The sequence below is a fragment of the Podarcis muralis genome, chromosome 18 (assembly GCF_964188315.1).
Source record: "Podarcis muralis chromosome 18, rPodMur119.hap1.1, whole genome shotgun sequence".
Lineage (NCBI taxonomy): Eukaryota > Metazoa > Chordata > Lepidosauria > Squamata > Lacertidae > Podarcis > Podarcis muralis.
Window position 1 is genome coordinate 380,405 of NC_135672.1, and position 121,539 is coordinate 501,943.

General features: G+C 52.4%; 1 long non-coding RNA gene across 2 annotated transcripts; it reads right to left on the reverse strand.

Moving 5' to 3' along the window:
- Positions 1 to 53,577: 53,577 nt before the first annotated feature.
- On the reverse strand, positions 53,578 to 105,286 carry LOC114590323 (uncharacterized). Of its 2 annotated transcripts, XR_013391221.1 has the most exons (6): positions 105,194 to 105,286; positions 98,437 to 98,552; positions 83,723 to 83,864; positions 83,161 to 83,257; positions 76,410 to 76,525; positions 53,582 to 54,083 (listed from the first exon to the last, which is right to left on the reverse strand). It is a non-coding gene; the product is annotated as an uncharacterized LOC114590323 (long non-coding RNA). The 2 variants fall into 2 exon arrangements; XR_013391222.1 differs by lacking the exon at positions 76,410 to 76,525 and having other exon boundaries at positions 53,578 to 54,083.
- Positions 105,287 to 121,539: the final 16,253 nt, after the last annotated feature.

The window sequence follows — 121,539 nt, forward strand, 5'->3', positions numbered from 1 at the left end:
TGACTCTGGCAGTAATGCAGACTTTATAGGACTGGAGTTCATTCAACAACACAACATAGCGCTACTGCCAGCCACGCTGCCCCTGAAGGTGGTCACGGTGGATGGCAGGGAACTGCTAGGGGGGCAGGTGGTACAGCAGACGCCGCCGATGGTGATGCAAATTGGGAATCACCGGGAAGTCATCAGCTTCAATGTCACCCAACTGTCGGACACGCCTGTAGTATTAGGCATGAGTTGGCTGCACAGGCACAGCCCAGCATTGGCTTGGTACCAGCGCCAACTGACTTTTGGCTCCTCCTACTGTGCGGAACATTGCATTATACCTAGCCCAGAAGGGGAAGAGGAAGACCCGCAGTTACAGTTGGGCACGCTGCAAGCAGTACCCCTCAAGTATGCGGAGTTTTTGGAGGTATTCTGCGAGAAGGAGGCGGACAAGCTACCTCCTCACAGACCCTATGACTGCAAGATTGACCTCCTGCCGGGGGCGACGCTGCCAACTGGGAAACTGTATTCCATGTCTGAGGATGAACTGCAGGAACTCAGGGAGTTCATAGATCACAATTTGAAGCGCGGGTTCATCCGGGAGTCAAAAGCTGTGGGAGGCAGTCCAGTATTCTTTGTGAAGAAGCGGGACACGCCCCAAAAGAGGCTGGTGGTGGACTATCGAATTTTAAACTCGAAAACCAAGCCCTCAGCCTTCCCCATGCCCAAGATAGACGACCTGCTCGCGACGGTGAGGAAAGGACGCTGTCAGGGGTTCAAGAGCAGAGGGACAGGAAAGGGAGGAATTAGAGACCGAGGGAGAGGAATCCGAGGGAGAGGTCAGCGATGATAGCCGTCCGAGGTCTCTAAGTCTCTCCAGCGAATCAGAGGATTCACAGAAAGGGGCTCCCGTGGTCAGAGCTAGGGGGTTGCCAGAGGGAACACCCCAGGAAGGAGGGGCCAGAGGGGACTCAGAAAGCAGCAGTTGGAAATCGGGACCAGCTTCCCCACCGGAGAGCAGTAAGGGGGAGGAGTCCCAGGCATCGGCAGCAGGCAGCTTTCCGTCAGCGGAAGGAGAGGAGTCAGGGTTAGCCACGCCTGCATCAGAGAGCGAGGAAACGGTCAAAAGGAAGGTCAGAGGCAGCGCGCGCGCGCCAAGTTCAAATGTACAAGAGGGTGGCGCAATGAGCAGCCCGGAGAGGGAGCCAGGTCCCAAAGCCCGCCGAAGAGAGGGGGAGGAGTCCGAGGGGTCCGCCTCCGAGGCGTCCAGGAAGGAAGGCACCCCGGGGGGTAGTAGGACCGAGAGGCGGAAGGAGAAACGAAGAAGGTGGAGTAAGGCTAGAGTCTTAAACTGGTGTACAGGGGGCGGAGACTCAGACGAGGCTTCGCTGGTCTAGGGTCTAGACGTAGAGACGCACGCTAGGGCTTGAAAATGGAAACTAAACTTCAATAAAGACTTTTGTACACTTCTACTGGCTAGCGTTGGTCTTCTGTGAGCTGGGACCTGGAGGCAGTCTCTGACAGTAAGCCTCGTCTCGGATTTCATCGGTTTTCTTCGCCTCAAGCATCGCTACGGGAGCGAGGCAGGGAGGGAAGAAGACTGGTGCCTTGCGAGCTCACAAAAGTCAGGCGAGATGACTACAGAACAGAAAATAGCTGCCCTGCAAGAAGCGGTGACACAACTCAGCGCTGAAATAATCGCATCCAGGAAGAGAGAGGAAGAAGCGGCGGCTGCCTGCAAAGATCTTCAAGCCAGGTTGGAAGGGCTTGCGAAGCAGGGGCTACCGGGACCCAGATCCGAGGGGATTGGGTTGGGGAAGAGAGGAGGCAGCATTGTATCTCATTTTGATGGGAATTTACAGCAGTACCCCAATTTCCGAGCAGACGTGCTGTTTGCGCTGCAGCTGCTGGATAAAGACTTTAGAGATGAGCAAGAGAAAGTGGGGTTTATCTTGTCCCATTTGCATGGGGACGCGAAAGCATGGCTGCGCAATCTGTGGAGGGATAAGGATCCAGCGCTCCAGAGCGCAGATGCATTCATTAAAGCAATGGATTCCTGTTTCTTATCAAACATAGACATTGACATTGCCCGGAAGGACATACATGGGCTGCGACAGGGGAAAGCAAGTGTAAGGCAGTATCATTCCCGGTTTTTTGCATTGGTCAACGCGCTGAATTGGGATAAGGATTCTCCGCCAGTTAGAGACCTTTTTTTGGAGGGATTGAGCCCACAGATCAAGGATGAGATGGCACGGGGAGAGAGACCCACAACCACTCAGCAAGTGGTTGAAAGAGCGCTAACGATTGGGGTGAGGCAGGAAGAACGCCCATGGAGCAAAGAAGAAGGGCGTTGGGGACGCACACCAGCGAGAGTGCCCCCCCTCTTGCCCAGGGATGCAGCGCGTGCGCAGTCCACGCCTCCACAGGGAGGGGGCGAAGAGCCGATGGAAATTGGCGGTGCTAGGGCTCACTCAGCTACCAGAGCCTTAACACCGGGAGCAGTCAAACCGAAGCTGCCTAGAGGGAACAGGAAGTGCTATATATGTGATAGTGGACAGCACATGGCGAAAGAGTGTCCCCAGAGGCTCCACAAGCACACTGCAGCTTCAGTGACAGTACTGGAAGCAACTCAGCAGAGAGAAACACAGCAGGGAAACGACGGAGTCTGGCTGGAAACGGAGGCACTGGGGCCCAGCCAGACGAGTCAGTGAAGAAGTCCCCAGAGATTTTGCAGCCCACAGACCCCCTCCCGCCCAAACCAGTGGTGCAGCTCACCGCATCGCTCCAGCTGCCCAATGGACTCACCTTAGAAGTGCCTATTACCATTGACTCTGGCAGTAATGCAGACTTTATAGGACTGGAGTTCATTCAACAACACAACATAGCGCTACTGCCAGCCACGCTGCCCCTGAAGGTTGTCACGGTGGATGGCAGGGAACTGCTAGGGGGGCAGGTGGTACAGCAGACGCCGCCGATGGTGATGCAAATTGGGAATCACCGGGAGGTCATCAGCTTCAATGTTACCCAACTGTCGGACACGCCTGTAGTATTAGGCATGAGTTGGCTGCACAGGCACAGCCCAGCATTGGCTTGGTACCAGCGCCAACTGACTTTTGGCTCCTCCTACTGTGCGGAACACTGCATTATACCTAGCCCAGAAGGGGAAGAGGAAGACCCGCAGTTACAGTTGGGCACGCTGCAAGCAGTACCCCTCAAGTATGCGGAGTTTTTGGAGGTATTCTGCGAGAAGGAGGCGGACAAGCTACCTCCTCACAGACCCTATGACTGCAAGATTGACCTCCTGCCGGGGGCGACGCTGCCAACTGGGAAACTGTATTCCATGTCTGAGGATGAACTGCAGGAACTCAGGGAGTTCATAGATCACAATTTGAAGCGCGGGTTCATCCGGGAGTCAAAAGCTGTGGGAGGCAGTCCAGTATTCTTTGTGAAGAAGCGGGACACGCCCCAAAAGAGGCTGGTGGTGGACTATCGAATTTTAAACTCGAAAACCAAGCCCTCAGCCTTCCCCATGCCCAAGATAGACGACCTGCTCGCGACGGTGCGGAAAGGACGCCTTTTCACCAAGTTGGATCTACGTGGGGCGTACAACCTGATTCGCATGCGCGAAGGCGACGAATGGAAGACGGCCATGTTCACGCCACTGGGCACCTACGAATACAGAGTTATGCCCTTCGGATTACAAAATGGCTCTCACTGTTTTCAAGCCTTTATGCATCATGTGCTGGCGGGACTCCTTTACAAGAAGTGCGTATGCTTCCTGGACGACATCCTGATTTTTTCAGAATCGCGAGAGGCGCACGAGAGGGATGTCAGGGAAGTTCTGCAGAGACTGAAGGAGCACAGGCTGTACGCCAAGCTGGAGAAGTGCCAGTTCGACATGACGGAGGTGGATTTCCTGGGCTACAAGTTGTCGGACAAGGGGCTCGCCATGGACAGCGCCAAGGTTCGCGCAGTTTTAGACTGGAAAAGCCCACGCAATCGGAAGGAAGTCCAGCGGTTTGTCGGCTTTGCCAACTTTTACCGCAAGTTCATCAAGGGATTTGCCATGCAGACAGCGGCCATCACCGACACGCTCAGCTCCAAGAAGAAGAAATTCATCTGGACGGAGCAAGCGGAGCAGTCCTTTCAGAAACTCAAGCGTCTCTTCGCGTCCGAAGAGCAGCTGCTGCATGTGAATCCCAGCAGACCCATGAGGGTGGAGACAGACGCCTCAGACAGAGCCGTGGGAAGACCCCTTCGCACAGGCCAAGATGGAGGAGGTGCACAGGGGCGCAGCGAAGGCCGACGAGTTCCAGATACGCGATGGGTTGCTCCTCCACAAGGGAGCACTCTACGTGCCGGGAGACGACCTCCGCGCAAGGGTACTGCAGCAGCTACACGACGCTCCCACCGCCGGGCACTTTGGCAAAGAAAAGACTGTCGAACTAGTAGCCAGAGACTTTTGGTGGCCCAAGATGCGGGGGGAAGTAGCGGATTACGTCTCGAGATGTGACACCTGCCAAAGGGCCAAGTCCGTTCACAAACCGCCGGCGGGACTGCTGGAACCGCTGCAGACACCGTCTGAACCGTGGGAGAGGGTGGCCCTGGACTTCGTCACGGATCTGCCCAGCTCGAGGGGAAAGACAGCAGTGCTAGTGGTGGTGGACATGTTTACCAAAATGGCACACTTCATTCCGTGTGCGAAGGTAGCCACGGCAGAGCAGACCGCCAAACTGTTCATAGACCACGTGTTCAAAGTCCACGGTCTGCCACGGTCTATTCTCTCCGACCGGGGGCGACAGTTCATCTCGAACTTCTGGCAGAAGCTGATGGGCATTCTGAACGTCAAAGTCAATTTAGCGTCGGCGAGACACCCACAGACCAACGGACAAGCGGAGAGGGTCAACGCCATCATGCAGCAGTACCTGAGATGCTACGCCAATCAGCAGCCCATGACATGGGTGGACTACCTGCCACTCGCCGAGTTCGCTTACAACAATACGAAGCACGTGTCGACGGGGGTGACGCCGTTCTTCGCCAACAAAGGGAGGCATCCCAGAACCTTCCCGGGTTTAGAGAGAGTGGGGGAGGGGGAGCCACAGGCAGCGGAGGCCTTAGCGTCGGAGTTGCAGGAAGTTCACGAACAGCTTAGGAGGCAGTTAGAACTAGCAAAGCACGCATACAAAGTGCAGGCTGACAGACACAGAAGAGTTGGGGAAGACATACAGGTGGGAGACTGGGTCTGGTTAGCAGCGCAAGCAGTGCCGACCAGATCGTGAGCGAAGAAGAAGCTAGGACATAAGCAGCTAGGACCTTACCAAGTCCAGGCACAGGTCAATCCAGTGGCTTTCCGGTTGGCTCTTCCGGAAGGTTCCAGAATGCATCCGGTGTTCCATAGATCGGTGCTCACGCCCTACAAAGCACCTCATAGATTTCAGGAGCCAGACACAGCACCAGACCCGCTCAGAGAAGGGCCCAGAAAGGGGGGGTCGCCAAGAAGGGGGCACATCAACGAGGTCACAGAGATTTTAGACTCGAGATGGGGGGAAGAGGGAGTAGAATATCTCCTAGCCAGAGAGGGTACCCCGGCCAGTGCCAACAGCTGGGTACCGGACTATGCCTTGGAGGAGCCTCTGCTCAAAGAGGAGTTTCATGCCCTCTTCCCACACAGGCCCATGCCAGCCGAGTATTTCGACGACTGGCTCTTCACACCCACACTTTCAGCCAGCACATTTCAGGGGTTCGCCTCGGACGAGGAACAGGCCCCAGTCACCAGCTCCCCGGAGGGTTCGCCACCGGGGTCTGCCTCAGACCGCTCTTATTGGTGGGACGATCGACCAGAGGAGCTGTGGCACAGGAAGTGGCTGAGGGGTCCTTGGCAGGCATCACCCGCAGAGGGGAACGGGGGCGAGACGGACATGGACGTGTTGGGGGAAGACGTGGGGTTCGAGCAAGGAGGCAGAGAGATGGAAGCAGAGGAGAGCGACGTCGACGAGTACATGGGGGACGAACTGTATCCGGCACGCACCCCCGCTACGACGGAGCACCCAGTACCCACACCGGAAGGAGGGGAGGGGGGAAGGGGGGCTTCGAGGGGGGGATGGATGTCAGGGGTTCAGGAGCAGAGGGACAGGAAAGGGAGGAATTAGAGACCGAGGGAGAGGAATCCGAGGGAGAGGTCAGCGATGATAGCCGTCCGAGGTCTCTAAGTCTCTCCAGCGAATCAGAGGATTCACAGAAAGGGGCTCCCGTGGTCAGAGCTAGGGGGTTGCCAGAGGGAACACCCCAGGAAGGAGGGGCCAGAGGGGACTCAGAAAGCAGCAGTTGGAAATCGGGACCAGCTTCCCCACCGGAGAGCAGTAAGGGGGAGGAGTCCCAGGCATCAGCAGCAGGCAGCTTTCCGTCAGCGGAAGGAGAGGAGTCAGGGTTAGCCACGCCTGCATCAGAGAGCGAGGAAACGGTCAAAAGGAAGGTCAGAGGCAGCGCGCGCGCGCCAAGTTCAAATGTACAAGAGGGTGGCGCAATGAGCAGCCCGGAGAGGGAGCCAGGTCCCAAAGCCCGCCGAAGAGAGGGGGAGGAGTCCGAGGGGTCCGCCTCCGAGGCGTCCAGGAAGGAAGGCACCCCGGGGGGTAGTAGGACCCAGAGGCGGAAGGAGAAACGAAGAAGGTGGAGTAAGGCTAGAGTCTTAAACTGGTGTACAGGGGGCAGAGACTCAGACGAGGCTTCGCTGGTCTAGGGTCTAGACGTAGAGACGCACGCTAGGGCTTGAAAATGGAAACTAAACTTCAATAAAGACTTTTGTACAGTTCTACTGGCTAGCGTTGGTCTTCTGTGAGCTGGGACCTGGAGGCAGTCTCTGACAGACGCGTTTTCACCAAGTTGGATCTACGAGGGGCGTACAACCTGATTCGCATGCGCGAAGGCGACGAGTGGAAGACGGCCATGTTCACGCCACTGGGCACCTACGAATACAGAGTTATGCCCTTCGGATTACAAAATGGCTCTCACTGTTTTCAAGCCTTTATGCATCATGTGCTGGCGGGACTCCTTTACAAGAAGTGCGTATGCTTCCTGGACGACATCCTGATTTTTTCAGAATCGCGAGAGGCGCACGAGAGGGATGTCAGGGAAGTTCTGCAGAGACTGAAGGAGCACAGGCTGTACGCCAAGCTGGAGAAGTGCCAGTTCGACATGACGGAGGTGGATTTCCTGGGCTACAAGTTGTCGGACAAGGGGCTCGCCATGGACAGCGCCAAGGTTCGCGCAGTTTTAGACTGGAAAAGCCCACGCAATCGGAAGGAAGTCCAGCGGTTTGTCGGCTTTGCCAACTTTTACCACAAGTTCATCAAGGGATTTGCCATGCAGACAGCGGCCATCACCGACATGCTCAGCTCCAAGAAGAAGAAATTCATCTGGACGGAGCAAGCGGAGCAGTCCTTTCAGAAACTCAAGCGTCTCTTCGCGTCCGAAGAGCAGCTGCTGCATGTGAATCCCAGCAGACCCATGAGGGTGGAGACAGACGCCTCAGACAGAGCCGTGGGAGCCGTCCTGTTGCAACAAGACCAGCAGGGGGACTGGAGGCCGTGCGCCTTCTACTCGAGGAAGCTCAGCAAGTCGGAGCAGAATTATACCATCTGGGACAGGGAGTTGCTAGCCATCCAAGCAGCGTTCAAGGCATGGCGGCACTTCCTTATCGGAGCCAGACACACAGTGCAGGTCCACACGGACCACAAGAATCTGGAGTACTGGCGCACGGCTAGGTTCCTCAACCAGAGACACATTAGATGGGCAGAGTTCTTGGCGGACTTCGACTTCAAGATAGAGTACATTCCAGGCGACAACAACTTGATGGCGGATGCATTGTCCAGAAAGCCGCAATACCTTGAGGAGGCGGCACCGTCGGCGGCCAAGCACATTTTCGCACCGGAAGCGTGGGCATGCGCGTCGGCAACCGTGGACCTGGACGCCGTACGTCGCGCGCTGCGGGAAGACCCCTTCGCACAGGCCAAGATGGAGGAGGTGCACAGGGGCACAGCGAAGGCCGACGAGTTCCAGATACGCGATGGGTTGCTCCTCCACAAGGGAGCACTCTACGTGCCGGGAGACGACCTCCGAGCAAGGGTCCTGCAGCAGCTACACGACGCTCCCACCGCGGGGCACTTTGGCAAAGAAAAGACTGTCGAACTAGTAGCCAGAGACTTTTGGTGGCCCAAGATGCGGGGGGAAGTAGCGGATTACGTCTCGAGATGTGACACCTGCCAAAGGGCCAAGTCCGTTCACAAACCGCCGGCGGGACTGCTGGAACCGCTGCAGACACCGTCTGAACCGTGGGAGAGGGTGGCCCTGGACTTCGTCACGGATCTGCCCAGTTCGAGGGGAAAGACAGCAGTGCTAGTGGTGGTGGACATGTTTACCAAAATGGCACACTTCATTCCGTGTGCGAAGGTAGCCACGGCAGAGCAGACCGCCAAACTGTTCATAGACCACGTGTTCAAAGTCCACGGTCTACCACGGTCTATTCTGTCCGACCGGGGGCGACAGTTCATCTCGAACTTCTGGCAGAAGCTGATGGGCATTCTGAACGTCAAAGTCAATTTAGCGTCGGCGAGACACCCACAGACCAACGGACAAGCGGAGAGGGTCAACGCCATCATGCAGCAGTACCTGAGATGCTACGCCAATCAGCAGCCCATGACATGGGTGGACTACCTGCCACTCGCCGAGTTCGCTAACAACAATACGAAGCACGTGTCGACGGGGCTGACGCCGTTCTTCGCCAACAACGGGAGGCATCCCAGAACCTTCCCGGGTTTAGAGAGAGTGGGGGAGGGGGAGCCACAGGCAGCGGCAGCCTTAGCGTCGGAGTTGCAGGAAGTCCACGAACAGCTCAGGAGGCAGTTAGAACTAGCAAAGCACGCATACAAAGCGCAGGCCGACAGACACAGAAGAGTTGGGGAAGACATACAGGTGGGAGACTGGGTCTGGTTAGCAGCGCAAGCAGTGCCAACCAGATCGTTAGCGAAGAAGAAGCTAGGACATAAGCAGCTAGGACCTTACCAAGTCCAGGCACAGGTCAATCCAGTGGCTTTCCGGTTGGCTCTTCCGGAGGGTTCCAGAATGCATCCGGTGTTCCATAGATCGGTGCTCACGCCCTACAAAGCACCTCATAGATTTCAGGAGCCAGACACAGCACCAGACCCGCTCAGAGAAGGGCCCAGAAAGGGGGGGTCGCCAAGAAGGGGGCACATCAACGAGGTCACAGAGATTTTAGACTCGAGATGGGGGGAAGAGGGAGTAGAATATCTCCTAGCCAAAGAGGGGACCCCGGCCAGTGCCAACAGCTGGGTACCGGACTATGCCTTGGAGGAGCCTCTGCTCAAAGAGGAGTTTCATGCCCTCTTCCCACACAGGCCCATGACAGCCGAGTATTTCGACGACTGGCTCTTCACACCCACACTTTCAGCCAGCACATTCCAGGGGTTCGCATCGGACGAGGAACAGGCACCAGTCACAAGCTCCCCGGAGGGTTCGCCACCGGGGTCTGCCTCAGACCGCTCTTATTGGTGGGACGATCGACCAGAGGAGCAGTGGCACAGGAAGTGGCTGGGGGGTCCTTGGCAGGCATCACCCGCAGAGGGGAACGGAGGCGAGACGGACATGGACGTCTTGGGGGAAGACGTGGGGTTCGAACACGGAGGCAGAGACATGGAAGCAGAGGAGAGCGACGTAGACGAGTACATGGGGGATGAACTGTATCCTGCACGCACCCCCGCTACGACGGAGCACCCACTACCCACACCGGAAGGAGGGGAGGGGGGAAGGGGGCCTTCGAGGGGGGGATGGATGTCAGGGGTTCAGGAGCAGAGGGACAGGAAAGGGAGGAATTAGAGACCGAGGGAGAGGAATCCGAGGGAGAGGTCAGCGATGATAGCCGTCCGAGGTCTCTAAGTCTCTCCAGCGAATCAGAGGATTCACAGAAAGGGGCTCCCGTGGTCAGAGCTAGGGGGTTGCCAGAGGGAACACCACAGGAAGGAGGGGCCAGAGGGGACTCAGAAAGCAGCAGTTGGAAATCGGGACCAGCTTCCCCACCGGAGAGCAGTAAGGGGGAGGAGTCCCAAGCATCGGCAGCAGGCAGCTTTCCGTCAGCGGAAGGACATGAGTCAGGGCTAGCCATGCCTGCATCAGAGAGCAAGGAAACGGTCAAAAGGAAGGTCAGAGGCAGCGCGCGCGCGCCAAGTTCAAATGTGCGAGAGGGTGTCGCAATGAGCAGCCCGGATAGGGAGCCAGGTCCCAAAGCCCGCCGAAGAGAGGGGGAAGAGTCCGAAGGGTCCGTCTCCGAGGCGTCCAGGAAGGAAGGCACCCCGGGGGGTAGTAGGACCCAGAGGCGGAAGGAGAAACGAAGAAGGTGGAGTAAGGCTAGAGTCTTAAACTGGTGTACAGGGGGCGGAGACTCAGACGAGGCTTCGCTGGTCTAGGGTCTAGACGTAGAGACGCACGCTAGGGCTTGAAAATGGAAACTAAACTTCAATAAAGACTTTTGTACAGTTCCACTGGCTAGCGTTGGTCCTCTGTGAGCTGGGACCGGGAGGCAGTCTCTGACACTATCTGTCCTTTTCTCCCCCGTTTCCTGTCTTGGAATTGAGTCCGGGGAAGCGTGGCTCTTTTCGTTTTTTCTCTGACGTCCCTCTCTCGGAGTCGTCCAGAGGCGTCCATCCAAGCATTTTCTCTCTCTCTCTCTTTTCTCATCTAATTATGCAAATGAAGCCGCCCCTCCTCCCCGGAGACCTTTGTTAGGGATGACCCGGGTACATGAGAACGCAAGGTCATTTGTTTCCTTTCCAAACTCATTTTCTGGGACCCCGATCTGGCACTGCATTGTGCAGGCGTTCAGTAGGGGACTCCAAACTTAGTCTCAAAGGCTAGGCAGGAGGCTGTCGTGGAGGGTAGAGGGGGAAATTGGGGCCCCACACTAGGATTAGTCTTGTGAACAGCGCTGAGGTAAAGGAATTCCGGGCAGAGAGACCCGTGGTTTGAGTTTCCGGGCAGAGGGACCCGTGGTTTTGAGTTTCCGGGCAGAGGGACCCGTGGTTTGTTTCAGGTTCAGGTTTGAGATTTCCAGAAATTAATTTGTGGTTTATAGATAAGTAGGAATTGTGTTTGTCAAGGGTACTTTGAGTACTGAAAGGATCTTTTATCTGTCCCCCCTTTCTTTCCCATTGTCCCTCCTCCCTTGTGTGTGTGTTTCCACTCTTTCTGTCTTTAGCGTACTTCGTTAATGAAAAAAAAGCCCAATAATAACATATGAGAGAATGGGAGCTCACTAAAACACCCTAGCTGGACTCCTCCTGGCAACAAAGCTTCCATGAAGCCTTTTTGCCCCAGAGAGGATTCTAATATGCCCCTCCAGCTTGTCATCTCCAATTGGGAAAAAATAAAATAAAGGGGCAAAAATGGTCTTTCAAGTACAAAGTATGAGACCATTGTAACTTTTAGTGGGTGGCTTAGGCTCACCACCTGGAACCCAGGGCACAGCAGCCACCTCAGGGATCCTTCAACAAAATCAGGGTGTGAACCCATAGGGAGAGCTGAAAACATCAAATTTGTGTTGTTAAACTATGACCTAAAGCTAGAACATAAAACCGAAAACTTAATGGTGCTCAGAAGGCAGTAGATATAATAACAGCCCAGCCTGAGAGCCCACGCATTAGAGATCTTAGTTATTAAAATAATAATAATAAATGAATAAGAGATGTACTCAAGGATTTAGAAATATTTCAAGGGTTTGTATTTACATTGGCCTCGGCATACACAGACTGTTCTTAAATGCACATAGTTTTAAATTGCAAGCTTGCTTCAAAAATTTTAAATCTAAGAAAGCCATGTTGGGCCTTATCAATCTTAAGACAAAAATCAGAATGAAGTGTGTAAATGTTTGTTATTTGAGAGAGGCTCAAAAGAGTCTTTCTCCTTGTATGTACTTCATTAAGTATATGCCTATGAAAGTATGGTGTTTTTTCTAAGAAAATTGTTATTAAATGTAGAGGCTTCCATGGCCAGCAAAATTCTATGAGTCCAGTCCAGATATCAGTCTCTATAAGACCTCCTGGACTCTTTTCTTAGAAAATGCCCCCCTTGTTTCATTCTGTCTCTTTCAGGGTTTTTTTCCCTTTTCTTCTCCTTCTTACTTCTGTGCCAAGTAAATTTACTCCAGAGTAAGCTTCCTTTAAAGGAAAGGGGGGGCATAGATGAGGCTTACTATTCCCCTGCAAGTTCAGGAAAAATTGTTCACTTTTGTGAACTGTAGCAGGAACCCCCCCACCCCAATCATTCTGCTTGTACAAACTTCACACACACACACACACTCACACACTACATACGCCACATTTCTGTTATAAATTCATAGAAAATCAACCATACATCGGATTTGCACTGTTCCATTTTTATTTTACTCCATATGACAATAACTAACAAAGGGGGGTGACTTATTCCTGGTCAGCCATAATCCCTCCACCATCTCAGCACATCTCAGCACATCTGCAGGAGCCCTGCCCAGATGATCCCAGACAGAAGACAATCAAGGCCACAAAGAACTTGCATATGGGAGTGGATTCAACACGGACTGAAACAAAGGACAATGATCAGATCTTCCCTCAGGGGGCAGGAAACTGCAAACTCCCCTTTGTCTCCTGGAAGTGACTCATGGGGAGGGGGGAAAGGAGGAACCAGCCAGGTGACAAGACACTCAGGTTACCACCAACTCCTCCCTCAACCCCTCCTTTCTGTAATGTATGCATGATGTTTCTGGGGGTGGGCTTGACCTAGAGGAGGGGAATTTCAAAAGTTTTTATAAGACCTTGCACACTATTTTTCTGGGTCTTTCCTCTCTCCTGCAAGTGAGGGGAACACCCTGATGCATCAGTTCAATAAAGGCCAAGCCTACAGGCTGCTGTTTTGCTCCAAGTTATCCTGGTTGGTGTCTTTGTTTTGTCCAAGGGAGCCCTCGGATTTTCCCTGTAACACTTGCAATTGCTGCTTTTCGGATTAGAATGCACATTCAACCAAAAATCACGCAGTGAAATGTTTGTTATCAGCCCAAATTAAGCATACGTGTTTTCGTTCCATCTCAATAGAAACAAGACGAATAAGCTGGGATTTTTTCATTCGGTGTTCATTCACCAACAAATAGCAAATCAAAGTGTAGTAAGCTAAAACAGAGCAAAACAGGTTGTTTTGCGTTCCAGCTACATCGAAACAAGAATCTTGGATGTCGCTTATTTCAAGTTGTGTTCTTTGGTGTTAATGCAACATTAACCCAGAAATCGCAAAGTGTATGTAATGAGACCCAAATGACAAAACACCGTCTTTTCGCTACCATATACGCAGAAAGAAGACGAATAAGCTTTGATTGCGCTTACTTGCAATTGCTGCTTTTCGGATTAGAATGCACATTCAACCAAAAATCACGCAGTGAAATGTTTCTTATCATCCCAAATTAAGTATACGTGTTTTCGTTCCATCTCAATAGAAACAAGACGAATAAGCTGGGATTTTTTCATTCGGTGTTCATTCACCAACAAATAGCAAATCAAAGTGTAGTAAGCTAAAACAGAGCAAAACAGGTTGTTTTGCGTTCCAGCTACATCGAAACAAGAATCTTGGATGTCGCTTATTTCAAGTTGTGTTCTTTGGTGTTAATGCAACATTAACCCAGAAATCGCAAAGTGTATGTAATGAGACCCAAATGACAAAAAACCGTGTTTTAGCTACCATATGTGCAGAAAGAAGACGAATAAGCTTTGATTGCGCCTACTTGCAATTGCTGCTTTTCAGATTAGAGTGCACATTCACCCAAAAATCACACAGTGAAATGTTTCTTATCATCCCAAATTAAGTATACGTGTGTCAGAGCTGCTCCCCGATCCTAGCTCACAGAGGATCACGCTAGCCAGCGTTCGCTTTATAAAAGTCTTTATTGAGTTACAGTTTCCATTTCCAAGCTGCTGCGTGCAACTCTACGTCTTATGGCTAGACCGGCGAAGCTCCGTCTGAGTCTCCGCCCCTCGTACACCAACTTAATATCCTCGCCTTACTCCACCTTTTCCGCCTGACCATCCTTCTCTGGGTCCCTCTGCCCCCCGTGGTCTCCTCCCTCCGGGACTCCTCTGACGCTGACCCCCCGGACCCTCCTGTCTCCTTGCGTCGGGCTTTAGGACCCGGCTCCCTTTCCGGGCTGCTTACTGCGCTGCCTTCCTGTGCATTTGAACTTGGCGCGCGCGTCCAACCTTCCACTTTCCGCTTGACCGTTTCTTCGCTCCCCGATGGGGGTGTGGTCACTCCTGACTCATGCCCTCCTCCCTGCTGCGAGCAGCCAGGGCTCGATCCCTGACGTCCTTCCTCTCCACTGCGCTCTGGTGGGGACGCTGGCCCCGATTTCCAACTGCTGCCCTCTGAACCCCCGCTGGTCCCTTCCTCCTGGGGTGTCCCCTTAGGCCCCCCCTTTGCTCTGGCCACTGGCGCTCCTTTCTGTGAATCTTCCGATTCACTGGAAAGACTCGGAGATCTTGGGTCGTCGTCATCACTCATCCTTTCTTCGGACTCCTCCCCCTCGCTCTCTGTTTCCTCCCTTGCCCTCGCCTCTGCTCCTGAACCCCTGACATCCATCCCCCCCTCGAAGCCCCCCTTTCCCCCCTCCCCTCCTTCCGGTGCGGGAGCTGGGTGCTGCCGAGTCATGGGGACGAATGCCGGATACAGTTCGCTTCCCTTGGCGGGCCTCCAACTGAAGACTTCCGATTCTTCCTCCCTGCGCTCGTCGACAGCGGTCACTTCCGCTTCCATCTCTGTGCCGCCGTGTTCGAAGCCGAGGTCCTCCCCGAACATGTCCACGTCCGTCTCCGCCTCAGTCGTTCCCGGGTCCGTCGCTCGACCTGGAACCTCCAGCCACTTCCTGCGCCACTGCTCCTCTGGTCTATCGTCCCACCAATACGAGGGCTCTGAGGCAGATCCCGAGGGCGACCCCTCCGGGGAACGCGTGTCCATTTTCGGTTCCTCGTCCGAGTCGAACCCGTGGAAAGTGCTGGCTGAAAGCGTCGGTGTGAAAAGCCAATCGTCGAAAAAGTCTGCTGGCATGGGCCTGTGTGGGAAAAGGGCATGAAACTCGTCCTTGAGCAGAGGTTCCTCCAAGGCGTAGCCTGGCACCCAACTGTTGGCACTGGCCGGGAAGCCCTCCTTGGCGAGGAGGTATTCTACTCCCTCTTCTCCCCATCTAGAGTCCAAAATCTCTGTGACCTCGTTGATGGACTCCTTTTGTGTCACTCCCCCTTGTTCGGTTCCCTCTCGTAGCGGACTCGGAGCCGTTCCTGGTTCCTGAAACCTGTGAGGTGTCTTGTAGGGAGTGAGTACCGACCTGTGGAACACCGGATGCATTCTGGAACCCTCCGGAAGCATCAGCCTGAAAGCCACCGGGTTGACCTGTTCTTCTACTTGGTAGGGCCCTAGTTGTTTATGCCCTAGTTTCTTCTTGGCTAATGACCTGCCAACCAGACCCAGTCTCCCACCTGGATCTCTTCGCCGACTCTCCTGTGTTTGTCCGCTTGCACCTTGTACCTGCCTGGGCTGCTAACCAAACCCAGTCTCCCACCTGTATGTCTTCCCCAACCCTTCTGTGTCTGTCGGCCTGCAGTTTGTATGCGTGCTTTGCTAGTTCTAACTGCCTCCGAAGCTGTTCGTGGACCTCCTGCAACTCTGCTGCTAAGTCTTCCGCTGCCTGTGGCTCCCCCTCCCCCACTCTCTCTAATCCCGGGAAGGTTCTGGGGTGCCTTCCGTTGTTGGCGAAGAACGGTGTCACTCCCGTGGACACGTGCTTCGTGTTGTTGTAGGCGAACTCGGCGAGCGGCAGGTAGTCCACCCATGTTGCTGGCTGCTGATTTGCGTAGCATCTCAGGTACTGCTGCATGATGGCGTTGACCCGCTCCGCTTGTCCGTTGGTCTGCGGGTGTCTTGCTGACGCTAGGTTGATCTTGACGTTCAGGAAGCCCATCAGCTTCTGCCAGAAGTTCGAGATGAACTGTCGCCCCCGGTCGGACAGGATAGTCCGTGGTAGACCGTGCACCCTGAACACGTGGTCTATGAACAGTTTGGCGGTCTGTTCGGCCGTGGCCACCTTCGCGCACGGAATGAAGTGTGCCATTTTGGTGAACATGTCCACCACCACAAGCACTGCTGTCTTGCCCCTCGAGCTGGGCAGATCCGTGACAAAGTCCAGGGCCACCCTCTCCCACGGTTCGATCGGTGTCTGCAACGGTTCCAACAGTCCCGCCGGCGGTTTGTGCACTGACTTGGCCCTCTGGCAGGTGTCGCACCTCGAGACGTAATCCGCGCCTTCCCCCCGCATCTTGGGCCACCAAAAATCTCTGGCTACTAATTCTACAGTCTTCTCTTTGCCAAAGTGCCCGGCGGTGGGAGCGTCGTGTAGCTGCTGCAGTACCCTTGCGCGGAGGTCGTCTCCTGGCACGTAGAGTGCCCCCTTGCGGATGAGTAACCCGTCGCGTATCTGGAACTCGTCGTCCTTCGCCTTGCCCTTGTGCACCTCCTCCATCTTGGCTTGTGCAAAAGGATCCTCCTGCAGTGCGCGACGTACGTCATCCAGGTCCACGGTTGCCGAGGCGCACGCCCACGCTTCCGGAGCGAAAATGTGCTTGGCCGCCGACGGTGCCGCCTCCTCGAGATATTGCGGCTTCCTGGACAGAGCATCCGCCATGACATTGTTGTCGCCTGGGATGTACTCTATCCTGAAGTCGAAGTCCGCGAAGAACTCTGCCCATCTAATGTGCCTCTGGTTCAGGAACCTTGCCGTGCGCCAGTACTCCAGATTCTTGTGGTCCGTGCGGACCTGCACTGTGTGTTTGGCTCCGATAAGGAAGTGCCGCCATGCCTTGAACGCTGCATGAATAGCTAGCAACTCCCTGTCCCAGATGGTGTAGTTCCACTCTGACTTGCTGAGCTTCCTGGAGTAGAAGGCGCACGGTCTCCAGTCCCCCTGCGGGTCCTGTTGCAACAGGACAGCTCCCACGGCCCTGTCTGAGGCGTCTGTCTCAACCCTCATCGGTCTGCTGGGATTCACATGCAGTAGCTGCTCTTCGGACGCGAAGAGACGCTTGAGTTTCTGAAAGGACTGCTCCGCTTGCTCCGTCCAGATGAATTTCTTCTTCTTGGAGCTGAGCGTGTCGGTGATGGCCGCCGTCTGCATAGCGAACCCCTTGATGAACTTGCGGTAGAAGTTGGCAAAACCGACAAACCGCTGGACTTCCTTCCGATTGCGTGGGATTTTCCAGTCTAATACTGAGCGAACCTTGGCGCTGTCCATGGCGAGCCCCTTGTCCGACAATTTGTAGCCCAGGAAATCCACCTCCGTCATATCGAACTGGCACTTCTCCAGTTTGGCGTACAGTCTGTGCTCCTGCAGTCTCTGTAGAACTTCCCTGACATCCCTCTCGTGATCCTCCCGCGATGCTGAAAATATCAGGATGTCGTCCAGGAAGCAGACGCACTTCTTATAGAGGAGTCCCGCCAACACATGATGCATAAAAGCTTGAAAACAGTGCGAGCCATTTTGTAATCCAAAGGGCATAACTCTGTATTCATAGGTGCCCAGTGGCGTGAACATGGGCGTCTTCCACTCGTCGCCTTCCCGTACACGAATCAGGTTGTACGCCCCTCGCAGATCTAACTTGGTGAAAACGCGTCCTTTCCTCACCGTCGCGAGCAGGTCGTCAATCCTGGGCATGGGGAAGGCTGAGGGCCTGGTCTTCGAGTTCAAAATTCTATAGTCCACCACAAGTCTTTTTTGGGGCGTGTCCTTTTTCTTTACAAAGAATACGGGACTGCCCCCCACTGCTTTCGACTCCCGGATGAAACCGCGCTTCAAATTGAGATCTATGAACTCCCTGAGTTCCTGCAGTTCGTCTTCAGACATGGAATACAGTTTCCCGGTTGGCAGCGTCGCCCCCGGCAGGAGGTCAATCTTGCAGTCATAGGACCTGTGAGGAGGTAGTTTGTCCGCTTCCTTCTCGCAGAAAACCTCCAAAAACTCCGCGTACTTGAGTGGCACTGCTTGCAGCGTGCCCAAGTGTAACTGTGGGTCATCCTCTTCCCCTTCTGTGCTAGGTATAATGCAATGTTCCGCACAGTAGGAGGAGCCGAAAGTCAGTTGGCGTTGGTACCAAGCCAATGCTGGACTGTGCCTGTGCAGCCAACTCATGCCCAATACTACAGGCGTGTCCGACAATTGGGTGACATTGAAGCTGATGACTTCCCGGTGATTCCCAATTTGCATCACCATCGGCGGCGTCTGCTGTACCACCTGCCCCGCCAGCAGTTCCCTGCCATCCACCGTGACAACCTTCAGGGGCAGCGTGGCTGGCAGTAGCGCTATATTGTGTTGTTGAATGAACTCCAGTCCTATAAAGTCTGCGTTACTGCCAGAGTCAATCGTAATAGGCACTTCCATTGTGAGTCCATTGGGTAGCTGGAGCGATGCTGTGAGCTGCACCACTGGTTTGGGTGGGAGGGGGTCTGTGGGCTGCAGAATCTCTGGGGACTTCTTCACTGACTCGTCTGGCTGGGCCCCAGTGCCTCCGTTTCCAGCCAGACTCTGTCGTTTCCCTGCTGTGGTTCTCTCTGCTGAGTTGCTGCCGTTACTGTTGCGGAGGCTGCAGTGTGCTTGTGGAGCCTCTGGGGACACTCTTTCGCCATGTGCTGACCACTGTCGCAGACGTAACACTTCCTGTTTCCTCTAGGCGGCTTCGCTTTGACTGCTCCCGGTGTTAAGGCTGATTGAGCCCTAGCACCGCCAATCTCCATCGGCTCTTCCCCTCCTCCCTGCGGAGGTGTGGATTGCGCACGCACTGCATCCCTGGGCAAGAGGGCGGGCACTCTCGCTGGCGTGCGTCCCCAACGCCCTTCTTCTTTGCCCCATGGGCGTTCTTCCAGCCGCACCCCAGCCGTTAGCGCTCTCTGAACGACTTCCTGAGTGCTTGTGGGTCTCTCCCCCCTTGCAATTTCATCCTTGACATTTGGGTTCAATCCTTCCCAAAAAAGGTCTCTAACTGGCGCCGAATCTTTATCCCACCCCAGCGCGTTGACTAATGCAAAAAGCGGGAATGATACTGCCTCACACTGGCTTTCCCTTGTTTCAGCCCATGTATGTCCTTCCGGGCAATATCAACGTCAATGTTGGATAAGAAACAGGAATCCATCGCTTTAATGAATGCATCTGCACTTCGGAGCGCTGGATCCTTATCTCTCCACAGATTGCGCAGCCACGCTTTCGCGTCTCCATGCAAATGAGACAAGATAAACCCCACCTTCTCTTGCTCATCTCTAAAGTCTTTATCCAGCAGTTGCAGCGCAAACCGCACGTCTGCTCGGAAGTTGGGGTACTGCTGCAAATTCCCATCGAAATGAGATACAAGGCTGCCTCCTCTCTTCCCCAGCCCAATCCCCTCTGATCTGGGTCCCGGTTGCCCCTGCTTCGTAAGCACTTCCAACCTGGCTTGGAGATCTCTGCAGGCAGCAGCCGCTTCGTCTTCTCTCTTCCTGGATGCGATTACCTCCGCGTTGAGTTGTGTCACCGCATTTTGCAAGGCAGCTATTTGCTGTTCGGTAGTCATTTCGCCTGACTCTTGTGAGCTCGCGAGGCACCAGTCTTCTTCCCGCGCTGCGTATACTCACGCAGCGACGCCTTCGGTGAAGAAAACTGATGAAAATGGAGACGGAGCTTACTGTCAGAGACTGCCTCCAGGTCCCAGCTCACAGAGGACCAACGCTAGCCAGCGGTAATATACAAAAGTCTTTATTTAAGTACATTATCCATTTTCAAACCCTAGCGTGCGTCTCTACGTCTAGACACTAGACCGGCGAAGCTCCGTCTGAATCTCCGCCCCCTGTGCACCAGCTTAAGACTCTAGCCTTACTCCACCTCTTCCGTCTCTCCTTCCGCCTCTGGGTCCTACTACCCCCTGGGATCCCTTCCTTCCTGGACGCTTCGGACGCGGACCCCTCTGACTCTTCCCCCTCCCTTCGGCGGGCTTTAGGACCTGGCTCCCTATCCGGGCTGCTCACTGCGCCACTCTCTTGTAGGTTTGAACTTGGCGCGCGCGCCCTGTCTTTGACCTTCCTTTCGACCGTTTCTTCGCTCTCTGATGCAGGCGTGGCCAATCCTGACTCATGTCCTTCTGCTGACGGAGAGCTGCCTGATGCCGATACCTGGGACTCCTCCCCCCTACTGCTCTTTGGTGGGGAAGCTGGTCCCGATTTCCAACTGCTGCTCTCTGAGTCCCCTCTGGCCCCTCCTTCCTGGGGTGTTCCCCTTGGCAACCCCCTTGCTCTGACCACGGGAGCCCCTTTCTGTGAATCCTCCGATTCGCTGGAGAGACTCAGAGACCTCGGACGGCTGTCATCGCTGACATCTCCCTCGGATTCCTCCCCCTCGGTCTCTATCTCCTCCCTTTCCTGTGCCTCTGCTCCTGAGCCCCTGACAATGGCTGTCTTCCACTCGTCGCCCTCCCGCATACGAATGAGGTTGTACGCCCCTCGGAGGTCCAACTTGGTGAAGACGCGTCCTTTGCGCACCGTCGCGAGGAGGTCGTCGATCCTGGGCATGGGGAAGTCCGATGGCTTGGTCACAGCGTTCAAAATCCGATAGTCCACCACGAGCCTTTTTTGGGGCGTGTTTTTCTTCTTGACAAAGAATACCGGACTGCCCCCCACTGCCTTGGACTCTCGGATGAAACCGCGCTCCAGATTGTGATCTATGAACTCTTTGAGGTCCTGTAGTTCGTCCTCAGACATGGAGTACAGTTTCCCCTTTGGCAACGCGGCCCCTGGTAGGAGGTCGATCTTGCAGTCGTATGGTCGGTGGGGGGGGTAGCTTGTCCGCCTCCTTCTCGCAGAAAACCTCCAAAAAGTCTGCGTACTTGTGGGGAACAGCTTGCAGCGTCCCAAGCTGCAGCTGTGACTCCTCTTCCTCTCCCTCCTGCTGGGGCAGGATGCAGTGTTCAGCACAATAGGAAGAGCCGAAAGACAGCTGCCTCTGGTTCCACGCCATCGTCGGGCTGTGCTTGTCCAGCCAACTCATGCCCAGTACAATGGGCGTGTCCGATAATTGAGTGACATTGAAGCTGATGACTTCTCTGTGGTTCCCAAGTCGCATCACCATTGGTGGCGTTTGCTTCACGACTTGCCCCCCGAGCAGCTCCCTGCCATCCACCGTGACGACCTGCAGGGGCAGTGTGGCAGGCAGCAACTGTATATCGTGCTGGTCGACAAAGTCTTGCCCTATAAAGTCCGCATTGCTTCCTGAGTCAATAGTGATTGGCACGTCCATGGTGAGTCCATTGGGTAGTTGGAGCGATGCGGTGAGCCGCACTACTGGTTTGGGCGGGAGGGGGTCCGTGGGCTGCAACATCTCTGGGGACTGCTTCACTGACACGTCTGGCTGGGCCCCAGTGCCTCTGTCTCCAGCCAGACCCCTTCGTTTCCCTGCTGTGGTTCTCCTTGCTGAGTCGCTGCAGTTACCATTGCTGAGGCTGCAGTGTGCTTTTGGAGCCTCTGGGGACACTTTTTTGCCATGTGCTGGGGATTGTCGCAGATGTAGCACTTCCGGTTCCCTCTAGGAGGCTTTGCTTTCACTGCTCCCGGTGCTAGGGCTCTGGTTGCTGACTGAGCCCTTGCACCTCCAACCTCCATAGGTTCCGCTCCTCCTCCTGGCGGAGGCGTGGATTGCGCACGCGCTGCTTCTCTGGGAACGAAGGAGTAGCCTCTGGCTGGTTCGCGCCCTCCGCGCCCTTCGTCCTTGCCCCAAGGACGTTCCTCCAGACGGACCCCAACTGCGAGCGCCCTCTGAACGATCTCCTGCGTGCTCCGGGGTCTCTCCCCCCTCGCAATTTCGTCCTTAACCGGGCCGCTCAAGCCTTCCCAAAACAGGTTTCTGACTGGAGCCGAATCTCTGTCCCATTCCAGGGCACTGACCAATGCAAAAAAGCGGGCATGATACTGCCGTACACTGGCCCTCCCCTGCTTAAGTCCATGCACCTCCTTCCGGGCAAGATCCACGTCTATGCTTGATAAGAAGCACCCATCCATCGCTTTAATGAAGGCATCCGCATTTTGGAGCGCCGGATCCTTATCTCTCCACAAATTGCGCAGCCATGCTTTAGCATCTCCATGCAAATGGGACATGATAAACCCCACCTTCTCTTGCTCATCTCTAAAGTCCTTTTCCAGCAGTTGCAGTGCACACTTTACATCTGCTCTAAAGTTGGGGTACTGTTGCAAATTCCCATCGAAGTGAGAGACTAGACCGCCTGCTCGTCTCCCCAACCCAATCCCCTCCGGTCTGGGTGTCAGTTGCCCTTGCTTCGTAAGCATTTCCAATCTGACCTGGAGATCTCTGTAGGCGGTAGCTGCGTCCTCCTCTCTTTTCCTGGATGCAAGTACCTCGGCATTCAGTTGTGTCACTGCTTCTCTGAGATCCGCTATCTGTTGTTCGGCCGTCATCTTGTCTGCCGTTCGTGAGCTCTCGAGTAGGCACCAGCCTTCTCTCCTCTCCGCTAGGCTCTCGATGCCCACAGGAATGAGAAACGGAGCTTACTGTCAGAGCTGCTCCCCGATCCTAGCTCACAGAGGATCACGCTAGCCAGCGTTCGCTTTATAAAAGTCTTTATTGAGTTACAGTTTCCATTTCCAAGCTGCTGCGTGCAACTCTACGTCTTATGGCTAGACCGGCGAAGCTCCGTCTGAGTCTCCGCCCCTCGTACACCAACTTAATATCCTCGCCTTACTCCACCTTTTCCGCCTGACCGTCCTTCTCTGGGTCCCTCTGCCCCCCGTGGTCTCCTCCCTCCGGGACTCCTCTGACGCTGATCCCCCGGACCCTCCTGTCTCCTTGCGTCGGGCTTTAGGACCCGGCTCCCTTTCCGGGCTGCTTACTGCCCCGCCTTCCTGTGCATTTGAACTTGGCGCGCGCGCCCAACCTTCCACTTTTCGCTTGACCGTTTCTTCGCTCCCCGATGGGGGTGTGGTCACTCCTGACTCATGCCCTCCTCCCTGCTGCGAGCTGCCAGGGCTCGATCCCTGACGTCCTTCCTCTCCACTGCGCTCTGGTGGGGACGCTGGCCCCGATTTCCAACTGCTGCCCTCTGAACCCCCGCTGGTCCCTTCCTCCTGGGGTGTCCCCCTAGGTCCCCCCTTTGCTCTGGCCACTGGCGCTCCTTTCTGTGAATCTTCCGATTCACTGGAAAGACTCGGAGATCTTGGGTCGTCGTCATCACTCATCCTTTCTTCGGACTCCTCCCCCTCGCTCTCTGTTTCCTCCCTTGCCCTCGCCTCTGCTCCTGAACCCCTGACAGCTGCTTTTCAGATTAGAGTGCACATTCACCCAAAAATCACGCAGTGAAATGTTTGTTATCAGCCCAAATTAAGCATATGTGTCAGAGCTGCTCCCCGATCCTAGCTCACAGAGGATCACGCTAGCCAGCGTTCGCTTTATAAAAGTCTTTATTGAGTTACAGTTTCCATTTCCAAGCTGCTGCGTGCAACTCTACGTCTTATGGCTAGACCGGCGAAGCTCCGTCTGAGTCTCCGCCCCTCGTACACCAACTTAATATCCTCGCCTTACTCCACCTTTTCCGCCTGACCGTCCTTCTCTGGGTCCCTCTGCCCCCCGTGGTCTCCTCCCTCCGGGACTCCTCTGACGCTGACCCCCCGGACCCTCCTGTCTCCTTGCGTCGGGCTTTAGGACCCGGCTCCCTTTCCGGGCTGCTTACTGCGCCGCCTTCCTGTGCATTTGAACTTGGCGCGCGCGCCCAACCTTCCACTTTTCGCTTGACCATTTCTTCGCTCCCCGATGGGGGTGTGGTCACTCCTGACTCATGCCCTCCTCCCTGATGCGAGCTGCCAGGGCTCGATCCCTGACGTCATTCCTCTCCACTGCGCTCTGGTGGGGACGCTGGCCCCGATTTCCAACTGCTGCCCTCTGAACCCCCGCTGGTCCCTTCCTCCTGGGGTGTCCCCCTAGGCCTCCCCTTTGCTCTGGCCACTGGCGCTCCTTTCTGTGAATCTTCCGATTCACTGGAAAGACTCAGAGATCTTGGGTCGTCGTCATCACTCATCCTTTCTTCGGACTCCTCCCCCTCGCTCTCTGTTTCCTCCCTTGCCCTCGCCTCTGCTCCTGAACCCCTGACAATATGTGTTTTGGTTCCATCTCAATAGAAACAAGACGAATAAGCTGGGACTTTTTCATTCCTTGTTCATTCACCAACAAATAGCAAAGCAAAATGTAGTGAGCTAAAACAGAGCAAAACAGGTTGTTTTGCGTTCCAGCAACATCGAAACAAGAATCTTGGATGTCGCTTATTTCAAGTTGTGTTCTTTGGTGTTAATGCAACATTAACCCAGAAATCGCAAAGTGTATGTAATGAGACCCAAATGACAAAACACCGTCTTTTCGCTACCATATACGCAGAAAGAAGACGAATAAGCTTTGATTGCGCTTACTTGCAATTGCTGCTTTTCGGATTAGAATGCACATTCAACCAAAAATCACGCAGTGAAATGTTTCTTATCATCCCAAATTAAGTATACGTGTTTTCGTTCCATCTCAATAGAAACAAGACGAATAAGCTGGGATTTTTTCATTCGGTGTTCATTCACCAACAAATAGCAAATCAAAGTGTAGTAAGCTAAAACAGAGCAAAACAGGTTGTTTTGCGTTCCAGCTACATCGAAACAAGAATCTTGGATGTCGCTTATTTCAAGTTGTGTTCTTTGGTGTTAATGCAACATTAACCCAGAAATCGCAAAGTATATGTAATGAGACCCAAATGACAAAAAACCGTGTTTTAGCTACCATATGTGCAGAAAGAAGACGAATAAGCTTTGATTGCGCCTACTTGCAATAGCTGCTTTTCAGATTAGAGTGCACATTCACCCAAAAATCACACAGTGAAATGTTTCTTATCATCCCAAATTAAGTATACGTGTGTCAGAGCTGCTCTCCGATCCTAGCTCACAGAGGATCACGCTAGCGAGCGTTCACGTTATAAAAGTCTTTATTGAGTTACAGTTTCCATTTCCAAGCTGCTGCGTGCAACTCTACGTCTAATGGCTAGACCGGCGAAGCTCCGTCTGAGTCTCCGCCCCTTGTACACCAACTTAATATCCTCGCCTTACTCCACCTTTTCCGCCTGACCGTCCTTCTCTGGGTCCCTCTGCCCCCCGTGGTCTCTTCCTTCCGGGACTCCTCTGACGCTGACCCCCCGGACCCTCCTGTCTCCTTGCGTCGGGCTTTAGGACCTGGCTCCCTTTCCGGGCTGCTTACTGCGCCGCCTTCCTGTGCATTTGAACTTGGCACGCGCGCCCAACCTTCCACTTTCCGCTTGACCGTTTCTTCTCTCCCCGATGGGGGTGTGGTCACTCCTGACTCATGCCCTCCTCCCTGCTGCGAGCTACCAGGGCTTGATCCCTGATGTCCTTCCTCTCCACTGCGCTCTGGTGGGGACGCTGGCCCCGATTTCCAACTGCTGCCCTCTGAACCCCCGCTGGTCCCTTCCTCCTGGGGTGTCCCCCTAGGCCCCCCCTTTGCTCTGGCCACTGGCGCTCCTTTCTGTGAATCTTCTGATTCACTGGAAAGACTCGGAGATCTCGGGTCGTCGTCATCACTCATCCTTTCTTCGGACTCCTCCCCCTCGCTCTCTGTTTCCTCCCTTGCCCTCGCCTCTGCTCCTGAACCCCTGACATCCATCCCCCCCTCGAAGCCCCCCTTTCCCCCCTCCCGTCCTTCCGGTGCGGGAGCTGGGTGCTGCCGAGTCATGGGGACGAATGCCGGATACAGTTCGCTTCCCTTGGCGGGCCTCCAACTGAAGACTTCCGATTCTTCCTCCCTGCGCTCGTCGACAGCGGTCACCTCCGCTTCCATCTCTGTGCCGCCGTGCTCGAAGCCGAGGTCCTCCCCGAACATGTCCACGTCCGTCTCCGCCTCAGTCGTTCCCGGGTCCGTCGCTCGACCTGGAACCTCCAGCCACTTCCTGCGCCACTGCTCCTCTGGTCTATCGTCCCACCAATACGAGGGCTCTGAGGCAGATCCCGAGGGCGACCCCTCCGGGGAACGCGTGTCCATTGTCGGTTCCTCGTCCGAGTCGAACCCGTGGAAAGTGCTGGCTGAAAGCGTCGGTGTGAAAAGCCAATCGTCGAAAAAGTCTGCTGGCATGGGCCTGTGTGGGAAAAGGGCATGAAACTCGTCCTTGAGCAGAGGTTCCTCCAAGGTGTAGCCTGGCACCCAGCTGTTGGCACTGGCCGGGAAGCCCTCCTTGGCGAGGAGGTATTCTACGCCCTCTTCTCCCCATCTAGAGTCCGAAATCTCTGTGACCTCGTTGATGGACTCCTCTTGTGTCACTCCCCCTTGTTTGGTTCCCTCTCGTCGCAGACTCGGAGCCGTTCCTGGTTCCTGAAACCTGTGAGGTGTCTTGTAGGGAGTGAGCACCGACCTGTGGAACACCGGATGCATTCTGGACCCCTCCGGAAGCATCAGCCTGAAAGCCACCGGGTTGACCTGCTCTTCGACTTGGTAGGGCCCTAGTTGTTTATGCCCTAGTTTCTTCTTCGCTAACGACCTGGCCGGCACTGCTTGGGCTGCCAACCAGACCCAGTCTCCCACCTGGATCTCTTCGCCGACTCTCCTGTGTTTGTCCGCTTGCACCTTGTATGCGTGTTTAGCCAGCTCCAGGTGCCTCCGAAGTTGATCGTGGACCTCTTGCAACTCTGACGCGAACGCGTCTGGTGTCTGCGGCTCCCCCTCCCCCATTCTTTCCAGTCCCGGGAAGGTTCTGGGGTGCCTTCCGTTGTTGGCGAAGAACGGCGTCACCCCTGTGGACACGTGCTTCGTGTTGTTGTAGGCGAACTCGGCGAGCGGCAGGTAGTCCACCCACGTCGCCGGCTGCTGATTTGCGTAGCATCTCAGGTACTGCTGCATGATGGCATTGACCCGCTCCGCTTGCCCGTTGGTCTGCGGGTGTCTAGCCGAAGCCAGGTTGATCTTGACGTTCAGGAAGCCCATCAGCTTCTGCCAGAAGTTCGAGATGAACTGCCGCCCCCTGTCGGACAGTATGGACCGCGGCAGACCGTGGACCTTGAACACGTGGTCTATGAACAGTTTGGCGGTTTGTTCCGCCGTGGCCACCTTCGCACACGGAATGAAATGTGCCATCTTGGAGAACAAGTCCACCACCACTAGCACTGCCGTCTTGCCCCTCGAGCTGGGCAGATCCGTGACAAAGTCCAGGGCCACTCTCTCCCATGGTTCGAACGGGGTTTGCAGAGGTTCCAGCAGTCCCGCCGGCGGTCTGTGTACTGGTTTGGCCCTCTGGCAGGTGTCGCACCTCGCCACGTAGTCCGCGACTTCCCCTCTCATTCTGGGCCACCAGAAGTCTCTGGCGACTAATTCTATCGTCTTCTCTGTGCCAAAGTGCCCGGCAGTGGGCGCGTCGTGCAACTGCTGCAGTACCTTGGCGCGAAGATCGTCCCCTGGCACGTAGATGGCCCCTTTACGGAGGAGTAATCCATCGCGAACCTGGAACTCGTCGGTCGCCGCCGTGCCCCTGTGCGCCTCTGCCATCTTTGCTCGCGCGAAAGAGTCGTCCCGCAATGCACGTCGTACCGCCTCCAGGTCAACAGTCGCCGAAGCGCACGCCCATGCTGTCGGTGCGAAGATATGCATGGCCGCCGCTGGCGTCGCCTCCTCGAGGTACTGCAGTTTACAGGAGAGGGCGTCCGCCATGATGTTGGTGTCCCCCGGGACATACTCTATACGGAAGTCGAAGTCCGCAAAGAACTCTGCCCAACGTATCTGCCTCTGGTTCAGGAACCTCGCCGTGCGCCAGTGCTCCAGATTCTTGTGGTCCGTGCGGACCTGCACTGTGTGCTTGGCTCCGATCAGGAAGTGCCTCCACGCCTTGAAGGCTGCATGAATGGCTAGCAACTCCCTGTCCCAGATGGTGTAGTTCTGTTCTGACTTGGTGAGCTTCCTGGAGTAGAACGCTCCCGGCCTCCAAGCCCCCTGCGGGTCTTGCTGCAACAGAACTGCTCCTACGGCTCTGTCTGAAGCGTCCGTCTCCACCCTCATTGGTCTGCTGGGGTTGACGTGTAGTAGCTGCTCCTCCGACGCGAAGAGACGCTTGAGTGCCTGAAAGGACTGCTCTGCTTGCGCAGTCCAGATGAATTTCTTCTTCTTGGAGCTGAGCGTGTCCGTGATGGCCGCCGTCTGCATCGCGAACCCCTTGATGAACTTGCGATAGAAGTTCGCAAAGCCCACAAACCGCTGGACCTCCTTCCGGTTGCGCGGACTTTTCCAGTCCAAAACCGTGCGAACCTTGGCGCTGTCCATTGCGAGCCCTTTGTCTGACAACCTGTAGCCCAGGAAGTTCACCTCCGACACGTCGAACTGGCATTTTTCCAGCTTGGCGTAGAGCCTATGCTGCTGCAGTCTGCTCAGCACTTCTTTGACGTCTCTGTCGTGATCGTGCTGCGACTCAGAAAAGATGAGTATGTCATCCAGGAAACAGACACACTTCTTGTAGAGCAGCCCTGCCAAGACGTGATGCATAAAAGCTTGAAAACAGTGGGAGCCATTTTGTAATCCAAAAGGCATAGCTCTGTATTCGTAGGTGCCCAGGGGCGTGAACATGGCCGTCTTCCATTCATCGCCCTCCCGCATACGAATGAGGTTGTACGCCCCTCGCAGGTCCAACTTGGTGAAGACGCGTCCTTTGCGTACGGTCGCGAGGAGGTCGTCGATCCTGGGCATGGGGAAGTCCGATGGCTTGGTCACAGCGTTCAAAATCCGATAGTCCACCACGAGCCTTTTTTGGGGCGTGTTTTTCTTCTTAACAAAGAATACCGGACTGCCCCCCACTGCCTTGGACTCTCGGATGAAACCGCGCTCCAGATTGTGATCTATGAACTCTTTGAGTTCCTGTAGTTCGTCCTCGGACATGGAGTACAGCTTCCCCTTTGGCAACGCCGCCCCTGGTAGGAGGTCGATCTTGCAGTCGTATGGTCGGTGGGGGGGTAGCTTGTCCGCCTCCTTCTCGCAGAAAACCTCCAAAAAGTCTGCGTACTTGTGGGGAACTGCTTGCAGCGTCCCAAGCTGCAGCTGTGACTCCTCTTCCTCTCCCTCCTGCTGGGGCAGGATGCAGTGTTCAGCACAGTAGGAAGAGCCGAAAGTCAGCTGCCTCTGGTTCCACGCCATTGCCGGGCTGTGCTTGTCCAGCCAACTCATGCCCAGCACAATGGGCGTGTCCGATAATTGCGTGACATTGAAGCTGATGACTTCCCTGTGGTTCCCAAGTCGCATCACCATTGGTGGCGTTTGCTTCACGACTTGCCCCCCGAGCAGCTCTCCAGCCAGACTCCTTCGTTTCCCTGCTGTGGTTCTCCTTGCTGAGTCGCTGCAGTTACCATTGCTGAGGCTGCAGTGTGCTTGTGGAGCCTCTGGGGACACTCTTTCGCCATGTGCTGGGGATTTTCGCAGATGTAGCACTTCCGGTTCCCTCTAGGAGGCTTTGCTTTCACTGCTCCCGGTGCTAGGGCTCTGGTTGCTGACTGAGCCCTTGCACCTCCCACCTCCATAGGTTCCGCTCCTCCTCCTGGCGGAGGCGTGGATTGCGCACGCGCTGCTTCTCTGGGAACGAAGGAGTAGCCTCTGGCTGGTTCGCGCCCTCCGCGCCCTTCGTCCTTGCCCCAAGGACGTTCCTCCAGACGGACCCCCACAGCGAGCGCCCTCTGAACGATCTCCTGCATGGTCCGGGGTCTCTCCCCCCTCGCAATCTCGTCTTTAACCGGGCCGCTCAAGCCTTCCCAAAACAGGTCTCTGACTGGAGCTGAATCTCTGTCCCATTCCAGGGCACTGACCAATGCAAAAAAGCGGGCATGATACTGCCGTACACTGGCCCTCCCCTGCTTAAGTCCATGCACCTCCTTCCGGGCGAGATCCACGTCTATGCTTGATAAGAAGCACCCATCCATCGCTTTAATGAAGGCATCCGCATTTTGGAGCGCCGGATCCTTATCTCTCCACAAATTGCGCAGCCATGCTTTAGCATCTCCATGCAAATGGGACATGATAAACCCCACCTTCTCTTGCTCATCTCTAAAGTCCTTTTCCAGCAGTTGCAGTGCACACTTTACATCTGCTCTAAAGTTGGGGTACTGTTGCAAATTCCCATCGAAGTGAGAGACTAGACCGCCTGCTCGTCTCCCCAACCCAATCCCCTCCGGTCTGGGTGTCAGTTGCCCTTGCTTCGTAAGCATTTCCAATCTGACCTGGAGATCTCTGTAGGCGGCAGCTGCGTCCTCCTCTCTCTTCCTGGATGCAAGTACCTCGGCATTCAGTTGTGTCACTGCTTCTCTGAGATCCGCTATCTGTTGTTCGGCCGTCATCTTGTCTGCCGTTCGTGAGCTCTCGAGTAGGCACCAGCCTTCTCTCCTCTCCGCTAGGCTCTCGATGCCCACAGGAATGGAGACGGAGCTTACTGTCAGAGCTGATCCCCGATCCCAGCTCACAGAGGATCACGCTAGCCAGCGTTCGCTTTATAAAAGTCTTTATTGAGTTACAGTTTCCATTTCCAAGCTGCTGCGTGCAACTCTACGTCTTATGGCTAGACCGGCGAAGCTCCGTCTGAATCTCCGCCCCTCGTACACCAACTTAATATCCTCGCCTTATTCCACCTTTTCCGCCTGACCGTCCTTCTCTGGGTCCCTCTGCCCCCCGTGGTCTCCTCCCTCCGGGACTCCTCTGACGCTGACCCCCCGGACCCTCCTGTCTCCTTGCGTCGGGCTTTAGGACCTGGCTCCCTTTCCGGGCTGCTTACTGCGCCGCCTTCCCGTGCATTTGAACTTGGCGCGCGCGCCCAGCCTTCCACTTTCCGCTTGACCGTTTCTTCGCTTCCCGATGGGGGTGTGGTCACTCCTGACTCATGCCCTCCTCCCTGCTGCGAGCTGCCAGGGCTTGATCCCTGACGTCCTTCCTCTCCACTGCGCTCTGGTGGGGACGCTGGCCCCGATTTCCAACTGCTGCCCTCTGAACCCCCGCTGGTCCCTTCCTCCTGGGGTGTCCCCCTAGGCCCCCCCTTTGCTCTGGCCACTGGCGCTCCTTTCTGTGAATCTTCCGATTCACTGGAAAGACTCGGAGATCTCGGGTCGTCGTCATCACTCATCCTTTCTTCGGACTCCTCCCCCTCGCTCTCTGTTTCCTCCCTTGCCCTCGCCTCTGCTCCTGAACCCCTGACAACCGTCTTTTCGCTACTATATGTGCAGAAAGAAGACGTATAAGCTTTGATTGCGCTTACTTGCAATTGCTGCTTTTCGGATTAGAATGCACATTCAACCAAAAATCACGCAGTGAAATGTTTCTTATCAGCCCAAATTAATCATACGTGTTTTGCTTCCATCTCAATAGAAACAAGACGAATAAGCTGGGATTTTTTCATTCGGTGTTCATTCACCAACAAATAGCAAATGAAAGTGTAGTAAGCTAAAACAGAGCAAAACAGGTTGTTTTGCGTTCCAGCTACATCGAAACAAGAATCTTGGATGTCGCTTATTTCAAGTTGTGTTCTTTGGTGTTAATGCAACATTAACCCAGAAATCGCAAAGTGTATGTAATGAGACCCAAATGACAAAACACCGTCTTTTCGCTACTATATGCGCAGAAAGAAGACGAATAAGCTTTGATTGCGCTTACTTGCAATTGCTGCTTTTCAGATTAGAGTGCACATTCACCCAAAAATCACGCAGTGAAATGTTTGTCATCAGCCCAAATTAAGCATACGTGTTTTGGTTCCATCTCAATAGAAACAAGATGAATAAACTGTGATTTTTTCATTCGGTGTTGTCAGGGGTTCAGGAGCAGAGGGACAGGAAAGGGAGGAATTAGAGACCGGGGGGGAGGAATCTGAAGGAGAAGTTAGCGATGATAGCCGCCCGAGGTCTCTAAGTCTCTCCAGCGAATCGGAGGATTCACAGAAAGGGGCTCCCGTGGTCAGAGGTAGGGGGTTGCCAGAGGGAACACCCCAGGAAGGAGGGGCCAGAGGGGACTCAGAGAGCAGCAGCTGGAAATCGGGACCAGCGCCCCACCGGAGAGCAGTAGGGGGGAGGAGTCCCAGGCATCGGCATTAGGCAGCTTTCCGTCAGCGGAAGGACATGAGTCAGGGTTAGCCACGCCTGCATCAGAGAGCGAGGAAACGGTTAAAAGGAAGGTTGGAGGCAGCGCGCGCGCGCCAAGTTCAAATGTACAAGAGGGTGGCGCAATGAGCAGCCCGGATAGGGAGCCAGGACCTAAAGCCCGCCGAAGGGAGGGGGAAGAGTCCGAGGGGTCCGCCTCCGAAGCGTCCAGGAAGGAAGGGACCCCGGGGGGCGGTAGGACCCAGAGGCGGAAGGAGAGACGGAAAAGGTGGAGTAAGGCTAGAGTCTTAAGCTGGTGTACAGGGGGCGGAGACTCAGACGGAGCTTCGCCGGTCTAGTGTCTAGACGTAGAGACGCACGCTAGGGTTTGAAAATGGATAATGTACTGAAATAAAGACTTTTGTATATTACCGCTGGCTAGCGTGGGTCCTCTGTGAGCTGGGACCTGGAGGCAGTCTCTGACAGTAAGCTCCGTCTCCTGTTTTCATCAGTTTTCTTCACCGAAGGCGTCGCTGCGTAAGCATACGCAGCGCGGGAAGAAGACTGGTGCCTCGCGAGCTCACAAGCGTCAGGCGAAATGACTACCGAACAGCAAATAGCTGCCTTGCAAAATGCGGTGACACAACTCAACGCGGAGATAATCGCATCCAGGAAGAGAGAAGACGAAGCGGCTGCTGCCTGCAGAGATCTCCAAGCCAGGTTGGAAGTGCTTACGAAGCAGGGGCAACCGGGACCCAGATCAGAGGGGATTGGGCTGGGGAAGAGAGGAGGCAGCCTTGTATCTCATTTCGATGGGAATTTGCAGCAGTACCCCAACTTCCGAGCAGACGTGCTGTTTGCGCTGCAACTGCTGGATAAAGACTTTAGAGATGAGCAAGAGAAGGTGGGGTTTATATTGTCCCATTTGTATGGGGACGCGAAAGCATGGCTGCGCAACCTGTGGAGAGATAAGGATCCAGCGCTCCGAAGTGCCGATGCATTCATTAAAGCAATGGATTCCTGTTTTTTTATCAAACATAGACATTGACATTGCCCGGAAGGACATACATGGGCTAAGACAGGGGAGAGCCAGCGTAAGGCAGTATCATGCACGCTTTTTTGCATTGGTCAAGGCGCTGGGGTGGGATAAGGATTCTCCCCCAGTTAGAGACCTCTTTTGGGAGGGATTGAGCCCGCACATCAAGGATGAGATTGCAAGGGGGGAAAGACCCAAAAGCACTCAGCAAGTGGTTGAAAAAGCGCTAACGATTGGGGTGCGGCTGGAGGAACGCCCATGGAGCAAAGAAGAAGGGCGTTGGGGACGCACACCAGCGAGAGGGCCCCCCCTCTTACCCAGGGATGCAGCGCGTGCGCAGTCCACGCCTCCACAGGGAGGGGGCGAAGAGCCGATGGAGATTGGCGGTGCTAGGGCTCACTCAGCAACCAGAGCCTTGACACCGGGAGCAGTCAAAACAAAGCCGCCTAGAGGGAACAGGAAGTGCTATATCTGTGACAGTGGACAGCACATGGCGAAAGAGTGTCCCCAGAGGCTCCACAAGCACACTGCAGCTTCAGTGACAGTAATGGAAGCAACTCAGCAGAGAGAACCACAGCAGGGAAACGACGGAGTCTGGCTGGAAACGGAGGCACTGGGGCCCAGCCAGACGAGTCAGTGAAGAAGTCCCCAGAGATTTTGCAACCCACAGACCCCCTCCCGCCCAAACCAGTGGTGCAGCTCACCGCATCGCTCCAGCTGCCCAATGGACTCACCTTAGAAGTGCCTATTACGATTGACTCTGGCAGTAATGCAGACTTTATAGGACTGGAGTTCATTCAACAACACAACATAGCGCTACTGCCAGCCACGCTGCCCCTGAAGGTGGTCACGGTGGATGGCAGGGAACTGCTGGGGGGGCAGGTGGTACAGCAGACGCCACCTATGGTGATGCAAATTGGGAATCACCGGGAAGTCATCAGTTTCAATGTCACCCAATTGTTGGACACGCCTGTAGTTTTGGGCATGAGTTGGCTGTACAGGCACAGTCCAGCATTGGCTTGTTACCAACGCCAACTGACGTTTGGCTCCTCCTACTGTGCGGAACATTGCATTATACCTAGCCCAGAAGGGGAAGAGGATGACGCGCAGTTACATTTGGGCACGCTGCAAGCAGTGCCCCTCAAGTATGCGGAGTTTTTGGAGGTATTCTGCGAGAAGGAGGCGGACAAGCTACCTCCTCACAGACCCTATGACTGCAAGATTGACCTCCTGCCGGGGGCGATGCTGCCAACCGGGAAATTGTATTCCATGTCTGAGGATGAACTGCAGGAACTCAGGGAGTTCATAGATCACAATTTGAAGCGCGGGTTCATCCGGGAGTCGAAAGCTGTGGGGGGCAGCCCAGTATTCTTTGTGAAGAAGCGGGACACGCCCCAAAAAAGACTTGTGGTGGACTATAGAATCTTGAACTCGAAAACCAAGCCCTCGGCCTTCCCCATGCCCAAGATAGACGACCTGCTCGCGACGGTAAGGAAAGGATGCGTTTTTACCAAGTTAGATCTGCGAGGGGCGTACAACCTGATTCGCATGCGGGAGGGCGACGAGTGGAAGACGGCCATGTTCACGCCACTGGGCACCTACGAATACAGAGTTATGCCCTTCGGATTACAAAATGGCTCTCACTGTTTTCAAGCATTCATGCATCATGTGTTGGCGGGTCTCCTTTACAAGAAGTGCGTATGCTTCCTGGACGACATCCTGATATTTTCAGAATCGCGAGAGGCGCACGAGAGGGATGTCAGGGAAGTGCTGCAGAGGAGCACAGGCTGTACGCCAAGCTGGAGAAGTGCCAGTTCGACATGACGGAGGTGGATTTCCTGGGCTACAAACTGTCGGACAAGGGGCTCGCCATGGACAGCGCCAAGGTTCGCGCAGTATTGGACTGGAAAAGCCCACGCAATCGGAAGGAAGTCCAGCGGTTTGTCGGCTTTGCCAACTTTTACAGCAAGTTCATCAAGGGGTTCGCTATGCAGACGGCGGCCATCACCGACACGCTCAGCTCCAAGAAGAAGAAATTCATCTGGACGGAGCAAGCGGAGCAGTCCTTTCAGAAACTCAAGCGTCTCTTCGCGTCCGAAGAGCAGCTGCTGCATGTGAATCCCAGCAGACCGATGAGGGTGGAGACAGACGCCTCAGACAGAGCCGTGGGAGCCGTTCTGTTGCAACAAGACCAGCAGGGGGACTGGAGGCCGTGCGCCTTCTACTCGAGGAAGTCGGAGCAGAATTACACCAGAGGCACATTAGATGGGCAGAGTTCTTCGCGGACTTCGACTTCAAGATAGAGTACATCCCAGGCGACAACAACGTGATGGCGGATGCATTGTCCAGAAAGCCGCAATACCTCGAGGAGGCGGCACCGTCGGCGGCCAAGCACATTTTCGCTCCGGAAGTGTGGGCATGCGCTTCGGCAACCGTGGACCTGGACGCCGTGCGTCGCGCGCTGCAAGAAGACCCCTTCGCACAAGCCAAGATGGAGGAGGTGCACAAGGGCACAGCGAAGGACGACGAGTTCCAGATAAGAGACGGGTTACTCATCCGCAAGGGAGCACTCTACGTGCCGGGAGACGACCTCCGCGCTAGGGTACTGCAGCAACTACACGACGCTCCCACCGCCGGGCACTTTGGCAAAGAAAAGACTGTAGAACTAGTAGCCAGAGACTTTTGGTGGCCCAAGATGCGGGGGGAAGTAGCGGACTACGTCTCGAGGTGCGACACCTGCCAAAGGGCCAAGTCAGTTCACAAACCGCCGGCGGGACTGCTGGAACCGCTGCAGACACCGTTTGAACCGTGGGAGAGGGTGGCCCTGGACTTTGTCACGGACCTGCCCAGTTTGAGGGGAAAGACGGCAGTGCTGGTGGTGGTGGACATGTTTACCAAAATGGCACACTTCATTCCGTGTGCGAAAGTGGCCACGGCAGAACAGACCGCCAAACTGTTCATAGACCACGGGTTTAAAGTCCACGGTCTACCAGGGTCTATTCTTTCCGACCGGGGGCGACAGTTCATCTCGAACTTCTGGCAGAAGCTGATGGGCATCCTGAACGTCAAGATCAATCTAGCGTCGGCGAGACACCCACAGACCAACGGACAAGCGGAGAGGGTCAACGCCATCATGCAGCAGTACCTGAGATGCTACGCCAATCAACAGCCTACGACATGGGTAGACTACCTGCCACTCGCCGAGTTCGCTTACAACAATACGAAGCACGTGTCTACAGGGGTGACACCGTTCTTCGCCAACAACGGGAGGCATCCCAGAACCTTCCCGGGTTTAGAGAGAGTGGGGGAGGGGGAGCCGCAGGCAGCGGAAGCCTTAGCGTCGGAGTTGCAGGAGGTCCACGAACAGCTTAGGAGGCAGTTAGAACTAGCAAAGCACGCATACAAACTGCAGGCTGACAGACACAGAAGAGTTGGGGAAGACATACAGGTGGGAGACTGGGTCTGGTTAGCAGCGCAAGCAGTGCCGACCAGATCGTTAGCGAAGAAGAAGCTAGGGCATAAGCAGCTAGGACCTTACCAAGTCCAGGCACAGGTCAATCCAGTGGCCTTCCGGTTAGCACTTCCGGAGGGTTCCAGAATGCATCCGGTATTTCATAGAGCGGTGCTCATGCCCTACAAAGCACCTCATAGATATCAGGAGCCAGGCACAGCACCAGACCCGCTCAGAGAAGGGCCCAGAAAGGGGGGGTCGCGAAGAGGGGGGCACATCAACGAGGTCACAGAGATTTTAGACTCGAGATGGGGGGAAGAGGGAGTAGAATATCTCCTCGCCAGAGAGGGTACCCCGGCCAGTGCCAACAGTTGGGTGCCGGGCTATGCCTTGGAGGAGCCTCTGCTCAAGGAAGAATTTCACGCCCTCTTCCCACACAGGCCCATGCCAGCCGAGTATTTCGACGACTGGCTCTTCACACCCACACTTTCAGCCAGCACGTTCCAGGGGTTCGCCTCGGACGAGGAACCGGCACCAGACACACGCTCCCCGGAGGGCTCACCCTCGGGGTCTGCCTCAGACCGCTCTTATTGGTGGGACGATCGACCAGAGGAGCAGTGGCGCAGGAAGTGGCTGGGGGGTCCTTGGCAGACATCACCCTCAGAGGGGAACGGGGGCGAGACGGACATGGACGTGTGGGGGGAGGACGTGGGGTTCGAACACGAAGGCAGAGACATGGAAGCAGAGGAGATCGACGTCAACGAGTGCACGGAGAACGAGCCGTACCTAGCCGGTTTGATGTACAACACGGGGGGCGAACTGTATCCGGCACTCACCCCCGCTACGACGGAGCACCCAGTACCCACACCGGAAGGAGGGGAGGGGGGAAGGGGGGGCTTCGAGGGGGGGATGGATGTCAGGGGCTCAGGAGCACAGGGACAGGAGAGGGAGGAATTAGAGACCGAGGGGGAGGAATCCGAGGGGGAAGTGAGCGATGAGAGCCGCCCGAGGTCTCTAAGTCTCTCCAGCGAATCGGAGGATTCACAGAAAGGGGCTCCCGTGGTCAGAGCTAGGGGGTTGCCAGAGGGAACACCTCAGGAAGGAGGGGCCAGAGGGGACTCAGAGAGCAGCAGCTGGAAATCGGGACCAGCTTCCCCACCGGAGAGCAGTAGGGGGGAGGAGTCCCAGGCATCGGCATCAGGCAGCTTTCCGTCAGCGGAAGGACATGAGTCAGGGTTAGCCACGCCTGCATCAGAGAGCGAGGAAACGGTCAAAAGGAAGGTCGGAGGCAGCGCGCGCGCGCCAAGTTCAAATGTACAAGAGGGTGGCGCAATGAGCAGCCTGGATAGGGAGCCAGGTCCTAAAGCCCGCCGAAGGGAGGGGGAAGAGTCCGAGGGGTCCGCCTCCGAAGCGTCCAGGAAGGAAGGGACCCCAGGGGGTGGTAGGACCAAGAGGCGGAAGGAGAGACGGAAAAGGTGGAGTAAGGCTAGAGTCTTAAACTGGTGTACAGGGGGCGGAGACTCAGACGGAGCTTCGCCGGTCTAGTGTCTAGACGTAGAGACGCACGCTAGGGTTTGAAAATGGATAATGTACTTTAATAAAGACTTTTGTATATTACCGCTGGCTAGCGTTGGTCCTCTGTGAGCTGGGACCTGGAGGCAGTCTCTGACAGCAACATTAACCCAGAAATCGCAAAGTGTATGTAATGAGACCCGAATGACAAAACACCGTCTTTTCGCTACTATATGCGCAGAAAGAAGACGAATAAGCTTTGATTGCGCTTACTTGCAATTGCTGCTTTTCAGATTAGAGTGCACATTCATCCAAAAATCACGCAGTGAAATGTTTGTCATCAGCCCAAATTAAGCATACGTGTTTTGGTTCCATCTCAATAGAAACAAGATGAATAAACTGTGATTTTTTCATTCGGTGTTCATTCACCAACAAATAGCAAATCAAAGTGTAGTAAGCTAAAACAGAGCAAAACAGGTTGTTTTGCGTTCCAGCAACATCGAAACAAGAATCTTGGATGTCGCTTATTTCAAGTTTTGTTCTTTGGTGTTAATGCAACATTGACCCAGAAATCGAAAGTGTATGTAATGAGACCCAAAGGACAAACCACCGTCTTTTCGCTACCATATGCGCAGAAAGAAGATGAATAAGCTTTGATTGCGCTTACTTGCAATTGCTGCTTTTCGGATTAGAGTGCACATTCAACCAAAAATCACGCAGTGAAATGTTTCTTATCAGCCCAAATTAATCATACGTGTTTTGCTTCCATCTCAATAGAAACAAGACGAATAAGCTGGGATTTTTTCATTCGGTGTTCATTCACCAACAAATAGCAAATCAAAGTGTAGTAAGCTAAAACAGAGCAAAACAGGTTGTTTTGCGTTCCAGCTACATCGAAACAAGAATCTTGGATGTCGCTTATTTCAAGTTGTGTTCTTTGGTGTTAATGCAACATTAACCCAGAAATCGCAAAGTGTATGTAATGAGACCCAAATGACAAAACACCGTCTTTTCGCTACTATATGCGCAGAAAGAAGACGAATAAGCTTTGATTGCGCTTACTTGCAATTGCTGCTTTTCAGATTAGAGTGCACATTCACCCAAAAATCACGCAGTGAAATGTTTGTCATCAGCCCAAATTAAGCATACGTGTTTTGGTTCCATCTCAATAGAAACAAGATGAATAAACTGGGATTTTTTCATTCGGTGTTCATTCACCAACAAATAGCAAATCAAAGTGTAGTAAGCTAAAACAGAGCAAAATAGGTTGTTTTGCGTTTCAGCAACATCGAAACAAGAATCTTGGATGTCGCTTATTTCAAGTTGTGTTCTTTGGTTTCAATGCAACATTAACCCAGAAATCGCAAAGTGTATGTAATGAGACCCAAATGACAAAAAACCGTGTTTTAGCTACCATATGTGCAGAAAGAAGACGAATAAGCTTTGATTGCCCTTACTTGTAATTGCTGCTTTTCAGATTAGAGTGCACATTCACCCAAAAATCACGCAGTGAAATGTTTGTTATCAAACATTTGTTTGTTATGCTGCCTCCAACCTTCCTTTTGACCATTTCCTCGCTCTCTGATGCAGGCGTGGCTAACCCTGACTCATGTCCTTCCGCTGACGGAAGGCTGCCTGATGCCGATGCCTGGGACTCCTCCCCCCTACTGCTCTCCAGTGGGGAAGCTGGTCCCGATTTCCAGCTGCTGCTCTCTGAGTCCCCTCTGGCCCCTCCTTCCTGAGGTGTTCCCTCTGGCAACCCCCTAGCTCTGACCACGGGAGCCCCTTTCTGTGAATCCTCCGATTCGCTGGAGAGACTTAGAGACCTCGGGCGGCTCTCATCACTCACTTCCCCCTCGGATTCCTCCCCCTCGGTCTCTAATTCCTCCCTCTCCTGTCCCTCTGCTCCTGAGCCCCTGACATCCATCCCCCCCTCGAAGCCCCCCCTCCCCCCCTCCCCTCCTTCCGGTGTGGGTACTGGGTGCTCCGTCGTAGCGGGGGTGAGTGCCGGATACAGTTCGTCCCCCGTGTTGTACATCAAACCGGCTAGGTCCGGCTCGTGCTCCTTGCACTCGTTGACGTCGATCTCCTCTGCTTCCATGTCTCTGCCTTCGTGTTCGAACCCCACGTCCTCCCCCCAGACGTCCATGTCCGTCTCGCCCCCGTTCCCCTCTGAGGGTGATGTCTGCCAAGGACCCCCCAGCCACTTCCTGCGCCACTGCTCCTCTGGTCGATCGTCCCACCAATAAGAGTGGTCTGAGGCAGACCCCGAAGGTGAGCCCTCCGGGGAGCGTGTGTCTGGTGCCGGTTCCTCGTCCGAGGCGAACCCCTGGAACGTGCTGGCTGAAAGTGTGGGTGTGAAGAGCCAGTCGTCGAAATACTCGGCTGGCATGGGCCTATGTGGGAAGAGGGCATGAAATTCTTCCTTGAGCAGAGGCTCCTCCAAGGCATAGTCCGGCACCCAACTGTTGGCACTGGCCGGGGTACCCTCTCTGGCTAGGAGATATTCTACTCCCTCTCCCCCCCATCTCGAGTCTAAAATCTCTGTGACCTCGTTGATGCGCCCCCCTCTTGGCGACCCTCCCTTTCTGGGCCCTTCTCTTAGCGGGTCTGGCGCTGTGCCTGGCTCCTGAAATCTATGAGGTGCTTTGTAGGGCGTGAGCACCGATCTATGGAACACCGGATGCATTCTGGAACCTTCCGGAAGTGCCAACCGGAAGGCCACTGGATTGACCTGTGCCTGGACTTGGTAAGGCCCTAGCTGCTTATGCCCTAGCTTCTTCTTCGCTAACGATCTGGTCGGCACTGCTTGCGCTGCTAACCAGACCCAGTCTCCCACCTGTATGTCTTCCCCAACTCTTCTGTGTCTGTCAGCCTGCAGCTTGTATGCGTGCTTTGCTAGTTCTAACTGCCTCCTGAGCTGTTCGTGGACTTCTTGCAACTCCGACGCTAAGGCTTCCGCTGCCTGTGGCTCCCCCTCCCCCACTCTCTCTAAACCCGGGAAGGTTCTGGGATGCCTCCCGTTGTTGGCGAAGAACGGCGTCACCCCTGTCGACACGTGCTTCGTATTGTTGTAAGCGAACTCTGCGAGGGGCAGGTAGTCTACCCATGTCGTAGGCTGCTGATTGGCGTAACATCTCAGGTACTGCTGCATGATGGCGTTGACCCTCTCCGCTTGCCCGTTGGTCTGTGGGTGTCTCGCCGACGCTAGGTTGATCTTGACGTTCAGGATGCCCATCAGCTTCTGCCAGAAGTTCGAGATGAACTGTCGCCCCCGGTCGGAGAGAATAGACCGTGGCAGACCGTGGACTTTAAACACGTGGTCTATGAACAGTTTGGCGGTCTGTTCCACCGTGGCCACCTTCGCACACGGAATGAAGTGTGCCATTTTGGTAAACATGTCCACCACCACTAGCACTGCTGTCTTTCCCCTCGAACTGGGCAGGTCCGTGACAAAGTCCAGGGCCACCCTCTCCCACGGTTCCGATGGTGTCTGCAGCGGTTCCAGCAGTCCCGCCGGCGGTTTGTGAACTGACTTTGCCCTCTGGCAGGTGTCGCATCTCGAGACGTAATCCGCTACTTCCCCCCGCGTCTTGGGCCACCAAAAGTCTCTGGCCACTAATTCTACCGTCTTTTCTTTGCCAAAGTGCCCGGCGGTGGGAGCGTCGTGTAGCTGCTGCATTACCCTTGCGCGGAGGTCGTCTCCCGGCACGAAGAGCGCTCCCTTGCGGATGAGTAACCCGTCTCTTATCTGGAACTCGTCTTCCTTCGCCGTGCCCTTGTGCACCTCCTCCATCTTGGTCCGTGCGAAGGGGTCCTCCTGCAGCGCTTGACGTACGGCGTCCAGGTCCACGGTTGCCGAAGCGCATGCCCACGCTTCCGGTGCGAAAATGTGCTTGGCCGCCGACGGTGCCGCTTCCTCGAGGTATTGCGGCTTTCTGGACAATGCATCCGCCATTACGTTGTTGTCGCCCGGGATGTACTCTATCTTGAAGTCGAAGTCCGCGAAGAACTCCGCCCATCTAATGTGCCTCTGGTTCAGGAACCTCGCCGTGCGCCAGTACTCTAGATTCTTGTGGTCCGTGCGGACCTGCACTGTGTGTCTGGCTCCGATAAGGAAGTGCCGCCATGCCTTGAACGCTGCATGGATGGCTAGCAACTCCCTGTCCCAGATGGTGTAATTCTGCTCCGACTTGCTGAGCTTCCTCGAGTAGAAGGCGCACGGCCTCCAGTCCCCCTGCTGGTCTTGTTGCAACAGGACAGCTCCCACTGCTCTGTCTGAGGCGTCAGTCTCCACCCTCATCGGTCTGCTGGGATTCACATGCAGCAGCTGCTCTTCGGACGCGAAGAGGCGCTTGAGTTTCTGAAAGGACTGCTCCGCTTGCTCCGTCCAGATGAATTTCTTCTTCTTGGAGCTGAGCGTGTCGGTGATGGCCGCCGTCTGCATAGCGAACCCCTTGATGAACTTGCGGTAAAAGTTGGCAAAGCCGACAAACCGCTGGACTTCCTTCCGATTGCGCGGGCTTTTCCAGTCCAATACTGCGCGAACCTTGGCGCTGTCCATGGCGAGCCCCTTGTCCGACAGTTTGTAGCCTAGGAAATCCACCTCCGTCATGTCGAACTGGCACTTCTCCAGCTTGGCGTACAGCCTGTGCTCCTTCAGTCTCTGCAGAACTTCCCTGACATCCCTCTCGTGCGCTTCTCGCGACTCAGAAAATATCAGGATGTCGTCCAGGAAGCATACGCATTTCTTGTAAAGGAGTCCCGCCAACACGTGATGCATGAAGGCTTGAAAACAGTGAGAGCCATTTTGTAATCCGAAGGGCATAACTCTGTATTCGTAGGTGCCCAGTGGCGTGAACATGGCCGTCTTCCACTCGTCGCCCTCCCGCATGCGAATCAGGTTGTACGCCCCTCGCAGATCCAACTTGGTAAAAACGCGTCCTTTCCTCACCGTCGCGAGCAGGTCGTCTATCTTGGGCATGGGGAAGGCCGAGGGCTTGGTTTTCGAGTTCAAAATTCTATAGTCCACCACCAGTCTTTTTTGGGGCGTATCCCGCTTCTTCAGAAAGAATACTGGGCTGCCTCCCACCGCTTTCGATTCCCGGATGAACCCGCGCTTCAAATTGTGATCTATGAACTCCCTGAGTTCCTGCAGTTCATCCTCAGACATGGAATACAGTTTCCCGGTCGGCAGCGTCGCCCCCGGCAGGAGGTCAATCTTGCAGTCATAGGGTCTGTGCGGAGGTAGCTTGTCCGCCTCCTTCTCACAGAATACCTCCAAAAATTCCGCATACTTGAGAGGCACTGCTTGCAGCGTGCCCAAATGTAGCTGCGGGTCTTCCTCTTCTCCTTCTGGGCTGGGTAGGATGCAATGTTCCGCACAGTAGGAGGAGCCAAAAGTCAGTTGGCGTTGGTACCAAGCCAATGCTGGGCTGTGCCTGTGCAGCCAACTCATGCCCAAAACTACGGGCGTGTCCGACAATTGGGTGATGTTGAAGCTGATGACTTCCCGGTGATTCCCAATTTGCATCACCATAGGTGGAGTCTGCTGTACCACCTGCCCCCCCAGCAGTTCCCTGCCATCTACTGTGACCACCTTCAGGGGCAGCGTGGCTGGCAGTAGCGCTATGTTGTGTTGCTGAATAAACTCCAGTCCTATAAAGTCCGCATTACTGCCAGAGTCAATCGTAATAGGCACTTCTAAGGTGAGTCCATTGGGCAGCTGGAGCGATGCGGTGAGCTGCACCACTGGTTTGGGCGGGAGGGGGTCTGTGGGCTGCAAAATCTCTGGGGACTTCTTCATTGACTCGTCTGGCTGGGCCCCAGTGCCTCCGTTTCCAGCCAGACTCCGTCGTTTCCCTGCTGTGGTTCTCTCTGCTGATTTGCTTCCATTACTGTCAAGGAAGCTGCAGTGTGCTTGTGGAGCCTCTGGGGACACTCTTTCGCCATGTGCTGTCCACTGTCGCAGATATAGCACTTCCTGTTCCCTCTAGGCGGCTTCGTTTTGACTGCTCCCGGTGTTAAGGCTCTGGTTGCTGAGTGAGCCCTAGCACCGCCAATCTCCATCGGCTCTTCGCCCCCTCCCTGTGGAGGCGTGGACTGCGCACGGGCGACATCCCTGGGCAAGAGGGGGGGCCCTCTCGCTGGTGTGCGTCCCCAACGCCCTTCTTCTTTCCTCCATGGGCGTTCTTCCAGCCGCACACCCACCGTTAGCGCTCTTTCAACCACTTGCTGAGTGGTTTTGGGTCTCTCCCCCCTTGCGATCTCATCCTTGACCAGCGGGTTCAATCCCTCCCAAAAGAGGTCTCTAACAGGCGGAGAATCCTTATTCCAACCCAGGACGTTGACCAATGCAAAAAAGCGGGAATGAAACTGCCTTACGCTGGCTTTCCCTTGTCTTAGCCCAAATATGTCCTTCTGGACAATGTCAATGTCAATGTTTGATAAAAAGCAGGAATCCATTGCTTTAATGAATGCATCTGCGCTTTGGAGCGCTGGATCCTTATCTCTCCACAGATTGTGCAGCCATGCTTTCGCGTCTCCATGCAAATGGGACAAGATAAACCCCACCTTCTCTTGCTCATCTCTAAAGTCTTTTTCCAGCAGTTTCAGCGCAAACTGCACGTCTGCTCGGAAATTGGGGTAGTGCTGTAAATTCCCATCGAACTGAGATACAATGCTGCCTCCTCTCTTCCCCAACCCAATCCCCTCGGATCTGGGTCCCGGTTGTCCCTGCTTCGCAAGCACTTCCAACCTGGCTTGGAGATCTCTGCAGGCAGCAGCCGCTTCGTCTTCTCTCTTCCTGGATGCGATTACCTCCGCGTTGAGTTGTGTCACCGCATTTTGCAAGGCAGCTATTTGCTGTTCGGTAGTCATTTCGCCTGACTCTTGTGAGCTCGCGAGGCACCAGTCTTCTTCCCACGCTGCGTCTACTCACGCAGCGACTCCTTCGGTGAAGAAAACTGATGAACTTTGCGGACGGAGCTTACTGTCAGAGACTGCCTCCAGGTCCCAGCTCACAGAGGACCAACGCTAGCCAACGGTAATATACAAAAGTCTTTATTAAAGTACATTATCCATTTTCAAACCCTAGCGAGCGTCTCTACGTCTAGACACTAGACCGGCGAAGCTCCGTCTGAGTCTCCGCCCCCTGTACACCAGCTTAAGAGTCTAGCCTTACTCCACCTTTTCCGTCTCTCCTTCCGCCTCTGGGTCCTACCACCCCCCGGGGTCCCTTCCTTCCTGGACGCTTCGGAGGCGGACCCCTCGGACTCTTCCCCCTCCCTTCGGCGGGCTTTAGGACCTGGCTCCCTATCTGGGCTGCTCATTGCGCCACCCTCTTGTACATTTGAACTTGGCGCGCGCGCGCTGCCTCCAACCTTCCTTTTGACCGTTTCCTCGCTCTCTGATGCAGGCGTGGCTAACCCTGACTCATGTCCTTCCGCTGACGGAGAGCTGCCTGATGCCGATGCCTGGGACTCCCCCCCCCTACTGCTCTCCGGTGGGGAAGCTGGTCCCGATTTCCAGCTGCTGCTCTCTGAGTCCCCTCTGGCCCCTCCTTCCTGAGGTGTTCCCTCTGGCAACCCCCTAGCTCTGACCACGGGAGCCCCTTTCTGTGAATCCTCCGATTCGCTGGAGAGACTTAGAGACCTCGGGTGGCTCTCATCGCTCACTTCCCCCTCGGATTCCTCCCCCTCGGTCTGTAATTCCTCCCTCTGCTGTCCCTCTGCTCCTGAGCCCCTGACAGCAACATTAACCCAGAAATCGCAAAGTGTATGTAATGAGACCCAAATGACAAAACACCGTCTTTTCGCTACTATATGTGCAGAAAGAAGATGAATAAGCTTTGATTGCGCATACTTGCAATTGCTGCTTTTGGGATTACAGTGCACATTCACCCAAAAATCACGCAGTGAAATGTTTGTCATCAGCCCAAATTAAGCATACGTGTTTTGCTTCCATCTCAATCGAAACAAGATGAATAAACTGGGATTTTTTCATTCGGTGTTCATTCACCAACAAATAGCAAATCAAAGTGTAGTAAGCTAAAACAGAGCAAAACAGGTTGTTTTGCGTTCCAGCAACATCGAAACAAGAATCTTGGATGTCGTTTATTTCAAGTTTTGTTCTTTGGTGTTAATGCAACATTAACCCAGAAATCGAAAGTGTATGTAAAGCGACCCAAAGGACAAAACACCGTCCTTTCGCTACCATATGCGCAGAAAGAAGATGAATAAGCTTTGATTGCGCTTACTTGCAATTGCTGCTTTTCGGATTAGAGTGCACATTCACCCAAAAATCACGCAGTGAAATGTTTGTCATCAGCCCAAATTAAGCATACGTGTTTTGGTTCATGTCAATAGTAACAAGACGAATAAGCTGGGACTTTTTCATTCGGTGTTCATTCACCAACAAATAGCAAAGCAAAATGTAGTGAGCTAAAACAGAGCAAAACAGGTTGTTTTGCGTTCCAGTAACATCGAAACAAGAATCTTGGATGTCGCTTATTTCAAGTTGTGTTCTTTGGTGTTAATGCAACATTAACCCAGAAATCGCAAGGTGTATGTAATGAGACCCAAATGACAAAACACCGTCTTTTCGCTACTATATGCGCAGAAAGAAGACGAATAAGCTTTGATTGCGCTTACTTGCAATTGCTGCTTTTCAGATTAGAGTGCACATTCACCCAAAAATCACGCAGTGAAATGTTTGTCATCAGCCCAAATTAAGCATACGTGTTTTGCTTCCATCTCAATAGAAACAAGATGAATAAACTGGGATTTTTTCATTCGGTGTTCATTCACCAACAAATAGCAAATCAAAGTGTAGTAAGCTAAAACAGAGCAAAACAGGTTGTCTTGCTTCCAGCAACATCGAAACAAGAATCTTGGATGTCGCTTATTTCAAGTTGTGTTCTTTGGTGTTAAGGCAACATTAACCCAGAAATCGCAAAGTGTATGTAATGAGACCCAAATGACAAAAAACCGTGTTTTAGCTACCATATGTGCAGAAAGAAGACGAATAAGATTTGATTGCGCTTACTTGCAATTGCTGCTTTTCAGATTAGAGTGCACATTCACCCAAAAATCACGCAGTGAAATGTTTGTCATCAGCCCAAATTAAGCATACGTGTTTTGCTTCCATCTCAATAGAAACAAGACGCATAAGCTGGGACTTTTTCATTCGGTGTTCATTCACCAACAAATAGCAAATCAAAGTGTAGTAAGCTAAAACTGAGCAAAATAGGTTGTTTTGCGTTCCAGCAACATAGAAACAAGAATCTTGGATGTCGCTTATTTCAAGTTGTGTTCTTTGGTTTCAATGCAACATTAACCCAGAAATCGCAAAGTGTATGTAATGAGACCCAAATGACAAAAAACCGTGTTTTAGCTACCATATGTGCAAAAAGAAGACAAATAAGCTTTGATTGCCCTTACTTGTAATTGCTGCTTTTCAGATTAGAGTGCACATTCACCCAAAAATCACGCAGTGAAATGTTTGTTATCAGCTCAAATTAAGCATATGTGTTTTGGTTCCATCTCAATAGAAAGAAGACGAATAAGCTGGGACTTTTTCATTCGGTGTTCATTCACCAACAAATAGCAAAGCAAAATGTAGTGAGCTAAAACAGAGCAAAACAGGTTGTTTTGCGTTCCAGCAACATCGAAACAAGAATCTTGGATGTCGCTTATTTCAAGTTGTGTTCTTTGGTGTTAAGGCAACATTAACCCAGAAATCGCAGTGTATGTAATGAGACCCAAATGACAAAACACCGTCTTTTCGCTACTATATGTGCAGAAAGAAGACGAATAAGATTTGATTGCACTTACTTGCAATTGCTGCTTTTCAGATTAGAGTGCACATTCACCCAAAAATCACGCAGTGAAATGTTTGTCATCAGCCCAAATTAAGCATACGTGTTTTGCTTCCATCTCAATAGAAACAAGATGAATAAACTGGGATTTTTTCATTCGGTGTTCATTCACCAACAAATAGCAAATCAAAGTGTAGTAAGCTAAAACAGAGCAAAACAGGTTGTTTTGCGTTCCAGCAACATCGAAACAAGAATCTTGGATGTCGTTTATTTCAAGTTTTGTTCTTTGGTGTTAATGCAACATTAACCCAGAAATCGAAAGTGTATGTAAAGCGACCTAAAGGACAAAACACCGTCTTTTCGCTACCATATGCGCAGAAAGAAGATGAATAAGCTTTGATTGCGCTTACTTGCAATTTGTGCTTTTCGGATTAGAGTGCACATTCACCCAAAAATCACGCAGTGAAATGTTTGTCATCAGCCCAAATTAAGCATACGTGTTTTGGTTCATGTCAATAGTAACAAGACGAATAAGCTGGGACTTTTTCATTCGGTGTTCATTCACCAACAAATAGCAAAGCAAAATGTAGTGAGCTAAAACAGAGCAAAACAGGTTGTTTTGCGTTCCAGTAACATCGAAACAAGAATCTTGGATGTCGCTTATTTCAAGTTGTGTTCTTTGGTGTTAATGCAACATTAACCCAGAAATCGCAAAGTGTATGTAATGAGACCCAAATGACAAAACACCGTCTTTTCGCTACTATATGCGCAGAAAGAAGACGAATAAGCTTTGATTGCGCTTACTTGCAATTGCTGCTTTTCAGATTAGAGTGCACATTCACCCAAAAATCACGCAGTGAAATGTTTGTCATCAGCCCAAATTAAGCATACGTGTTTTGCTTCCATCTCAATAGAAATAAGATGAATAAACTGGGATTTTTTCATTCGGTGTTCACTCACCAACAAATAGCAAATCAAAGTGTAGTAAGCTAAAACAGAGCAAAACAGGTTGTCTTGCTTCCAGCAACATCGAAACAAGAATCTTGGATGTCGCTTATTTCAAGTTGTGTTCTTTGGTGTTAATGCAACATTAACCCAGAAATCGCAAAGTGTATGTAATGAGACCCAAATGACAAAAAACCGTGTTTTAGCTACCATATGTGCAGAAAGAAGACGAATAAGCTTTGATTGCGCTTACTTGCAATTGCTGCTTTTCAGATTAGAGTGCACATTCACCCAAAAATCACGCAGTGAAATGTTTGTCATCAGCCCAAATTAAGCATACGTGTTTTGCTTCCATGTCAATAGAAACAAGACGCATAAGCTGGGACTTTTTCATTCGGTGTTCATTCACCAACAAATAGCAAATCAAAGTGTAGTAAGCTAAAACTGAGCAAAATAGGTTGTTTTGCATTCCAGCAACATAGAAACAAGAATCTTGGATGTCGCTTATTTCAAGTTGTGTTCTTTGGTTTCAATGCAACATTAACCCAGAAATCGCAAAGTGTATGTAATGAGACCCAAATGACAAAAAACCGTGTTTTAGCTACCATATGTGCAAAAAGAAGACGAACAAGCTTTGATTGCCCTTACTTGTAATTGCTGCTTTTCAGATTAGAGTGCACATTCACCCAAAAATCACGCAGTGAAATGTTTGTTATCAGCTCAAATTAAGCATATGTGTCAGAGACTGCCTCCAGGTCCCAGCTCACAGAGGACCAACGCTAGCCAGCGGTAATATACAAAAGTCTTTATTAAAGTACATTATCCATCTTCAAACCCTAGCGTGCGTCTCTACGTCTAGACACTAGACCGGCGAAGCTCCGTCTGAGTCTCCGCCCCCTGTACACCAGCTTAAGAGTCTAGCCTTACTCCACCTTTTCCGTCTCTCCTTCCGCCTCTGGGTCCTACCACCCCCCGGGGTCCCTTCCTTCCTGGACGCTTCGGAGGCGGACCCCTCGGACTCTTCCCCCTCCCTTCGGCGGGCTTTAGGACCTGGCTCCCTATCCGGGCTGCTCATTGCGCCACCCTCTTGTACATTTGAACTTGGCGCGCGCGCGCTGCCTCCGACCTTCCTTTTGACCGTTTCCTCGCTCTCTGATGCAGGCGTGGCTAACCCTGACTCATGTCCTTCCGCTGACGGAAAGCTGCCTGATGCCGATGCCTGGGACTCCTCCCCTCTACTGCTCTCCGGTGGGGAAGCTGGTCCCGATTTCCAGCTGCTGCTCTCTGAGTCCCCTCTGGCCCCTCCTTCCTGAGGTGTTCCCTCTGGCAACCCCCTAGCTCTGACCACGGGAGCCCCTTTCTGTGAATCCTCCGATTCGCTGGAGAGACTTAGAGACCTCGGGCGGCTCTCATCGCTCACTTCCCCCTCGGATTCCTCCCCCTCGGTCTCTAATTCCTCCCTCTCCTGTCCCTCTGCTCCTGAGCCCCTGACATCCATCCCCCCCTCGAAGCCCCCCCTTCCCCCCTCCCCTCCTTCCGGTGTGGGTACTGGGTGCTCCGTCGTAGCGGGGGTGAGTGCCGGATACAGTTCGTCCCCCGTGTTGTACATCAAACCGGCTAGGTCCGGCTCGTTCTCCGTGCACTCGTTGACGTCGATCTCCTCTGCTTCCATGTCTCTGCCTTCGTGTTCGAACCCCACGTCCTCCCCCCACACGTCCATGTCCGTCTCGCCCCCGTTCCCCTCTGAGGGTGATGTCTGCCAAGGACCCCCCAGCCACTTCCTGCGCCACTGCTCCTCTGGTCGATCGTCCCACCAATAAGAGCGGTCTGAGGCAGACCCCGAGGGTGAGCCCTCCGGGGAGCGTGTGTCTGGTGCCGGTTCCTCGTCCGAGGCGAACCCCTGGAACGTGCTGGCTGAAAGTGTGGGTGTGAAGAGCCAGTCGTCGAAATACTCGGCTGGCATGGGCCTGTGTGGGAAGAGGGCATGAAATTCTTCCTTGAGCAGGGGCTCCTCCAAGGCATAGTCCGGCACCCAACTGTTGGCACTGGCCGGGGTACCCTCTCTGGCTAGGAGATATTCTACTCCCTCTTCCCCCCATCTCGAGTCTAAAATCTCTGTGACCTCGTTGATGCGCCCCCCTCTTGGCGACCCTCCCTTTCTGGGCCCTTCTCTTAGCGGGTCTGGTGCTGTGTCTGGCTCCTGAAATCTATGAGGTGCTTTGTAGGGCGTGAGCACCGATCTATGGAACACCGGATGCATTCTGGAACCCTCCGGAAGTGTCAACCGGAAGGCCACTGGATTGACCTGTGCCTGGACTTGGTAAGGCCCTAGCTGCTTATGCCCTAGCTTCTTCTTCGCTAACGATCTGGTCGGCACTGCTTGCGCTGCTAACCAGACCCAGTCTCCCACCTGTATGTCTTCCCCAACTCTTCTGTGTCTGTCAGCCTGCAGTTTGTATGCGTGCTTTGCTAGTTCTAACTGCCTCCTGAGCTGTTCGTGGACTTCCTGCAACTCCGACGCTAAGGCTTCCGCTGCCTGTGGCTCCCCCTCCCCCACTCTCTCTAAACCCGGGAAGGTTCTGGGATGCCTCCCGTTGTTGGCGAAGAACGGCGTCACCCCTGTCGACACGTGCTTCGTATTGTTGTAAGCGAACTCTGCGAGGGGCAGGTAGTCTACCCATGTCGTAGGCTGCTGATTGGCGTAACATCTCAGGTACTGCTGCATGATGGCGTTGACCCTCTCCGCTTGCCCGTTGGTCTGTGGGTGTCTCGCCGACGCCAGGTTGATCTTGACGTTCAGGATGCCCGTCAGCTTCTGCCAGAAGTTCGAGATGAACTGTCGCCCCCGGTCGGTGGCAGACCGTGGACTTTAAACACGTGGTCTATGAACAGTTTGGCGGTCTGTTCCGCCGTGGCCACCTTCGCACACGGAATGAAGTGTGCCATTTTGGTAAACATGTCCACCACCACTAGCACTGCTGTCTTTCCCCTCGAACTGGGCAGGTCCGTGACAAAGTCCAGGGCCACCCTCTCCCACGGTTCCGATGGTGTCTGCAGCGGTTCCAGCAGTCCCGCCGGCGGTTTGTGAACTGACTTTGCCCTCTGGCAGGTGTCGCATCTCGAGACGTAATCCGCTACTTCCCCCCGCATCTTGGGCCACCAAAAGTCTCTGGCCACTAATTCTACCGTCTTTTCTTTGCCAAAGTGCCCGGCGGTGGGAGCATCGTGTAGCTGCTGCATTACCCTTGCGCGGAGGTCGTCTCCCGGCACGTAGAGCGCTCCCTTGCGGATGAGTAACCCGTCTCTTATCTGGAACTCGTCGTCCTTCGCCGTGCCCTTGTGCACCTCCATTCCCCTCTGCTTGTGGACTCACCTCAGCCGGGCAGTTGGCGGGTGACGGGAGCCTCTGGCTCTGCTTCAGGAGCTCCAAGAGTTGGCAAACGATCATGGGGGGTTTACTGTGCCCCAACATTCGGAGAAACTCCTAGGTGGGAGGGTGTGGGAGAAGACGCTAAAAGAAGGGTTTGGGAGCATTAAACAGATGTGGAAGAGCATAAAAGGTTAGTATATAAAGTCTATGGCCACCAATTTACAGAGCACTCTGATATGAGTGTTCATTAAATCTAGCACAGGGGTCTGCAACCTTTAAGACAAAAAGAGCCACTTGGACCCGTTTCCGAAGAAAAAACAACAACTGGGAGCCGCAAAACCATTGTGACATTTAAAACAAATATAACACTGTGAACGGCTTACCGTGCTTGACTATTTCCTGAGCGGCTACAAAACTAGCATATGTTGTGGCATTTGCAGACTTCACCCAATTCTTGAAATTATTTTTGCTCCTATCAACCTTCCTCATAAGTTCTGCAATGGCTTTTCGTCTCTCATCTCCATCTGGATATTTTTCAGCAAAGGCTGTGTGTTTATTCTGGAAATGTCTTGCAATATTTGACTTTTTGTTGTTTGCAAATTTCTCACCACATATTAAGCATACTGGTAAACTAGTCTTGTCAGTAGAGAAGGCAAATGATTCTGTCCATGTATCATTAGACATTCTGTTTTCTTCAGAAATTTTTCTTTTCTTGCCTTTATCCATGGCTGGGCTACCGGGGGTCCAAAAGAGGGACGCAACTAGAAATCAGAGGGCCCCATAGCAAAATTTGCTATGCCCAATAATCAATGCCCCAAAATGCCATAGAAAATTAATCAGGGCCCCAGTGTACCATAATTCATAATCAGTGCCTGATGTAAATAATAATTAATAATGAGGGCCCAATGTCATCCTCGTCATTTTAAAATAACTTTTTTGACACTTTTTTATTATTTTTTTGTTTGACCCCTCAGAATTACTCCTCCTCATAGAAATAAAGGTTAAATTAACAAGTTACCTTTTTTTGAGTGTGTGTTCTTCACTCCCCTTCAAAACAGTGACCAGCTTACATGCCCCCTTTCAATGCAGCCTGCTTACAGCCCTCAACCAAAATGGCCGCTCCCGCGACTCCCACGTGCGCCCACAAAGATGGCGCCGACGATTTTCCCTTATCGGTGCCCTTTAAAGAAATGGCCGCCGCAGCTTCAACCCATGCCTAAAGGAGGCTGGAGAGGGAGGAAAGCGGGGGGGGGGGAGGAAAGCAGCGAGGACGGCGGAGAAGGACTGCCGGGAGTGGAATCCCACACACCGCGAGGGGAAGGAAGGGAGAGGGTGCGAGCTGGAACGGGGCAAAGAGGGCGGTCCGATTGGCGGGCAGGGTTGCAGGCACGCCCGGGGATTCCCCTGTTCTCGCGGGGGCAAAAGGCCAGCCCCCGCGAATGGAGTGTGGGAGGGGTTAGCTCGCAACCCCCTCTCCTCTCTAGCTCGGAAATGGCTTTGCGGAACATGCGCCTCCTCCCCTCGCCTCTGCCCCGGAGCCGCGGCAAAGGCGTTAAAGAGCCGCATGCGGCTCCGGAGCCGCAGGTTGCCGACCCCTGGGTTAGGCCGTACCTCGTTCCAGGTGTACAGAGAGATGTCGACCTGGATATGCCAAGGTGGTTCTAGAAGAAAAGCCCGTTTGCTGCTATGCTTGTGCTCGGTGTGCGGAAGGGACCTTCTCCGCCCAGGAAGGTGGGTGACTCCAAGGGGAAAGGTATTTCTGGAGAGAGTAAACACAGGGCAGTAATCCAGTCTCACCCACTTTTTGTGAGATTTCTGCAGACATTGGGGAATGTGGATTCTTCCTCGACATCCATAGGATTAATCAACTTTATTACATCCAGGAAGGGAGTTGAAAGGAGTAGTCATAAGGAAGAAATCTCTGGGGTTGAAAGTGGGCAGCTGTGAGAGGAATGCCCATAAAGCATTCTTTCTTTATTTTTTATACCAAGTCACACCAAAAAGGAAATCATGTTGACATTTATAAAGAGTAATGGACAGGTGATGCAAACCAGCAAATTTTTAATAGCAAAAGCACAATAAAAAATGAACAATACTTCATATGAAAATTATTACAATATAATCAATGGACTGTTTTGATCTCACTACTATGAACATTGCATGGAAGCAACAGAAAACTGCATTTCAAATGTCAAGTTAAAGAGCTGTTTCTTCAGGATTAGGCAGGACCAAACAATGCAGTTAACAGAAGCGGAGTGCTCATTGCTACTCAGTTTATCCTACATCACAATTTTGCTTTACCTATTTTAACATTCTTATTTACTGAAGTCCACCACAGAGTTTTTCAAAACGTAAAAGAGAACAGATCATTAGGGATGTAACTGATGCTGCAGCCACTCTTTTTCCACTTCCTCAGATGCAGAACATTGCACCAAATGCTCAGAAGATCAGTATCCAAACAAGGACAGAAATCAATGTGCCCCCAAGATTATCATCTTCCTGGCTTATGAAGAATATTTGGGAATGGTGTTAGCTTCCGTTACCCTCTTCTTATCTATAACTGCAGGCATTGTGTTGGGAATCTTCATTAAATACAAGGACACTCCCATAGTCAAAGCCAACAACCGGGACCTCTCCTACATCCTCCTCGTCTCCCTCCTGCTTTCCTTTTTGTCCTCCTTCCTCTTCATCGGGCGCCCAAGGAAAGAGACCTGCCTTCTCCGACAAACGGCCTTCAGCATCATCTTCTCAGCTGCTGTTTCTTCTGTCTTGGCAAAGACCATCACGGTGGTGAGGAGATGGCTGGGCAAGAGTCTGGCCAACTCCATTGTCATCTCCTGTTCTGGGGGGCAAGTTCTCATCTGCACCATCTGGCTGGGCTCTTCTCCCCCATTCCCAGAGCCCGACATGCTCTCCCAGCTGGAAGAGATCATCCTGCAATGCAACGAAGGGTCTGTGGCCATGTTTTACGTTGCCCTCGGCTCCCTGGGTTTCTTGGCTGCCACCTGCTTCACGGTGGCTTTCCTAGCCAGGAAGCTGCCTGGCTCCTTCAACGAAGCCAAGCTGATCACCTTCAGCATGCTGGTCTTCTGCAGCGTTTGGGTCTCTTTTGTGCCCACCTACCTGAGCACCAAGGGCAAGTACATGGTGGCCGTGCAGATCTTCTCTATGTTGGCCTCCAGTGCTGGGCTTCTGGGCTGCATCTTCCTTCCCAAGTGCTACATGATTGTGCTGAGGCCTGATCTGAACACAAAGGAGCACCTGACAACCAGAAATTAAGGGAACAGTTGATTCTTAAAATAGGCCATGTTCCCGATGCCCAGAAGTGCATAAAGGAAACACAGCTACTCCTCCATGTTGCTTATTCTCCACCTCTGACAGACATTGTGTTCATTCTTAGCCCAGGTTTTAGGAAGTCCTGTTGACATGAACCGTAAGATGGGAGGAAATGTTTTGCTACCTTGGTTGTCCAAGGACTACAATGAGTCCTGGTCTACTGCCCTTAGTTTGTAAAGTTTTATCATTTAATCATTTTTTGCTTTGAGAAGTTATATTTATCTCACAACAAGATAGGCTGGAGGGAGAGAGGAGTTAGGTTTCTGAGTCTGTTTGCTTTGTCATGACTGCCTATTAACCATATAAATTCTTATATTCAACAATACCATTTGGTTATGCCAGTTCTATGTATTCCATTTTCTATGCTCCATTTCCCACATTTATGCGCTATCATTCATAAGCTCACTTTACATCATTTCGTTCTCCTAAGCTATGTATAATAAACTGAGAAATTCATTTAAGACATCTTCCGTAGTCTGTTGGTTTAATTTCTGTATTGTGTAAGCTCTGCTCCCTGTTCCAAAGAGTAGCAACTGACCTTAGCCAAGCCTTGACTGCGGTCCAATGAATTTTATTGCACTGGCCAGGGTTAGGGGCGGGCAAGAGGGAAGAGAGTGGAGAGGGAACTCCGGCGCTCACGGGAGTGGCAGGCCGCCTACGCCAATCTGGACGAGTCATTGTGAAAGGAGGTGGGGAGAGTAGAGCTGGGGAAGGCAATGGGTCACGAAAGGCAGCAGTGGAAAGCGGGGAGAGCTGGGGCGAGGTATATTATTATTATATTATATTATATTATATTATAATTATTACATTGGGACACGGGTGGTGCTGTGGGTCAAACCACAGAGCCTAGGGCTTGCCGATCAGAAGGTCGGCAGTTGGAATCCCCGCGACGGGGTGAGCTCCTGTTGTTTGGTCCCAGCTCCTACCAACCTAGCAGTTCGAAAGCAAGTCAGAGTGCAAGTAGATAAATAGGTACCACTCCGGCGGGAAGGTAAACGGCATTTCCGTGTACTGCTCTGGTTTGCCAGAATGAGCATGCTGGCCACATGACCCGGAAGCTGTACGCCGGCTCCCTCGGCCAGTAAAGCAAGATGAGCGCCACAACCCCAGAGTCGGCTACGACTGGACCTAAGGGTCAGGGGTCCCTATTATATTATTATTATATTATTATATTATATTATATTATATTATATTATATTATATTATTATATTATATTATATTATATTATTATATTATATTATATTATATTATATATTACATATTACTGTATTTTACCATGTAGAACATGCCCCTGTGTATAAGACAACCCCTATTTTTGGGAACTGAAAATTAAGAAAAAGGGGAGGGTCCCATTTTACTCGTCTCATACACGGAAAAGTACGATATATTATATTATGTTATGTTATGTTGTGTTATGTTATGTTATGTTATGTTTTATGTTATTATGCAGAGTGATTCATAATGCAGTATACAGTTTCAACACAATATAAAAGAGAATATAATATATCTCATGTTACCTGTGACAGAATTGTAGGGGAATGTTTAAAGTATTTTAGAAACAGTCAGAGATGTTCTATGTGTGCACCCTTTGTCACACGACACACATCACAATCGAAAATGCCGTTGCACAACAAACTCCGTTTTGCTCAATTCAAGAACCCCAAACGCCTTCTCCACTGCAGACGCAGCCATTTCGCCTGACTAGTCACGTGACATGCGCACCATCACCTCCATCATTTTATGAGTACATCTACCTCACGGTTCACAGCTGTTTTCCGTGTCGGCGCCTGTCTTACAGGATCTGGAAAATGTATATTTCATTATGAATCACCCTGTATTATATTATTTCAGTGTCCAATCACAGCATTACTATAGGATTTTTCATTTCAATCAATCAAATCTTTATTACGGTAGTAGACCAGCATCAGTAGGGTGGGGTACAGTCATTTCCAAACTGTAAAACGTAAAGCTAAAAAGTATTAAAACACAAAGTATACATAAAAGTCTAAAAGAAGCGAAAAGACGGGTTTGGGAGCATTAAACAGATGTGGAAGAGCATAAAAGGTTAGTATATAAAAGACTCTGGCCCTCCATTTCCAGGGCACTCTGAGATGAGTGTTCATTCAATCTAGTGTCACAACAACCACCATTTCTTTCTACCCCACCATCTGGCTTGGTTTCCCCAGCCACTCAGGGCGGCTCCCAATAGAATATGAAAAACACGATAAATACATCAAACATTGCAAACTTCCCTGAACAGGGCTACCTTCAGGTGTCTTCTAAAAGTCAGGTAGTCGTTTCTTTCCTTGACATCGGCTGGGAGGGCGCCACCACCAAGAAGGCCCTCTGCCTGGTTCCCGGTTTGTGGCACAGGTCGTCATCATCCAATGAATTGGGAGCGTCATTTATTTCTGTGTTCATAATTAAAGAAAACGTGCATTTTAAAAGTATTGCACCTTGATTGTAATATTAAGCATGCACTTAAAATACTCATAACAATGAATAAGTGATTGAAATGCACACATAGTTAAGCAGCATAAATATGTGTGAACAAAGTGATTATTGTTACTTTTCTTGCTACTAATCCCAGTGGCTTACAAGACTGAGCTCCATTCTGCCTTGGTCAGACGCCACCTGGAATACTGTGTCCAGTTCTGGGCACCACAATTTAAGAAGGATGTTGACCAATGGGAAGAAACCCCTCACCCCCCAGAGAGATGCTGGCTCAAAGAGCCCCCTGAGCTTAGACTACGAAGCATCTGAGGGCGTGCAGAGTGCAAATCCCCCAGGGGCCCCTCTCTCTCCCGGGCTCACCTGGGGGCCTTCCCCCTGCCAGCCTCTCCAGCCTCTGAGGGCGTGCAGAGTGCAAATCCCCCAGGGGCCCCTCTCTCTCCCGGGCTCACCTGGGGGCCTTCCCCCTTCCAGCCTCTCCTGCCTCTGAGGGCGTGCAGAGTGCAAATCCCCCCAGGGGCCCCCCTCTCTCCCGGGCTCACCTGAGGAGCCCTCCCCCTTCCAGCCTCTCCGGCCTCTGAGGGCGTGCAGAGTGCAAATCCCCCCAGGGGCCCCTCTCTCTCCTGGGCTCACCTGGGGGACTTGCCCCTGCCAGCCTCTCCTGCCTCTGAGGGCGTGCAGAGTGCAGATCCCCCCAGGGGCCCCTCTCTCTCCTGGGGGCACTGGCCCTGCCAGCCTCTCCGGCCTCTGAGGGCGTGCAGAGTGCAAATCCCCCCAGGGGCCCCTCTCTCTCCCGGGCTCACCTGGGGGCCCTCCCCCTGCCAGCCTCTCCGGCCTCTGAGGGCGTGCAGAGTGCAAATCCCCCCAGGGGCCCCTCTCTCTCCTGGGCTCACCTGGGGGTCCTGCCCCTGCTAGCCTCTCCTGCCTCTGAGGGCGTGCAGAGTGCAAATCCCCCCAGGGGCCCCTCTCTCTCCTGGGCTCACCTGGGGGCCCTGCCCCTGCCAGCCTCTCCGGCCTCTGAGGGCGTGCAGAGTGCAAATCCCCCCAGGGGCCCCTCTCTCTCCCGGGCTCACCTGGGGGCCCTGCCCCTGCCAGCCTCTCCGGCCTCTGAGGGCGTGCAGAGTGCAAATCCCCCCAGGGGCCCCTCTCTCTCCTGGGGGACCTGCCCCTGCCAGCCTCCCCGGCCTCTGAGGGCGTGCAGAGTGCAGATCCCCCCAGGGGCCCCTCTCTCTCCTGGGGGACCTGCCCCTGCCAGCCTCTCCGGCCTCTGAGGGCGTGCAGAGTGCAAATCCCCCCAGGGGCCCCCCTCTCTCCCGGGCTCACCTGGGGGCCCTGCCCCTTCCAGCCTCTCCGGCCTCTGAGGGCGTGCAGAGTGCAAATCCCCCCAGGGGCCCCCTCTCTCCCGGGCTCACCTGGGGCCCTGCCCCTGCCAGCCTCTCCGGCCTCTGAGGGCGTGCAGAGTGCAGATCCCTCCAGGGGCCCCCCTCTCTCCCGGGCTCACCTGGGGGCCCTCCCCCTGCCAGCCTCTCCGGCCTCTGAGGGCGTGCAGAGTACAAATCCCCCCAGGGGCCCCTCTCTCTCCCGGGCTCACCTGGGGGCCCTCCCCCTGCCAGCCTCTCTGGCCTCTGAGGGCGTGCAGAGTGCAAATCCCCCCCGGGGCCCCTCTCTCTCCCGGGGCCACCTGGGGGCCCTGCCCCTGCCAGCCTCTCCGGCCTCTGAGGGCGTGCAGAGTGCAAATCCCCCCAGGGGCCCCTCTCTCTCCCTGGCTCTCCTGGGGGCCCTGCCCCTGCCAGCCTCTCCGGCCCCTGAGGGCGTGCAGAGTGCAAATCCCCCCAGGGGCCCCTCTCTCTCCCGGGCCCACCTGGGGGCCCTGCCCCTGCCAGCCTCCCCGGCCTCTGAGGGCGTGCAGAGTGCAGATCCCCCCAGGGGCCCCTCTCTCTCCCGGGCTCACCTGGGGGCCCGTGCCCTGCCAGCCTCCCCGGCCTCTGAGGGCGTGCAGAGTGCAGATCCCCCCAGGGGCCCCTCTCTCTCCCGGGCTCACCTGGGGGCCCTGCCCCTGCCAGCCTCCCCGGCCTCTGAGGGCGTGCAGAGTGCAGATCCCCCCAGGGGCCCCTCTCTCTCCCGGGCTCACCTGGGGGCCCGTACCCTGCCAGCCTCTCCGGCCTCTGAGGGCGTGCAGAGTGCAAATCCCCCCAGGGGCCCCTCTCTCTCCCGGGCTCACCTGGGGGCCCGTGCCCTGCCAGACTCTCCGGCCTATGAGGGCGTGCAGAGTGCAAATCCCCCCAGGGGCCCCTCTCTCTCCCGGGCTCACCTGGGGGCCCTGCCCCTGCCAGCCACCCCGGCCTCTGAGGGCGTGCAGAGTGCAGATCCCCCCAGGGGCCCCTCTCTCTCCCGGGCTCACCTGGGGGCCCGTGCCCTGCCAGCCTCTCCGGCCTCTGAGGGCGTGCAGAGTGCAGATCCCCCCAGGGGCCCCTCTCTCTCCCGGGCTCACCTGGGGGCCCTGCCCCTGCCAGCCTCCCCGGCCTCTGAGGGCGTGCAGAGTGCAGATCCCCCCAGGGGCCCCTCTCCTCCCGGGCTCACCTGGGGCCCTGCCCCTGCCAGCCTCTCCGGCCTCTGAGGGCGTGCAGAGTGCAGATCCCCCCAGGGGCCCCCCTCTCTCCCGGGCTCACCTGGGGGCCCTCCCCCTGCCAGCCTCTCCGGCCTCTGAGGGCGTGCAGAGTGCAAATCCCCCCAGGGGCCCCTCTCCTACCGGGCTCACCTGGGGGCCCTGCCCCTGCCAGCCTCTCCGGCCTCTGAGGGCGTGCAGAGTGCAAATCCCCCCAGGGGCCCCTCTATCTCCAGGGCCCACCTGGGGGCCCTGTCCCTGCCAGCCTCTCCGGCCTCTGAGGGCGTGCAGAGTGCAGATCCCCCCAGGGGCCCCTCTCTCTCCCGGGTTCACCTGGGGCCCTCCCCTTGCCAGCCTCTCCGGCCTCTGAGGGCGTGCAGAGTGCAAATCCCCCCAGGGGCCCCTCTCTCTCCCGGGCTCACCTGGGGGCCCTGCCCCTGCCAGCCTCCCCGGCCTCTGAGGGCGTGCAGAGTGCAGATCCCCCCAGGGGCCCCTCTCTCTCCCGGGCCCACCTGGGGGCCCTGCCCCTGCCAGCCTCCCCGGCCTCTGAGGGCGTGCAGAGTGCAGATCCCCCCAGGGGCCCCTCTCTCTCCTGGGGGCCCTGCCCCTGCCAGCCTCTCCGGCCTCTGAGGGCGTGCAGAGTGCAAATCCCCCCAGGGGCCCCTCTCTCTCCTGGGCTCACCTGGGGGCCCTCCCCCTGCCAGCCTCTCCGGCCTCTGAGGGCGTGCAGAGTGCAAACCCCCCCAGGGGCCCCTCTCTCTCCGGGGCTCACCTGGGGGCCCTGCCCCTGCCAGCCTCCCCGGCCTCTGAGGGCGTGCAGAGTGCAGATCCCCCCAGGGGCCCCCCTCTCTCCCGGGCTCACCTGGGGGCCCTCCCCCTGCCAGCCTCTCCGGCCTCTGAGGGCGTGCAGAGTGCAAATCCCCCCAGGGGCCCCTCTCCTCCCGGGCTCACCTGGGGGCCCTGCCCCTGCCAGCCTCTCTGGCCTCTGAGGGCGTGCAGAGTGCAAATCCCCCCAGGGGCCCCTCTCTCTCCCGGGCTCACCTGGGGGCCCTGTCCCTGCCAGCCTCTCTGGCCTCTGAGGGCGTGCAGAGTGCAGATCCCCCCAGGGGCCCCTCTCCTCCCGGGCTCACCTGGGGGCCCTGCCCCTGCCAACCTCTCCGGCCTCTGAGGGAGTGCAGAGTGCAGATCCCTCCAGGGGCCCCTCTCTCTCCTGGGGGCCCTGTCCCTGCCAGCCTCTCCGGCCTCTGAGGGCGTGCAGAGTGCAGATCCCCCCAGGGGCCCCTCTCTCTCCCGGGTTCACCTGGGGCCCTCCCCTTGCCAGCCTCTCCGGCCTCTGAGGGCGTGCAGAGTGCAAATCCCCCCAGGGGCCCCTCTCTCTCCTGGGCTCTCCTGGGGGCCCTCCCCCTGCCAGCCTCTCTGGCCTCTGAGGGCGTGCAGAGTGCAGATCCCCCCAGGGGCCCCTCTCTCTCCCGGGCTCACCTGGGGGCCCTGCCCCTGCCAGCCTCCCCGGCCTCTGAGGGCGTGCAGAGTGCAGATCCCCCCAGGGGCCCCTCTCTCTCCCGGGCCCACCTGGGGGCCCTGCCCCTGCCAGCCTCCCCGGCCTCTGAGGGCGTGCAGAGTGCAGATCCCCCCAGGGGCCCCTCTCTCTCCTGGGGGCCCTGCCCCTGCCAGCCTCTCCGGCCTCTGAGGGCGTGCAGAGTGCAAATCCCCCCAGGGGCCCCTCTCTCTCCTGGGGGCCCTGCCCCTGCCAGCCTCTCCGGCCTCTGAGGGCGTGCAGAGTGCAAATCCCCCCAGGGGCCCCTCTCTCTCCTGGGCTCACCTGGGGGCCCTCCCCCTGCCAGCCTCTCCGGCCTCTGAGGGCGTGCAGAGTGCAAACCCCCCCAGGGGCCCCTCTCTCTCCGGGGCTCACCTGGGGGCCCTGCCCCTGCCAGCCTCTCCGGCCTCTGAGGGCGTGCAGAGTGCAGATCCCCCCAGGGGCCCCTCTCTCTCCCGGGCTCACCTGGGGGCCCTGCCCCTGCCAGCCTCCCCGGCCTCTGAGGGCGTGCAGAGTGCAGATCCCCCCAGGGGCCCCTCTCTCTCCCGGGCTCACCTGGGGGCCCTGCCCCTGCCAGCCTCCCCGGCCTCTGAGGGCGTGCAGAGTGCAAATCCCCCCAGGGGCCCCTCTCTCTCCTGGGGGCCCTGCCCCTGCCAGCCTCCCTGGCCTCTGAGGGCGTGCAGAGTGCAGATCCCCCCAGGGGCCCCTCTCCCTCCTGGGGGCCCTCCCCCTGCCAGCCTCTCCGGCCTCTGAGGGCGTGCAGAGTGCAAATCCCCCCAGGGGCCCCTCTCTCTCCCGGGCCCACCTGGGGGTCCTGCCCCTGCCAGCCTCCCCGGCCTCTGAGGGCGTGCAGAGTGCAAATCCCCCCAGGGGCCCCTCTCTCTCCCGGGCCCACCTGGGGGTCCTGCCCCTGCCAGCCTCCCCGGCCTCTGAGGGCGTGCAGAGTGCAGATCCCCCCAGGGGCCCCTCTCCTCCCGGGCTCACCTGGGGGCCCTGCCCCTGCCAGCCTCTCCGGCCTCTGAGGGCGTGCAGAGTGCAGATCCCCCCAGGGGCCCCTCTCCTCCCGGGCTCACCTGGGGGCCCTGCCCCTGCCAGCCTCTCCGGCCTCTGAGGGCGTGCAGAGTGCAGATCCCCCCAGGGGCCCCCCTCTCTCCCGGACTCACCTGGGGGCCCTGCCCCTGCCAGCCTCCCTGGCCTCTGAGGGCGTGCAGAGTGCAGATCCCCCCAGGGGCCCCTCTCTCTCCTGGGGGCCCTGCCCCTGCCAGCTTCTCCGGCCTCTGAGGGCGTGCAGAGTGCAGATCCCCCCAGGGGCCCCTCTCTCTCCCGGGCTCTCCTGGGGGCCCTGCCCCTGCCAGCCTCCCCGGCCTCTGAGTACATGCAGAGTGCAAATCCCCCAAGGGGCCCCTCTCTCTCCTGGGCTCACATGAGGGCCCTGCCCCTGCCAGCCTCTCCGGCCTCTGAGGGCGTGCAGAGTGTAGATCCCCCCAGGGGCCCCTCTCTCTCCTGGGGGCCCTGCCCCTGCCAGCCTCCGGCCTCTGAGGGCGTGCAGAGTGCAAATCCCCCCAGGGGCCCCTCTCTCTCCTGGGCTCACCTGGGGGCCCTCCCCCTGCCAGCCTCCCCGGCCTCTGAGTACATGCAGAGTGCAAATCCCCCCAGGGGCCCCTCTCTCTCCTGGGCTCACATGAGGGCACTGCCCCTGCCAGCCTCTCCGGCCTCTGAGGGCGTGCAGAGTGCAAATACCCCCAGGGGCCCCTCTCTCTCCCGGGCTCACCTGGGGGCCCTGCCCCTGCCAGCCTCTCCGGCCTCTGAGGGCGTGCAGAGTGCAAATACCCCCAGGGGCCCCTCTCCTCCCGGGCTCACCTGGGGGCCCTGCCCCTGCCAGCCTCCCCGGCCTCTGAGGGCGTGCAGAGTGCAGATCCCCCCAGGGGCCCCTCTCTCTCCCGGGCTCACCTGGGGGCCCTCCCCCTGCCAGCCTCTCCGGCCTCTGAGGGCGTGAAGAGTGCAAATCCCCCCAGGGGCCCCCCTCTCTCCTGGGCTCACCTGGGGGCCCTCCCCCTGCCAGCCTCTCTGGCCTCTGAGGGCGTGCAGAGTGCAGATCCCCCCAGGGGCCCCTCTCTCTCCTGGGCCCACCTGGGGGCCCTGCCCCTGCCAGCCTCTCTGGCCTCTGAGGGCGTGCAGAGTGCAAATCTCCCCAGGGGCCCCTCTCTCTCCTGGGGGCCCTGCCCCTGCCAGCCTCTGAGGGCGTGCATAGTGCAAATCTCCCCAGGGGCCCCTCTCTCTCCTGGGGGCCCTGCCCCTGCCAGCCTCTGAGGGCGTGCATAGTGCAGATCCCCCCAGGGGCCCCTCTCTCTCCTGGGCCCACCTGGGGGCCCTGCCCCTGCCAGCCTCTCTGGCCTCTGAGGGCGTGCAGAGTGCAAATCCCCCCAGGGGCCCCTCTCTCTCCCGGGCTCACCTGGGAGCCCTGCCCCTGCCAGCCTCTCCGGCCTCTGAGGGCGTGCAGAGTGCACATCCCCCCAGGGGCCCCTCTCTCTCCCGGGCTCACCTGGGGGCCCTGCCCCTGCCAGCCTCTCCGGCCTCTGAGGGCGTGCAGAGTGCAAATCCCCCCCCGGGGCCCCTCTCTCTCCCGGGCTCACCTGGGGACCCTCCCCCTGCCAGCCTCTCCGGCCTCTGAGGGCGTGCAGAGTGCAAATCCCCCCAGGGGCCCCTCTCTCTCCCGGGCTCACCTGGGGGACCTGCCCTTGCCAGCCTCTCTGGATCCCCCCAGGGGCCCCTCTCTCTCCCGGGCTCACCTGGGGCCTTCCCCCTGCCAGCCCCTCCGGCCTCTGAGGGCGTGCAGAGTGCAGATCCCCTCAGGGGCCCCTCTCTCTCCTGGGGGCCCTCCCCCTTCCAGCCTCTCTGGCCTCTGAGGGCGTGCAGAGTGCAAATCCCCCCAGGGGCCCCTCTCTCTCCTGGGGGCCCTGCCCCTTCCAGCCTCTCTGGCCCTTGGGGGACTCTGGCAGGCGCTGGTGTCCCTGGAGGACGAGGAGGGTCACTTGGCCGGGCCTTTCTCTGCCCTCGGAGGGGAAGGGGCCACCTTCCAAAGGCCCTGCGACTCCCGCCAGCCTCCACCAGCTTGGTCCACGTTCGGGGGGGGGGCAGACTTCCCAGCATGCACTGCCAGCTCTGCCAGGCCAATGGTCGATTCCCAGCCTCAATAAATTTGAAATTTGCTGGTTTTTCCAGTGTATAACCAAATCAATCAATCTCAAGGTGTCTTTTGTTCGGTTTCACTATTTAGCTTTATGGATAAATTAACCTCTATTAGGTTTCATTTCCCTCACGTCCTTCTTCCCAGCATGCTTTGCTGCCCCTTCTTCTCACAAACAAGGATCCTGTTTCCTGTAATTGAAATTTACCCTTTTTCCAGTGTATAACTGAATGAATAAATCCCAAGATGTCTTTTGTTCGGTTTCACTCATTAGCTTTATTGATAAATTATCCTTTATTAGGTTTCATTTCATTTCCCCTCACGTCCTTCTTCCCAGCATGCTTTGCTGCCCCTTCTTCTCACAAACAAGGATCCTGTTTCTTATCATTTTATTTTTCTCTTATTCTTCCATTTAAACTTGATGGAGGGGCAGAGCGATGGAGAAAGAGAGAAGGCTTTTCCTCACAGCCTTTCCCTCACCCTTCCCAGGCTGCCCTGCGCAACCTTCCTCCTGGCCTGCTAATAAACTAATAATAACCAATTATTATACTCATAAACCCCCATAACCCAGGAAGTCGCGAAGAGACCTCGTCCTTTTCCTCATTCCCTGGGAGGCACCTAGAACGGCTTCCCCCTTTTCCCGACCTCCAGCGGCTCCTGCGCCCTGGACAACAGAGGCCAAAATGGCGCTGGCCACCCGCCAGTTGTTTTACCTGCAATTTAGAGCTCCCAAAATGCTTTAAATGCATGTTGTGGCTGTGATATTTATAGTGCTTTTAATATTCTGTTGGGAGCTGCCCAGAGTGGCCAGGGAAACCATTATTATTATTATTATTATTATTATTATTATTATTATTATTATTATTATTATTATTATTATTTCACCGCCTTGATTGCAATGAAACCTAAAGCAGACCCACTGAAATGCAATTCTTAACTTCGTTTTGGGTTTACACCAACCATTCTTCTTTTCGCAGTTGAGACTGACCATTCACTTTCTTCTGATTGGTACCTGATTGATAAACTCACTCTTTAACGTCATCTGAATCTCTGTAACCCGACGTTAAGAAATGGCATGTAAACTAGAAATAACGAGGGGAATCCCATTTCAGACTCCATTGCCATTTTCTTTGAAGATTTATTCAGCAGGGAATCAGGTCAACGGAGAAGAGGAATCAGAGTTCTGTGGCGCAAAACTATGCCCTCGGCTCCCTGGGCTTCTTGGCTGCCACCTGCTTCACGGTGGCTTTCCTAGCCAGGAAGCTGCCCGGCTCCTTCAACGAAGCCAAGCTGATCACCTTCAGCATGCTGGTCTTCTGCAGCGTTTGGGTCTCTTTTGTGCCCACCTACCTGAGCACCAAGGGCAAGTACATGGTGGCCGTGCAGATCTTCTCTATGTTGGCCTCCAGTGCTGGGCTTCTGGGCTGCATCTTCCTTCCCAAGTGCTACATGATTGTGCTGAGGCCTGATCTGAACACAAAGGAGCACCTGACAACCAGAAATTAAGGGGACATCTGATTCTTAAAATAGTCCATGTTCCCGATGCCCAGAAGTGCATAAAGGAAACACACTTGCTCATCCATGTTGCTCATTCTCCATCTGTGAAAGAGATTGTGTTCATTCTTAGCCCAGGTTTTGTGTAGTCCTGTTGACATGAACCGTAAGATGGGAGGAAATGTTTTGCTACCTTGCTTTGCCAAGGACTACAATGAGTCCTGGTCTACTGCCCTTAGTTTGTAAAGTTTTATCATTTAATCATTTTTTGCTTTGAGAAGTTATATTTATCTCACAACCAGATAGGCTGGAGGGAGAGAGGAGTTAGGTCTTTGAGTGTGATTCCTTTGTCCTAACTACCTATTAACCATATCAATTCTGATATTCAACAATAGTTTCTAGTTATGTCATTTCTATTTATTGAATTTTCTCCATTTTCTACATGTATGCTGTATCATTCATAAGTACACTTCATGTCATTTCGTTCTCCTAAGCTTTGTATATCAATAAACTGAGAAATTCATTTAAGACATCTTCCGTAGTCTGCTGGCTTAATTTCTGTATTGTGTAAGCTCTGCTCTCTGTTCCAAAAAGTAGCAACTGACCTTAGCCAAGCCTTAACTGGAGTCCAATGGGTTTTATTACACTGGCCTGGATGTGACATGTTGTGCACTGATGTTGAGTGGATCACCAGATTTCGAGTGAGCAAGCAACAAGTTTAGCATTGGAGGAAAGCAATGAGACGATGCCAGATAAGTTGTATTCCCTGCCTGCCAAACCTTTTAAGAGGAGGCATCTTATGCTCAGTCAGGAAGGAAAAGCAAGAGGCCTCCTCCTCCAACTCAGGTTCCTCCCATTCAGGTCCCCATTATAGAGCAAAGCCAAGATCAAAAGGGCAAGTAAAAATAATTTACAGATCAGCCACTGACAAAGCATTGATATTAATTAGTCAAGATTGCATCCTACTTAAACTTTCATCACTTCAAATTGGTGGAAACTCTCATTCTTATTACAATTCAACTTGTAGCATTCCAATGAAGGGTGCTATATAAATTTAAGCTGGGAGCAGCCTCTGGCTTGACTTATTTCATTATTCTTACTAATATTAATAAGTAATAAAGTATGAATTTGGGGGGAGGGGAATACATTACATTAGTGTCCAGTCATTGCATTTCTATAGGATACTTCATTTCAATCAATCAATCAAATCTTTATTATTTGATTCTGTCCATGTATCATTAGACATTCTGTTTTCTTCAGAAATTTTTCTTTTCTTGCCTTTATCCATGGCTGGGCTACCGGGGGTCCAAAAGAGGGACGCAACTAGAAATCAGAGGGCCCCATAGCAAAATTTGCTATGCCCAATAATCAATGCCCCAAAATGCCATAGAAAATTAATCAGGGCCCCAGTGTACCATAAATCCTAATCAGTGCCTGATGTAAATAATAATTAATAATGAGGGCCCAATGTCATCCTCGTCATTTTAAAATAACTTTTTTGACACTTTTTTATTATTTTTTTGTTTGACCCCTCAGAATTACTCCTCCTCATAGAAATAAAGGTTAAATTAACAAGTTACCTTTTTTTGAGTGTGTGTTCTTCACTCCCCTTCAAAACAGTGACCAGCTTACATGCCCCCTTTCAATGCAGCCTGCTTACAGCCCTCAACCAAAATGGCCGCTCCCGCGACTCCCACGTGCGCCCACAAAGATGGCGCCGACGATTTCCCCTTATCGGTGCCCTTTAAAGAAATGGCCGCCGCAGCTTCAACCCACGCCTAGAGGAGGCTAGAGAGGGAGAAAAGCGGGGGGCGGGGGGGAGGAAAGCAGCGAGGACGGCGGAGAAGGACTGCCGGGAGTGGAATCCCACACACCGCGAGGGGAAGGAAGGGAGAGGGTGCGAGCTGGAACGGGGCAAAGAGGGCGGTCCGATTGGCGGGCAGGGTTGCAGGCACGCCCGGGGATTCCCCTGTTCTCGCGGGGGCAAAAGGCCAGCCCCCGCGAATGGAGTGTGGGAGGGGTTAGCTCGCAACCCCCTCTCCTCTCTAGCTCGGAAATGGCTTTGCGGAACATGCGCCTCCTCCCCTCGCCTCCGCCCCGGAGCCGCGGCAAAGGCGTTAAAGAGCCGCATGCGGCTCCGGAGCCGCAGGTTGCCGACCCCTGATCTAGCATAATAATAGTAATGAAAAGGTGTGGCAATGGAGGAGTGCAGGGAAAAGAAAACTCCTGGCACTCATTCTTTCTTGCTACAGAATTAAAAGATTTCTCTGCTTTTCTCCTTCTTTTCCCCTTGGGTGGTGTGTTCAGCGGTCACCCTCAGGGGAAACAGGTGTCCCCCCCCCCCCTTGGAGGAAATGGACTGATCGGAACCTGGCTGTGACATCGGCTCAGAATCCCAGCCTCACTTTGCAGTTGAGGCCAACAGCCTTTTGGTGGTTTCTCTGCAAGTGAATCAGAAAAAACTCTTATTGGACACCGAGAAAGCAAAGCCTGAAGACTGACGTCTGGGGAAATGGTGAGGGGACCAGCAGGAAACTGCTAAGGGAGTTTTGAGTCCTTTTATTCTGTTGCAGTTGCAGAGAAAGGAGGGTGGGGGGTGGGGGGTTGGGGTCCGCCCCAGGTGTCATCACTGAGGGGGGTGGCAAAAGGACAGAAAGCCGTGTTTAAAATAAAAATAAAAATTGGGCTCACCAAACCTTTTAGTTGAGTCAAAAAACGCGGCTGGCACTGGGCGCCACACCGCGGGGGGGCTGGCACTTACAGGGGGGGGTGCAGAGGGCCTGATCCACGCATCTCTCCTGGGGGTGACTTGGTGGCTTGGGCCCCTGCAGGCTGGACGCTGCCTGAAACAGAAGCGTGGGGCTTGCGTCTGCCCCCTGCCTCTCCCTCAGCCGCCCTACAGCTGGGGGGGAGGCAGAGGATAGGCTCCAGAAAGCCCACAGGACCCCCCCGCGTTGAACCGGGCACCCAAGCAGCTGGCTATACCGCTGTTCTGTTGTTTGAATTATGGGTGCCTTGAGAGTGAATGTGCTGTGCTTGCTGCCCCACTTGTCCTGATGGACCAGCCCCCCATGTCCCTGGCTAGCGACTCAATGTGGGCAGGAGAGTTTGCCTTCTGGGTTCCTGTCTCATTTTGGGATGCTCTCTTTCTCCTCTCTCCCCACCGTCAACTCTGGGGTCCTGTCTCTGCTAGCAGTCAGCCACCGAGGAGGACATTCCCAATGTCAAGGAGGATGAAGGCGAGGAGGAGACGACTGCAAGACGGCTGGATCTCCTCAGCCCTGACTGGGTAGGTGGCCGTGGCCTAAGTGGTGATTGGCAGAAGGGGAGGGGGGCATATCAATTGTAGGATGAGACTGTTGTTTCAGTTATGGGTGCCTTGAGTTTTAACGTTTGGTTGCGTTTTTTAATTGCTCGTTTTTTGCATCTTTTCCTTGCAGGTTCCAAGCATGTCACCATTTTCCAGTGTTTCCTCCTTGTCCTCCCTGGATTCCCTTTGGGACTCCCTCAATGAGGTACGTAGCAGACAGAGCAGGAGGGAAGCCCTGCTGAGCTGCACATGGGCAACCCTGAGGCTGGGGAGGAGGAGGAAGAGGAGGATGCTGGCTGGCTGACCGGCCAGGCCACCTTCTGGATGGTTGAGAGCAAGGGGGCAAACAGGCAGGGGGCTGCTAAGGGCAGACCATGCTTGCTGCCCCACTCCTCCTGATGGACCAGCCCCCCATGGCGCCAGGGCTGTAGGGCTTCCCTGGCTAGCGACTCAATGTAGGCAAGAGAGTTTCCCTTCTGGGTTCCTCTCTCATTTTGGGATGCTCTCTTTCTCCTCTCTCCCCACCGTCAACTCTGGGGTCCTGTCTCTGCTAGCAGTCAGCCACCGAGGAGGACATTCCCAATGTCAAGGAGGACGAAGGAAAAGGCGAGGAGGAGACGACCGCAAGACGGCTGGATCTCCTCAGCCCTGACTGGGTAGGTGGCCGTGGCCTAAGTGGTGATTGGCAGAAGGGGAGGGGGGCATATCAATTGTAGGATGAGACTGTTGTTTCAGTTATGGGTGCCTTGAGTTTTAACGTTTGGTTGCGTTTTTTAATTGCTCGTTTTTTGCATCTTTTCCTTGCAGGTTCCAAGCATGTCACCATTTTCCAGTGTTTCCTCCCTGTCCTCCCTGGATTCCCTTTGGGACTCCCTCAATGAGGTACGTAGCAGACAGAGCAGGAGGGAAGCCCTGCTGAGCTGGAGAACCCTGAGGCTGGGGAGGAGGAGGAGGAGGAGGAGGAGGAGGAGGAGGAGGAAGAAGCCGGCTGGCCGGTCAGGCCACCTTCTGGACTGGTCGTGAGCAAGGGGGCAGGCAGGCAGGCAGGCAGGCAGGGGGCTGCTAAGGGTATGCTTGCTGCCCTACTTGTCCTGATGGACCAGCCCCCCATGGCGCCAGGGCTGTAGGGCTTCCCTGGCTAGCGACTCAATGTGGGTTCCTGTCTCATTCTGGGCTGCTCTCTTTCTCCCCTCTCCCCACCACCAATGCCACCACCTCTGGGGTCCTGTCTCTGCTGGCAGGCAGCCTCTGAAGTGGCTATCAAGGAGGAAGAGCCACAGGAAGTACCAGAGAGCCCCCCAGAGGAGGACGGGGAGGACAAGGAGGACAAGGAGGCCGTTTATTCGCCGTGCCCCCCACCTGGAGAACACCTGGAGGCAAGCATAATCGAGGTCAGACGAAACACACATTCATTCATGACATTTGAAAAGCTTCCCTGAACAGGGCTGTCTTCACATGTCTTCTAAAAGTCAAATAGTTGTTTATTTCTTTGACATCTGGCGGGAGGGCGTTCCACTGGGCGGGTGCCACCACCGAGAAGGCCCTCTGCCTGGTTCCCTGTAACTTCACTTATCGCAATAACTTCACTTATTTTGTATTTTTATGCTGTAAGCCGCCCTGACAGCTTCAGATGAAGGACGGCATACGGATTTAATCAATCAATTGTTTGATTGATTGATTAATGATTGCGGCATTTTCCCAGAATCTGGAGGTGAATTGTTTACTTTTCTCACAGGACTGCGAGGAAGAGAGGCCCCCGAAGACCCCCACTTGCCTGGGTTCCATCATCTCCCGGATTCGCAAGATCTTCAGAAGAGCGCTGCCGCCAGCACCACCAGTGCCACCAGAGCAACCCAGTACAAGAGGCAGCAGTGGGGCGCAGGGGGAAAGGAGGCCACTCTGCACGTGGCTCAGGCGCTGGATGCGGCAGCATCGCAGCTGTGTCCACCCTGAACCCAGATGAGGAGGAGTTGGGAAGCTTGCACCGATCCGCCCAGGGGGATTTTGCCACCCCCCCTGGGATGACACTCGGGGCGATACCCCCCCCACACCCCACCTTCCTCCGCCAGTGGTGGCAGGGGAAGTAGCACCTGGAGGCACCCGAGTCCCTAAGGGACATTTCCTTTTTGTTGTCCTTGCACAGGTCTTAATCCTTGTGGTCCAAACTGGAGAGGAGGAATAAAAGATCTGAGCGCGGAGGCAAGCGGGGCGAGAAACCCAACCCCATGTGGCCCTACGCTGGCGTCCCACACGGCCAGCCCGTCCTACAGCCCGACACCTTTTGAGATTGCGGAGCAGAACGGAGAAGACAGCGGGCAAAGGGTGGACGGCGAAGGAGAAGTGCGAGAGAACGACAGCGTCTACGGTGGCGGAGGAGAAGGAGAAGACAGGACTGAGAGGGGAACGATCCTGGAAGGTGGCTTGAAAAGAAAGGGCAAAGACTCTCCTCCCTGAAAGACAGGGGAGTGGTTGTGGGTGGGAACCCGAGCACCGCCCAGCAGGGGGCGTTGCCCCCTGCCTCCCGCTCACCTGGCTGGCACTCACGCCCCCCCCCCCGGTGGCCACCCAACCAGGTGCCGTGGTGGGGGCGTGTTCAGCAGCCTTTTGCTGCAGTGCCAGCCTTTCCCTGGCCTCATTCCTCATCGTCGTCCCGTCACGAGTCACCCACCCTCCACTCCCTTTTAGTTAGGGCTTAGGTCATTGGCCTTGCTATGGACCTTAGGTTGGTCGCCCTGGTTGCCTGGGGGGCCTGGTAGGAGTTTTTCCATTTGGCAATAGGCTTTTTGGTTTTTTCGCCTACCTCGTAGCAATCGTCACAACTTTTGTGGTATTGGTGGGTAGGTTAGGCATTGGAATAATGTGTTGTGGTGTGTCGAAGTGCTAGGTGTGGCCATCGCCTATGCCTTCAATTTTTAGGGGTATTCCGTTAAAGGAATCTGGCGGTCGTGTATTCTGTCCGATGCCTGCTTGGCGGGAGGCCATGGCACGACCCGCGGTGACAGCAGGGGTGAGCCTATAGTTGGATTAGCATCAACAGGTGATGAACGCCTGGTGAATAAACCCACTTGTTTCGATCCAATGCCTAAGCCAATACCTTTTCATTGCTGTAATCAATAAAGTTGTGGCCTTTTCTAGCCCATTAACCTTATATCACGTGTCCTTGTGTCTTCATTTCACTTCGTGGGGGTCGGGCCCTCGAACCACAATATGGCGTAGGAAAACTGCTAGCTCACGCTGCCCACGCCCAAAGGAGGAGGAGGAAGGAAAGGAGGAGAGCAAGCGAGCAAGAAGGGACAGCTAAAGAAAGAACTGAGAAAAGAGACAGTGAGACCTTCTGGGGGTCAAAGAAATTACAATAAGAAGGAAACTGAGAGTTTTTAGGTTGCGCTCCGTGGCAACCCGGATGTAACAAAAAGCATTATTTCCGGGTTTTGCCATTCGCACATGCGCAAACGCTCAAAATGATGTCACGCACATGCGTGGAAGCAGCGAATCGCACACGTATCATTCATAAGCTCACTTCATATCATTTCATTCTCCTAAACTTTGTATATTAATAAATTGAGAAAATCATTTAAATTATCTTCCGTAGTCTGCTGGCTTAATTTCTGTATTGTGTAAACTCTGCTCCCTATTCCAAAGAGTAGCAACTGTCCTTAGCCAAGCCTAGACTGGAGTACAATGGATTTTATTGCGTTGTCCAGGATCTGACACATTGTGCACTGATGTTGAGTGGATCACCAGATTACGAGTGAGCCAGCAACAAGTTTAGCATTGGAGGGAAGCAATGAGACGATGCCAGATAGTTGTATTCCCTGCCTGCCAAACCTTTTCAGAGGAGGCATCTTATGCTCAGTCAGGAAGGAAGAGCGAGAGGCCTCCTCCTCCAACTCAGGTTCCTCCTATTCAGGTCCTCCTCCTCCAACTGAGGTTCCTCCCATTCAGGTCCTCCTCCTCCTACTCAGGTTCCTCCCATTCAGGTCCTCCTCCTCCAACTCAGGTTCCTCCCATTCAGGTCCTCCTCCTCCAACTCAGGTTCCTCCCATTCAGGTCCTCCTCCTCCAACTCAGGTTCCTCCCATTCAGGTCCTCCTCCTCCAACTCAGGTTCCTCCCATTCAGGTCCTCCTCCTCCTACTCAGGTTCCTCCCATTCAGGTCCTCCTCCTCCAACTCAGGTTCCTCCCATTCAGGTCCTCCTCCTCCAACTCAGGTTCCTCCCATTCAGGTCCTCCTCCTCCAACTCAGGTTCCACCCATTCAGGTCCTCCTCCTCCAACTCAGGTTCCTCCCATTCAGGTCCTCCTCCTCCTACTCAGGTTCCTCCCATTCAGGTCCTCCTCCTCCAACTCAGGTTCCTCCCATTCAGGCCCCCATTTATAGAGCAAAACCAAGATCAGATCGGCAAGTAAAAATAATTGACAGAACAGCCACTGATGAAGCGTTTAGATTCATTAGCTAAGATTGCATCCTACTTAGACTTTCATCTCTCCAGACGAGTGGAAAGCTTACTAAACACTTATTCTTATAGCAGTTCAACCTGTAGCAATCCAATGAGGGCTCCTATATAAATTTAATAATTAAGGTCCCAAGAAAGCTGACTGGGTTATTTATGTATGCAACCACAGCAGCTAGAACTTTATTTGCACAGAAGTGGAAAGAGGGAGGATTGGCTTATGAAACTGGGGGAATCTGCTGAAATGGTGAAATTACCTGCTAAACTAAGAGGACATGAGGATGAATCTTTTCAGGAAGAATGGAGACCATTGATATCTTATTTGTCAAACTATCATCCATACATGAAGTCAAAGGCAGGATTTGAAATATAAGCAGCGGATGACTGAAATACGACATTGGGGCTTTGATAATAAAAACATGTTTTTTAAAACATCTGATAAAAAGAAGTAATAAAAACAAACATAGAGAATGGGGGGTGGGGAGTCAAGAAGAAATTGTGTGGGGTTTTTTGTTTTAAACTGTATGCGAAGACAAGTGATTGGAATATCTGTGGAGACTTAATAATATATATTTTTTTAATGTAGTAAAGAAAGCATTCACCCAGATTCTTAGTAAGTTGAGGTAATTTGATTCTGTTTTATTATTTTAACTTTTGGAAGGCCTCCTCCTCCAACTCAGTTTCCTCCCATTCAGGTCCTCCTCCTCCAACTCAGGTTCCTCCCATTCAGGTCCTCCTCCTCCAACTCAGGTTCCTCCCATTCAGGTCCTCCTCCTCCAACTCAGGTTCCTCCCATTCAGGTCCTCCTCCTCCTACTCAGGTTCCTCCCATTCAGGTCCTCCTCCTCCAACTCAGGTTCCTCCCATTCAGGTCCTCATCCTCCAACTCAGGTTCCTCCCATTCAGGTCCTCCTCCTCCAACTCAGGTTCCTCCCATTCAGGTCCTCCTCCTCCTCCTCAGGTTCCTCCCATTCAGGTCCTCCTCCTCCTCCTCCTCCTCCTCCTCCTCAGGTTCCTCCCATTCAGGTCCTCCTCCTCCTCCTCCTGAATCTGGTCAGGGATCAAACGGATGCTCGCAATTACTACCGGCCTGGACACTTTTTCATCAGTGGGATCATCTCTCCAAAACGCTTTGTTGAGGAAACGCCATACAACTTTTCTCAGACACCCTTCGCCAGGACTGAAGTGTATGCACTTATATGCAGATGGTTTCATGGTCCTCCACTCCTTATAATGGTTCCTGTTTATCAAGGAAATAGCCCCTTTCTCAGGGCTGGGGAGCCAAGGGCTGGTGTTGCAGGACTACCCTGCCCTGACCATTGGGCTTGCTGTTGGAGGAGCTGGGAGCTGGGGAGGGGTGTCTAGTAAAAGATTCTAGTAAAGGGAGGTGTGCTCATTCGTGTAGTTTCTGATCCAGAATATGGACAAAAGTATAATTTTACCACACAGTCAAACCTGCAAGCCACCAGGCCCCATATGTAAGTAAAAGGGGACTGAGGTATTTGGTGCTTCTCTTCTGTCAATAAAATGGTCTCTTACCTACCTATAGTCTAGCCCCTTGGAAGAAGCCAAAGACCACTGCAAGAAAAGCAGCCTTTGCAGCAACTTCCCAGTATATCACAATTTTTGAGGGGCGCCTTCATTTCTTACTCATAAAACCACAGTAGAATAGAATCATAGAGTGGTAGAGATGGAAGGGACCCAGAGGAATCTCACCTGAAGCATCCATGACACATGGTCACCTTCGGAGGGAGTCCGTTCCACTGTTGAACAGCTCTGTGTGCTTCAAAGGTGCTGTAATGGAGCAGAGATTTCCAAATTCTTCCTCTATGCTAGACAGGAAAAGATTTGATGTCAATGCAGAAGGATGGAAAAACAAAGAAACAAACAAATATTAATCTTTGTGGATCATATAATGTCCCCACCCCCATTCATACGAGTTGCACTCTGTTTAAAGGGTTCATTTATTGCAGGGAGGCACCTAGGTTCTACTGGCACATGTTGTCTTTCCTGTTCACCATTCAAGAGATCAACCAGGATCTCAGGCTCTTACCCAACATCACCCTGGGCTACAACATCTATGAGAACTATTTTGATGCAAGGATGACTTCGGACGCCATGCTAGAGCTGCTTGCAGGCAGTGGATGCAATATTCCCAATTATCACTGTGGAGAACAGAATCAGCTGCTGGCTGTTCTTGAAAGAAGCAACACTTTCATCTCAAGAGTGATTTCAGCCTTGTCAGGCATCTACAAAATCCCACAGGTAAGTAGTGGGAGAGCATGGAAGCACAGAGAATTCCAACTGTGTAAAATTCTATTTTCTCTTGGGAGGGGTCAAGTGAGGATATTTTTCAAAATGGGAAAATCCTGAGCTATGGATTCAACATCCCTTTTTCAAAACTGAGCCTTTACCAACTTGGCACCTCCAGATGTTTCCGACTAAAACTCCCATCAGCCTCAGCCAGCAGAGATTTAGATATCAGGCAATTCAGATGATTAAATACCCATTATGCTGAAAGTAAAATAAATTGCTGATCTTTGCTTTGCTTGCTAGATCAGTTATGGCTTCACTTCCCAGGTTCTCGAAGGTAAATCCCTGTTCCCTTTTGTCTACCGGATGAGTCCCAAAGAGGAAAGTCAGTACCAGGGGATTGTTGAATTGCTCCTGTATTTTGGATGGACGTGGATTGGCCTCTTCACTCCAGACAATGACAGTGGAGAAAGATTTGTGAGCGCTGTGAAACCTCTGCTGCTCAGCAAAGGGATCTGCATTGCTTTATCAAAAAGAGTACCAGAAAATGATCCAGGTCAATTTATCAGGCCTGGGGAACCTTTTTTCCTATGGAGACAAGTTGGGGTATTTGTTTCCTATATAACCAATTCACAGACTATCGTAATCCTCATGGCAATACACTTTATCTATGAGAAGGAAATAGGGGCAAAAGTCTGGATCACAACATCTTTGCTAGAAATCAGAAATGGCTTTTACATCCCTCCAAATTTATTCCAGCACCTCCATGGTTCTCTGTCCTTTGCAATTCAGACCGGAATAAGGAGCAGCAAAGGTGACAAATTGCAGTTCAATCTTAGGGATTATTTCAATCAAGCATTTCAGTGTTCATATTCAAAGCATTTGTTGTCCGTGAAAGGCAGGATAAGATGCAAAGAGGAGGAGAAACTGGAGCCATTATCCCAAGGGGTGCATGAGAGAGCCCTGTCTCTAGACAGCTATGGCACTTACATCCATGTTCAAGCTGTGGCTCAGGCCTTGCATGCTTCGCTTTCCTCGAGATCCCAGAGGAGGCTGATGGTGGAGGAAGGAGAGCAATGGGGACCCCAAAGGCTACAGCCGTGGCAGGTATTTCCTTCCCCTTTTTGCAAACTGCACTCCACACAGATGCTGATCTTGACTGGGGATAGACCTGCAACATATCATAATTACTATTAGTATTAGTAATAGTAGCAGACCGCCCAACATTTCTCTGATGAAAATAGGGACATACCATCTGTCCCTATACAGATACTGTTGATACCTAGGGCTTTTTTACTGGGGGGTCGGGACTCACTCAAACTCAGTTCTGGCACCTCTCAGGCGGGTACCATTGCCATTCTCAGAGGGAGGTGTTCATGGTGATTTCCGGCACCCTTTTTGCTAGAAATATATCACTGTTTATACCCCACACATCTTTTTGGCTTGCCTCAGCACTCTGGGCAGCTCCCAAAATAAAGAAATTCATACTAAAATATAAAACATATTAAAATTCCCGATACAGGATTGGACGGCTTGTGGGTTGGATAACTCCACATCTGCCAACTTTTCTCCAATGAAGAAAAGGAAAAGTGGGGAATTTCGGGATCAAATGAAAAACTGACTCTAATCCAGGGACATCCCTGGAAAATTGGGGCACTTGCAGGGTCTGTAGTAATAAAAATGGCTGAATAGGAATTCCAGTCTACATGAGATACACCCAGGCCCCAAATCATAAGAGATTGAAGTGAGTAGGACTGAGATATCCATCTTGGCTTCCAGGTTTCTCAGTGCTGGTGCTTTCCCCTGTCATTCCAGCTTCACCCTTTCTTGAGAGAAATTCGGTGTCTGAATACTTCCAGAGGCAGGCTGTGCTTGGATGAGAACTGGGAGCTGCCAGCAGACTTTGATATTGTGAACTGGGTGATCTCTCCCAATAAGTCTTGTGTCGTTATTGGGAATATAAGGAGAGAGACGTCTGCTAGCATAAAGTTCACCATTAACCCAGAAGCCATTGAGTGGCCCAAGAAATTCAACAAGGTAGGGGGAATCACAGAGAGGGGAGGCTAGGAGATCCTGAATATGCTTTTCCTTGAACAACTGCTGCAAAATGACTATATCAGGTTGACCAATGATGTATTGACCGTCCAATAACAGCTGCAACGGCCACTCCTTCTTTCCACAGCAGCTGAGATAGGTGGGAAATTTGGGATGCTCACAGAAAGCATAGAGCCCAGAGGTCCTCAGAGAAGACACCATTCACAGTTGTTGGTGAAAGATGATAATTTAAAAAAACAACAACCCTATTGTAATATAAGGTTAACGTTAAGAAATGGCATGTAAACTAGAAATAACTAGGGAAATAGATCAGCGACAAGAGGAAACCTTGCATCCCTCAAGAACAGAGTGAGGGAAACCAATATTTGGAAAAGTCATATTAAATTTATCTAAATTAGTGGTTGAGAGATTATCAGAATCCTGAAAATTGGGGAAATCACATTTCAGACTCCATTGCTATCTTCTTTGAAGATTTTTTAAGCAGGGAAGCAGGTAAACGGAGAAGAGGAATCAGAGTTCTGTGGCGCAAACCTCAGTTGTCCTGAACGAAGAACAAGATATTCTGGTCACCCCAATGGTCAGTGGGGGGTTGAAAGGACCCTGATGAGGGGTCAAAGGCTGCAGTCCAGAGATCAGTTTCAATTTACCCTATGAGTGAATTACATACCCACAAATACTCCTAACTGTTCCTCTTTGTTGCACCTTCTTGTCTTTCTGGTTAGGCCGTACCTCGTTCCAGGTGTACAGAAAGATGTCGACCTGGATATGCCAAGGTGGTTCTGGAAGGAAAGCCCGTTTGCTGCTATGCTTGTGCTCGGTGTGCGGAAGGGACCTTCTCCGCCCAGGAAGGTGGGTGACTCCAAGGGGAAGGTATTTGTCAGGGAACTGCCATCGGAGCCAGAGCGAGAGGGAGGGCTCCAGAGGGATTCTGGAGAGCGTCCCGGGAGGGAGAGAAGCAGCCCATCTTCTGGGGAAGGAAATCAGCGTAGCACCAGTGGAGAAGGGGGGCAGATTGGGGAATCGGCGAGGTGGCTCCATGACTCCTCGCCAGAGACCTGCAGGGAGAGCATGGGTCCTCCGCTGCCAACACCCTCCCTGCGCAGAAGGCTTCCGCGCAGGGAGAGTAGGCGGAGACTAGGTGTCAAAGAGCTTCTTTGCTGGAAGAAGTTCAAGAAACGCCCACTGACGGATTCTGCCAGCGATTGAGACAGCCACAGGTGAGTGGCTCTCCGGACAGAAAGGGTTCACTCAGACAACTCAGCAAGGTGTGGCGCCGATTTATGCATGAGCAACCCCTAGAACCATTACAGTATTCCGAGAGAGAGTAAACACTGGGCAGTAATCCAGTCTCACACACTTTTTGTGAGAATTCTGCAGATATTGGGGCTCCTTCCTCAACTTCTTTAGGATTAATCAACTTTATTACATCCAGGAAGTGAGTTGATAGGAATGACCATGAGGAAGACATCTCTGGGGTTGAAAGTGGGCAGCTGTGAGAGGAATGCCCATAAAGCATTCCTTTTTTATTTTTCATACCAAGTCACACCAAAAAGGAAATCATTTTGACATTTATAAAGAGTAATGGACAGGTGATGCAAACCAGCAAATGTTTAATAGCAAAAGCACAATAAAAAATAAAATATTTCAAATGAAAATTATTACAATATAATCAATGGACTGTTTTGATCTCACTACTATGAACATTGCATGGAAGCAACAGAAAACTGCATTTCAAATGTCAAGTTAAAGAGCTGTTTCTTCAGGATTAGACAGGATCCAAACAATGCAGTTAACAGAAGTGGAGTGCTCATTGCTACTCAGTTTATCCTACCTCACAATTTTTGCTTTACCTCATTTAGCATTCTTATTTCCTGAGGTCCACCACAGAGTTTTTCAAAACGTAGCAGAGCACAGATCCTTAGGGATGTAACTGATGCTGCAGCCACTCTTTTTCCTCTTCCTCAGATGCAGAACATTGCACCAAATGTTCAGAAGATCAGTATCCAAACAAGGACAGAAATCAATGTGCCCCCAAGATTATCATCTTCCTGGCTTATGAAGAATATTTGGGAATGGTGTTAGCTTCCATTGCCCTCTTCTTGTCCTTAACAGCAGGCATTGTGTTGGGAATCTTCATTAAATACAAGGACACTCCCATAGTCAAAGCCAACAACCGGGACCTCTCCTACATCCTCCTCGTCTCCCTCCTGCTTTCCTTTTTGTCCTCCTTCCTCTTCATCGGGCGCCCAAGGAAAGAGACCTGCCTTCTCCGACAAACGGCCTTCAGCATCATCTTCTCAGCTGCTGTTTCTTCTGTCTTGGCAAAGACCATCACGGTGGTGCTGGCCTTTCTGGCCACAAAGCCCGGGAACAGGGTGAGGAGATGGCTGGGCAAGAGTCTGGCCAACTCCATTGTCATCTCCTGTTCTGGGAGGCAAGTTCTCATCTGCACCATCTGGCTGGGCTCTTCTCCCCCATTCCCAGAGCCCGACATGCTCTCCCAGGTGGAAGAGATCATCCTGCAATGCAACGAAGGGTCTGTGGCCATGTTTTACGTTGCCCTCGGCTACCTGGGCTTCTTGGCTGCCACCTGCTTCACGGTGGCTTTCCTAGCCAGGAAGCTGCCTGGCTCCTTCAACGAAGCCAAGCTGATCACCTTCAGCATGCTGGTCTTCTGCAGTGTTTGGGTCTCTTTTGTGCCCACCTACCTGAGCACCAAGGGCAAGTACATGGTGGCCGTGCAGATCTTCTCTATGTTGGCCTCCAGTGCTGGGCTTCTGGGCTGCATCTTCCTTCCCAAGTGCTGCATGACTGTGCTGAGGTCTGATCTGAACACAAAGGAGCACCTGACAACCAGAAATTAAGGGAACACCTGATTCTTAAAATAGTCCATGTTCCTGATGTCCAGAAGTGCCTAAAGGAAATACAGCTACTCCTCCATGTTGCTTATTCTCCATCTCTGAAAGAGATTGTGTTCCTTCTTAGCCCAGGTTTTGTGTAGTCCTGTTGACATGAACCGTAAGATGGGAGGAAATGTTTTGCTACCTTGCTTTGCCAAGGACTACAATGAGTCCTGATCTACTGCCCTTAGTTTGTAAAGTTTTATCATTTAATCATTTTTTGCTTTCAGAAGTTATATTTATCTGACAACCAGATAGGCTGGAGGGAGAGAGGAGTTAGGTCTTTGAGTGTGATTCCTTTGTCCTAACTACCTATTAACCATATCAATTCTGATATTCCACAATACTGTTTGGTTATGCCAGTTCTATGTATTCAATTTTCTATGCTCCATTTCCCGCATTTATGCGCTATCATTCATAAGCTCACTTCACATCATTTTGTTCTCCTAAGCTTTGTATATCAATAAACTGAGAAATTCATTTAAGTTCTCTTCTGTGGTTCGTTGGTTTAATTTCTGTATTGTGTAAGCTCTGCTCCCTGTTCCAGAGAGTAGCAACGGACCTTAGCCAAGCCTTGACTGGGATCCAGTGAACTTTATTGCATTGACCAGGGTTAGGAATAGGGTTAGGGGCGGGCGAGGCAGGCGGGAAGAGAGGGGAGCGGGAACTCCGGCGCTCATGGGAGTGGCAGGCTGCCTATGCCAATCTGGGCGAGTCATTGTGAAAGGAGGTGGGGAGAGTAGAGCTGGGGAAGGCAATGGGTCACAAAAGGCAGCAGTGGAAAGCGGGGAGAGGTGGGGCGGGGTTTAGTGGAGAGTGGTCACGCCCACTAGGCTGGGCAAGGCAAAGCTGGGAGGAGCCTCTGGCTTGACTTATTTCATTATTATTACTAATATTAATTAGTAATGAAATATTAATTTGGGGGAATGTATTATAATATCATATAATTAATATAATATAATATAATTATATTATTATACAGGGTGATTCATAATAAAATATACAGTTTCAACACCCTATAAAAAGAATATAATATATTTCATGTTACCTGTGACAGAATTGTAGGGGAATGTTTAAAGTATTTTAGAAACAGTCACAGATGTTCTATGTGTGCACCCTTTGTCACACGACACACATCACAATCAAAAATGCCGTTGCACAACAAACTCCATTTTGCTGAATTCAAGAACCCAAAACGCCTTCTCCACTCCAGACGCCGCCATTTCGCCTGACTAGTCACGTGACACGCGCACTCTCACCTCCATCACTTCCCTCAGTCGCGGAAGACAAACTGTATCAGTACATCTACCTCACGGTTCGCAGCTGTTTTCCGTGTCGGCGCCTGTCTTACAGGATCTGGAAAATGTATATTTCATTATGAATCACCCTGTATTATATTATTTCGGTGTCCAATCACAGCATTACTATAGGATTTTTCATTTCAATCAATCAAATCTTTATTACGGTAGTAGACCAGCATCAGTAGGGTGGGGTACAGTCATTTCCAAACTGTAAAACGTAAAGCTAAAAAGTATTAAAACACAAAGTATACATAAAAGTCTAAAAGAAGCGAAAAGACGGGTTTGGGAGCATTAAACAGATGTGGAAGAGCATAAAAGGTTAGTATATAAAAGACTCTGGCCCTCCATTTCCAGGGCACTCTGAGATGAGTGTTCATTCAATCTAGTGTCACAACAACCACCATTTCTTTCTACCCCACCATCTGGCTTGGTTTCCCCAGCCACTCAGGGCGGCTCCCAATAGAATATGAAAAACACGATAAATACATCAAACATTGCAAACTTCCCTGAACAGGGCTACCTTCAGGTGTCTTCTAAAAGTCAGGTAGTCGTTTCTTTCCTTGACATCGGCTGGGAGGGCGCCACCACCAAGAAGGCCCTCTGCCTGGTTCCCTCTTTGTGGCCCAGGTCATCATCCGATGAATTGAGAGCGTCATTTATTTCTGTGTTCATAATTAAAGAAAACGTGCATTTTAAAAGTATTGCACCTTGATTGTAATATTAAGAATGCACTTAAAATTACTACGCACAACAATGAATAAGTGATTGCAATGCACACAGAGCTAATCAGTATAAATATGTGTGAACAATGTTCTTAAAAACATTTGTTAACCAAGTCTAATATTACTATCTTGTTGTGATTATTATTACTTATATTGCTACTAATCCCAGTGGCTTACAAGACTGAGCTCCATTCTGCCTTGGTCAGACGCCACCTGGAATACTGTGTCCAGTTCTGGGCACCACAATTTAAGAAGGATGTTGACCAATGGGAAGAAACCCCTCCAGAGAGATGCTGGTTCAGGCAGCCCCCTGAGCTTAGACTACGAAGCCTCTGAGGGCGTGCAGAGTGCAAATCCCCCCAGGGGCCCCTCTCTCTCCCAGGCTCACCTGGGGACCCGTGCCCTGCCAGCCTCTCCGGCCTCTGAGGGCGTGCAGAGTGCATATCCCCCCAGGGGCCCCTCTCTCTCCCAGGCTCACCTGGGGACCCGTGCCCTGCCAGCCTCTCCGGCCTCTGAGGGTGTGCAGAGTGCAGATCCCCCCAGGGGCCCCTCTCTCTCCCGGGCTCACCTGGGGGCCCTGCCCCTGCCAGCCTCCCTGGCCCCTGAGGGCGTGCAGAGTGCAGATCCCCCCAGGGGCCCCCCTCTCTCCCAGGCTCACCTGGGGGCCCTGCCCCTGCCAGCCTCTCCGGCCTCTGAGGGCGTGCAGAGTGCAAATCCCCCCAGGGGCCCCCCTCTCTCCCAGGCTCACCTGGGGGCCCTGCCCCTGCCAGCCTCTCCGGCCTCTGAGGGCGTGCAGAGTGCAAATCCCCCCAGGGGCCCCTCTCTCTCCCGGGATCACCTGGGGGTCGGTGCCCTGCCAGCCTCTCCGGCCTCTGAGGGCGTGCAGAGTGCAGATCCCCCCAGGGGCCCCTCTCTCTCCCGGGCTCTCCTGGGGGCCCTGCCCCTGCCAGCCTCTCCGGCCTCTGAGGGTGTGCAGAGTGCAGATCCCCCCAGGGGCCCCCCTCTCTCCCGGGCTCACCTGGGGGCCCTGCCCCTGCCAGCCTCTCCGGCCTCTGAGGGCGTGCAGAGTGCAAATCCCCCCAGGGGCCCCTCTCTCTCCCGGGCTCACCTGGGGGCCCTGTCCCTGCCAGCCTCTCTGGCCTCTGAGGGCGTGCAGAGTGCAAATCCCCCCAGGGGCCCCTCTTTCTCCTGGGGGCCCTGCCCCTGCCAGCCTCTCCGGCCTCTGAGGGCGTGCAGAGTGCAAATCCCCCCAGGGGCCCCTCTCTCTCCCGGGCTCACCTGGGGGCCCTGCCCCTGCCAGCCTCTCTGGCCTCTGAGGGCGTGCAGAGTGCAGATCCCCCCAGGGGCCCCCCTCTCTCCCGGGATCACCTGGGGGCCCTGTCCCTGCCAGCCTCTCTGGCCTCTGAGGGCGTGCAGAGTGCAAATCCCCCCAGGGGCCCCTCTCTCTCCCGGGCTCACCTGGGGGCCCTGCCCCTGCCAGCCTCTCCGGCCTCTGAGGGCGTGCAGAGTGCAAATCCCCCCAGGGGCCCCTCTCTCTCCCGGGCTCACCTGGGGGCCCTGCCCCTTCCAGCCTCTCCGGCCTCTGAGGGCGTGCAGAGTGCAAATCCCCCCAGGGGCCCCTCTCTCTCCCGGGCTCACCTGGGGGCCCTGCCCCTGCCAGCCTCTCCGGCCTCTGAGGGCGTGCAGAGTGCAAATCCCCCCAGGGGCCCCTCTCTCTCCCTGGCTCACCTGGGGGCCCTGCCCCTGCCAGCCTCTCCGGCCTCTGAGGGTGTGCAGAGTGCAGATCCCCCCAGGGGCCCCTCTCTCTCCCGGGCTCACCTGGGGGCCCTGCCCCTTCCAGCCTCTCCGGCCTCTGAGGGCGTGCAGAGTGCAAATCCCCCCAGGGGCCCCTCTCTCTCCCGGGCTCACCTGGGGGCCCTGCCCCTTCCAGCCTCTCCGGCCTCTGAGGGCGTGCAGAGTGCAAATCCCCCCAGGGGCCCCTCTCTCTCCCGGGCTCACCTGGGGGCCCTGCCCCTGCCAGCCTCTCCGGCCTCTGAGGGCGTGCAGAGTGCACATCCCCCCAGGGGCCCCTCTCTCTCCCTGGCTCACCTGGGGGCCCTCCCCCTGCCAGCCTCTCCGGCCTCTGAGGGTGTGCAGAGTGCAGATCCCCCCAGGGGCCCCTCTCTCTCCTGGGCTCACCTGGAGGCCCTGCCCCTGCCAGCCTCTCCGGCCTCTGAGGGCGTGCAGAGTGCAGCTGGTGTCCCTGGCGGAGGCAGAGGCAGGAGGGCCATGGAGCCAGGCTTTGAGATCCCCTCGGAGGGGAAGGGGCCACCTTCCAAAGGCCCTGCGACTCCCGCCAGCCTCTGCCAGCCTGGTCCACACTGGGAGGGGGGGCAGACTTCCCAGCATGCACTGCCAGCTCTGCCAGGCCAATGGTCGATTCCCAGCCTCAATAAATTTGAAATTTGCTGGTTTTTCCAGTGTATAACCAAATCAATCAATCTCAAGGTGTCTTTTGTTCGGTTTCACTATTTAGCTTTATGGATAAATTAACCTCTATTAGGTTTCATTTCCCTCACGTCCTTCTTCCCAGCATGCTTTGCTGCCCCTTCTTCTCACAAACAAGGATCCTGTTTCCTGTAATTGAAATTTACCCTTTTTCCAATGTATAACTCAATAAATAAGCCCCAAGATGTCTTCTGTTAGGCTTCACTTATTAGCTTTATTGATAAATTATCCTTTATTAGGTTTCATTTCATTTCCCTCACGTCCTTCCTCCCAGCATGCTTTGCTGCCCCTTCTTCTCAAAAACAAGGATCCTGTTTCCTGTATTTGAAATTTACCCTTTTTCCAGTGTATAACTGCATGAATAAATCCCAAGATGTCTTTTGTTCGGTTTCACTATTTAGCTTTATGGATAAATTAACCTCTATTAGGTTTCATTTCCCTCACGTCCTTCTTCCCAGCATGCTTTGCTGCCCCTTCTTCTCACAAACAAGGATCCTGTTTCCTGTAATTGAAATTTACCCTTTTTCCAGTGTATAACTGAATGAATAAATCCCAAGATGTCTTTTGTTCGGTTTCACTATTTAGCTTTATGGATAAATTAACCTCTATTAGGTTTCATTTCCCTCACGTCCTTCTTCCCAGCATGCTTTGCTGCCCCTTCTTCTCACAAACAAGGATCCTGTTTCCTGTAATTGAAATTTACCGTTTTTCCAATGTATAACTCAATAAATAAGCCCCAAGATGTCTTCTGTTAGGCTTCACTTATTAGCTTTATTGATAAATTAACCTCTATTACGTTTCATTTCCCTCACGTCCTTCTTCCCAGAATGCTTTGCTGCCCCTTCTTCTCACAAACAAGGATCCTGTTTCCTGTAATTGAAATTTACCGTTTTTCCAATGTATAACTCAATAAATAAGCCCCAAGATGTCTTCTGTTAGGCTTCACTTATTAGTTTTATTGATAAATTATCCTTTATTAGGTTTCATTTCATTTCCCTCACGTCCTTCTTCCCAGCATGCTTTGCTGCCCCTTCTTCTCACAAACAAGGGTCCTGTTTCTTATCATTTTATTTTTCTCTTATTCTTCCATTTAAACTTGATGGAGGGTCAGAGCGATGGAGAAAGAGAGAAGGCTTTTCCTCACAGCCTTTCCCTCGCCCTTCCCAGGCTGCCCTGCGCAACCTTCCTCCTGGCCTGCTAATAAACTAATAACAACCAATTATTATACTCATAAACCCCCATAACCCAGGAAGTCGCGAAGAGACCTCGTCCTTTTCCTCATTCCCTTGGAGGCACCTAGAACGGCTTCCCCCTTTTCCCGACGTCCCACGGCTCCTGCGCCCTGGACAACAGAGGCCAAAATGGCGCTGGCCACCCGCCAGTTGTTTTACCTGCAATTTAGAGCTCCCAAAATGCTTTAAATGCATGTTGTGGCTGTGATTTTTATAGTGCTTTTAATATTCTGTTGGGAGCCGCCCAGAGTGGCCTGGGAAACCATTATTATTATTATTATTATTATTATTATTATTATTATTATTATTATTATTTCACCGCCTTGATTGCAATGAAACCTAAAGCAGACCCATTGAAATGCAATTCTTAACTTCGTTTTTGGTTTACACCAACCATTCTTCTTTTCGCAGTTGAGACTGACCATTCACTTTCTTCTGATTGGTACCTGATTGATAAACTCACTCTTTAACGTCATCTGAATCTCTGTAACCCGACGTTAAGAAATGGCATGTAAACTAGAACTAACGAGGGGAATCCCATTTCAGACTCCATTGCCATTTTCTTTGAAGATTTATTCAGCAGGGAATCAGGTCAACGGAGAAGAGGAATCAGAGTTCTGTGGCGCAAAACTATGCCCTCGGCTCCCTGGGCTTCTTGGCTGCCACCTGCTTCACGGTGGCTTTCCTAGCCAGGAAGCTGCCCGGCTCCTTCAACGAAGCCAAGCTGATCACCTTCAGCATGCTGGTCTTCTGCAGCGTTTGGGTCTCTTTTGTGCCCACCTACCTGAGCACCAAGGGCAAGGACATGGTGGCCGTGCAGATCTTCTCTATGTTGGCCTCCAGTGCTGGGCTTCTGGGCTGCATCTTCCTTCCCAAGTGCTACATGATTGTGCTGAGGCCTGATCTGAACACAAAGGAGCACCTGACAACCAGAAATTAAGGGGACATCTGATTCTTAAAATAGTCCATGTTCCCGATGCCCAGAAGTGCATAAAGGAAACACACTTGCTCATCCATGTTGCTCATTCTCCATCTGTGAAAGAGATTGTGTTCATTCTTAGCCCAGGTTTTGTGTAGTCCTGTTGACATGAACCGTAAGATGGGAGGAAATGTTTTGCTACCTTGCTTTGCCAAGGACTACAATGAGTCCTGGTCTACTGCCCTTAGTTTGTAAAGTTTTATCATTTAATCATTTTTTGCTTTGAGAAGTTATATTTATCTCACAACAAGATAGGCTGGAGGGAGAGAGGAGTTAGGTCTTTGAGTGTGATTCCTTTGTCCTAACTACCTATTAACCATATCAATTATGATATTCAACAATAGTTTCTAGTTATGTCATTTCTATTTATTGAATTTTCTCCATTTTCTACATGTATGCTGGATCATTCATAAGTACACTTCACGTCATTTCGTTCTCCTAAGCTTTGTATATCAATAAACTGAGAAATTCATTTAAGACATCTTCCGTAGTCTGTTGGTTTAATTTCTGTATTGTGTAAGCTCTGCTCTCTGTTCCAAAAAGTAGCAACTGACCTTAGCCAAGCCTTGACTGGAGACCAATGGGTTTTATTACACTGGCCTGGATGTGACATGTTGTGCACTGATATTGAGTGGATCACCAGATTACGAGTGAGCAAGCAACAAGTTTAGCATTGGAGGAAAGCAATGAGACGATGCCAGATAAGTTGTATTCCCTGCCTGCCAAACCTTTTAAGAGGAGGCATCTTATGCTCAGTCAGGAAGGAATAGGGAGAGGCCTCCGCCTCCAACTCAGGTTCCTCCCATTCACGTCCCCATTATAGAGCAAAGCCAAGATCAAAAGGGCAAGTAAAAATAATTTACAGATCAGCCACTGACAAAGCATTTATATTAATTAGTCAAGATTGCATCCTACCTAAACTTTCATCACTTCAAATTGGTGGAAACTCTCATTCTTATTACGATTCAACTTGTAGCATTCCAATGAAGGGTGCTATATAAATTTAAGCTGGGAGCAGCCTCTGGGTTGACTTATTTCATTATTCTTACTAATATTAATAAGTAATAAAGTATGAATTTGGGGGGAGGGGAATACATTACATTAGTGTCCAGTCATTGCATTTCTATAGGATACTTCATTTCAATCAATCAATCAATCAATCAAATCTTTATTACAGTAGTAGACCAGCATCAGTAGAGTGGGGTACAATCATTTTCAGTCTGTAAAACGTTTCGGAAAGCGAAAAAGTATTTAACACAAAGTATATATAAAAGTCTAAAAGACGCTAAAAGAAGGGTTTGGGAGCATTAAACAGATGTGGAAGAGCATAAAAGGTTAGTATATAAAGACTATGGCCACCAATTTACAGAGCACTCTGATATGAGTGTTCATTAAATCTAGCACAGGGGTCTGCAACCTTTAAGACAAAAAGAGCCACTTGGACCCGTTTCCGAAGAAAAAACAACAACTGGGAGCCGCAAAACCATTGCGACATTTAAAACAAATATAACACTGTGAACGGCTTACCGTGCTTGACTATTTCCTGAGCGGCTAGAAAACTAGCATATGTTGTGGAATTTGCAGACTTCACCCAATTCTTGAAATTATTTTTGCTCCTATCAACCTTCCTCATAAGTTCTGCAATGGCTTTTCGTCTCTCATCTCCATCTGGATATTTTTCAGCAAAGGCTGTGTGTTTATTCTGGAAATGTCTTGCAATATTTGACTTTTTGTTGTTTGCAAATTTCTCACCACATATTAAGCATACTGGTAAACCAGTCTTGTCAGTAGAGAAGGCAAATGATTCTGCCCATGTATCATTAGACATTCTGTTTTCTTCAGAAATTTTTCTTTTCTTGCCTTTATCCATGGCTGGGCTACCGGGGGTCCAAAAGAGGGACGCAACTAGAAATCAGAGGGCCCCATAGCAAAATTTGCTATGCCCAATAATCAATGCCCCAAAATGCCATAGAAAATTAATCAGGGCCCCAGTGTACCATAAATCCTAATCAGTGCCTGATGTAAATAATAATTAATAATGAGGGCCCAATGTCATCCTCGTCATTTTAAAATAACTTTTTTGACACTTTTTTATTATTTTTTTGTTTGACCCCTCAGAATTACTCCTCCTCATAGAAATAAAGGTTAAATTAACAAGTTACCTTTTTTTGAGTGTGTGTTCTTCACTCCCCTTCAAAACAGTGACCAGCTTACATGCCCCCTTTCAATGCAGCCTGCTTACAGCCCTCAACCAAAATGGCCGCTCCCGCGACTCCCACGTGCGCCCACAAAGATGGCGCCGACGATTTCCCCTTATCGGTGCCCTTTAAAGAAATGGCCGCCGCAGCTTCAACCCACGCCTAGAGGAGGCTAGAGAGGGAGAAAAGCGGGGGGCGGGGGGGAGGAAAGCAGCGAGGACGGCGGAGAAGGACTGCCGGGAGTGGAATCCCACACACCGCGAGGGGAAGGAAGGGAGAGGGTGCGAGCTGGAACGGGGCAAAGAGGGCGGTCCGATTGGCGGGCAGGGTTGCAGGCACGCCCGGGGATTCCCCTGTTCTCGCGGGGGCAAAAGGCCAGCCCCCGCGAATGGAGTGTGGGAGGGGTTAGCTCGCAACCCCCTCTCCTCTCTAGCTCGGAAATGGCTTTGCGGAACATGCGCCTCCTCCCCTCGCCTCCGCCCCGGAGCCGCGGCAAAGGCGTTAAAGAGCCGCATGCGTCTCCGGAGCCGCAGGTTGCCGACCCCTGATCTAGCATAATAATAGTAATGAAAAGGTGTGGCAATGGAGGAGTGCAGGGAAAAGAAAACTCCTGGCACTCATTCTTTCTTGCTACAGAATTAAAAGATTTCTCTGCTTTTCTCCTTCTTTTCCCCTTGGGTGGTGTGTTCAGCGGTCACCCTCAGGGGAAACAGGTGTCCCCCCCCCCCTTGGAGGAAATGGACTGATCGGAACCTGGCTGTGACATCGGCTCAGAATCCCAGCCTCACTTTGCAGTTGAGGCCAACAGCCTTTTGGTGGTTTCTCTGCAAGTGAATCAGAAAAAACTCTTATTGGACACCGAGAAAGCAAAGCCTGAAGACTGACGTCTGGGGAAATGGTGAGGGGACCAGCAGGAAACTGCTAAGGGAGTTTTGAGTCCTTTTATTCTGTTGCAGTTGCAGAGAAAGGAGGGTGGGGGGTGGGGGGTTGGGGTCCGCCCCAGGTGTCATCACTGAGGGGGGTGGCAAAAGGACAGAAAGCCGTGTTTAAAATAAAAATAAAAATTGGGCTCACCAAACCTTTTAGTTGAGTCAAAAAACGCGGCTGGCACTGGGCGCCACACCGCGGGGGGGCTGGCACTTACAGGGGGGGGTGCAGAGGGCCTGATCCACGCATCTCTCCTGGGGGTGACTTGGTGGCTTGGGCCCCTGCAGGCTGGACGCTGCCTGAAACAGAAGCGTGGGGCTTGCGTCTGCCCCCTGCCTCTCCCTCAGCCGCCCTACAGCTGGGGGGGAGGCAGAGGATAGGCTCCAGAAAGCCCACAGGACCCCCCCGCGTTGAACCGGGCACCCAAGCAGCTGGCTATACCGCTGTTCTGTTGTTTGAATTATGGGTGCCTTGAGAGTGAATGTGCTGTGCTTGCTGCCCCACTTGTCCTGATGGACCAGCCCCCCATGTCCCTGGCTAGCGACTCAATGTGGGCAGGAGAGTTTGCCTTCTGGGTTCCTGTCTCATTTTGGGATGCTCTCTTTCTCCTCTCTCCCCACCGTCAACTCTGGGGTCCTGTCTCTGCTAGCAGTCAGCCACCGAGGAGGACATTCCCAATGTCAAGGAGGATGAAGGCGAGGAGGAGACGACTGCAAGACGGCTGGATCTCCTCAGCCCTGACTGGGTAGGTGGCCGTGGCCTAAGTGGTGATTGGCAGAAGGGGAGGGGGGCATATCAATTGTAGGATGAGACTGTTGTTTCAGTTATGGGTGCCTTGAGTTTTAACGTTTGGTTGCGTTTTTTAATTGCTCGTTTTTTGCATCTTTTCCTTGCAGGTTCCAAGCATGTCACCATTTTCCAGTGTTTCCTCCTTGTCCTCCCTGGATTCCCTTTGGGACTCCCTCAATGAGGTACGTAGCAGACAGAGCAGGAGGGAAGCCCTGCTGAGCTGCACATGGGCAACCCTGAGGCTGGGGAGGAGGAGGAAGAGGAGGATGCTGGCTGGCTGACCGGCCAGGCCACCTTCTGGATGGTTGAGAGCAAGGGGGCAAACAGGCAGGGGGCTGCTAAGGGCAGACCATGCTTGCTGCCCCACTCCTCCTGATGGACCAGCCCCCCATGGCGCCAGGGCTGTAGGGCTTCCCTGGCTAGCGACTCAATGTAGGCAAGAGAGTTTCCCTTCTGGGTTCCTCTCTCATTTTGGGATGCTCTCTTTCTCCTCTCTCCCCACCGTCAACTCTGGGGTCCTGTCTCTGCTAGCAGTCAGCCACCGAGGAGGACATTCCCAATGTCAAGGAGGACGAAGGAAAAGGCGAGGAGGAGACGACCGCAAGACGGCTGGATCTCCTCAGCCCTGACTGGGTAGGTGGCCGTGGCCTAAGTGGTGATTGGCAGAAGGGGAGGGGGGCATATCAATTGTAGGATGAGACTGTTGTTTCAGTTATGGGTGCCTTGAGTTTTAACGTTTGGTTGCGTTTTTTAATTGCTCGTTTTTTGCATCTTTTCCTTGCAGGTTCCAAGCATGTCACCATTTTCCAGTGTTTCCTCCCTGTCCTCCCTGGATTCCCTTTGGGACTCCCTCAATGAGGTACGTAGCAGACAGAGCAGGAGGGAAGCCCTGCTGAGCTGGAGAACCCTGAGGCTGGGGAGGAGGAGGAGGAGGAGGAGGAGGAGGAGGAGGAGGAAGAAGCCGGCTGGCCGGTCAGGCCACCTTCTGGACTGGTCGTGAGCAAGGGGGCAGGCAGGCAGGCAGGCAGGCAGGGGGCTGCTAAGGGTATGCTTGCTGCCCTACTTGTCCTGATGGACCAGCCCCCCATGGCGCCAGGGCTGTAGGGCTTCCCTGGCTAGCGACTCAATGTGGGTTCCTGTCTCATTCTGGGCTGCTCTCTTTCTCCCCTCTCCCCACCACCAATGCCACCACCTCTGGGGTCCTGTCTCTGCTGGCAGGCAGCCTCTGAAGTGGCTATCAAGGAGGAAGAGCCACAGGAAGTACCAGAGAGCCCCCCAGAGGAGGACGGGGAGGACAAGGAGGACAAGGAGGCCGTTTATTCGCCGTGCCCCCCACCTGGAGAACACCTGGAGGCAAGCATAATCGAGGTCAGACGAAACACACATTCATTCATGACATTTGAAAAGCTTCCCTGAACAGGGCTGTCTTCACATGTCTTCTAAAAGTCAAATAGTTGTTTATTTCTTTGACATCTGGCGGGAGGGCGTTCCACTGGGCGGGTGCCACCACCGAGAAGGCCCTCTGCCTGGTTCCCTGTAACTTCACTTATCGCAATAACTTCACTTATTTTGTATTTTTATGCTGTAAGCCGCCCTGACAGCTTCAGATGAAGGACGGCATACGGATTTAATCAATCAATTGTTTGATTGATTGATTAATGATTGCGGCATTTTCCCAGAATCTGGAGGTGAATTGTTTACTTTTCTCACAGGACTGCGAGGAAGAGAGGCCCCCGAAGACCCCCACTTGCCTGGGTTCCATCATCTCCCGGATTCGCAAGATCTTCAGAAGAGCGCTGCCGCCAGCACCACCAGTGCCACCAGAGCAACCCAGTACAAGAGGCAGCAGTGGGGCGCAGGGGGAAAGGAGGCCACTCTGCACGTGGCTCAGGCGCTGGATGCGGCAGCATCGCAGCTGTGTCCACCCTGAACCCAGATGAGGAGGAGTTGGGAAGCTTGCACCGATCCGCCCAGGGGGATTTTGCCACCCCCCCTGGGATGACACTCGGGGCGATACCCCCCCACACCCCACCTTCCTCCGCCAGTGGTGGCAGGGGAAGTAGCACCTGGAGGCACCCGAGTCCCTAAGGGACATTTCCTTTTTGTTGTCCTTGCACAGGTCTTAATCCTTGTGGTCCAAACTGGAGAGGAGGAATAAAAGATCTGAGCGCGGAGGCAAGCGGGGCGAGAAACCCAACCCCATGTGGCCCTACGCTGGCGTCCCACACGGCCAGCCCGTCCTACAGCCCGACACCTTTTGAGATTGCGGAGCAGAACGGAGAAGACAGCGGGCAAAGGGTGGACGGCGAAGGAGAAGTGCGAGAGAACGACAGCGTCTACGGTGGCGGAGGAGAAGGAGAAGACAGGACTGAGAGGGGAACGATCCTGGAAGGTGGCTTGAAAAGAAAGGGCAAAGACTCTCCTCCCTGAAAGACAGGGGAGTGGTTGTGGGTGGGAACCCGAGCACCGCCCAGCAGGGGGCATTGCCCCCTGCCTCCCGCTCACCTGGCTGGCACTCACGCCCCCCCCCTGGTGGCCACCCAACCAGGTGCCGTGGTGGGGGCGTGTTCAGCAGCCTTTTGCTGCAGTGCCAGCCTTTCCCTGGCCTCATTCCTCATCGTCGTCCCGTCACGAGTCACCCACCCTCCACTCCCTTTTAGTTAGGGCTTAGGTCATTGGCCTTGCTATGGACCTTAGGTTGGTCGCCCTGGTTGCCTGGGGGGCCTGGTAGGAGTTTTTCCATTTGGCAATAGGCTTTTTGGTTTTTTCGCCTACCTCGTAGCAATCGTCACAACTTTTGTGGTATTGGTGGGTAGGTTAGGCATTGGAATAATGTGTTGTGGTGTGTCGAAGTGCTAGGTGTGGCCATCGCCTATGCCTTCAATTTTTAGGGGTATTCCGTTAAAGGAATCTGGCGGTCGTGTATTCTGTCCGATGCCTGCTTGGCGGGAGGCCATGGCACGACCCGCGGTGACAGCAGGGGTGAGCCTATAGTTGGATTAGCATCAACAGGTGATGAACGCCTGGTGAATAAACCCACTTGTTTCGATCCAATGCCTAAGCCAATACCTTTTCATTGCTGTAATCAATAAAGTTGTGGCCTTTTCTAGCCCATTAACCTTATATCACGTGTCCTTGTGTCTTCATTTCACTTCGTGGGGGTCGGGCCCTCGAACCACAATATGGCGTAGGAAAACTGCTAGCTCACGCTGCCCACGCCCAAAGGAGGAGGAGGAAGGAAAGGAGGAAAGCAAGCGAGCAAGAAGGGACAGCTAAAGAAAGAACTGAGAAAAGAGACAGTGAGACCTTCTGGGGGTCAAAGAAATTACAATAAGAAGGAAACTGAGAGTTTTTAGGTTGCGCTCCGCGGCAACCTGGAAGTAACAAAACGCATTATTTCTGGGTTTTGCCATTCGCGCATGCGCAAACGCTCAAAATGATGTCACGCACATGCGTGGAAGCAGCGAATCGCACACGTATCATTCATAAGCTCACTTCATATCATTTCATTCTCCTAAACTTTGTATATTAATAAATTGAGAAAATCATTTAAATTATCTTCCGTAGTCTGCTGGCTTAATTTCTGTATTGTGTAAACTCTGCTCCCTATTCCAAAGAGTAGCAACTGTCCTTAGCCAAGCCTAGACTGGAGTACAATGGATTTTATTGCGTTGTCCAGGATCTGACACATTGTGCACTGATGTTGAGTGGATCACCAGATTACGAGTGAGCCAGCAACAAGTTTAGCATTGGAGGGAAGCAATGAGACGATGCCAGATAGTTGTATTCCCTGCCTGCCAAACCTTTTCAGAGGAGGCATCTTATGCTCAGTCAGGAAGGAAGAGCGAGAGGCCTCCTCCTCCAACTCAGGTTCCTCCTATTCAGGTCCTCCTCCTCCAACTGAGGTTCCTCCCATTCAGGTCCTCCTCCTCCTACTCAGGTTCCTCCCATTCAGGTCCTCCTCCTCCAACTCAGGTTCCTCCCATTCAGGTCCTCCTCCTCCAACTCAGGTTCCTCCCATTCAGGTCCTCCTCCTCCAACTCAGGTTCCTCCCATTCAGGTCCTCCTCCTCCAACTCAGGTTCCTCCCATTCAGGTCCTCCTCCTCCTACTCAGGTTCCTCCCATTCAGGTCCTCCTCCTCCAACTCAGGTTCCTCCCATTCAGGTCCTCCTCCTCCAACTCAGGTTCCTCCCATTCAGGCCCCCATTTATAGAGCAAAACCAAGATCAGATCGGCAAGTAAAAATAATTGACAGAACAGCCACTGATGAAGCGTTTAGATTCATTAGCTAAGATTGCATCCTACTTAGACTTTCATCTCTCCAGACGAGTGGAAAGCTTACTAAACACTTATTCTTATAGCAGTTCAACCTGTAGCAATCCAATGAGGGCTCCTATATAAATTTAATAATTAAGGTCCCAAGAAAGCTGACTGGGTTATTTATGTATGCAACCACAGCAGCTAGAACTTTATTTGCACAGAAGTGGAAAGAGGGAGGATTGGCTTATGAAACTGGGGGAATCTGCTGAAATGGTGAAATTACCTGCTAAACTAAGAGGACATGAGGATGAATCTTTTCAGGAAGAATGGAGACCATTGATATCTTATTTGTCAAACTATCATCCATACATGAAGTCAAAGGCAGGATTTGAAATATAAGCAGCGGATGACTGAAATACGACATTGGGGCTTTGATAATAAAAACATGTTTTTTAAAACATCTGATAAAAAGAAGTAATAAAAACAAACATAGAGAATGGGGGGTGGGGAGTCAAGAAGAAATTGTGTGGGGTTTTTTGTTTTAAACTGTATGCGAAGACAAGTGATTGGAATATCTGTGGAGACTTAATAATATATATTTTTTTAATGTAGTAAAGAAAGCATTCACCCAGATTCTTAGTAAGTTGAGGTAATTTGATTCTGTTTTTTTATTTTAACTTTTGGAAGGCCTCCTCCTCCAACTCAGTTTCCTCCCATTCAGGTCCTCCTCCTACTACTCAGGTTCCTCCCATTCAGGTCCTCCTCCTCCAACTCAGGTTCCTCCCATTCAGGTCCTCCTCCTCCAACTCAGGTTCCTCCCATTCAGGTCCTCCTCCTCCAACTCAGGTTCCTCCCATTCAGGTCCTCCTCCTCCTCCTCAGGTTCCTCCCATTCAGGTCCTCCTCCTCCTCCTCCTCCTCCTCCTCCTCCTCAGGTTCCTCCCATTCAGGTCCTCCTCCTCCTCCTCCTGAATCTGGTCAGGGATCAAACGGATGCTCGCAATTACTACCGGCCTGGACACTTTTTCATCAGTGGGATCATCTCTCCAAAACGCTTTGTTGAGGAAACGCCATACAACTTTTCTCAGACACCCTTCGCCAGGACTGAAGTGTATGCACTTATATGCAGATGGTTTCATGGTCCTCCACTCCTTATAATGGTTCCTGTTTATCAAGGAAATAGCCCCTTTCTCAGGGCTGGGGAGCAAAGGGCTGGTGTTGCAGGACTACCCTGCCCTGACCATTGGGCTTGCTGTTGGAGGAGCTGGGAGCTGGGGAGGGGTGTCTAGTAAAAGATTCTAGTAAAGGGAGGTGTGCTCATTCGTGTAGTTTCTGATCCAGAATATGGACAAAATTATAATTTTACCACACAGTCAAACCTGCAAGCCACCAGGCCCCATATGTAAGTAAAAGGGGACTGAGGTATTTGGTGCTTCTCTTCTGTCAATAAAATGGTCTCTTACCTACCTATAGTCTAGCCCCTTGGAAGAAGCCAAAGACCACTGCAAGAAAAGCAGCCTTTGCAGCAACTTCCCAGTATATCACAATTTTTGAGGGGCGCCTTCATTTCTTACTCATAAAACCACAGTAGAATAGAATCATAGAGTGGTAGAGATGGAAGGGACCCAGAGGAATCTCACCTGAAGCATCCATGACACATGGTCACCTTCGGAGGGAGTCCGTTCCACTGTTGAACAGCTCTGTGTGCTTCAAAGGTGCTGTAATGGAGCAGAGATTTCCAAATTCTTCCTCTATGCTAGACAGGAAAAGATTTGATGTCAATGCAGAAGGATGGAAAAACAAAGAAACAAACAAATATTAATCTTTGTGGATCATATAATGTCCCCACCCCCATTCATACGAATGCCAGTTGCACTCTGTTTAAAGGGTTCATTTATTGCAGGGAGGCACCTAGGTTCTACTGGCACATGTTGTCTTTCCTGTTCACCATTCAAGAGATCAACCAGGATCTCAGGCTCTTACCCAACATCACCCTGGGCTACAACATCTATGAGAACTATTTTGATGCAAGGATGACTTCGGACGCCATGCTAGAGCTGCTTGCAGGCAGTGGATGCAATATTCCCAATTATCACTGTGGAGAACAGAATCAGCTGCTGGCTGTTCTTGAAAGAAGCAACACTTTCATCTCAAGAGTGATTTCAGCCTTGTCAGGCATCTACAAAATCCCACAGGTAAGTAGTGGGAGAGCATGGAAGCACAGAGAATTCCAACTGTGTAAAATTCTATTTTCTCTTGGGAGGGGTCAAGTGAGGATATTTTTCAAAATGGGAAAATCCTGAGCTATGGATTCAACATCCCTTTTTCAAAACTGAGCCTTTACCAACTTGGCACCTCCAGATGTTTCCGACTAAAACTCCCATCAGCCTCAGCCAGCAGAGATTTAGATATCAGGCAATTCAGATGATTAAATACCCATTATGCTGAAAGTAAAATAAATTGCTGATCTTTGCTTTGCTTGCTAGATCAGTTATGGCTTCACTTCCCAGGTTCTCGAAGGTAAATCCCTGTTCCCTTTTGTCTACCGGATGAGTCCCAAAGAGGAAAGTCAGTACCAGGGGATTGTTGAATTGCTCCTGTATTTTGGATGGACGTGGATTGGCCTCTTCACTCCAGACAATGACAGTGGAGAAAGATTTGTGAGCGCTGTGAAACCTCTGCTGCTCAGCAAAGGGATCTGCATTGCTTTATCAAAAAGAGTACCAGAAAATGATCCAGGTCAATTTATCAGGCCTGGGGAACCTTTTTTCCTATGGAGACAAGTTGGGGTATTTGTTTCCTATATAACCAATTCACAGACTATCGTAATCCTCATGGCAATACACTTTATCTATGAGAAGGAAATAGGGGCAAAAGTCTGGATCACAACATCTTTGCTAGAAATCAGAAATGGCTTTTACATCCCTCCAAATTTATTCCAGCACCTCCATGGTTCTCTGTCCTTTGCAATTCAGACCGGAATAAGGAGCAGCAAAGGTGACAAATTGCAGTTCAATCTTAGGGATTATTTCAATCAAGCATTTCAGTGTTCATATTCAAAGCATTTGTTGTCCGTGAAAGGCAGGATAAGATGCAAAGAGGAGGAGAAACTGGAGCCATTATCCCAAGGGGTGCATGAGAGAGCCCTGTCTCTAGACAGCTATGGCACTTACATCCATGTTCAAGCTGTGGCTCAGGCCTTGCATGCTTCGCTTTCCTCGAGATCCCAGAGGAGGCTGATGGTGGAGGAAGGAGAGCAATGGGGACCCCAAAGGCTACAGCCGTGGCAGGTATTTCCTTCCCCTTTTTGCAAACTGCACTCCACACAGATGCTGATCTTGACTGGGGATAGACCTGCAACATATCATAATTACTATTAGTATTAGTAATAGTAGCAGACCGCCCAACATTTCTCTGATGAAAATAGGGACATACCATCTGTCCCTATACAGATACTGTTGATACCTAGGGCTTTTTTACTGGGGGGTCGGGACTCACTCAAACTCAGTTCTGGCACCTCTCAGGCGGGTACCATTGCCATTCTCAGAGGGAGGTGTTCATGGTGATTTCCGGCACCCTTTTTGCTAGAAATATATCACTGTTTATACCCCACACATCTTTTTGGCTTGCCTCAGCACTCTGGGCAGCTCCCAAAATAAAGAAATTCATACTAAAATATAAAACATATTAAAATTCCCGATACAGGATTGGACGGCTTGTGGGTTGGATAACTCCACATCTGCCAACTTTTCTCCAATGAAGAAAAGGAAAAGTGGGGAATTTCGGGATCAAATGAAAAACTGACTCTAATCCAGGGACATCCCTGGAAAATTGGGGCACTTGCAGGGTCTGTAGTAATAAAAATGGCTGAATAGGAATTCCAGTCTACATGAGATACACCCAGGCCCCAAATCATAAGAGATTGAAGTGAGTAGGACTGAGATATCCATCTTGGCTTCCAGGTTTCTCAGTGCTGGTGCTTTCCCCTGTCATTCCAGCTTCACCCTTTCTTGAGAGAAATTCGGTGTCTGAATACTTCCAGAGGCAGGCTGTGCTTGGATGAGAACTGGGAGCTGCCAGCAGACTTTGATATTGTGAACTGGGTGATCTCTCCCAATAAGTCTTGTGTCGTTATTGGGAATATAAGGAGAGAGACGTCTGCTAGCATAAAGTTCACCATTAACCCAGAAGCCATTGAGTGGCCCAAGAAATTCAACAAGGTAGGGGGAATCACAGAGAGGGGAGGCTAGGAGATCCTGAATATGCTTTTCCTTGAACAACTGCTGCAAAATGACTATATCAGGTTGACCAATGATGTATTGACCGTCCAATAACAGCTGCAACGGCCACTCCTTCTTTCCACAGCAGCTGAGATAGGTGGGAAATTTGGGATGCTCACAGAAAGCATAGAGCCCAGAGGTCCTCAGAGAAGACACCATTCACAGTTGTTGGTGAAAGATGATAATTTAAAAAAACAACAACCCTATTGTAATATAAGGTTAACGTTAAGAAATGGCATGTAAACTAGAAATAACTAGGGAAATAGATCAGCGACAAGAGGAAACCTTGCATCCCTCAAGAACAGAGTGAGGGAAACCAATATTTGGAAAAGTCATATTAAATTTATCTAAATTAGTGGTTGAGAGATTATCAGAATCCTGAAAATTGGGGAAATCACATTTCAGACTCCATTGCTATCTTCTTTGAAGATTTTTTAAGCAGGGAAGCAGGTAAACGGAGAAGAGGAATCAGAGTTCTGTGGCGCAAACCTCAGTTGTCCTGAACGAAGAACAAGATATTCTGGTCACCCCAATGGTCAGTGGGGGGTTGAAAGGACCCTGATGAGGGGTCAAAGGCTGCAGTCCAGAGATCAGTTTCAATTTACCCTATGAGTGAATTACATACCCACAAATACTCCTAACTGTTCCTCTTTGTTGCACCTTCTTGTCTTTCTGGTTAGGCCGTACCTCGTTCCAGGTGTACAGAAAGATGTCGACCTGGATATGCCAAGGTGGTTCTGGAAGGAAAGCCCGTTTGCTGCTATGCTTGTGCTCGGTGTGCGGAAGGGACCTTCTCCGCCCAGGAAGGTGGGTGACTCCAAGGGGAAGGTATTTGTCAGGGAACTGCCATCGGAGCCAGAGCGAGAGGGAGGGCTCCAGAGGGATTCTGGAGAGCGTCCCGGGAGGGAGAGAAGCAGCCCATCTTCTGGGGAAGGAAATCAGCGTAGCACCAGTGGAGAAGGGGGGCAGATTGGGGAATCGGCGAGGTGGCTCCATGACTCCTCGCCAGAGACCTGCAGGGAGAGCATGGGTCCTCCGCTGCCAACACCCTCCCTGCGCAGAAGGCTTCCGCGCAGGGAGAGTAGGCGGAGACTAGGTGTCAAAGAGCTTCTTTGCTGGAAGAAGTTCAAGAAACGCCCACTGACGGATTCTGCCAGCGATTGAGACAGCCACAGGTGAGTGGCTCTCCGGACAGAAAGGGTTCACTCAGACAACTCAGCAAGGTGTGGCGCCGATTTATGCATGAGCAACCCCTAGAACCATTACAGTATTCCGAGAGAGAGTAAACACTGGGCAGTAATCCAGTCTCACACACTTTTTGTGAGAATTCTGCAGATATTGGGGCTCCTTCCTCAACTTCTTTAGGATTAATCAACTTTATTACATCCAGGAAGTGAGTTGATAGGAATGACCATGAGGAAGACATCTCTGGGGTTGAAAGTGGGCAGCTGTGAGAGGAATGCCCATAAAGCATTCCTTTTTTATTTTTCATACCAAGTCACACCAAAAAGGAAATCATTTTGACATTTATAAAGAGTAATGGACAGGTGATGCAAACCAGCAAATGTTTAATAGCAAAAGCACAATAAAAAATAAAATATTTCAAATGAAAATTATTACAATATAATCAATGGACTGTTTTGATCTCACTACTATGAACATTGCATGGAAGCAACAGAAAACTGCATTTCAAATGTCAAGTTAAAGAGCTGTTTCTTCAGGATTAGACAGGATCCAAACAATGCAGTTAACAGAAGTGGAGTGCTCATTGCTACTCAGTTTATCCTACCTCACAATTTTTGCTTTACCTCATTTAGCATTCTTATTTCCTGAGGTCCACCACAGAGTTTTTCAAAACGTAGCAGAGCACAGATCCTTAGGGATGTAACTGATGCTGCAGCCACTCTTTTTCCTCTTCCTCAGATGCAGAACATTGCACCAAATGTTCAGAAGATCAGTATCCAAACAAGGACAGAAATCAATGTGCCCCCAAGATTATCATCTTCCTGGCTTATGAAGAATATTTGGGAATGGTGTTAGCTTCCATTGCCCTCTTCTTGTCCTTAACAGCAGGCATTGTGTTGGGAATCTTCATTAAATACAAGGACACTCCCATAGTCAAAGCCAACAACCGGGACCTCTCCTACATCCTCCTCGTCTCCCTCCTGCTTTCCTTTTTGTCCTCCTTCCTCTTCATCGGGCGCCCAAGGAAAGAGACCTGCCTTCTCCGACAAACGGCCTTCAGCATCATCTTCTCAGCTGCTGTTTCTTCTGTCTTGGCAAAGACCATCACGGTGGTGCTGGCCTTTCTGGCCACAAAGCCCGGGAACAGGGTGAGGAGATGGCTGGGCAAGAGTCTGGCCAACTCCATTGTCATCTCCTGTTCTGGGAGGCAAGTTCTCATCTGCACCATCTGGCTGGGCTCTTCTCCCCCATTCCCAGAGCCCGACATGCTCTCCCAGGTGGAAGAGATCATCCTGCAATGCAACGAAGGGTCTGTGGCCATGTTTTACGTTGCCCTCGGCTACCTGGGCTTCTTGGCTGCCACCTGCTTCACGGTGGCTTTCCTAGCCAGGAAGCTGCCTGGCTCCTTCAACGAAGCCAAGCTGATCACCTTCAGCATGCTGGTCTTCTGCAGTGTTTGGGTCTCTTTTGTGCCCACCTACCTGAGCACCAAGGGCAAGTACATGGTGGCCGTGCAGATCTTCTCTATGTTGGCCTCCAGTGCTGGGCTTCTGGGCTGCATCTTCCTTCCCAAGTGCTGCATGACTGTGCTGAGGTCTGATCTGAACACAAAGGAGCACCTGACAACCAGAAATTAAGGGAACACCTGATTCTTAAAATAGTCCATGTTCCTGATGTCCAGAAGTGCCTAAAGGAAATACAGCTACTCCTCCATGTTGCTTATTCTCCATCTCTGAAAGAGATTGTGTTCCTTCTTAGCCCAGGTTTTGTGTAGTCCTGTTGACATGAACCGTAAGATGGGAGGAAATGTTTTGCTACCTTGCTTTGCCAAGGACTACAATGAGTCCTGATCTACTGCCCTTAGTTTGTAAAGTTTTATCATTTAATCATTTTTTGCTTTCAGAAGTTATATTTATCTGACAACCAGATAGGCTGGAGGGAGAGAGGAGTTAGGTCTTTGAGTGTGATTCCTTTGTCCTAACTACCTATTAACCATATCAATTCTGATATTCCACAATACTGTTTGGTTATGCCAGTTCTATGTATTCAATTTTCTATGCTCCATTTCCCGCATTTATGCGCTATCATTCATAAGCTCACTTCACATCATTTTGTTCTCCTAAGCTTTGTATATCAATAAACTGAGAAATTCATTTAAGTTCTCTTCTGTGGTTCGTTGGTTTAATTTCTGTATTGTGTAAGCTCTGCTCCCTGTTCCAGAGAGTAGCAACGGACCTTAGCCAAGCCTTGACTGGGATCCAGTGAACTTTATTGCATTGACCAGGGTTAGGAATAGGGTTAGGGGCGGGCGAGGCAGGCGGGAAGAGAGGGGAGCGGGAACTCCGGCGCTCATGGGAGTGGCAGGCTGCCTATGCCAATCTGGGCGAGTCATTGTGAAAGGAGGTGGGGAGAGTAGAGCTGGGGAAGGCAATGGGTCACAAAAGGCAGCAGTGGAAAGCGGGGAGAGGTGGGGCGGGGTTTAGTGGAGAGTGGTCACGCCCACTAGGCTGGGCAAGGCAAAGCTGGGAGGAGCCTCTGGCTTGACTTATTTCATTATTATTACTAATATTAATTAGTAATGAAATATTAATTTGGGGGAATGTATTATAATATCATATAATTAATATAATATAATATAATTATATTATTATACAGGGTGATTCATAATAAAATATACAGTTTCAACACCCTATAAAAAGAATATAATATATTTCATGTTACCTGTGACAGAATTGTAGGGGAATGTTTAAAGTATTTTAGAAACAGTCACAGATGTTCTATGTGTGCACCCTTTGTCACACGACACACATCACAATCAAAAATGCCGTTGCACAACAAACTCCATTTTGCTGAATTCAAGAACCCAAAACGCCTTCTCCACTCCAGACGCCGCCATTTCGCCTGACTAGTCACGTGACACGCGCACTCTCACCTCCATCACTTCCCTCAGTCGCGGAAGACAAACTGTATCAGTACATCTACCTCACGGTTCGCAGCTGTTTTCCGTGTCGGCGCCTGTCTTACAGGATCTGGAAAATGTATATTTCATTATGAATCACCCTGTATTATATTATTTCGGTGTCCAATCACAGCATTACTATAGGATTTTTCATTTCAATCAATCAAATCTTTATTACGGTAGTAGACCAGCATCAGTAGGGTGGGGTACAGTCATTTCCAAACTGTAAAACGTAAAGCTAAAAAGTATTAAAACACAAAGTATACATAAAAGTCTAAAAGAAGCGAAAAGACGGGTTTGGGAGCATTAAACAGATGTGGAAGAGCATAAAAGGTTAGTATATAAAAGACTCTGGCCCTCCATTTCCAGGGCACTCTGAGATGAGTGTTCATTCAATCTAGTGTCACAACAACCACCATTTCTTTCTACCCCACCATCTGGCTTGGTTTCCCCAGCCACTCAGGGCGGCTCCCAATAGAATATGAAAAACACGATAAATACATCAAACATTGCAAACTTCCCTGAACAGGGCTACCTTCAGGTGTCTTCTAAAAGTCAGGTAGTCGTTTCTTTCCTTGACATCGGCTGGGAGGGCGCCACCACCAAGAAGGCCCTCTGCCTGGTTCCCTCTTTGTGGCCCAGGTCATCATCCGATGAATTGAGAGCGTCATTTATTTCTGTGTTCATAATTAAAGAAAACGTGCATTTTAAAAGTATTGCACCTTGATTGTAATATTAAGAATGCACTTAAAATTACTACGCACAACAATGAATAAGTGATTGCAATGCACACAGAGCTAATCAGTATAAATATGTGTGAACAATGTTCTTAAAAACATTTGTTAACCAAGTCTAATATTACTATCTTGTTGTGATTATTATTACTTATATTGCTACTAATCCCAGTGGCTTACAAGACTGAGCTCCATTCTGCCTTGGTCAGACGCCACCTGGAATACTGTGTCCAGTTCTGGGCACCACAATTTAAGAAGGATGTTGACCAATGGGAAGAAACCCCTCCAGAGAGATGCTGGTTCAGGCAGCCCCCTGAGCTTAGACTACGAAGCCTCTGAGGGCGTGCAGAGTGCAAATCCCCCCAGGGGCCCCTCTCTCTCCCAGGCTCACCTGGGGACCCGTGCCCTGCCAGCCTCTCCGGCCTCTGAGGGCGTGCAGAGTGCATATCCCCCCAGGGGCCCCTCTCTCTCCCAGGCTCACCTGGGGACCCGTGCCCTGCCAGCCTCTCCGGCCTCTGAGGGTGTGCAGAGTGCAGATCCCCCCAGGGGCCCCTCTCTCTCCCGGGCTCACCTGGGGGCCCTGCCCCTGCCAGCCTCCCTGGCCCCTGAGGGCGTGCAGAGTGCAGATCCCCCCAGGGGCCCCCCTCTCTCCCAGGCTCACCTGGGGGCCCTGCCCCTGCCAGCCTCTCCGGCCTCTGAGGGCGTGCAGAGTGCAAATCCCCCCAGGGGCCCCCCTCTCTCCCAGGCTCACCTGGGGGCCCTGCCCCTGCCAGCCTCTCCGGCCTCTGAGGGCGTGCAGAGTGCAAATCCCCCCAGGGGCCCCTCTCTCTCCCGGGATCACCTGGGGGTCGGTGCCCTGCCAGCCTCTCCGGCCTCTGAGGGCGTGCAGAGTGCAGATCCCCCCAGGGGCCCCTCTCTCTCCCGGGCTCTCCTGGGGGCCCTGCCCCTGCCAGCCTCTCCGGCCTCTGAGGGTGTGCAGAGTGCAGATCCCCCCAGGGGCCCCCCTCTCTCCCGGGCTCACCTGGGGGCCCTGCCCCTGCCAGCCTCTCCGGCCTCTGAGGGCGTGCAGAGTGCAAATCCCCCCAGGGGCCCCTCTCTCTCCCGGGCTCACCTGGGGGCCCTGTCCCTGCCAGCCTCTCTGGCCTCTGAGGGCGTGCAGAGTGCAATTCCCCCCAGGGGCCCCTCTTTCTCCTGGGGGCCCTGCCCCTGCCAGCCTCTCCGGCCTCTGAGGGCGTGCAGAGTGCAAATCCCCCCAGGGGCCCCTCTCTCTCCCGGGCTCACCTGGGGGCCCTGCCCCTGCCAGCCTCTCTGGCCTCTGAGGGCGTGCAGAGTGCAGATCCCCCCAGGGGCCCCCCTCTCTCCCGGGCTCACCTGGGGGCCCTGTCCCTGCCAGCCTCTCTGGCCTCTGAGGGCGTGCAGAGTGCAAATCCCCCCAGGGGCCCCTCTCTCTCCCGGGCTCACCTGGGGGCCCTGCCCCTGCCAGCCTCTCCGGCCTCTGAGGGCGTGCAGAGTGCAAATCCCCCCAGGGGCCCCTCTCTCTCCCGGGCTCACCTGGGGGCCCTGCCCCTTCCAGCCTCTCCGGCCTCTGAGGGCGTGCAGAGTGCAGATCCCCCCAGGGGCCCCTCTCTCTCCCGGGCTCACCTGGGGGCCCTGCCCCTTCCAGCCTCTCCGGCCTCTGAGGGCGTGCAGAGTGCAAATCCCCCCAGGGGCCCCTCTCTCTCCCGGGCTCACCTGGGGGCCCTGCCCCTTCCAGCCTCTCCGGCCTCTGAGGGCGTGCAGAGTGCAAATCCCCCCAGGGGCCCCTCTCTCTCCCGGGCTCACCTGGGGGCCCTGCCCCTGCCAGCCTCTCCGGCCTCTGAGGGCGTGCAGAGTGCACATCCCCCCAGGGGCCCCTCTCTCTCCCTGGCTCACCTGGGGGCCCTGCCCCTGCCAGCCTCTCCGGCCTCTGAGGGCGTGCAGAGTGCACATCCCGCCAGGGGCCCCTCTCTCTCCCTGGCTCACCTGGGGGCCCTGTCCCTGCCAGCCTCTCCGGCCTCTGAGGGTGTGCAGAGTGCAGATCCCCCCAGGGGCCCCTCTCTCTCCCTGGCTCACCTGGGGGCCCTCCCCCTGCCAGCCTCTCCGGCCTCTGAGGGTGTGCAGAGTGCAGATCCCCCCAGGGGCCCCTCTCTCTCCTGGGCTCACCTGGAGGCCCTGCCCCTGCCAGCCTCTCCGGCCTCTGAGGGCGTGCAGAGTGCAAATCCCCCCAGGGGCCCCCCTCTCCCCCGGGCTCACCTGGGGGCCCTGCCCCTGCCAGCCTCTCTGGCCTCTGAGGGCGTGCAGAGTGCAAATCCCCCCAGGGGCCCCTCTTTCTCCTGGGGGCCCTGCCCCTGCCAGCCTCTCTGGCCTCTGAGGGCGTGCAGAGTGCAAATCCCCCCAGGGGCCCCTCTCTCTCCCGGGCTCACCTGGGGGCCCTGCCCCTGCCAGCCTCTCCGGCCTCTGAGGGCGTGCAGAGTGCAGATCCCCCCAGGGGCCCCTCTCTCTCCTGGCCTCACCTGGAGGCCCTGCCCCTGCCAGCCTCTCCGGCCTCTGAGGGCGTGCAGAGTGCAGCTGGTGTCCCTGGCGGAGGCAGAGGCAGGAGGGCCATGGAGCCAGGCTTTGAGATCCCCTCGGAGGGGAAGGGGCCACCTTCCAAAGGCCCTGCGACTCCCGCCAGCCTCTGCCAGCCTGGTCCACACTGGGAGGGGGGGCAGACTTCCCAGCATGCACTGCCAGCTCTGCCAGGCCAATGGTCGATTCCCAGCCTCAATAAATTTGAAATTTGCTGGTTTTTCCAGTGTATAACCAAATCAATCAATCTCAAGGTGTCTTTTGTTCGGTTTCACTATTTAGCTTTATGGATAAATTAACCTCTATTAGGTTTCATTTCCCTCACGTCCTTCTTCCCAGCATGCTTTGCTGCCCCTTCTTCTCACAAACAAGGATCCTGTTTCCTGTAATTGAAATTTACCCTTTTTCCAATGTATAACTCAATAAATAAGCCCCAAGATGTCTTCTGTTAGGCTTCACTTATTAGCTTTATTGATAAATTATCCTTTATTAGGTTTCATTTCATTTCCCTCACGTCCTTCCTCCCAGCATGCTTTGCTGCCCCTTCTTCTCAAAAACAAGGATCCTGTTTCCTGTATTTGAAATTTACCCTTTTTCCAGTGTATAACTGCATGAATAAATCCCAAGATGTCTTTTGTTCGGTTTCACTATTTAGCTTTATGGATAAATTAACCTCTATTAGGTTTCATTTCCCTCACGTCCTTCTTCCCAGCATGCTTTGCTGCCCCTTCTTCTCAAAAACAAGGATCCTGTTTCCTGTATTTGAAATTTACCCTTTTTCCAGTGTATAACTGCATGAATAAATCCCAAGATGTCTTTTGTTCGGTTTCACTATTTAGCTTTATGGATAAATTAACCTCTATTAGGTTTCATTTCCCTCACGTCCTTCTTCCCAGCATGCTTTGCTGCCCCTTCTTCTCACAAACAAGGATCCTGTTTCCTGTAATTGAAATTTACCCTTTTTCCAGTGTATAACTGAATGAATAAATCCCAAGATGTCTTTTGTTCGGTTTCACTATTTAGCTTTATGGATAAATTAACCTCTATTAGGTTTCATTTCCCTCACGTCCTTCTTCCCAGCATGCTTTGCTGCCCCTTCTTCTCACAAACAAGGATCCTGTTTCCTGTAATTGAAATTTACCGTTTTTCCAATGTATAACTCAATAAATAAGCCCCAAGATGTCTTCTGTTAGGCTTCACTTATTAGCTTTATTGATAAATTAACCTCTATTACGTTTCATTTCCCTCACGTCCTTCTTCCCAGCATGCTTTGCTGCCCCTTCTTCTCACAAACAAGGATCCTGTTTCCTGTAATTGAAATTTACCGTTTTTCCAATGTATAACTCAATAAATAAGCCCCAAGATGTCTTCTGTTAGGCTTCACTTATTAGTTTTATTGATAAATTATCCTTTATTAGGTTTCATTTCATTTCCCTCACGTCCTTCTTCCCAGCATGCTTTGCTGCCCCTTCTTCTCACAAACAAGGGTCCTGTTTCTTATCATTTTATTTTTCTCTTATTCTTCCATTTAAACTTGATGGAGGGTCAGAGCGATGGAGAAAGAGAGAAGGCTTTTCCTCACAGCCTTTCCCTCGCCCTTCCCAGGCTGCCCTGCGCAACCTTCCTCCTGGCCTGCTAATAAACTAATAACAACCAATTATTATACTCATAAACCCCCATAACCCAGGAAGTCGCGAAGAGACCTCGTCCTTTTCCTCATTCCCTTGGAGGCACCTAGAACGGCTTCCCCCTTTTCCCGACGTCCCACGGCTCCTGCGCCCTGGACAACAGAGGCCAAAATGGCGCTGGCCACCCGCCAGTTGTTTTACCTGCAATTTAGAGCTCCCAAAATGCTTTAAATGCATGTTGTGGCTGTGATTTTTATAGTGCTTTTAATATTCTGTTGGGAGCCGCCCAGAGTGGCCTGGGAAACCATTATTATTATTATTATTATTATTATTATTATTATTATTATTATTATTATTATTTCACCGCCTTGATTGCAATGAAACCTAAAGCAGACCCATTGAAATGCAATTCTTAACTTCGTTTTTGGTTTACACCAACCATTCTTCTTTTCGCAGTTGAGACTGACCATTCACTTTCTTCTGATTGGTACCTGATTGATAAACTCACTCTTTAACGTCATCTGAATCTCTGTAACCCGACGTTAAGAAATGGCATGTAAACTAGAACTAACGAGGGGAATCCCATTTCAGACTCCATTGCCATTTTCTTTGAAGATTTATTCAGCAGGGAATCAGGTCAACGGAGAAGAGGAATCAGAGTTCTGTGGCGCAAAACTATGCCCTCGGCTCCCTGGGCTTCTTGGCTGCCACCTGCTTCACGGTGGCTTTCCTAGCCAGGAAGCTGCCCGGCTCCTTCAACGAAGCCAAGCTGATCACCTTCAGCATGCTGGTCTTCTGCAGCGTTTGGGTCTCTTTTGTGCCCACCTACCTGAGCACCAAGGGCAAGTACATGGTGGCCGTGCAGATCTTCTCTATGTTGGCCTCCAGTGCTGGGCTTCTGGGCTGCATCTTCCTTCCCAAGTGCTACATGATTGTGCTGAGGCCTGATCTGAACACAAAGGAGCACCTGACAACCAGAAATTAAGGGGACATCTGATTCTTAAAATAGTCCATGTTCCCGATGCCCAGAAGTGCATAAAGGAAACACACTTGCTCATCCATGTTGCTCATTCTCCATCTGTGAAAGAGATTGTGTTCATTCTTAGCCCAGGTTTTGTGTAGTCCTGTTGACATGAACCGTAAGATGGGAGGAAATGTTTTGCTACCTTGCTTTGCCAAGGACTACAATGAGTCCTGGTCTACTGCCCTTAGTTTGTAAAGTTTTATCATTTAATCATTTTTTGCTTTGAGAAGTTATATTTATCTCACAACAAGATAGGCTGGAGGGAGAGAGGAGTTAGGTCTTTGAGTGTGATTCCTTTGTCCTAACTACCTATTAACCATATCAATTCTGATATTCAACAATAGTTTCTAGTTATGTCATTTCTATTTATTGAATTTTCTCCATTTTCTACATGTATGCTGGATCATTCATAAGTACACTTCACGTCATTTCGTTCTCCTAAGCTTTGTATATCAATAAACTGAGAAATTCATTTAAGACATCTTCCGTAGTCTGTTGGTTTAATTTCTGTATTGTGTAAGCTCTGCTCTCTGTTCCAAAAAGTAGCAACTGACCTTAGCCAAGCCTTGACTGGAGACCAATGGGTTTTATTACACTGGCCTGGATGTGACATGTTGTGCACTGATATTGAGTGGATCACCAGATTACGAGTGAGCAAGCAACAAGTTTAGCATTGGAGGAAAGCAATGAGACGATGCCAGATAAGTTGTATTCCCTGCCTGCCAAACCTTTTAAGAGGAGGCATCTTATGCTCAGTCAGGAAGGAATAGGGAGAGGCCTCCGCCTCCAACTCAGGTTCCTCCCATTCACGTCCCCATTATAGAGCAAAGCCAAGATCAAAAGGGCAAGTAAAAATAATTTACAGATCAGCCACTGACAAAGCATTTATATTAATTAGTCAAGATTGCATCCTACCTAAACTTTCATCACTTCAAATTGGTGGAAACTCTCATTCTTATTACGATTCAACTTGTAGCATTCCAATGAAGGGTGCTATATAAATTTAAGCTGGGAGCAGCCTCTGGGTTGACTTATTTCATTATTCTTACTAATATTAATAAGTAATAAAGTATGAATTTGGGGGGAGGGGAATACATTACATTAGTGTCCAGTCATTGCATTTCTATAGGATACTTCATTTCAATCAATCAATCAATCAATCAAATCTTTATTACAGTAGTAGACCAGCATCAGTAGAGTGGGGTACAATCATTTTCAGTCTGTAAAACGTTTCGGAAAGCGAAAAAGTATTTAACACAAAGTATATATAAAAGTCTAAAAGACGCTAAAAGAAGGGTTTGGGAGCATTAAACAGATGTGGAAGAGCATAAAAGGTTAGTATATAAAGACTATGGCCACCAATTTACAGAGCACTCTGATATGAGTGTTCATTAAATCTAGCACAGGGGTCTGCAACCTTTAAGACAAAAAGAGCCACTTGGACCCGTTTCCGAAGAAAAAACAACAACTGGGAGCCGCAAAACCATTGCGACATTTAAAACAAATATAACACTGTGAACGGCTTACCGTGCTTGACTATTTCCTGAGCGGCTAGAAAACTAGCATATGTTGTGGAATTTGCAGACTTCACCCAATTCTTGAAATTATTTTTGCTCCTATCAACCTTCCTCATAAGTTCTGCAATGGCTTTTCGTCTCTCATCTCCATCTGGATATTTTTCAGCAAAGGCTGTGTGTTTATTCTGGAAATGTCTTGCAATATTTGACTTTTTGTTGTTTGCAAATTTCTCACCACATATTAAGCATACTGGTAAACCAGTCTTGTCAGTAGAGAAGGCAAATGATTCTGCCCATGTATCATTAGACATTCTGTTTTCTTCAGAAATTTTTCTTTTCTTGCCTTTATCCATGGCTGGGCTACCGGGGGTCCAAAAGAGGGACGCAACTAGAAATCAGAGGGCCCCATAGCAAAATTTGCTATGCCCAATAATCAATGCCCCAAAATGCCATAGAAAATTAATCAGGGCCCCAGTGTACCATAAATCCTAATCAGTGCCTGATGTAAATAATAATTAATAATGAGGGCCCAATGTCATCCTCGTCATTTTAAAATAACTTTTTTGACACTTTTTTATTATTTTTTTGTTTGACCCCTCAGAATTACTCCTCCTCATAGAAATAAAGGTTAAATTAACAAGTTACCTTTTTTTGAGTGTGTGTTCTTCACTCCCCTTCAAAACAGTGACCAGCTTACATGCCCCCTTTCAATGCAGCCTGCTTACAGCCCTCAACCAAAATGGCCGCTCCCGCGACTCCCACGTGCGCCCACAAAGATGGCGCCGACGATTTCCCCTTATCGGTGCCCTTTAAAGAAATGGCCGCCGCAGCTTCAACCCACGCCTAGAGGAGGCTAGAGAGGGAGAAAAGCGGGGGGCGGGGGGGAGGAAAGCAGCGAGGACGGCGGAGAAGGACTGCCGGGAGTGGAATCCCACACACCGCGAGGGGAAGGAAGGGAGAGGGTGCGAGCTGGAACGGGGCAAAGAGGGCGGTCCGATTGGCGGGCAGGGTTGCAGGCACGCCCGGGGATTCCCCTGTTCTCGCGGGGGCAAAAGGCCAGCCCCCGCGAATGGAGTGTGGGAGGGGTTAGCTCGCAACCCCCTCTCCTCTCTAGCTCGGAAATGGCTTTGCGGAACATGCGCCTCCTCCCCTCGCCTCCGCCCCGGAGCCGCGGCAAAGGCGTTAAAGAGCCGCATGCGTCTCCGGAGCCGCAGGTTGCCGACCCCTGATCTAGCATAATAATAGTAATGAAAAGGTGTGGCAATGGAGGAGTGCAGGGAAAAGAAAACTCCTGGCACTCATTCTTTCTTGCTACAGAATTAAAAGATTTCTCTGCTTTTCTCCTTCTTTTCCCCTTGGGTGGTGTGTTCAGCGGTCACCCTCAGGGGAAACAGGTGTCCCCCCCCCCCCTTGGAGGAAATGGACTGATCGGAACCTGGCTGTGACATCGGCTCAGAATCCCAGCCTCACTTTGCAGTTGAGGCCAACAGCCTTTTGGTGGTTTCTCTGCAAGTGAATCAGAAAAAACTCTTATTGGACACCGAGAAAGCAAAGCCTGAAGACTGACGTCTGGGGAAATGGTGAGGGGACCAGCAGGAAACTGCTAAGGGAGTTTTGAGTCCTTTTATTCTGTTGCAGTTGCAGAGAAAGGAGGGTGGGGGGTGGGGGGTTGGGGTCCGCCCCAGGTGTCATCACTGAGGGGGGTGGCAAAAGGACAGAAAGCCGTGTTTAAAATAAAAATAAAAATTGGGCTCACCAAACCTTTTAGTTGAGTCAAAAAACGCGGCTGGCACTGGGCGCCACACCGCGGGGGGGCTGGCACTTACAGGGGGGGGGTGCAGAGGGCCTGATCCACGCATCTCTCCTGGGGGTGACTTGGTGGCTTGGGCCCCTGCAGGCTGGACGCTGCCTGAAACAGAAGCGTGGGGCTTGCGTCTGCCCCCTGCCTCTCCCTCAGCCGCCCTACAGCTGGGGGGGAGGCAGAGGATAGGCTCCAGAAAGCCCACAGGACCCCCCCGCGTTGAACCGGGCACCCAAGCAGCTGGCTATACCGCTGTTCTGTTGTTTGAATTATGGGTGCCTTGAGAGTGAATGTGCTGTGCTTGCTGCCCCACTTGTCCTGATGGACCAGCCCCCCATGTCCCTGGCTAGCGACTCAATGTGGGCAGGAGAGTTTGCCTTCTGGGTTCCTGTCTCATTTTGGGATGCTCTCTTTCTCCTCTCTCCCCACCGTCAACTCTGGGGTCCTGTCTCTGCTAGCAGTCAGCCACCGAGGAGGACATTCCCAATGTCAAGGAGGATGAAGGCGAGGAGGAGACGACTGCAAGACGGCTGGATCTCCTCAGCCCTGACTGGGTAGGTGGCCGTGGCCTAAGTGGTGATTGGCAGAAGGCGAGGGGGGCATATCAATTGTAGGATGAGACTGTTGTTTCAGTTATGGGTGCCTTGAGTTTTAACGTTTGGTTGCGTTTTTTAATTGCTCGTTTTTTGCATCTTTTCCTTGCAGGTTCCAAGCATGTCACCATTTTCCAGTGTTTCCTCCTTGTCCTCCCTGGATTCCCTTTGGGACTCCCTCAATGAGGTACGTAGCAGACAGAGCAGGAGGGAAGCCCTGCTGAGCTGCACATGGGCAACCCTGAGGCTGGGGAGGAGGAGGAAGAGGAGGATGCTGGCTGGCTGACCGGCCAGGCCACCTTCTGGATGGTTGAGAGCAAGGGGGCAAACAGGCAGGGGGCTGCTAAGGGCAGACCATGCTTGCTGCCCCACTCCTCCTGATGGACCAGCCCCCCATGGCGCCAGGGCTGTAGGGCTTCCCTGGCTAGCGACTCAATGTAGGCAAGAGAGTTTCCCTTCTGGGTTCCTCTCTCATTTTGGGATGCTCTCTTTCTCCTCTCTCCCCACCGTCAACTCTGGGGTCCTGTCTCTGCTAGCAGTCAGCCACCGAGGAGGACATTCCCAATGTCAAGGAGGACGAAGGAAAAGGCGAGGAGGAGACGACCGCAAGACGGCTGGATCTCCTCAGCCCTGACTGGGTAGGTGGCCGTGGCCTAAGTGGTGATTGGCAGAAGGGGAGGGGGGCATATCAATTGTAGGATGAGACTGTTGTTTCAGTTATGGGTGCCTTGAGTTTTAACGTTTGGTTGCGTTTTTTAATTGCTCGTTTTTTGCATCTTTTCCTTGCAGGTTCCAAGCATGTCACCATTTTCCAGTGTTTCCTCCCTGTCCTCCCTGGATTCCCTTTGGGACTCCCTCAATGAGGTACGTAGCAGACAGAGCAGGAGGGAAGCCCTGCTGAGCTGGAGAACCCTGAGGCTGGGGAGGAGGAGGAGGAGGAGGAGGAGGAGGAGGAGGAGGAGGAAGAAGCCGGCTGGCCGGTCAGGCCACCTTCTGGACTGGTCGTGAGCAAGGGGGCAGGCAGGCAGGCAGGCAGGCAGGGGGCTGCTAAGGGTATGCTTGCTGCCCTACTTGTCCTGATGGACCAGCCCCCCATGGCGCCAGGGCTGTAGGGCTTCCCTGGCTAGCGACTCAATGTGGGTTCCTGTCTCATTCTGGGCTGCTCTCTTTCTCCCCTCTCCCCACCACCAATGCCACCACCTCTGGGGTCCTGTCTCTGCTGGCAGGCAGCCTCTGAAGTGGCTATCAAGGAGGAAGAGCCACAGGAAGTACCAGAGAGCCCCCCAGAGGAGGACGGGGAGGACAAGGAGGACAAGGAGGCCGTTTATTCGCCGTGCCCCCCACCTGGAGAACACCTGGAGGCAAGCATAATCGAGGTCAGACGAAACACACATTCATTCATGACATTTGAAAAGCTTCCCTGAACAGGGCTGTCTTCACATGTCTTCTAAAAGTCAAATAGTTGTTTATTTCTTTGACATCTGGCGGGAGGGCGTTCCACTGGGCGGGTGCCACCACCGAGAAGGCCCTCTGCCTGGTTCCCTGTAACTTCACTTATCGCAATAACTTCACTTATTTTGTATTTTTATGCTGTAAGCCGCCCTGACAGCTTCAGATGAAGGACGGCATACGGATTTAATCAATCAATTGTTTGATTGATTGATTAATGATTGCGGCATTTTCCCAGAATCTGGAGGTGAATTGTTTACTTTTCTCACAGGACTGCGAGGAAGAGAGGCCCCCGAAGACCCCCACTTGCCTGGGTTCCATCATCTCCCGGATTCGCAAGATCTTCAGAAGAGCGCTGCCGCCAGCACCACCAGTGCCACCAGAGCAACCCAGTACAAGAGGCAGCAGTGGGGCGCAGGGGGAAAGGAGGCCACTCTGCACGTGGCTCAGGCGCTGGATGCGGCAGCATCGCAGCTGTGTCCACCCTGAACCCAGATGAGGAGGAGTTGGGAAGCTTGCACCGATCCGCCCAGGGGGATTTTGCCACCCCCCCTGGGATGACACTCGGGGCGATACCCCCCCACACCCCACCTTCCTCCGCCAGTGGTGGCAGGGGAAGTAGCACCTGGAGGCACCCGAGTCCCTAAGGGACATTTCCTTTTTGTTGTCCTTGCACAGGTCTTAATCCTTGTGGTCCAAACTGGAGAGGAGGAATAAAAGATCTGAGCGCGGAGGCAAGCGGGGCGAGAAACCCAACCCCATGTGGCCCTACGCTGGCGTCCCACACGGCCAGCCCGTCCTACAGCCCGACACCTTTTGAGATTGCGGAGCAGAACGGAGAAGACAGCGGGCAAAGGGTGGACGGCGAAGGAGAAGTGCGAGAGAACGACAGCGTCTACGGTGGCGGAGGAGAAGGAGAAGACAGGACTGAGAGGGGAACGATCCTGGAAGGTGGCTTGAAAAGAAAGGGCAAAGACTCTCCTCCCTGAAAGACAGGGGAGTGGTTGTGGGTGGGAACCCGAGCACCGCCCAGCAGGGGGCATTGCCCCCTGCCTCCCGCTCACCTGGCTGGCACTCACGCCCCCCCCCTGGTGGCCACCCAACCAGGTGCCGTGGTGGGGGCGTGTTCAGCAGCCTTTTGCTGCAGTGCCAGCCTTTCCCTGGCCTCATTCCTCATCGTCGTCCCGTCACGAGTCACCCACCCTCCACTCCCTTTTAGTTAGGGCTTAGGTCATTGGCCTTGCTATGGACCTTAGGTTGGTCGCCCTGGTTGCCTGGGGGGCCTGGTAGGAGTTTTTCCATTTGGCAATAGGCTTTTTGGTTTTTTCGCCTACCTCGTAGCAATCGTCACAACTTTTGTGGTATTGGTGGGTAGGTTAGGCATTGGAATAATGTGTTGTGGTGTGTCGAAGTGCTAGGTGTGGCCATCGCCTATGCCTTCAATTTTTAGGGGTATTCCGTTAAAGGAATCTGGCGGTCGTGTATTCTGTCCGATGCCTGCTTGGCGGGAGGCCATGGCACGACCCGCGGTGACAGCAGGGGTGAGCCTATAGTTGGATTAGCATCAACAGGTGATGAACGCCTGGTGAATAAACCCACTTGTTTCGATCCAATGCCTAAGCCAATACCTTTTCATTGCTGTAATCAATAAAGTTGTGGCCTTTTCTAGCCCATTAACCTTATATCACGTGTCCTTGTGTCTTCATTTCACTTCGTGGGGGTCGGGCCCTCGAACCACAATATGGCGTAGGAAAACTGCTAGCTCACGCTGCCCACGCCCAAAGGAGGAGGAGGAAGGAAAGGAGGAGAGCAAGCGAGCAAGAAGGGACAGCTAAAGAAAGAACTGAGAAAAGAGACAGTGAGACCTTCTGGGGGTCAAAGAAATTACAATAAGAAGGAAACTGAGAGTTTTTAGGTTGCGCTCCGCGGCAACCTGGAAGTAACAAAACGCATTATTTCTGGGTTTTGCCATTCGCGCATGCGCAAACGCTCAAAATGATGTCACGCACATGCGTGGAAGCAGCGAATCGCACACGTATCATTCATAAGCTCACTTCATATCATTTCATTCTCCTAAACTTTGTATATTAATAAATTGAGAAAATCATTTAAATTATCTTCCGTAGTCTGCTGGCTTAATTTCTGTATTGTGTAAACTCTGCTCCCTATTCCAAAGAGTAGCAACTGTCCTTAGCCAAGCCTAGACTGGAGTACAATGGATTTTATTGCGTTGTCCAGGATCTGACACATTGTGCACTGATGTTGAGTGGATCACCAGATTACGAGTGAGCCAGCAACAAGTTTAGCATTGGAGGGAAGCAATGAGACGATGCCAGATAGTTGTATTCCCTGCCTGCCAAACCTTTTCAGAGGAGGCATCTTATGCTCAGTCAGGAAGGAAGAGCGAGAGGCCTCCTCCTCCAACTCAGGTTCCTCCTATTCAGGTCCTCCTCCTCCAACTGAGGTTCCTCCCATTCAGGTCCTCCTCCTCCTACTCAGGTTCCTCCCATTCAGGTCCTCCTCCTCCAACTCAGGTTCCTCCCATTCAGGTCCTCCTCCTCCAACTCAGGTTCCTCCCATTCAGGTCCTCCTCCTCCAACTCAGGTTCCTCCCATTCAGGTCCTCCTCCTCCAACTCAGGTTCCTCCCATTCAGGTCCTCCTCCTCCTACTCAGGTTCCTCCCATTCAGGTCCTCCTCCTCCAACTCAGGTTCCTCCCATTCAGGTCCTCCTCCTCCAACTCAGGTTCCTCCCATTCAGGTCCTCCTCCTCCAACTCAGGTTCCTCCCATTCAGGTCCTCCTCCTCCAACTCAGGTTCCACCCATTCAGGTCCTCCTCCTCCAACTCAGGTTCCTCCCATTCAGGTCCTCCTCCTCCTACTCAGGTTCCTCCCATTCAGGTCCTCCTCCTCCAACTCAGGTTCCTCCCATTCAGGCCCCCATTTATAGAGCAAAACCAAGATCAGATCGGCAAGTAAAAATAATTGACAGAACAGCCACTGATGAAGCGTTTAGATTCATTAGCTAAGATTGCATCCTACTTAGACTTTCATCTCTCCAGACGAGTGGAAAGCTTACTAAACACTTATTCTTATAGCAGTTCAACCTGTAGCAATCCAATGAGGGCTCCTATATAAATTTAATAATTAAGGTCCCAAGAAAGCTGACTGGGTTATTTATGTATGCAACCACAGCAGCTAGAACTTTATTTGCACAGAAGTGGAAAGAGGGAGGATTGGCTTATGAAACTGGGGGAATCTGCTGAAATGGTGAAATTACCTGCTAAACTAAGAGGACATGAGGATGAATCTTTTCAGGAAGAATGGAGACCATTGATATCTTATTTGTCAAACTATCATCCATACATGAAGTCAAAGGCAGGATTTGAAATATAAGCAGCGGATGACTGAAATACGACATTGGGGCTTTGATAATAAAAACATGTTTTTTAAAACATCTGATAAAAAGAAGTAATAAAAACAAACATAGAGAATGGGGGGTGGGGAGTCAAGAAGAAATTGTGTGGGGTTTTTTGTTTTAAACTGTATGCGAAGACAAGTGATTGGAATATCTGTGGAGACTTAATGATATATATTTTTTTAATGTAGTAAAGAAAGCATTCACCCAGATTCTTAGTAAGTTGAGGTAATTTGATTCTGTTTTATTATTTTAACTTTTGGAAGGCCTCCTCCTCCAACTCAGTTTCCTCCCATTCAGGTCCTCCTCCTACTACTCAGGTTCCTCCCATTCAGGTCCTCCTCCTCCAACTCAGGTTCCTCCCATTCAGGTCCTCCTCCTCCAACTCAGGTTCCTCCCATTCAGGTCCTCCTCCTCCAACTCAGGTTCCTCCCATTCAGGTCCTCCTCCTCCTACTCAGGTTCCTCCCATTCAGGTCCTCCTCCTCCAACTCAGGTTCCTCCCATTCAGGTCCTCCTCCTCCAACTCAGGTTCCTCCCATTCAGGTCCTCCTCCTCCAACTCAGGTTCCTCCCATTCAGGTCCTCCTCCTCCTCCTCAGGTTCCTCCCATTCAGGTCCTCCTCCTCCTCCTCCTCCTCCTCCTCCTCAGGTTCCTCCCATTCAGGTCCTCCTCCTCCTCCTCCTGAATCTGGTCAGGGATCAAACGGATGCTCGCAATTACTACCGGCCTGGACACTTTTTCATCAGTGGGATCATCTCTCCAAAACGCTTTGTTGAGGAAACGCCATACAACTTTTCTCAGACACCCTTCGCCAGGACTGAAGTGTATGCACTTATATGCAGATGGTTTCATGGTCCTCCACTCCTTATAATGGTTCCTGTTTATCAAGGAAATAGCCCCTTTCTCAGGGCTGGGGAGCCAAGGGCTGGTGTTGCAGGACTACCCTGCCCTGACCATTGGGCTTGCTGTTGGAGGAGCTGGGAGCTGGGGAGGGGTGTCTAGTAAAAGATTCTAGTAAAGGGAGGTGTGCTCATTCGTGTAGTTTCTGATCCAGAATATGGACAAAATTATAATTTTACCACACAGTCAAACCTGCAAGCCACCAGGCCCCATATGTAAGTAAAAGGGGACTGAGGTATTTGGTGCTTCTCTTCTGTCAATAAAATGGTCTCTTACCTACCTATAGTCTAGCCCCTTGGAAGAAGCCAAAGACCACTGCAAGAAAAGCAGCCTTTGCAGCAACTTCCCAGTATATCACAATTTTTGAGGGGCGCCTTCATTTCTTACTCATAAAACCACAGTAGAATAGAATCATAGAGTGGTAGAGATGGAAGGGACCCAGAGGAATCTCACCTGAAGCATCCATGACACATGGTCACCTTCGGAGGGAGTCCGTTCCACTGTTGAACAGCTCTGTGTGCTTCAAAGGTGCTGTAATGGAGCAGAGATTTCCAAATTCTTCCTCTATGCTAGACAGGAAAAGATTTGATGTCAATGCAGAAGGATGGAAAAACAAAGAAACAAACAAATATTAATCTTTGTGGATCATATAATGTCCCCACCCCCATT